Source organism: Sabethes cyaneus, chromosome 3 (assembly GCF_943734655.1).
Source record: "Sabethes cyaneus chromosome 3, idSabCyanKW18_F2, whole genome shotgun sequence".
Lineage (NCBI taxonomy): Eukaryota > Metazoa > Arthropoda > Insecta > Diptera > Culicidae > Sabethes > Sabethes cyaneus.
The window spans coordinates 94,619,757-94,763,935 of NC_071355.1; the positions used below are offsets into that span (position 1 = coordinate 94,619,757).

The 144,179-nt window shown below is 38.7% G+C and overlaps 7 protein-coding genes across 8 annotated transcripts; 4 read left to right on the top strand and 3 right to left on the bottom strand.

Annotated features, from left to right (window-relative positions):
- The first annotated feature begins 8,284 nt into the window (after positions 1–8,284).
- LOC128742752 (mediator of RNA polymerase II transcription subunit 28) lies at positions 8,285–10,329 on the top strand. The gene is made up of 4 exons (XM_053839203.1): positions 8,285–8,533; positions 8,703–9,095; positions 9,151–9,373; positions 9,470–10,329. Exons 1-4 carry the CDS (start codon positions 8,474–8,476, stop codon positions 9,499–9,501), a joined length of 708 nt encoding a protein of 235 aa, XP_053695178.1. The 5' UTR covers positions 8,285–8,473; the 3' UTR covers positions 9,502–10,329.
- A 3,074-nt stretch (positions 10,330–13,403) lies between these two features.
- On the bottom strand, positions 13,404–33,336 carry LOC128741960 (cytosol aminopeptidase-like). 2 transcript variants are annotated; one of them, XM_053838103.1, is made up of 6 exons: positions 33,226–33,336; positions 32,832–32,947; positions 14,756–15,139; positions 14,321–14,697; positions 14,111–14,261; positions 13,404–14,053 (listed from the first exon to the last, which is right to left on the bottom strand). In XM_053838103.1, exons 1-6 carry the CDS (start codon positions 33,307–33,309, stop codon positions 13,636–13,638), a joined length of 1,530 nt encoding a protein of 509 aa, XP_053694078.1. In that variant the 5' UTR covers positions 33,310–33,336; the 3' UTR covers positions 13,404–13,635. The 2 variants fall into 2 exon arrangements, with proteins under 2 accessions (XP_053694078.1, XP_053694077.1); XM_053838102.1 differs by lacking the exons at positions 13,404–14,053; positions 14,111–14,261; positions 14,321–14,697; positions 14,756–15,139; positions 33,226–33,336 and adding an exon at positions 22,431–25,652 and having other exon boundaries at positions 32,832–32,928.
- A 2,394-nt stretch (positions 33,337–35,730) lies between these two features.
- LOC128739888 (uncharacterized protein K02A2.6-like) lies at positions 35,731–40,182 on the top strand. The gene is made up of 2 exons (XM_053835389.1): positions 35,731–36,990; positions 37,102–40,182. The coding sequence occupies exons 1-2, from the start codon at positions 35,731–35,733 to the stop codon at positions 40,180–40,182; spliced, it is 4,341 nt and encodes a 1,446-aa protein (XP_053691364.1).
- Positions 40,183–43,560: 3,378 nt separating this feature from the next.
- Positions 43,561–44,743, top strand: LOC128743088 (THO complex subunit 7 homolog). Its single transcript, XM_053839608.1, has 3 exons — positions 43,561–43,665; positions 43,724–43,844; positions 44,034–44,743. The coding sequence occupies exons 1-3, from the start codon at positions 43,656–43,658 to the stop codon at positions 44,578–44,580; spliced, it is 678 nt and encodes a 225-aa protein (XP_053695583.1). The 5' UTR covers positions 43,561–43,655; the 3' UTR covers positions 44,581–44,743.
- A 52-nt stretch (positions 44,744–44,795) lies between these two features.
- On the bottom strand, positions 44,796–45,687 carry LOC128739889 (alpha-ketoglutarate-dependent dioxygenase alkB homolog 6). The gene is made up of 2 exons (XM_053835391.1): positions 45,509–45,687; positions 44,796–45,446 (listed from the first exon to the last, which is right to left on the bottom strand). The coding sequence occupies exons 1-2, from the start codon at positions 45,536–45,538 to the stop codon at positions 44,796–44,798; spliced, it is 681 nt and encodes a 226-aa protein (XP_053691366.1). The 5' UTR covers positions 45,539–45,687.
- Positions 45,688–74,529: 28,842 nt separating this feature from the next.
- On the top strand, positions 74,530–92,372 carry LOC128743150 (homeobox protein SIX3-like). The gene is made up of 3 exons (XM_053839674.1): positions 74,530–74,816; positions 90,716–90,834; positions 92,119–92,372. Exons 1-3 carry the CDS (start codon positions 74,530–74,532, stop codon positions 92,370–92,372), a joined length of 660 nt encoding a protein of 219 aa, XP_053695649.1.
- Positions 92,373–135,365: 42,993 nt separating this feature from the next.
- Positions 135,366–141,710, bottom strand: LOC128739890 (uncharacterized). Its single transcript, XM_053835392.1, has one exon. It carries the CDS (start codon positions 141,708–141,710, stop codon positions 135,366–135,368), a length of 6,345 nt encoding a protein of 2,114 aa, XP_053691367.1.
- Between the last annotated feature and the right edge of the window lie 2,469 nt (positions 141,711–144,179).

Consider the following 144,179-nt stretch of genomic DNA (forward strand, 5'->3'; position numbering starts at 1 on the left):
CATCGCAAAATGATCTATAATTGAAGGTAAAGGTAACATTTGAAATGCAAAACAAAACGTTTCATTCATCGTACATAATAGAGTAACGCATAGCTTGAGAAGCTGTTAGAATCTGCGGACTTAAAAAATAAATATGAAAATATATTTATTTTTGTCTTTTGACTTGCCGGGCAAAATGATGTTTTTATATTTTTGCACAAACAAGCTTAAACTAACGATATGTCGATAATGCAGGCGAAACGATGGTTAATACACGCCTTAATGGTGCTTTAGCAATTGCTATTATAATGCAGCTTTAATTTGACATTAGTGGGGCCCTTTTCCACTTTATTACGGCATTTACTGTACATCTAAGATAATAATACATTATATGATATGTTTTATAGCGCACTATAAAGCATTACAATTGAATTGATATAAAGCTTCGTGGCTACTTGGGTAATTTATATGAATTCGCTATTATAAATTATTACTAAAAATAAAAAGTTACCTTATTTAGACATTCTTTGACATTCTCATAAAAAAAAAATATCGATATTTATTGAATATTATCGATAACTACCCTGATATCTTATTAGGCACACAAAACAAGTGCAATTACATTCAATTTGCCGAAAATAAAACATTTCATTCGGTTTCTTTACTTCTTAAATCTTTCATACTACATCATGCCTCATTCTACATCTAGTAAACTCCGTTTTCCTTTGTTATTCGGTGCAATTTTAGCAGGATTTGCAGTAGCCTTCTGGAATAGGTTTGTGTAATAGAATATTTACGCATTGATTTTGAAGTTGAATTGTTTCAGAGATAAGTTTATGACGGATCTACAAGAAGAACGACAGAAACTAGATCGTGAAGAAGAAGGGTCTCGTCAAATACTTGCAGAAACGATAGAATCCTTTAATAAAGCTCGAGCTGCAAAACGCCAGCAGACATAAATGCCTTCAATAAAACATCCAGAACATATGTTATTAGTGTTTTTATTCTACAATAATTCCAAAGTTAACAAGCATGAGTTCAATCCTTACGAATTCGAGCAACGCGGGGATCATCAGGGCGCATTACTACGTAGTCCATCTTATAACGCCGATTATCTCCATCCTTTCGATAATAGCCAGCTACACCGATGATTGACATTCCTATTCCGATCAAAGCCATTACGGATGATCCCATGACCTCCGGGATTTCATTCCAACCACGCTTAAGTAACGCAGTTACACCGCGACTAGCTTGACCGCTTGCTGCCATTACAGTAAGTATTAAGCTGCGCTCTAAAATATCAGGGATTGATTAACAATTAAAAAAATACTTTTGTAATTTTGGTACTCACGTAATCGATGGGAATGGTATTATTTTGATAAATTTGACAGTAACTAGGGATGGCAAAGCATAAACTCGCAGCTAATTATATCGATATCTGACTCTGACGTTCAAAAGAATGTAAATATTCAATCCTTGATTCAATCCATTCTAAGAATATTCAGCAAAGGTACACTATACATAGTTGGTGAGCATTCGCGAATCGCGACTACGAAGCACGATCTCTTTTACCCTAATGGAATGCCCATACATGTGAGCGTGAATGAAGAATGGTCTATATACTTTTATCTCACTGTTTCTTGTACTTTTTAACCAATTTCTATCCTATCATTCATAGAATTAACTTACCCAAGTGGTAGCATCTTACCTTCGTAGTTTAGTCTCTTAAATCAATAAAAAACGTGGTTGCAAATTCGAGTACAGTAAATATTTGCTACTGTCGACTCACAGTGAATACGTTGCCTTCGTAAGTTCGTATTGGTTTGAATAGTTACGAAAAATATCGTTAAGTTTGACTTCTGAAAATAATATATACATTAACGCGAAATTAGCAGTTAAGTTTCCGTCGGAGAGCCCAATTGTGGAAGCAGTTTATTGGCCCAGAAGCGGGATTATGTTTATAAAAATGTAAATACTGCATTCTTCTTGTCAATCTGTACCAGTACTGTTAATAGTCATCAGCATAACGTTCAAACTTCTGGATTATCAGTCTACCTTGCATTGAAAATCTGCTTGCTTTGATCAAACGTACATAATAACTAAATGCAGCAAGCATGAAGTGCACGAGAATAGGCCGTATGAATAAAAGCATGAAGTGTGATATTAGACCGTATGAATAAAACAGTTTGCTTTGCTTTTCCCGTTTAAATCGTATGGGAGCATTTGCTCTAACTGTTTTATTCATACTATTGTAACAAACTGATATTCACGTTTGAGCAATGAAAATCAATAAAAACATTTAAGTTGTGGTTTAGCATCTATTGCGTTCAGCTGTTGGACATAAGATTTTTCTTTTCATTAACTGCATTTAAAATTGTTTTTTACCTGAAGTGAATATCACCTCCTGGATTTGAAAATCACTTTCTCCTGTTCTATTTTCACGATATATTGGACTTGTATACTATGATGAAAATCACTGTGCAGTTGTACATACGAAACTCAGAGGCATAAAAACAATGTATGCTGAGAAAAAAAATTTCTGTTTTGTCCGTAGTACGTAATGATTTTGTTTTTATGTGCTACTTTTTACAAGTTTAATGCAATAACAAAGACATAACTTAGAAAAAATTGCTTGATATCGATATTAGCTGCGGGTTACGTTTTATTGTAATATTGCTAATTGCAAGGAAAATTCTCCAATCAATAATCGCTCATAAAAGTGTATTTGATGGTACAATTTTCCTTGCAATCAGCAATAAAACGCATAAACGTTGTAAGTCAGGTAAGACAATAGCAAAAACATTCCATTAAGAAGATTGGCATCTGGGGCCATCCAGATACCACGTGGACAGAAAAATACCAATTTTCAACCCCACCGTCCCCCTCCGTGGACAAGCGTGGACATTGACTCAACCTCCCAACCCCCTCCCTGTTTGTCCACGTGAACATTTTTTTCTTACGTAAAACTTATCAAAACAGAAATGCATGGTGCTAAATTTTGTTTTCAACGCGATTTATGCAGTATTTATTAAAAGAGCTTATACGTGAAAGGAAGTTCCAGTCTAGGTCCCGAGACAATGCATATACGGATTTTGAGTTAGTGCGGAAATTTGAGTTTTTCCACGGAGTTTCTGTAAAATTTCCGCAGCGTATTAAAATATAATGCAAGGTGTTACGACATTAATTCTTTTGTTCATAGTGATCTTGTCTACAGCGAATTATTATCGACAGCAAGAAAGTCCGTTTCAGCTTGACTTTCGCTTGACGATTCTTCTCCGTCAAGAGTATCCACACAGGACTCTTCCGACGCGATGTGGTTAATAAAATTTTCTGAAGGCCTTTCGTAATGCTCGGTTCATGTGTTTACGTCAACATATCCCTCATCAGAAGATAAAACTTAATTTGAGCCTAAACAATCACTGATTAATGGGTTATGCTAATATGTATAAATAATTCAATACTTCTGTTTCTAACTTCTGTCTTTGGTATGAAAAAAAAACTTGTACGCGTGGACATTTTCTATACTCTCTCCCCCCTTCCGTGGACAAGCGTGGACATTTTCATATCCCCCACCCCCTCTAAACTGTCGTGGTATATGGATGGCCCCTCGCGCGCATACAAATGACAAACAACAGAAGCAACAGCGCACTCCTCCCGACAAAAGTTAAAACTGTGTGTACATGTATTGGTGGGAAAATATGTGTGCGAGCATGGCAATGCAATGCAAACGTGTTTGTGTACATCCATATGTCAATTTACATACACTAGCATATGTTAGTTCAACTTTAACTCGGTAGATAGCATTGCTGTGACTGTCTCTCGAGTTTTGGCAGAGTTGCCAGTCTCCTTGACGGAATGTTTTTGCAGTAGTTAATTTCTTGTTAATTTCACCGCGCATCAGACTATGATGTATTCCACCACGCACACACATAAAGTAGGAATAATATCAACAATATCAAATTTCCAACTCCCAGATCCTCTCCCCCACTCTTTGCCACCCTCTCACTCCTACATAAACGAGCCCCAGCTAATGCCATTCTCGTTAGTGACGAAACCGCAAATTACTTCATTACGTAATAAGTTACCTTTGTTAGATGTTCTTAGATACTAAATAGTATCGATATTGGTGTAACGTGTAACCCATCCTGAATTCATTCTATTTAGCATTGGGCGATACTGCGAGAAGTATCGATATTCGAATATCGATACAAATTTTTTAAAAGTATCGATCCTACTGAAATATCGGGCGGCAAGCATCGATACCAGTGGTATCGATATCGGTATCGATACACTGGCAGGGTACACGCAACCACAACGAAAACCATACTTTTGTTTAAGTTTATTAAGCTAAATAAGCTTAATTTTTAAAAAATTATATGCGTGTGCTTTTGCTGCTGTTGATTCTCTTTCCTACTCATACGAAATCTCGTTAGGAACGAAATAATAGCTGATGTCGGACTGGTTAGGCCTGCGGTTTTAAACTCTTTTGACCGGAAACTGCAACGAATTGCTCAGGATTGCTAATACATTTATTAGAAAATTTAGCGGAATGATGGAAATAAAAAATAAATTTTAAAAATCGAACAAAAAATACAAATCCGTTTTCTTAAGTCGGTAAACCAACTTTTTGCCAGATTGACCGGTCACCGGCTTTGCAAGTGAAAAACCGGCCGGGCCGGCCAGAAATCGACCACTCAGCAACCTTACAGACAATAATGCTAGAAATGGAACTTATAAATATTAAACGAGGTAACCATATCGGTCGACCTAAAAAATCAGAACATTTTCTGCCCAAACATGCGGATTAAGATTTAGATTCGACAAACCAACTAATTTAACCCCCTTCCACTTCTGTTTACGCTACAGAAGGTACAAGCCATACAAAGCTGGACAAATATGATGACCGTGAGAATGTACCTCTACAACCATACAGATAACCAAATTAAACACCTTGCTCTACAAGTGTTTTGGAGACTTCAGATCAGAGATGACCAAACTGCCCCTTTTAGAAATGAACCGTGCGACATGCGGATTGTATTGAGGTGGAGGAGAATTGTAAATTATTTTTTTAATGGCTGAGGGTATATCTAATTTAACCGAGGTGCCTAGTGCTCGTGCGCGCTGTGGAGCTAAATGCTTTCTAGTATGAACGCTATGGCGAAGTTAGCTAATCTTAACTATCATGGAAATTGCACCGAAAACCAATGCAAAAGCCGCCAAGAAATCTGTCAAGTTTCAGAAAAAGATTTATTACTTTATCATAACTTTACTAACAGGAAACAATGCCCCAATGGCCCTTAACACCTAATACAGTAAACATCGAAACATTAAAATAAATGTAGAACGTAACACTTGCTGAGACAGATGAAAGTCAAACATTGCTGAAATTTGGTTGAATGCACGTTGCAGACCAGTGATGGCGCTATCAGCAAGAGAGCCAAGAAAAAAAAATGCTACGTCGTAACGAGCCGGGGTGGATTGTGCTATATCAAGAACTCGCAAGTCAGTTTCAACTTGGTGCCGATGGTGCATTCGTACAACATGCCAGCCGGCAGGTGTACGATGGGAATCTTTCAAAGTAGTGCCTGCAGCTCGTGGTTTATACGCCTGGACCGCTCTCTGCTTCCAGTTACCAACACCTTGCGTTCAAATACGGCAAATGCACTTATATTTTGCGTACGGTTTATGCTCCTTGATCGAAATCGCTTACGAAGGGAAAAGTAGACCAGATATAGCTAGAATGCGTCGATGAATCTGCCTACTCGTATTATTAACGGCGGTTGCCAGAAATCCCTAATTTATGAATTCATCAACCCCTTCCAGTTCATCTCCGTCAAAAGTCACTCCATGCACTCAGGGTTTCTTCACTTAACAACGCGGTTGACGGTCTAGCGTATCCAACGACATCCATCTTCGAGTGCCAAGACAGCTAGCTCCATTGAGGAAAGCAAAGCTTCACTCAGCAAGTGCGCGTAGTTCTCAGCAACTTGCGAGTTGTCTAATTGATCACATTTGAAATTAATTTTAAAATCGGAGCAGGAATTGCACTTGAAATTTTACTTAAAATTGAACCTGAAATTAAACTTGATATTGAACTTGAAATGGGAACTGAAATTTAACTTAGAATTAAGCATGGCATTATGCTTAAAATAGAACTTCAAATTGATATTGTGCTTTGCAGCTGTACCTGGATTAATCCAGATTATTTTCTCTAATGCCAATGTATATGACAAAACAAAACAGCAACATTGTAGTTGTTACTCTTTCTCTTTCTCACTCACAGCATTCGCATTGTCGCAGTTTTTGTGCCAGTCGCACTTTTAGACTGCGGTGTTCAGTAAGGTGCAAAATGCGGGATATTGATGATCAAATGATATTGGACTTCAGTTTGCATCAATTTCAACTTAAATTTGCACTGGAATTAAGACTTTAAATTGAACTTAAAATTAAACTAAAAGTGGAACTTGAATTTGGACTTCAAATTACACTTAAAATTGGACGTGAAGTTAAACTTAAGTTTGGACCAATTCAGACTACAATATATAAATTGGACTTGAAATTACACATGAAATAGGACTTGAAGACATGAGACAATGAGACATGAAATTGAACTTGAAATAGGACACAATAGAGAACTTAAAATTTTACTTGAAACTAACCTTGAATTGGATGTAAAATTTGACTAGAAAGTATGCTTACAACTTTGCCAGAAATTGGAGTTAAATTGCCCAAGTAACAATTTGGGTTTTATTACACTCTCATGATGGCATTTAAGACCAAAATTGGTCTTGAAGACCACCATAAGAGTACAATAAAACTCACATTGTGGCTTGGGCGAACTTAAAATGGAACTTCGAATTGGACTTGAAATTGAATTTGTTTTTTTACATCGCCCAAGAAATCCGACTTGAAATTGGATTTCAAATTGAAATTGAAATTTTACTTAAAATTTGATTTAAGACTGGAACTAGGAATGCATCTATTTTTGCAGAGTTAGTTTATCTATCGAAAAAAATTAGCCGCCGTACTTTTAATTAGGTACACCTCTTATTTTAATTTTTAAAAGTTCGAGGTGGTGAACGAGTTTGTGTACTTCGGGTCGTTGATGACGTCGGATAACAACTGCAGCAGAGAAATGCACCTCACCATTCTCGCTGGAAGTCGTGCTTACTACGGATTCTACAAGACCATAAAATCTGGCAAGCTTCATCCTTGTACCAAATGTACCATGTACAAAGCGCAAATAAGACCGATAGTCTACGGGCACGAAACGTGGCCAATGCTCGACAGAGACTTGAAAGCGCTGCAGCGGCCATGGCCACTTTTGGACGTTGTGTGCTTAGGATCATCTTTGGTGGTGTATGTGAGTACGGTGTTGTCGTATCCGCCATTTTATTCACGGATCAAAATTTTACGCGACCGTATGCCACAACAATCGTTAACGGAATGACGTTCGGCTTTTACGCTACCAGTTTAGCCGACCGCTGAACAAACAGGACGCAATCACAAAGCTCGGGTGTTCTATCTCTCTTTCGTCCAATATCACATCGCACAACACGATCGCATTTGGTGGGCTCACAAATACTTACGAAGATGTCGACTGTTTCTCACTCACGTTTTCTATGTGAATCATCTCTATCTCACTTTGACATCTTTAAGATAATGCTGTTAAAACAATGCGATAATTGTTTAGGTGCAGAGTATATATATCGTTTTGCTTACACTGAAGATATTTTATTTAATTTCACCACTAGCCACTACAGGTGTATGGAGGAAAAACATGAATCACAAGTTGACGCAGCTTTTCGGCGAACCCAGTATTCAGAAGTATTGCTGAGGCTGGAAGGGTACAATGGGTGGGACATGTTGTGAGAATGCCGGAAAACAATCCCGTAAAAATTATGTTTGCCTCGAATTCGGTTGGTACAAGGCGCAGCGGTACGCAGCGTGCTCGACGGTTAGACCAAATGGACTCCATTTAATGGAGCAAGTCCTGGAAAGTGTGGGACATTCGAGAAATTGGAGGCGAACAGCCATGGACCGAGTTTGTTATGCAGATGAAATCCTAACGGACATCGCATTAGGATAAGTAAGGTTATTAATTAGGATAAGCATTTTAGTTTCTCTAGCTTTTACTATAAAGGTATCGATACAAATATCGGCGTTTTAGCATCGATACTGACCGGTATCGGGACATTCAGTATCGATCCAAAATATCGATGTATCGGCCCAAAAGTATCGATTTTTTCGATACAGATACAGTATCGCCCAATGCTAATTCTATTTCGATATTATAATTCGGCTTATCAAGAGCTCCGCGTTGTTTGATTATCGCGATTATCGTCGTTCCACTTCATTCATTCATAGAATTATTTTTTCTGGGATGTAAGAATTTGAACAGAATGGTGTGATTTTATTTCAGTGAATTTTTTCGCTTCGGTTGCAAATACTTTTGGATATTTTCAAGAGATATTTTTGTTGAACGTCCTTCACAATGGCGTCGTCTTCTAATGTAAATGGAAATATTGTTGATGAGCTTGAAGAAGCCTTTCAGGTAAATACAATACGGCTTGTGCCAAACTAGTATTGATTTGTCGACCATTACACCGTAAACTAATTGAATTTTTCGTTTGAAAAACCCGTATCTTCATACAAAGTCATTGAATAGGCTGTAGTAGTATTATCTATTGCTTATACATAATCTCTTTTTCATACCTTTATAGTCATGCATCCATGCTCTAACGAAGGAAGAATCGGCTACCGGCGTAGACAAGGATGAAATTAAATTGGAAGTTGATCAGACAACGTTGAAATTCATCGATTTAGCACGGCAAATGGAAACATTCTTTTTACAAAAACGTTTTTTGTTATCGGCATTAAAGCCAGATTTACTACTAAAGGAGGAAAATTTTGATCTAAAGCAAGAAATTGCTCGAAAAGATGAATTAATCCGGAAGCACTACGATAAAATAGAATCTTGGAAAAATTTGCTTTCTGATCAGCAATCTTACAATAAACCAATTCAGGCACTGCCACCAGAACTGCGTGGTAATCTTGCTGGAGGTGCTCCGGGAGGACCGGGTATGATGCCGGGTGGAATGCATATGACAATGCAGGTACTTAACCTTTGTTAGGGTACTTTAAAACGGTTCCAAAGCTTATCTTTTCTAGAACTCGATGCAAGTACAACAGATGCAAGCTCAGCAACAGCAAATGCAAATGATCCAGGCTCAGCAAATGCAGCAGCAGATGCAATCAATGCCTATTGGTGCAAATCCACAACTTTTCTCACAATCTGGCGGTGGACGGGGTGTTGGCGCTGGTGGTGGCTTTCAGCAGAGTCCTAATCTTCAAGGACCGTTAGCCTATCTGGAGAAAACTGCCAGCAATATAGGTGAGCCAACTGTCGGTGAATCGACCAAGAGTTGAAATATGTGTAACAAAATATATTATAATTACGAATGTTTTCTTTTTCTTGGAATTATTGCAGATCTAGTTGGAATGGGGGATGGTCGAAGGTGACGCGGGCGGGGCAGGGGGCGCGGAAGAGGCCGTGGTCGTGGCAGAGGCCGCGGACGTGGTAATGCTCCCGAGTTTCATAGCGGAACGTTATCTTGAGAAAGGATCACTACCTTGCCACGGTAGGCGTCGTCATTAGTTTATATTACAATATACAAACAACATTGTCCACTCTAAAAGCAGCAAAAAATTAACCTTAGCAATCCAATGCTCCTTCAACCTGTTGAACAAAGCTATCGTTTTTGGCCTCTATATTCCTTTAAAATTCTGAGCGAAGAATACAGTTAATCCAAACACGGGCAGGCAGCAAGAGACACGTTTGAGATAGGATACAACAATTACCAAATTGCTATGAATTGAATTGTGAATCGGTTGTGTGTTGTAGTGTAAGTCTAATACCTTATGATCATTTTCAAAAATGAAGATAAACGAACGTTACGCTGTGGGGCGCTTGAACCCGATTTAAAATAAGAAAAAGAGAAGATAACATTGAATTCAGATTACAGAAAAAGTATTCAACCATGTGTGGGAGGTAAATTTGAAGTTCTCTAGCGAGAGAGAGTGAGAGGCAGTTAGTTTTGCCGTAGAAACAAAAATAAATATTGCAATTGAGTTTTATATAAGCCGTTAAATGAGTTGTGTACAGATCTCGGATAGTTTTCTTCGTTTCGTTTCGAATGTCACTCATTAAGCACGATGTCCAGTTTCACCCTGCTATTTCTGGGCCAATAATTTTTTCCTGCTTTTAAATCTCTGGACAGTAAGCAACTCTGCTGCAGCACGAGTTGAGGTTTGTCCTACTTGATAATAAAGTAAACCTGTGTGTCGTAATTACATTAAAAACCCGGTCTATTTTATTTGTAACTTGAAAGAACTATTAATATGCCTTTTTATTTCACTATAAAGTGTAGTGAACGCGGGGGCACGTAAAAACTGACCAATTACCTGTTACCAGACGGCAGTTCCGAGGCTCGGGATTCAAGTTGTTCGACAATAGTCGTAACGACATCCAACTTTCTCCTCCCGTCGCTGGACACGTGACAGCATTATCATTGTGAATGTTCCTACAGCTACAGTTACAGCTATCAATTCAACAGCTTATACATGTTTGCCCAGAGCTTTTCCCATTTCAGCTTTGGCCTTAAACTTAAGGCACAGACACAATGCATACGGATTTTACTACGTTGCGGAAATTTGACAGAAAACCCATAGAAAAACTGTCAAATTGCCGCAACGTACTAAAATCCGTACGCATTGTGTCTGGGCCTTTACTCCGAGTCAACTTTTTCAAGCGTAGGTTTGGGCTTTCCACGGTTAGTACCAAAGTTGGCCTTGCGCTCATTTTGACTATACCTTAGCAGGCGTTGGTCTTGGGCTTTTCCCGAGCCATGTTCGATAACCGTTAATATTGGTTTCATCTCGACTCAACCTTAATAAGCGTAACGTGCTGGGATTTTTGCGGCTTAACCTCTTCTATTCTTTGCCATGATATCCTCTTTTTTCTTCACCAGAGAGTAATCTGACGGCCCAGTCAAGACAAGACCAAAATGATCATACCTTACCGTGTATTTGTGCGCGTAAATGGAACTAGCTCTATTCCATTTGAAATACTTTCCGGGCTTCCTCAAGGAAGCCATCTGGGCCACTGTTATTTGTTCTTTCCGTAAACGATAACGAACGAACGAACTATAAGGTGTTCTAAGTAGGTATATGTTTGCCGATACCTTGAAGTTTTTTCGATTTGCTGTTGAATTGGTGCTCACTGAACGGGATGGACGTGAATATTCAAAAATGCAATGTCATCTCATTTTGCAGAAATAGACGCATAACCTTATTTGATTATAAAATGAAAACTGTTAGCATTACCAGAGTCAATTCTGTTAAAGATTTGGGCATTCTCTTAGACAGCAAATTATGTTTTGCTCAGACTGTTGCAGTTACTACCGCTAAGGTTTACGCTATGCTGGGCTTCATCAAAAGGAATACGCAGCAGTTCGACGATATCTATTGCCTGAAGTCGCTCTACTGTGCGATCGTACGCAGCATTCTGGAACATGGTGTGCTTGTATAGATACCTTACCATACTGTCCATATCAACCAGATTGAACGAATCCAGCGTCACTGCATTCGATATGCTCTGCGAATGCCACCCTGGGATGATCCAGTTCGTCTGCCTCCATACGAACACCGATACCTCTTATACACCTACCTACTCTGACAAACAGGAGAACTATGTTGCAACGCTCGCTTATATACGATCTTCTGGAAAGTAATATTGATAGCCCGGAGCTCCTAGGCCAAGTTCGGCTCAACGTACCACCTAGGCATACCCGACGAGCGCATTTCTTTTGACTGCCGTTACATCGTACTCTCTTCGCCCGAAGTAATCCAATTGACGTGTGTTTTCGTGAATTTGATATTGTGTCTGACTATTATGATTTTAATATAACTAGAAGTATCTTTAAACTTAGTATAAGTCTATATTAGGAATTGTCTGTATATTTACTGGCTTAGTTCGATCCAAACGCATTTGTATGTTTGTCGATCTGGACACCGTGACTCCAGACATAAAAAACGGATGTTATCTTCTTCGTCAATGTATTATCTGGTCGAGTAAGAAGCCAGGTGTTAAGCGACCAATTGAATCTGAACAGGAGCCCAGCTGTCCTTCGTCGACTCAGAACTTTTGAACCCCTTCTACGAAGCAGAAATTATTCGCAGCATTAAGCAACCTGCAGGTTCATGAACGAGTTTAACGGATTCAAAATATATTAACATTAGATGTGACACCGAATATGATACGACGAAGTTTTGTTTGCACTTCACTCACTTCAGAAGTCAATTATATAGTATTTAGTTTTTATATATGTAGAATTTAGTCAAGTCAATGTTTTTATAACTGTAGTCTAATTAGTGCTTAAGGGCAAAAAAGCCTACAAAACCAGAACAAATACAAAACCAAAAACCATCCCCTACAACGCAAACACAAAACATGCTTACTTCAGATTGCTCCATTTAGAATTTTTTGCTTTCTTCTTATATAAACCAATATTCTCTAAAACAGAATTTGTTAAACAATCACACAGCAGAAAAAAAACCAAATTAAAACCAAAAATTCTAAAAATGTCGCGGGGCTAGACGCTAGATGCTTCCATCCACTCTCCCAATATAGCGTTTAATATTCGATAATTTTTGAACGTGTTTATGAATCCTGATGAGATTTTCATCACTGAATAGCAAATTCTATTGATCAAAATGCTATTTCCTTGGCTCCCGTTAACTAAAAATAAGTGCCGAGATATTCAAACTGGACTAGCTTTACTTATAGTAACCCATATTAAATTACACTAGGCAAGTTTGCTAGCTGCTAGCAAACGAGCTGGTGAGTTGATTGTAAACTTGTCTAGTGTCAGCATGTCTATTCGCTAACTAGCTAGCTAAGCTATCCAGCAAACTCGTCTAATGTTATTGAGGCTTTAGATTTAGAGTTAGATAAAGAAAAAAGAGAGAGAGTGAGAGTTCAGATGCAGATAGAATCATACTATAGAGCATGATGTTTCCATGAATATATTCGACGCGCGATCAAGCAAACTCCACGATTTTTTGCGCTTAAGTTGAAAGTTTATACTGATGATTTGAATGAAAACTGATGATAGCTACTTTCGAAGGTATTACAATTTGAACGAACCCAAAAGTAAAGCAGAATATCGGGAAAAATAGCACAAAATCCCTCTTGTTGGATAAATGTGACCACCCAAAACCATCGATAGTTCAACGATTTTCAACCAATGCTCCAACCAAAAAAAAATTTTGAAGACCTTTTTGCAGATATCGGTTTGCGCGACGCCACTGAGTACTCCCTTCTTCATTAGTTGTTGTGTACATATATTAGAAAATGGGCTCATTACAAATATGTGATTTATTTTTTGCATTGACTCAATATACTCAAAATTGCAACAATAACAGGTTTTTATTTTATGGCTTGTTTCCCATAAGGTAATCAGCCTTTTCTTAAACAAATTTTTTTCGAAGGCTTCATATCTTTGGAACAATTTAAAAACACACTATTCACTGGTTTGTAAATGCAGTTAATGATGCTGAATTTTAATGTGACGTATCGTTTCCGCGTGCTGCTACTCACGGACTAGCTTTCGCGATGAACTCGACTAGAGTACGCATCGGACGTCCGGTCATACCTTTAGCACCGGTGTAACTCTGATCGCTGCAGTCTCCCATGATACCGGCTATGTCTACATGCAACCAAGGTATCTCCTTAGGAACAAACTCACGCAGAAAGGCAGCTGCCGTGCATGAGCCACCTCCCTTGCCTTTGCCCAGATTATTTAAATCGTATCCATTATGATCGGTCATCTGTTCCGAATAGTGCTTAAAAAGAGGCATGCGCCAAACACGATCACCGCTCTCCGAGCCTGCCTCATGAATTTGGTTCCACAATTCGCTGCTGGTGCTAAACACACCAGCTACGCAGTCTCCTAATGCGACCTTTATTGCACCCGTCAGTGTTGCAATGTCCAAAATAAATTTTGGATTAAATCTAAAAAGTGAAATTCATTAACAACATACAATCGAAATTTTAAATGATCATATTTACGTTGAGGCATAGCATAAAGCATCAGCCAGAATAAGTCTTCCTTCGGCATCCGTGTTGTCTACGCAAATACTTTTACCATTCATAGCATACACAACATCTCCTGGTTTGGTAGCGCTCCCACTAGGCATATTCTCGCACAGTGGGATGAAACCTTAAATTAAAACAGATTTTATTTTATTTACTATCGAAATCAGGACTTTTTAACAATACCTTTAACAAAAACAGGAGCCTTTAATTGAGCCAGCGCATAAATTGTGGCCGCAACATTGGCGGCTCCACCCATGTCAGCGCGCATTTGATCCATACTAGCCGACGGTTTTATGCTAATGCCACCAGAATCGAAGGTAACACCTTTGCCTACCAACGCGATACATTTACCATCCGCTCCATCAGGTTTATAAGTGATTTCTAAGAATTTGGCCGGTTCTTTTGTACCATTGGTTACCGATAAAAATGAACCCATTTTTTTTCGTTCGGCCCAAACTTCATCGTACACTTGAACATCCACTTTAAACGGTAACATTTTCCTCTGAACGGTCGCGGCAAAAATAATAGGTGTCATATGATTGGCTGGTGTTTCCATAAGCCTGTCGGCAAATACAACATCAAAAATTTATTAAAACGTACGTCTATTCTAACACTTACTCCCGAGCCCAATTTTGGGCATTGGCCACTGCTACACCCTGCTTCCATTTCTCGCTACCGTCAGCACTTTCGGCGAGCGAAACAGCGGGCAGTTGAGTTTGCTTCTCCTTGTTTTTATAAGCTTGGAACTTGTAGTTGCTCAGTAAGGCACCTTCGGCAGCTGCCTGGGCATCCTCAAAGTCCTCTACTTCGATGTGACCAATCTTGCAAGAGGAAAGGGCTTTCAATCCAGCCGAGGCAGCAATACGGACACTTTCTTTGGACCCATTGATTTCATCCAGTTCATCCCAACTGGAAGCGTCACCTAGACCGGCGACAGCCACTGCTGGATATTTGCCCAAATTCCAGTAGATCCGTGCTTGACCGCTCTTGATCGGGCCGCAGCTAAAAATGTTGATTAAGTTATTTTTCTCTTTTGCTTTTTTTTTGTTTGTTTTACATTTTTTAAAGCCAAATTTCTAATAAACTAAACAACTTCAAGCACAGGGATTTGATTCGATAGAATCAGCTACTTATTGATTTCGCTGGTTTATTCCAAGATATGACTAATCGAAGTCCACGTAGGTACTACATTCCGTTTTTCGGAACATGGCCTTCTGCTTTTATTCAACAGACCTCAACAGCCAGCTGTCACAGTACAGGACAATTGCGGGGCTAGTGCACGATCCTATTGATCTTAACAGTCTCTTTCAGCCGAGATTAGAACATACGACACTAGTCTTGTTAGGCCTGTTTCGTACCCTAACCCAAGGCCAACCGCGAGGCTTTCAAAAATATAGGGTGTCCGAATTGTATCCGTAATGAGTTTAACTGAATGACTTAACTGTACCACCTCTGTCCACTACCTCCTATCTCTGCCACCATGTGGTGGGGACAAGAGGCAACAATGGTTTCGATCACTCTAAGATGGTAGCTCTTTCAGCAGAATTGAGACCTTAGGCTAACAACCTACTGCACCCGAAAACTCCTAGTTAGGTGCAATTTATTTATTTAACTAGCTGACCCGACAAACTTCGTATTGCCACAAATTAACCTGTGTTGTACATAAATCATGAATCTCGGATGATCTTTATCATAATCTCGAGTTTTGCAAGTTTCTGAGGAGTTCAACCTTAGATGATTCATTTTGGCAGTTACGTAACTATGAAAGCATCCCAGGTAACCAATAAGCATCACCAATGCTATTCAAATGTAGGCCAATAAGCATTTAAGTCGCCTTAAATGCTACTTAAATGCTAGTTTGGCAAAATATACAGCTATTTTACTGATAACCTTCTTATAGTGCTGACAATGCTAATTTACAGCTAATTACCGACACGAAGAATTTGAATACAATTTTGAATGCCAATTTACAACACCTATGCAGTCAAAAAGCTAACATACAACAACGTGCAATATAAAATGCCAGAAACGCTGATTTGCTGCTTATGTTAATGCTTATTAGTTACCAGGAATGGGTAGTTTAATATGCAAATTTGCAATTTTTCCTCACAGTAAAGTACAAAACAACTCCCCTGTCCCCTCATTGCATAGCCAGAAAGCGGATAGTAATATTCGCCATGACTGTACAACATTTCGCCGAATATCATTTTGCGAAAAACCTTAAGCGGAATGTACCATTTCACGGAAAACTTTTTTGTGGAAAGTACCATTTCGCGATCCTCTCCTTACTCGCTGTCGCTCGTTCCAGGAAACCCAGGTAGACCTAGGAAAATAAATAAACTTAGACAGTAGTGATTTCTGCGGGGAGTTGCCTCCCCCCAGTGGGCGGCGCTTTCAACGGTGGGTCACCGGCAACACTCGCGGCCGTCTCGTCCTGAATGATCTAGTGTTACTATAGATAGTTTTTGTGGTCTTGTTATTGACTAATGTTTTATGGAAGAGTCTCGAATTTCTCAAGTTCGATTAGTTTTTGAGTTTCGCAAAAATTTCGGTTTTATTTGTATGACAGGCCATATCCCCCTACCACAGGGGTGAGAGGTGTCTAACTATCATAAAATAAATTCAAGACTCCAAAATCTCCCACATGCCAAATTTGGTTCCATTTGCTTGATTAGTTCTCAAGTTATAATGAAATTTTAATTTCATTTGTATGGGAGCCCCCCCCCCTCCTAAACAGGGGAGGGGTCTTAATTCATCATAGAAAAAATTTCTGCCCCCTAAAAGCCACACATGCCAAATTTGGTTCCATTTTCTTGATTAGTACTAAAATTATAAGGAAATTTGTATTTCATTTGTATGGCAGAACCCCGCTTAAAAGGGGAATGGGTCGTAATTCACCATAGAAAAAATTTCTGCCATCTAAAACTCCCACATGCCAAATTTGGTTCCATTTGCTTGATTAGTTCTCGAGATAGGAGGAAATTTGCATTTCATTTGTATGGAAGCCCACCCTCTTAAAGGGGAGATGGGTCATAACTCGCTTTCTAAAGAGGAGAGGGGTCTCAATTCACTATAGAAAAAAATCTTGCCTGAAAAACCACTTATATGTCAAATTTGGTTCCATTTGATTGATTAATTCTCGAGTTATGAGGAAATTTGTTTTTCATTTGTATAGGAGCCCCCCTCCTAAAATGGGGAGGGGTCCTAATTCATCATAGAAAAAATGGTTGCCTCCAAAAACACCCACATACCAAATATGGTTCCATTTGCTTGATTAGTTCTCGAATTATGAAGAAATTGCTATTTCATTTGTGTAGAAGTTTCCCCTCTTAAAGTGGGGAGGGGTCCTAATTCACCATAGAAAATATTCTTGCCCTAGAAAACTTTCACATGCCAAATTTTGTTCCATGTGCTTGATTATTTCTCGAGTTATGAGGAAATTTGTATTTCATTTGTATAGGAGCCCCCCTCCTAAGGGGAGGGGTCCCAATTCATCATAGAAAAAATTCTTGCCCTCGAAAACTTTCACATGCCAAATTTGGTTCCATTTGCTTGATTAGTTCTCGAGTTATGAGGAAATTTGTATTTCATTTGTATGGGAAACCCCCCCCCCTCTTAAAGTGGGGAGGGGTCCTTATTCACCATAGAAAATATTCTTGCCCTCGAAACTTTCACATGCCAAATTTGGTTCCATTTGCTTGATTAGTTCTCGAGTTATGAGGAAATTTGTATTTCATTTGTATGGAAGCCCCCCCCCCCCCCCTTAAAGGGGAGAGAAGTCGGAATTCCCTTTCTAAAGAGGGGAGGGGTCCCAATTTACCATAGAATAAATTCTTGTCGCCAAAAACACCCACATGCCAAATTTTGTTCTATTTGCTTGAAAAGTTCTCGAGTTATGCAGAAATTTGTGTTTCATTTGTATGGGAGCCCTCCCTCTTAGTGGGGGAGTAGTCTCTAAACATCACTAAAACCTTTCCTGGCCCCAAAAACCTCTACATGCAAATTTTCACGCCGATCGGTTCAGTAATTTTCGATTCTATAAGGAACATACGGACAGACAGACAGAAATCCATTTTATAGGTATAGATTATGGTCAACAGATAAAATATAATCATGTAATGTAATTAATTAGCTTACAACGACGTTCGTACTTCGGTAGACAGCGTGGGTCACGCAAGCTTAGGTGTCGCAAAGCAAATTTCCGTTGAACTGCTTCGATACGATGAATTGCATTAAGGTAAAAAGGAGACCAAACAATGGCAGAGTATTCCAATATAGGACGAACCAGTGAGCAATATAAGAATTTAAAGCAATATACATCCTTGAAGCTTTTAGCGAGACGAAACAGGAATCCTAGTTGCTAGGAAACTTTGGATACAACCAAAGAAATGTGATTCTTCAACGTTAGTTTCGAGTCAAGTATAACTCCCAAGTTCTTTACAGTTGTTTCGCATTTTAAGTGCGCCTCACGAAGTGTATAATCATCCAGATACATGTTACGTTTGCGACTGAAGGAGATGACTGAGCACTTGGAGACAATTAGTGGCATCTGGTTAATTCGACACCATTCCTCAAAGGTTTTCAAATCCTGTTGCAGGAGGTCGGCGTCATTAGGGCTTTTTGTGTATATAGTACATTTTAAGTCGTCAGCATATGGTGATCTCAAACTCTCAAACATTTGAGGATCATGTTTACGTCATTCATATACAACAGAAATAGGAACGGTCCAAATCGATTGTAGTTGAGCGCTTTGACATAAATCCATGTTGGTCAGGAGAGATACAATGTGAGCAATCTTGTATTAACTTTTCCAAAACGATTAGTTCAAAGAATTTAGAGATAGCACTCAAGGCAGCAATACCACGGTAATTAGCAAAGATTTGTTTGCACCCCTTTTTGTGCACAGGGAAAACAAAAGAAACCTTCCAGCATTCGGGAAAAACTCCCGCCGTCAAATTTATATTGAAAACCTTAGCTAAGGGTAATGCAAGAGTATTTAGACAACGTTTCAGGACTATGGAAGGAATGCCATCTGGGCCGTATACAGTTGTCGATTTCATATGTTTTCCAGCGCAAATCACCACATCGCTAGTAACGTTGAACTGGAAATTGGAAACAGCTAAGTGAGGAACGTTACTTGTGGCGCCGACAATATCTTGAGCATTGGCGATCTCATCGGAGAAAACGCTGCTAAATGACGTGCGAAACGAGTCGGCAATATCTGTGACTGAATCCGCTACTAAACCGCCGTCAGTCATAGTAGAAGGCAGTCCAGATTCTTTCCGGTATTCGTTCACAAAACACCAAAACTTCTTGGGATTCGCTCTAAGACAGCACTGCAGATGCGAATTATGGCCAATGAACAAACTGTTATTGAGGCGCTTGTACTTTGCCACTTGCGTAAGCATGTAGGTAGTTAACTTTTGTACGGTCCGTGCGATATTTGCAGTATTTACTAAGGGCAGCCCTTTTTAGTTGTTTTAAATGTTTTAGTTCAGAGTTAGATCATGCGTCAATCGCCCGACTTTTTGGATGTAAACTGATCGATCGCATAAAGCATGATACCACACACAATCGAAGCAGTAAAATTAACGTAATGTTAGGGAGTAACGAATTCCAGTCCAGATCAGCCAAAAAACTATTCATAGCTGCGAAGTCTGTACTGTAAAAGTCATAAGACGGTTTACGCGTAATCTAAGAAGCTCGGAATTCAAATCGAGCGTCAACAATAGAGGTGGATGATGCCTGCAATGCTTGACGAGTGGTGTTGGCGCTCGGATAACAGAACAATGTTGCCCTAATTCTTCGCTGATGAAACACAGATCGAGCATACGGTTACCTTCATTCATAATCCTATTCATCTGTCTTAGTCCGGCTGTAGAATATGAATCAAGTAAGGACAGTGAAGCTGGTCGAAATGAAGAATGAGAAATGTCGGGAAAGTGGAAATTGTTCGTTTCACTGTACCACGAAACCGTGCTGAGATTGAAATCACCTACGATAATAATGCTATCTCTGGCTTCCATTTGAGAGACAACCCACTCAAGGGAAAGTGCATGTTTATCGATTAAGCTACTGTCGTTGATGCGGTCTGCAAGGAAATATACAACACAGAGAAAAATAGTTCCAAATTTAGTAGATATCGCTACCCACAGATGCTTGACCGAAGTTTCTTCGGGAGACTTCAATTGACGTGACTTGAAGCAGAAACGTACGGCTAAAAGAACTCCGCCGCTAGAGCTCTTATTACTATTCAATGTTGATCGATCGTGCCGACAAACAGAGTACGTATCGTCGAACAGTTGCTTAGATAGTGCGTTGTTTTTCAACCAAGTTTCCGTGAAAGCATGTAGTTCAATAAATGAAAAAAAGAAATCGTTTCGGATTATTAGCAATGACCTTTAGCATGAAAATTGAAAAGACGTACACGAAACGGACGATGGAATAAACTAACCCTTGCTCCGAAGGATAAGCTGGCTCAAATTACAAGGGAAGCTAACCGCCTTAAACCTGAAGCCTGAGATTGAGTGTGGTCCGTTGGCAGAATACTTGTGATTACAAAACATCATCTGGGCAAGTCTTGCTCTATTCTGGCATACGTAGTGAAAATGCTACTCCAGTGATGCGTTGGATCCATACTGAGCCGAATGGCACATGCGGCCCTGACAAAGTGGAAACCGACAAACGAAAGAATAATTGTAGCCAGATTTAGAACATGGGTTAGAAACCCAGGGTCCAGGGTTATGCGCCGACCTGGTGAAGAAAAGGAAAATCACGAAGGGAGACAATCAAATCCACTTAAGCTACTTCAACGCGAAGACTTCAAACAACACATCATGAAACGCCATGGCTTAGGAAAGATGAGCAAAAACGGGAAACTGTTCGCAGTTTTTTAGTAATAACGACATGGTCATTGGTGGATCGTTTTTACCACATATTCCAGTACAAAAGGTCACCTGAGTTTCCGCGACGGCCGAGCAGAAAATGAGAGGAAAGCCTCGGAAAAGCGAGCAGCGGGCAGAGGGAGTGGATGCGAAATGAAAATTATATGAAACGAATGGAGAGGGGGTGACAGAAACATAGCGGCTAAGAAAATTGTCCGTCAACGATATGCCGAATTAGAGAGGACTGTAAAACATGCTTATAGGCGGGACAAGAGGGTAATATTTGTTGTAGGATATTGCTGCCGCTTGAGTGGTTACCAGAGGTTGGAAAACTCGCAAAATGAATAGATACGCCGAGCATCGGCAAACGGTTTTTATCATGATAAAACAGCTACGCGAGTGGTTCAATTCGCCTATAACAATGAGCAACATACACTCATCGTAGCATCGCTGAATATACGAATATCGTGAGCAACGCAAAAGTGCGATTGGACGCTTTTTGCTGCTTGTAAAGCCACTAACACTACTTTAAACTATTCCCTGTACGTGGTAATATTATTTTGAATAATTTCCGACGTCCCCGGGCATTCTGTATCCAAAAAATCGAACACACTCAATGTTCAATATTCAATTTTTGAACGAATTCTGATGTTCACATTGAGGTTCTGTTCGTGATAAAATTCAAAGCTGATGCGTGCATTATCGGCGAGGCAGGCGAATAGTGTATGTTCATGAGGGATGTTCATCGATTCAAATGATCACTTTTTCGCGAATTCTCCAACCACTGGTGGTTACAGAATAAATTGTAAGATGCTGCTTAAGAACGGAGCTGGTCAATCTAACTGACCGTATACAGTATACCTTTAAGCGATAGACTGAATATTTTGAACAACTCTTTCGAGTTCGAGAGACCAAGAAAAGCGCATGACGGCAATAGTTCATCGCAATAATTGCGTCAATTCTGAGGTGTCAAAAACCGCAACAAGTCCCTGAACAAGGAAACCTAACTAATTGCGAAAGTGCTTTGAAAGAGATTAAGAGTTGTGGGTTCAAATCCCACCTGGACAGTCAATTATTTTTCACAGTTTGCATATCATTTTTCACCAGTTCTTCACACAAATCTTAACCCTCTCTGTCCCAAAGGATGATTTTTAGTTTTTGATCATCTACTAAGGTTATCAATGAGGAATTCGCTTAGCAGAACTATACAACCTTCAGAATAATGTTTCTACTAGGTCCTGAAATAGAAATAGGTATCCATATTCAAATGTCTTAGAAATTTATTCTACTGGTTTCAGTATCGAGAGCCATCAAATCATCTGTGCTACCAAGGCACAGAGAGGGTTATTAAGGACTCTACAATTAAACGAACGTTAGTGAGTACCAAGTTTAGTTTCAATGCCTCGATTATGTTGTTATATTGTATAAGCTGGAAATTCAAATATATTTTAAAATACCGATTCATATAATTAAAACATCATTTCTTCATTCGGACAAGGTACTTTAATTAAGGATTAAAAATCAACGAGGTGCAGTAGGATTCTCATTACATATATACTATATTATTGAAACAAACTATGCCTGGTTAACGTCCTAGTTTGTTGGATCGATCGTTTACTTGTTTCAGTGCTGTGAGTTTACAGTATTCAGTAGTAGTTTCATGTTAGAAAAATAGGGATAGCCTAAGAGTAGTCCATTATACTAAACAAATAGTACACTAAAATCCCTATAGGTAGTTGGCTAGAGTTACACGCAAGGACTGTAAATAAATTCACGTCTTTGCACTTCATCATGATAGGACTCTCCATTTCAGTGTTAACTAGGGTTTTTCATTTCTAGTATCTCTTTATTGTTGGCTTAAGCATTAATTGACTCATGTAAAACTTAATCTATACCAACTTGTCCCTATTAATACAACAAACCGGTCATCATCGGGGTTCATTCTGGGAAGCTCGTCGAAGTCGTATTCTCGACTCGCAGAATAAGACCCGTTGCAGCTCATCGGAAACAGTTTGCGATTATCAAATTATGGTTGTTCCGCTACTTACATAGTTCAGTTCAACCTCGACAGTGAGGGAATGGGACTACACTTAGTGTTCGAATTTGATTATATTCTACTCTTTCTACAGTCTCGAAAAATGTATAACAAAATAATGCGCTTCATTCCTATCGTAAGTCTATCACTGTTGCTAACATTGTTTGAAACATTTGGACTTTCACTCATGTGTTTTTCGATTGATTCATCAAAATTCGTTCACATTGCGTTATTATTGTACGAAAACAAATGGAAAACAAATTAACAATATTGCCTGTTAATTTTCGAGCAAGTTATACTATTTCAAGGATTTTAATAATGCCCTCACTGTTTCCAGCGATGATTATGTTGCTTTGCTTTCTCCAGCATACCGCAGAAACGAAATCGTTTCCCTCCGTGTTTCGTTCAGTATCCGAGATGGAACGACTGTTGCTATTATTCGGAGAGAATTTTAAGTTGAACAGTTGCTTCGACAGTCCTTTATAGTAAACGCAGAGAGAGTTATCCTCGCTACCACAAGCCAAATAGTCATTGTTGGTGGCCAGTCCCGCAAAATTTTTCTCGTTGATATGACCAGTAAATGATCGTAGACAATAGGGAGGAGAGTTAATATTCCATAATTTTAGCTGCCCGTCCGTGCCAGCCGACACAATTTCGGTAGTATTTAAAAATTTCACATACGAAACGGCCTTTTTGTGTCCTCGAAACACACACAGAGGTTCTTTTATATTTCGAAGATCATAGTAATGGACGCAATGGTCTGCCGATCCGAAAGCTAAATGGCATGAACTCTTCGGGTTGAATTTAACACAGCATACATTGGCTCGTGCCTCAATCGTTGCTACAGAATGATCGACGTTTAAGGACCACAACTTAACCCTGGCATCATCCGATCCTGATGCCAATAAACGTGTGTCTACTTCGTTAAAGTCTACGCACCAACAGCGTTTGTCGTGCTCCTCGTACGCTTTGGTTCGCGTTTTAGTGCTTACGTCCCACACTGAAACGATGCCTTCATAATCACTGGAAGCTAGCACTTCCTTAAAGTAATTGTTCCATATTACGCATGAGATCTTACTGTTACAAACCATTTCATTGATAGGATAGTTGATATCTACGGCAGCGTCTCGAATTGCGCTGTAATAGTCAAAGATTTTTATCCGTTTCGTGACACCGGCAATAGCGAAATATTCACTGTCTTTGTCGAATTCAATACTCGAAACAATGGTTGACACATAGCTGGATTCACAGGAATAGTTTAGAGTAGCCAAAGGCCGGAGAGCACTATATTTAGAGAATTTTATCAGATTTTCTCGAAACGTGTCTAGCGATTTACTTGATCGAGTTGTGTCAACGGAACGTGACGGTGTCGACGTGTCAAGCGACCCAGAACTGAATGAGCGATCCTTACCGAAGTATAATTCTTCGCTGCGAGCTGCAAAATAACATTGCACGAAATCGTCAAAGTGTTGATACATTCTTTGTTTCCGCGCCATGAATGATGACGAACTAAGATCATTTTTGTACAAATTAAATCCTTCACTGGAAGTTTCGCTACGGTTCGATGGGACGGTGATGGTATCGATTTTATCGATAATCTGTATAATTTCCTTCTTAATAGCGACGACGTGTTCGTCCTTCTCGTCCTTGACACTGTTTTCCACCTCTTCCACTGTCGGGCAACTACTTTGTACCTCTTTAAGAATTTTCTCCACGTCCGTTATGTCGTTTTTGATCAGCGCAATTTCATTTGCTACCTGCATTTGCTGTTGCTCTTTTTGCTGCAGCAAATGCTTCAGAAACTCGTGTAGTAAACGATTTTGTGCAGCGCAGGATTCGGCTTCGAGTAACAATTTTCTCTGGTTCAGAATCTCAAGCATCACGTTCACATCGGACAGCGAAAGCTTCTTGGATTCGGAAGCCAGAAAATGCTTAAGAGTGTCGCCCGAATCCCCCGACTGTGTGTTACTGGAATCGTTTCGTTTCCCTTTCAACTTGAACTTGGTGATCAAATCGTTGAGCAAATAGTTCGGCACAATGGACTCATGAGAGGGTAATGTAAAGTTGCACTTTGGACATTTTTTCGTCATCTCTATCGACTTGATTATACAATGATGACAGAACGTGTGACCACACTTGGTAATATGAGCTTCATTGATAACGTCGAAACAAATTGGACATAAAAAGTCGTTGCTCTTATCGTCCATACTAGACGGTATTCCATTCAGTGCAGTCATTCGCTTTTTGCCTAAGGAAGACATCATTGAATCGCTCATTGCACCGCCTCCTCCACCACCTGCTATTCCACCACCACCACCACCTCCGCCACCTGACATTGTCCCACCACCACTGGACGAGGAAGACTGCATATCCGACAGCTGCCTACGGGTAGTCATTTCGATGCCAATTTTTGCTTCTTTTTACACTCGCCTCGTTTCTGCTCCCAAAGTGGTAAGCTTCTATTACGTACGTCTATTTTAATATATTTATCCTTATTTTTGTATTCTGCACTGCACACTCAATCTTGTTCTGTTTCAGATAGTATGGTTAATCCTATCGTGATATCTCTGATATTTTTTAGAACATAACAGTGGATCTGAAACGAAAATAATGCCATAGATGAGCACAGTGCTTTTCACCGTTATTAGCAAGATATTTAAGACTAAGAACGAAACTAATTGAAAATAAATCGATTTAAAAGTGAAATTGATATTGAATGTTTTTGTCAAAGTTGAAAATAAAAATATGAAGCGCTTCGGTTTTCCCTATCTCTAGGTAAAGTAAAGTTTTGCATTACATTTTACATTATTTGTTTGTTTCTCATATGAGGCTCAAATCGGCAGTTATTTTACATTTCGTCTCAGTTCTACTGCTACGGTTTTCTCCTATAACTCAAACTATGTTGATGATTTTTTGGTAACTACAAAAATCGTTATTTGACCTAGGATGTAGGGATAATTTATACTAACGATGGTTCAATCCATGTTTACTCTTGTATATTCGTCCATTTGCTAAACATCATTTGTGTGTTAATGAAAAAGTTACCAATAAACATTAGGGATGTGGAAATATGACTCACAATAAAACAAAATATAACGTACACAAAACGTATGAAACACGCAAGGACAAGTTATTTAGTGCTCAAGCTAGCATTCACAATCAATTATTTCTACAACGAATCGTCATCGTATTTCTACCTAACCTGTTTTAAAGTACTACAGTATAAGTCATAAGTAATTAAATTGTGAAATTATAAGCGTAACAAAAACAAACGCACACTATTGTAAATAGTAAAACGAATATGTACTGGCATAATCCAGTGTCATTTTTTATCATAATAATTCATTACAATAACGCTCAGAGCAAAATATAAATCTGTGCCTAAGTGTGAACTGACATAATATTTATCTTAGTATTCCGAAATTCTTAGACCATTTGCTAACTCTTTGTATAGAAATGGATTACAGATTGATATTGGTGGTCATTTCAAATCTCAAACAGAAATATTGACCAAGTCTTCTTGGTTTGACGTTCAGGGAGGATCAGAGAGAAAGAGTTTCTTTTACATGTATAAGTAGACCACATGCAAATTAGTCTGTGATTGATTAGTAATGACTAGATAACACTGAAATCAGATAAAATATACAGGTATACCTCGATAGTACTTGCTTCGTTTAGCGTACGTATTACCGAAGTGTACTATCATCGAGTCACAATTTTAGGCTTTGAAGCATTGTTGTATAATGCTTAATATTGCATGAAATTTGTAAATTTGCATACACCATTGAATAAATATATATTTTAGTGGTATTAATTTAATATTGCATAAATTTTTAATTTTTTGAATCAATGATTGTGCTCTTTGTGAAGCTTGGAATGAAACAAATAAAGTGTTGCTGGCAAATGTACCCCAAAGAAACCCTGCTTTTAATATAAAATTCAATCCAAATCATATTATTTGAGAATTTTTACATCCCTACCAAAGTATTCGCTTTTGTAAAACTGAATTTAAATCATAATACATTAAAAAAACGTAGACAGGAAAACACATAATAGGACGCTAACAAAAATGTTGGGTAAAATCATCGTAATAAAAGTAGCACCAGACGACGGTATTCTCGACTGTCATCGTACAGCAAATCACGGTGTTGAAATCGTGCGGATTGAACAATGGTAGTTGATGATAGTTGAGGATACACACACACCACGCAGACATCCCTGTGAACAATCCAAAACATGACAGGTTTGCACATGCATATTTCCATCGGAAGGCACGAATGAACCTCTGAACTTGAACTTCACTGGTAGAAACAATCAAGCGGAATGATGCTAGAGCCTTACGTGACGTTGTTTCTGCCGTGAATTTCAAATAAGGAGAATTTGTATCACTCTTTCCATTCGCTGTCCGACTCCACTCCACCTCGATAAGTTTCGAATCATTCGGTGATGTTGCATGTTGGTGGCTGCCACCCATTTTAGGACGTGATGCCCTCTTTTCCCATCTTTACCGGCCTAGCAGCTTAGTCTTTCATTTATTTCGGTGGATTAGCCCTTATTCAAACCGAAAATGTGGGCCACAGATACATATGCAGATGGATTTAATTTGGCATAAATTGTCGACCTTCTTCTCTAAAGGCATTTGCTACCAGTTGGTTGGAACGGATAGTTGCTGCAGTTGCCGAAATCCCTAGCAGGACTTACGATGAGAAAACAACTTATGGTCAAAGAATGGAGTATTATATATCTTTCGAACTATACAACAGATTAGTTCAACGATTTGGTTAATAATAGAAGGTAATCGAATCCTTGGCATAAATTGTAAAATAGTTAGTATGGAAGAAGGACCGGGTAACGCATCAGCAAAACTGTTCTACACTTCCGTAAATAAGTAATTTTATTCCATTCGATGCAATCACTAGCTGATCGTGTTCTCACGGTTTTAACATCGGGTTTGATTCCCTATCAGGTGAATCAGAATTTTTGCCGGATGGAATTTTCCCGATTAGCACTGGGATATGGTTATTTACTTGTTATTAACTCACTCCTTGTGCCCAAAGTGTAACTAATCTCAATGGGCAGAGCTGCAAAAGTTGTGAAATTCGTCCACACAGAGAAAAAAACATCAAAAATCAACGAGAAGTATTTTCTCATACTCACACTTCTCTTTAAATGAAAAACTTTCGAATTTCTTTTCGATAGCTACTGCAGATTGCAGTAACATTATTGTGCAAAGATTAGCAGACCCTAAAGCAATGAGCAAGCACATCCATACAGTGAAAAATGAAGATACCAGAGTATTCCAAAGTTCTAGGGACGACCTAGTTTTATTAGCGCCAATGTCAATTCTTGAGCGACGCATATCGGGTTGTAACAATGCTGATGAAGGCACTGAAGGCCATCATTGAAAGACTTTGCCGAGGTTACTGAACAAAGAGGGAGGACAACACTGATAATGCAGTAGGATGTGATGAGGTACTCATAGTTAAAGTTTTGGAAGCAACGTTGATTAAATTAATAATTCAGCCACCGTTGCTGTCAAAAACAGGAAGGCATTTGTGAGAATATGGGACCTCAGCGTTGCTCGTATTGACTCTCGAGTAAATCTGCAAGAGGCTCCGGCGAAGAATACTGGTGGAACTTTTCTTGTGCGCCAGGCTCGGCACGCTCTTTTCACTTCGATTTTGCTTTTTTGATTACTGCACCTCAGCGCTGAATGGCAGGGAATTTGTAGAGCTAGTAATTATCTACAATATTGCTGAAGAATGTAGAGTTAATTCTTTTGTATTTATGGCACTATAGGACTGCAATACCTTAGTACTTTACCAGTCGAAAGCCACCCCTCTTGCTGATTCCTCTCCATTGTACTCGGTCCTGGGCTACTCATCGCCAATTCGTTGCGTGTCTCGACTCTCGCAAGACGGTTTCAACCTGGTCGAGCCAACTAGCACGTTCCTCCTGATTGGTGATTTAGTGACCAGTAGCATGCCCCGGCCACACTGGAGCAAAGACAAAGCCGTGGGCTTAAACCGTCACTAGACATTACCCTTCTTGATCGAAGTTTCTTGCGGAGGGAAAAATAGACTCGATTTCCAGCTTGAATGCACAGCGTGAGCGAGGACGTAAGATGAAGAAGAAAACAGTAAAGCAAAATCTGTATCCATACATCCTAACTCGCGCTCACGAGATGTTTGCAGTGGCTTACCATAGATATTAAAGCGCTTTGAGCTTTTTCACTCAGATTTAGTTGTTAAAAGTTGCCACCCTAAGTTGTTAAAAGTTGTTTAGTTGTCAAGCCTTTTCTTGGTTTCTTATACATACGTTATTACTTTCCATGCGAAAACCTACCAAAAGAAAGACCAAATAGAAAGAATTTGTTTTACTACTTTGCAGTTATCGCATCTTTGCAATATCTACTTCTGTTTGGTACTCGAAACGTTAAAAATTTGTACACTCATTTTTTGAATTGGCAGGCTTGCAGGGTTTTGCTCATATCCCAATTTTCAAAACTAATTTCATGAGATTGAAAGCTCCGAACATTTGTTTGCGACTTTGTTACACTATATCAAAAACGACGTAGATAGCTTAATAAAAGGCTGACTCATCCCCGCGTTATTTGGAATGCTGCTCCCAATCAGGTGATAAATTTTTTTTATCAATTTTTTATTGGATTGCATTACCTGATTGGAATAAAGGCCGCAGTTGTAGAGGTATTTAATCAAAGAACACACCACGATATATCAAAATAATGGTCGCGGTGGTAAGTCCACAACACGAAAAAAAAGTTAATTTCAAAGGGGGGTTACAAAACCTGAAAAAATAATTGGTCTACCCAATACTACGCAATTGATACTATTATGAATCGATCAACGAGTAAACCCTCAAAAATCATTCAGAATTAATAGAGTTCTTGAAATATTTCAGTTTTTCATTACGTTAGCCTGAATCACGGTTCGTCACGTTTTGGAATGACATACTACGGAAAGATGTGGACCATGTAAAACAATCCATTTTTTGTCAATTCTCCAGTTTACAAACACTGGTAGGTAAAAGCAAATTTAGGGAATCGGTTGATTGGTTTCATACCTAGTCTTAGTATCCGAGACTATCGAAACGGTATTGCACAAATCTCCACTGTATATGTCGAATTAATAACTAGCACTGAACAGAGCGATTGCTAATGTTAGCATTTAAATGACATGAAAACCCCGTTAGTATCACCTGGTACGATTTTTTTTGCATAAGCAGTTCCAAATCGGTAGCGTACGTCATGGCATGTGTGAAAGCATTCCAAAAAGCTAATTCGAATTCCACAGTCACGTGCAAGGATATATGATTACGTATACAGATAAACCTGCTTACGTTTTTGAGCCTATTTTTAGAGAAATCAGAAAAAAACCCTTTCTTACTCTCTTTTGCCGGAATATGTTGATCGATAAAACCGGCAAATAAGTTTCCATATTTATTACCATGAGAGTTATATTTTTATTAGGATGAGATATAAAAAAGGTAACTGCTGGATGTTTGATTTGAGTACAACTGCTGCTATCTATTAAGTTATAAACAAATGTGAAAGTACAATGCATGCTTGTTGTAGATAAGATAATACTAAATATTACTTTAAACGCCGTTCTTTAAAACAAATACATTGCGCCAGCCATATATCACCGCTCGTGCCATTCTTCTTGTGCTCAAACCTCAGGCTCAAGCCGCAAACCCTCGCCACAAAAACAGTCGCCCCTATATAGGGTGGCACTCTTGAGCAAAGCGGCGAGCGAAAAGCATATTGAAGAAGGTGCAGAAATTACGTTTTGTCATGTCACATTCGCAACTAGGTACTACGGCAATGAATTGAACTGCTCCTGCGGGTGAATTCTACTACCTCGGACGGATCCGCTGAAATGAGCTAACAAGACACTTTTCATTAACCTACTTCGGCGACAGTCTCGGTCGGAAAGCGACACTGACGACGACGGCACGGTGTTTGCTATCGATAGAACAGTCGAATTCTTACCAGCGTGTATATTCAAGGACCTATTGCAACGTACCGATAATGTGCATCTGATACCGTGGAGGGTTGGCTATAATTATGTTCTAACCTGTACCCTTTCCGTATGATGTACGAATATGAATTTGCAAGCAAACGAGCTTCCCGCAAACAACTGTGGGCTCTATCGATAAATATTCTGAAGCAGAAAATATATTTGTGACACTGCTTGCCGTGCTGTAGCAGTAAATAAATTTCCCCAATACCATTAGAATAGATTAGAAATGACATTTCAGTGTACTGAGCAGAAGCACATTTATTTTCTGCAAACAGGTGTCTTATACCCGAACAAGTTGGTGATCCTTTTGCTAATGTTTATTCATGGACAAACAAAAGTACATAACATATATGATAACATAACCTTATTGGAAATGGTGATTGCGTGCTTCCAACGAACGCACGTTTAGCGTAATATTTCGGAGGCTCAAAATATTCAGACGTGACTTGGTTTTAGTACGTCGGAGTATTAAATTAAATAAAAAGCTGCCTAGTAGCCGTTTTCCAGGGACATTGACACGACATAATCGGAACAACCTCATGAAAACGGCAGCTGACAAGAAGTGTATTCAGAATTCAAGACCATTGCTGCCTACTTTCTTTGTTCTTTATAACGATCAGGGATATCAGGAATCATGTTTGTTGACTGAAGGATATAAATTGAGAATAAACAATAAACTTTGTTCGCAATACTAAATTTTCTTTTTTCCTCTGCAGTCGTTAATCAGTTGGACAAAAGAAATGACGTAATAATTAATGATAGGAGATAGCACATTATAAAATATTCCTTTGCTTAAAAGAACCAACTCTGATGTCGTAGGAAAAGCAGTAAATTACCGATGATGTACAAATATGCACCGGATTGTTGCTAGTCTTTTCGCAACAAACTGTGCTTTATTCGTCTAATATGTATTGAATAAAAATGAGATTGCATGCAAAACGTTGGATAGTGTGTTCTACTTCTTGAAACAATGCACGCAACGTCCATTTCAATTATCATCCGAATGTACTAAATGTAAGCTTTTGTTCCGCATTGCACACTTGCCCCATAATCCTCTATTTTATTTATGGTAGCAAATGTAATTTGATTGTAAATTGCCGATAGGGTTTAGGGATGCGGATGTCTCTCATACTGTATTAACTAATAGAGATACTAGTTTGGTTCGATCTTAAACTGAACTTTCACTTGCTCATATATCACCGGCTTCTTTCATATAATCATACTTTAGACAGCCATATTTAATACAATATGGGGCTTTAAGGTTAGTACTTATTCCCTGTTACGCAAATTGAGGTTGGTTTTCGTTTTGTGGCTTCATCAAATACAATGGTCACTCACTACGATAATCAAATTTGTAACACTGCATAATTATTCCCACTGTTACATCAGGCAATAATTTATATTGGCTGCATTTTCAGCCCATTGCGATTCTTATCGCACTTCACTGATGCCACACACAATAGAGTCTGCAAAAGTGATAAATTGCTATCTCCCGTTGAGATTATTCACTGCCTGAATGCGCGTGATAATACCTATTATGTATATTAACCAAATGATCGTCAAATTATTGTCATATATGTACACGATATTTCTTACAACTCAATCAATCATTGTAATCTATCTGCTGTTATAGAAATGGAAAAAGGCCAAAGACAAAACAATGAAAACCAAACGTTAAATCAATAGACGCAGACAATTAAGGACGAAGCAATAAGCCGACAAGTGTTACTTACATTTTGATCTGCTCAAGTAATTTTCCAGCTGTTGATTCGTTGTACTTCTGGGCAAACTTGGTGAACTTCACATCGTCCTGACCTTCGGAAGAGTATACACCGAGCACAAGACCTCGCTGCGGTTCAAAGAAAAGTTTATGGTGATTATTCAGTGGGTCACATCGGCCAAGCGTTGGTTGTTTGCAGCGGTGGCGGAGGCAACCAGCAATAAGGAAACCAAGACAACGAAGACACCGCGGCAGTGGCAAACCACGAGTAAATATGTTGCACAAGCCGCAGTACGGAAAACGATCGCAGAAAAGAAATTAGAGTAATCACTGTTAATTCGGATCGTATTGAATTGGGAAACTAATTTAAAGTGAACTTTTCGCTTTTTGCCTTTACATATACGTACTTTGTCGGACATTGAAGAAAAGAACCTTTGCGCGAGCACCGAATTCCTGTATCTAACCAGCAGATAAGATCGAACGAATGCCATTATATTACCATGATACGACTATGAAAGGCACGAATATGACGATGACGATATGACGACCAGGGATGCCAGCTGGTATTTGTTCTGAGAATTATAAATATTGTCAAAAAATCCAATTCTGATTCTTGATTCTGGGAATCTTTTCTACAAAAAGATAAATACTTTCAGTAGAAAATTTTACCGATGACAATCAACAATCCTTATTTAATATTTATTTTAGCTGTGGTCAATGTTCAGAACTTCTTCACTCAGTTGAATACCGTCAAAAAGCTCAAAAAGTTGAATATCTAAATACAGACCATGGCTTCAGATTTGGCATCACTGTTAAAAATGAGACATGCATCAGTGCTTCCAGATCACATAAAAACTGCTTATCCAGGGGCCTGACATTGCAATTTTTTATCCTTAAAGCCAGGCATCAAGGGGCTTCCAGGAAGCCGTACAAGTACGTAGTAATCAAAGATTACTTAAAAATTTAAATATTGTGCCTGGCAGCCAAGCTGGCAGCTGAATCTGGACTATTTTCCCTAATACAGTCGTCTCTCGCTGGTTGGGCCACCACCTCGGCCCAACTAGTGAAAGTGATTCGTTAGTAGGGCCAGAAGGGAAAGATTTCATGAGGGTTGCATGCATCGTTTTATGTTGAAGTTACGATATTGAATCGATATTGAGCTAATATCGGATTTTTGTTTGTTTGAAGCATAAAATGATAATGTTTGTTTTGAGAACAGGTGTAAAATGGACATAAATATACATAGGAATATATTATTGAGTTGAATATATTGTCAATTGCAAGGAAAATTGTACCATCCAAAGTGCGATATCGCTCATAAAAGTGCTATTTTAGCTTAAATCGTTTCGGTATCTTCGGCGCACTTTTTCGTTATCTTCCAAGCAATAAGTGCGCCGAACCCAAGCAGCACCATTTGTTGCATGAAGGGTTACGCAACTATAATTGAAACATTCAAATATGGTAAAAGTTCGCATCAGTTATGTGTGGTATGCAGCCACCTGATAAATAAGTGTATAACACGTATCGTGAAATATACGACAGACTGCGCATCAGCATATCCCTCAGCGCCAGCCCGGAGTCGTGCTGTTCGTTCTTCGGTTTCGTATGCGCTGTGAGTTCGGACATCTTTCGGGCATTGTTCGGGGATGTTGCCATGGTACGATGATCTTGTCCCTCATTGTGTAGTTAACCTCCTTGAAGGTAAGTTGTGTGTTCTAGATGCTGCATGTTGGGTGATTCCCAGCGAATGGCCAGTTTACACATTTGGCGACCGCGACAGGTTTTTTTGCTGCTCATCTAATTAATAGCGTAATCTTATTAAACAGCGGCAAAAATAAATCATGGCTTCTGGGAATCACTCAATGTGTGGCTGTAATAAACTCTGAAGTATCCGAAAAAAGTGAATGTGCAAATTGAACAGGGAATATGCACGAGAAAATGGCGGCCGCGTGTGGAAAAGTACTCGGTACGGCCTGCGCCATTTCTTTTCTCTCTCTCTCTCCCAAGAAATACGATGGTAGTGAGAATCGATAATGGCTCGGAACGAGCAGTGGTAGTTTTGGTGCACGATGGCACACAGATTGTTGATACATGAAGACGCAGGGTGCTGTTTGTTAGCTCGGGACGAGCATTTGTAACAAGTTTTTTTTTAGCTCGGGACGAGCATCTGCAGTGGCGTTATATAACTCGGGACGAGTATTTGTAATGTGTGTTTTTTTTTTTTAGCTCGGGACGAGCAATTGCAGTAACCTTATGCTTGTAAAATTGACTTTTTAGCTCGGGACGAGGAATTTTCAAAATTGTTTACCAGCTCGGGACGAGCATTTGCAAAATTAGTTGCCAGCTTGTGACGAGCATTTGAAAAATTAGATGCCAGCTCGGGACGAGCATTTTGCAAAATTAGTTGCTAGCTCGGGACGAGCATTAGCAGAGTACTTTGATAGCTCGGGACGAGCATTCGGGGAATTGATCAATGGCTTGGGACGAGCATTGCCAAGAAATTTTACCTCGTTCGTAACGAGTAAATCGTCGCCCATGTTATTTTGGGTAAATGAGCGAGAAGGGCGAATAAAGCACAAAAGTAAATTGCATGGAAACCATGGCAAGGAAGCAAATTTTGCGAGTATCTGCACTCAGTTATTTTATCTTGCGCTGATGTTTTTTTTTGCGCAAATAATGCCTGCATAAAAGAAGTTATCAAGATTTTTTTTTTTTTTCGATAATTCACTATATGTAGTGAAAGTTTAAATGTTGAAAATTTCGTAACTTTTCAATTTTAAATTAAATTTATCGAAAATTGTTCTTGTAAAAGCAAACTTTGAAGCTAATAACAAGCTTATGCTTGTTTGCTTATATTTTCAGACGAAGTTTTTTACATCATAACGAGGAATTTAGCTATTGCTATTGAAACAATGTCTAGTCCAGGTAGATATGTCCGTGCTCCCATTTACGGAAGCGATAGGGAGCATTCGTGTGAATCGGAAGACAGCCTAGTATTTTCTCCAGGCCGGTTTGTCCGCATCAGTAGTCCTGATGAGAACACCGTGGAGTACACTGGCGATTGGCAGGACGACCCGTACGCCCACTATCGGACGATGGTGGATTCTGACCGGGAAAACCGTGAGCTGAGAGAGCGTGTGCTTGAGTTGGAGAAAACCATTACTCAAATCCTGGATTTCGGTAAGCACCGTCGTAAAGGAAATTGTTCTCCTGAAGAAGTTTGGATACAGAATGGTAGTCACGAGGCACCTGCGGTGGTAGAACCAGTCTCCACAGCGTCGGTGATGGCATTCGACAATAGCTCTCAAAGTATCAGATGGGACAACATTAAGCCTTTTCCTAAAGGTGTTCCTGCTAGCAAAATGTGGAAAACTTGGACGAAATATTACGAGAATTTTGAAATCGCTGCTTCGTTGTCAAATGCAAATGATCCAGTTAAGCGTTCCCAGCTACTATATTTATCTATGGGAGACGACCTTCAGGGAATTGTTCGGGCAGCTAAGCTGAAACCTGTTCCCGGCGAACCCGACTGCTATGAGACTTTTGTTAGGAATATTGAAGAATATTTGAAGGGATTAACCGATATTTCAGCTGAACATGATACGTTTACGTCAATGTACCAGGAAGAAAAAGAACCGGCAGTCAGCTTCCACGCCAGGCTAAGGGAGAAGGTTTGGCTGTGTGGTTATAGCCCATCTGACCAAGACCGTTTTGTTCGTACACAGCTCCTTAAGGGATTAAAGAATCGAAAGTTAGCAAGGGCAGCGCGAATATATGGGTATGAAACCAACTTTGTTGTTCAGTCAGCGACAAGGGACGAAGCCTTGCAGCCCGAACCTCCGAAGTTTGAAGATCCAACCTCTATCATGGCTGTATCCCGTAGTTTTTCTCGTGATGGGGGCTTGAAGAGAAGACGCAGAAATGCAGATGAGAAAGCTATTGGAACGAAACGTTTTCGAGGTGAAGTAAAGCCTCTATTGCAGCGTAGCGAACGATGTTCGAGATGCAATCGTGCATCCCATAATGGAGAACGGTGCCCATCATTGGATAAAACTTGCTTTTCTTGTGGACGGCGCGGTCATTTTGTTGCAACATGCCGTAACAAACGGGTCAATGTTGTGCAAGATAGACGAGGTGATTCGGCCCTCCTACCCATTGAAGATAAAACGCAGGTGAAGACCGATTAATATTGTTTGAAATTTCGATGAAATATAATATAATACCTGTTTTTTTTTTTTTTTGCAAGTTTTTTTTTCAATCCTGATTTCAATCCTTTTTTTCAGCAGATTAATGCGCTTTCGTTTGAAGATGTGTTAGTCGATTGTACCGTTGGCTCATCTAGTAAAATAAAATTCTTAATAGACTCTGGGGCAGATTCCAATGTTATTGGTGGCGATGATTGGCGCCAGCTTGAGAAACAATTAGAAGCTGGAACTGTAGCTCTTGTTCCAATTGAAATTTCCAGAGAAAGGAGTTTGCGGGCCTATGCTGCCGATAAACCGATGATAGTTGAACATGCCTTCAGAGCCAACATTCAAGCGATTGGATCGGATACACCGATCGTCAGTGCAGATTTTTTGGTAGTAATGCAGGGCCGTTGTTCGTTGCTCGGCAGGAACACTGCCAGTGAGCTGAAATTATTAAAAGTGGGAGCTGATGTTTACAGTTGTAGTCACGAAGATGAGGACGGAGTGTTTCCGAAGATGCCAGGAGTTAAGATTAAATTTTGTGTTGACAAATCGATTCCCCCGGAGAAAAATGCATATTTTAATGTTCCAGCTGCGTACCGCGATGCTGCAAAACTTCGACTCCAACAAATGGAGAAGCGCGGAATCATCGAAAAAGTTTTAACGGCACCACAGTGGATCAGTGGCATGTCCGCAGTACCTAAAGGTAAGGAAGACTTTCGCCTGGTTGTCAATATGCGCGCACCTAATAAGGCTATCAAACGCCAATATTTCCGGTTACCCTTACTTGACGAGATGAGGGTAAAGTTGTTCGGAGCCAAATATTTTTCCAAGCTCGACTTATCCAATGCCTACTATCACCTCGAGTTGAGCAGTGAGTCACGCGACTTGACCACCTTTTTGACCGAAGATGGGATGTTCCGGTTTACCCGACTTATGTTTGGCGTAAACTGTGCGCCCGAGATTTTTCAACGAGAGATGACCCGAATTTTAGATGAAGTGAAGAATAAAATTGTATACATTGACGATATTCTTTTGTTTGCTGAAACGTTAGAGGAGTTACGAAAGACCGTGGCTCTTGTATTGCGGATTTTGAAAATGAATAATCTGACACTCAACTTGTCTAAATGTGAGTTTGATAAAAGTCGCATTAGATTCCTAGGGCATGAATTGGGCGAATCAGGATTTAATATAGAAGAATCAAAAGTCAAAGACATAAGGAAGTTCCGTCAACCAAAAACCACTTCAGAATTGCGGAGTTTTTTGGGGCTGGCATCTTATGTGAGCCCTTACATTAAGAATTTTGCAGATATTTCAGCTCCTTTGTGGGCGGTGGTCTCATCAAAATCCTGGAGCTGGGGCCAAGAACAAGAGCAAGCATTTGAATTAGTTAAAGATCGTATAGTACGTTGCACAGCTTCACTTGGGTATTTCTCAGAAAATGACAAATCGTTTCTGTATACAGATGCCTCACCTAACGCTCTTGGAGCAGTGTTAGTGCAGGAGGACAGTAAGCGAACCCCACGAATAATTAGCTTCGCTTCTAAGGCTCTAACCGTCACTGAGAAGAAGTATCCTCAAAATCAGCGTGAGGCATTAGCTGCAGTGTGGGCGGTTGAACACTTTGCGTATTTTCTGCTAGGTAGGCATTTTACCCTGCGCACTGATGCTAGAGGCATTACCTTTATTCTAAATCGATCCCGGGAAACCGCTAAAAGAGCCTTGACGAGAGCAGATGGCTGGGCGTTAAGGCTCAGTCCTTACAACTACGATGTGGAGTTTGTTCGTGGTTGTGAAAATATTGCGGACCCTTCTTCCCGTCTGTATGCTGGAAATGATGAAGCTTTCGATGAGGATTCTAGCCCATGGGAAATTGCGCACCTTGAGGCAAATGCTATCCAGTTTTTAACGGAAAAGGAAATTAAAGAATCTACTGCTCGTGACACTACTCTTCAACGTGTATTGGATTCGTTGGAAACCGGAGATTGGCCCAAGGAACTGCAAAAGTTTCAAACAATATCAAACGATTTACATAGCAAAGAAGGAATGCTTGTAAAAAGTGGATGTGTCGTTATTCCCAGTGAACTAAGGGAAAAAACGCTAACGGTAGCTCATGCTGGTCATCCACTCGCAGCAAAATTAAAGAGCATCTTGCGTAAGCGTGTTTGGTGGCCCGGGATGGCTGGGGATGCCGAAAGATGGGTGAAATCTTGCGTCCATTGTGCTGTTAATGGAAAACCGGAGAGTCGTACTCCCATGGAACGAATTTTTGCACCTAAAGCTGTTTGGGACACCATAGCAGTTGACTTCAATGGACCCTATTTAAAGTACGGGGGAGTATCTATCCTAGTGATTATTGACTTGAGATCCCGCTATGCGATCGCACGACCGGTGAAATCAACTGCTATTGAGCACACCACGAATGTATTGAATGACGTGTTTAGAAGAGAAGGATTCCCAAAAGCAATTAAAAGTGACAACGGGCCTCCATTCAATGGTGAACAATATAAGCAATATTGCTCTGATCGGGGCATCCAGACCATTTTTTCTACACCGTTCTTTCCTCAACAAAACGGGCTTGTGGAAAGTTTTATGAAAGTGGTAAACAAAGCTATGTCTACGGCAGCTTCGAGTGGAACCGGTTACTCGGAAGAACTTCAGGATGCAGTTAATGCCTATAACGCTGGAGTTCATTCGGTCATAAAAGTTTCGCCAGAAGAAGTCATGATGGGCCGGAAAATTAAACGAGGTTTGCCGTTACTGGTATACGAAAAGGCGGACTATGAAGATCAACAGCTGGATGCAAAAGACCATGAAGTAAAGGTGAAAGGGAAAGCACGTGAGGACCAGCGGCGAGGTGCCAAAAATAGTACAGTCAAACCTGGAGATACTGTCATTGTAGAGCGTCTAGTAAAAGGGAAAGGCGATTCTAGATTCAACATGAAACGTTTCACGGTTATGACGGAAAAAAACGGCAGTTTGCTCCTTGCCGATGATGAAGGTCATACCGTGAAGCGACATGTGTCGCAAACAAAGAAAGTGCACAGTTGGAGGAACAGTTCGCGCATGGGTATCGAGGAGCAAGCAGTTACTGAACCATTCAGGCGGCCAGGAAGGACCACAAAAGCACCATCATATCTATCTGACTATGTTCGTCATATGGAAGATAAGGAATGATGTTTTAATTTTTTTTTTTTTTTAGTTTTAATAAAATCAGTTGTTTTTTTTTCCCTGTGGTTTAATTTGAAAGTAATTTTTTTTTTTTGTTTTTTTTTTCTTCCTGAGAGTAGGGGGAGGATGTGTGGTATGCAGCCACCTGATAAATAAGTGTATAACACGTATCGTGAAATATACGACAGACTGCGCATCAGCATATCCCTCAGCGCCAGCCCGGAGTCGTGCTGTTCGTTCTTCGGTTTCGTATGCGCTGTGAGTTCGGACATCTTTCGGGCATTGTTCGGGGATGTTGCCATGGTACGATGATCTTGTCCCTCATTGTGTAGTTAACCTCCTTGAAGGTAAGTTGTGTGTTCTAGATGCTGCATGTTGGGTGATTCCCAGCGAATGGCCAGTTTACACAAGTTACCTTTATCGAACTGTTATGTGATTGAAAAAGCGCAAGAGGTAGAGCCTATATGTAACCAATTGTTACACAGATGTTTTATGGAACATCAATGCGCGTTATCTATCCATTCGCGACTACGATACTAAAAGAGATTTTAAGTCTGTTCGCACTCCCACGAAATCCTATGCCGCGTTGTCAAAACTTGCGTGAAAACATAAACAAAAATACTTCCTTCTGTTTTTTTCTCGCACAAAAACCAATGCGCGTTATCTAAATACAAGCAGGTATTCGCGACTACGACACTAAAAGAGAATTTATGCCTGTTCGCACTCACACGAAATCCTATGTCGCGTTGTCAAAACTTGCGACTACCGTGGACCCCCGTTCGTTTGACCGTTTTTAATCTGAACACTTTTTAATTTGAACCCCGTTGGTTTGCACGACGTGCAAATTAAAAATGGTTCAAATGTCATTCTCAATATGACATCATTTGCTTATGCAGATAATGCATAAACACGATTTGTTTGTACTAATCTAGCATGCTTAATCTGTTTCACCTTGCGTTTTCCCAACGATTATGGTAGAAATCCGGTCGGATAAAGAAATATTCGCTGCTTGCAACTGCCAACTGATTCAACCCACAAAAACAATAACAAAGAGTAGGGCAACCAGTTCACACAAGCTCCAGCATATTTAGGGTTACCCAGGGCTATGGTGTGCTTGTCAAACTCCATATATTCGATGCGTTACTAACATGCACCAAAAATTTGGCTCTTAGGGTTACCATTTTTTCCAAATTAGAGTGACCAAGAAATTTTTGCAATATTTTTATAAATTTTTTACTTTCAATTAAGGCGTTTTTTTAATTGGTTAGAAATTGAAATAACTGCGAAGAAAAAATTTGACTATAAAACTAAATCGCTTGTGAAACTTTAAGCTCGTTTTAATTAATTACAATAAAAATTCATTATGACAATTATCAATGACCTTCAAACAAAACAAGTTTGGTTAGCTTATTACGAGTAGACTGAATGCTTTTTACTATTGAGTATTTGTGTTTTTATGAAGCACGAACATTGGAAGAACTAGGATTGTTGTTTTTGAAATACTACTGCAAATACTAAATAGGAGAAATTTTTTATGGGGATGATGATTTCGATGCTAGGTACGAAATTTTCGCTTGACACCACCCCCCTGGGGTTACCAGTTGTTCAAATTAAAAACTAACCCCGTTAGTTTGCATGAGGAATCGTTCAAACGAACGGGGGTCCACATTAATGGTGTCTAACAGTCGACTTAACGAAGGGCGCTATTGCAGGAAAAGCGCCCGTCTGACAGGTAAATTTGGTGCCAACCTTGTCGAGATGTGCTGAGATGTTGGCAACAAAAACATGGCAGATGGCACCCATCCAGCGTTGCCAACCTTCCAGATTTGTCTGGATTTTCCAGACTTTTTGATGCCTAATCAGACATAAAAAGACGTTTTCCAAACATTGTCTTCCATTGGAGCAAATGGCAGCCAGACTTTTCCAGACACTTTTATTCTCGTTTTCCAGATTTTCGTAAAAACCGGTTGGCAACGCTGCACCCATCGCAAGCCCCTGTAATCACCGTAATGTCGAGCAGTTATTGTTCTTTTAAGGCAGATAAAAAATTATCTTTAAAATATCTGGCATCTCTGCTTAAAACGTCAAACACAACACAACAGCCAAACAGCGATGCCAGATCAGCGGTTTTCCCGCTAGATTTAGCGGGATTCCAAGTCGGATAGCGGGACTTATTAACCAAACAGCGGCTAGCGGGAGTCTAGCGGTTTTTTAAATAACTCAGCGGGATTTTAGCGGGATCTCGATTTAGCGATATTTGGTAGGCAAAAAGAGTGCTGAAAGAGAGGTTGACAGCAAAAAACTTCGTTTATTGACACTCTAATGTCTGCTCGTGTATTGGCAGATAGTTCAGTATATTCTGTTGATTAGAAAACTCCATGTTTTTTGCCAAGAATGGAATCAGTTCTGACAAATACTCATTAGAACTTACTGAAAAAGAAGACCACCAAACCAATCCGTTTTGCGTATTCCTAATTTTTCCACAAATTGATTCGTTGCGAATGGCAAAATCCAACTGATTCATGAATTGGAAACAAAACAACACAAACAACTTATGTTTCTATATTCATCATAGTTTGCTATATACCGCAGCATTTGTATGATAACAAACCCAAAACAAATCGGCTGATGAGCCGATAAAACCGAAGTCTAAAAGACAAATCGGTACATTTTTGCTAAAACAAAACATCAGCGAGAACAAAGAGCCGATGCGTTTTACAGATATTTTTGAATTTTGGCTGCTTATAAAAATTGAAACATGTCTTCTTTTGTCACCAAAAACCATAACCATTTGCCAGAGTTGCTGAAATTTTGCATGATTTTTATCATAGCTAGACAAAGAAAGAGAATTTGTGCTAAAAGCTTCTTTCGAAATTTTCGCATGTGTTCTTAGACTCCTTATAATGTTATCACCCCTATTCTGTGTTTCGAACAAACCTTTATTTCGTTCGACTTGTTTCGAACGAGATGTTTTGCCCATTTGATTTTGCTGGCGGAAATATCGTTCAAAAAAACTTTCGTTCGAAATACCAATTCGTTCGAAATATAGAATAGCGGTGCCTATGAAGAATAACAAGATATTTCTTTTTCTGTTTCCTGAAGCTTCGTCAACATAAATGCAGCAAATTTGCATAATGTTCATTCAATTGAAACCGCTCAATTTCAGCAGATCATCTTCATTTCAAATGCAAGCCTTACTGAAATGAATATTTTTAAATTTTAATTCTGTACCAGAAACGAAAGAATAATATGACTTTTGATTCAGTGGGATTTCTAGCGGGAAATAGACTCTAGACAGCGGGATTTCAGCGGGAAATCAACCTCTGGGCAGCGGGAAAATGGGCAATCGACCTGGTAACACTGCAGCCAAAACCCCAAAACAAAATAAATCAAATAAAAAGTCAAAATTTTGTAGTTTACACTTTACAGAAACATTTTATGAATTAACGGCCTACGAAAACCTTTTTGGAAGAAGCATTATGTCTGATGGTGAGGATAGTGTTTATAGTTAAAAATATTAAATTACATGACTATATAATTTGTATAGAGGAAGTGATCCGCCGGCGTTTACAAATCGATGGAGACGGAACTGGAGATGACCGACGATTAAATGATTTGTTAAAAACCTTCGTAAAATGGTGTAATTCGACTGATAGCGCGGAGAACAGGTAAAATACATTTCTCAGATACTCTATATAAATCACATCTCCAAAAGTAAACCAGCCAGATGAAAACTATTTCCCTGTAATAACACTTGAAAACAGAATCGGTTTGTTTACCGTCGTTTGCAAAAATATGCTATATTTCGCTAGCTTTTTTGTATTGTATTACCACTTAGTATAAAACCCTTATTTTAGTCAAGCTATTCATGATCGTCTTTTGGCACAACTTGCGCAGTGCGAATTTGCTATGAAAAAGTCGGACTTCTGTGCTAGTATGATGGAGCAGGAGCTGAAAAATTACGCTGCCATATCTGATACCATAGAAACTGGCATTGAGACGGCCAAAACACAAATCGTTCAAAGTAAGCAGAATTTAGTACTTGCGAAAAAAATTCGAAAAAATCGAATGGAATACGATGTACTGGCTAAAATAATCAATCAACAGCCGGATAGAAAGAATACTATTAAGGAATTGGATTCGCTGAAGCAAGAATTGAATCAGTTGCAAGAAAAAAAGGCTTCACTCGAAAGGAAGCTAGGAACAAAGAAAAAAGATTTCACCGTTTTGATGAGGTCTATCGTGGAACTGCAGAACAAATTGGACAGCGTTGCAGAAGACATTCAAGATATTGCTGACGAAAAAATGTCTTGTGATGATGAACCTATTATTTTAACTGTCGATGATGTACCTAGCCCGGAGGGCAACGATGTAGTCCTGTCCACCCCCGAAAAGACATGTTAAATTACTTTCAAACCTAATAAATAAAGAATAAATTGACATATGTTTGGCTTAGTAAAATACGAAAAATTAAAAAAGAAAAACTTACAATGACGAGTGATGCCTTTACTGATAAAGTCTGGAAGTCGTGTGCGAAATACGTATCTGTCGTGAATAAAATTAATAGTGTAAGTTAAACGCGAAAGTTTTTCTTTCATTTCATTTTTAGGCATAAATTGTTAAGAAAGTTTTATTTTTAATTTCGACGTTTTTGGTACATGCCGTATTGTTAATGAAATGCGGTTTTCTCTTACTAGTTGTTCATCAATTTTTACTGCCGTGTTTTCCTTAGCTAAATTAGGTAAATTTGCAACACTCTCGTCTATTGTATCTTCTTTGATTTCTGCTATAGAATGCAAATACTTATGATACATGTCATCCTTGATGATAAGCAAACTTCTAGGTCGTATCAAGAGTTTAGTGACTGTTCGTTGCCTTGTTTCACTATTTTGCTCATGAGGCTCATGAAACTCGAGAACAGTGTGCGAGCCACACGAAATAGTAGTTATCGTCGGATAAAATAATGGTCCGTCAAGATGTGGCATTATGCCTTGACCAGCGAGGTACTCGTTCACAAGGACGTGATTAGCCTTTTTCCCTTCTTCGAATACTTCGGTTAAATCGTTGACTCGATTGACGAATGTTCTTAGCCAAGCTGGAATCTCCTCAGCTATCATTCCTTTAGGGTGTGGAACTCCGCCATAATTTATTAGTCTGCGATGAGATAGCTGGGTCCACCGTGGTTTGGGAGTTTTGGTTATCATAGAAAGGACAACAGACTCTTCATGAGGCGTAATGAAATCGGGGATGTAGTAAACCGTGGGTGGACTCTAGATATTGATGATACTAAGTAACTAACATGTAACTAATTAAAACACAGGAAAAATCTAACCTTTACAACTTGGTACTGTTTCAAGTCCATTGTTATTCTGAATACTTAATTTGAGTCTTATTGTTGGCATGCATCTACTGGTTAAATATTTCTTCATGCGTATCTATAACTGAACTGCTAGCCATCAACCAACGAACATCAACGTTGTTATCGACGGAATAAGAGTGCAAAACTGGCTGGTTGGGTTGGCTCTAAGCAAAAACTTCCCATTGATGGAATGTTTTTGCTCTAAGTTTGTTTTTTTTTAACCAGAGATGCCAGATTTTTCTACAAAATGATAGCTACTCGAAACCCGAAAAAAGTGCTCGAAATTCGGGTGAATATTAAACCGATGTGAAGTAGTAGAGGTGTGGAGCAACGTACCGTTTGTTTGTGTTAGCAGCGCATATAATGTAAACAGCAAGAGTGACGTCAAACTCGCACTATTCTTCTGCGGGCATAAAAAAGCATAAACATTGTGCCGTACAACGTTGGCACTTAAGGCCCAAACACAATGCATACGGATTTTACTACGTTGCGGATATTTGACAGAAAACCTATGAAAAAACTGTCAAATTGCCGCAACGTAGTAAAATCCGTATGCAATGTATCTGGGCCTTAACAGACCTATACTTTTTAGCATATTACGAAGCCAAACGTGCCGTGCCTGCCGTACCTTAGTATTACGGCGCTTATGAAAAATCCGCTTGCAGCGGCGGTGATAACGCGCTCAGGATATAACCGCGAGATAAACGCAATATTAAAATTTTATGGTTTATGGTTTTATAGTTTGCACTTCTACAAAATAACAGTTTTGTAGTATGGTTTTGATGAAAAACAATTGATTCAGTAAATTTTCATGTATTAAATTATAGAAATTTGCTCTGCGGTGATCTTTTGATGGTTTGGTTCAACAGTGAAGATAACCGCGATGTGAAGATTTTTCCTGCAATCTGCAATAATATTGCGGCGCTTATAATAAATCCTCCTGCTGCGGCGGTGGTAACGCGCTCAGGAGATAACCGCGATACAACCGCAAAATTAAAATTTAGGTTTTCTGGTTTGTTGTTCAACAAAATATCAGTTTTGTAGCATGTTTGTGGTGGAAAATAATTGATTTGGTAAATTTTCAAATATTAAATTACTATAATAAATCATGCGGTTATCTTTTGGTGGTTTGGTTCAGCTGTCAAGATAACCGCAATGCGAGGATTATTCTTGCAATCTGCAATAGTGTACATAGATATTAAACCACAGAGAACAGACATCCAGGCTAGAACAAATTTATCGCGATTTTCTGTGTAAATTTTTCTATTTTTTGTGTGTATTTTTTTTGTTTTGCGTGTAAAATTCGAGCAATTTTCAGCGCCGCCTAGTCCATGAATCGCCATACTAAAATGGATAAACTGGCAACCGCGTATTGTCGTTGACGCTGCTGCTGATACTTACGCCGCACTGTGGGATGAAACTCAAATCTAGGTGGACAAAAGTAATTACGCTAAAACCGTTAGTCCTATAGGTATATAGTATATTCGGAGTAAATTTTTTATTTTAACTTCCGCATTTTTTGGTGTATACGACATTAGGGTGACCATCATAGAATGCGAGTGCAATATATAAACTTTTTTATGGCTTAAGTTAGCCGTATAAAATGTTCAACAAAGTTAAAGAACATTAAATTTTAAGTAACTTTGCTAAAGAAATGAAAGTTCTATCTCTTATAGTTGATGGGCTGGATTTAAAGCTTTTTGGTCGGGGTGGTCCTAAAAAATCCGTTTTTCCTTTATATCTTCTTTTGTATTTATTTCTGATAAATTTTGCCTTCTGAGTACCTTCACACGCATGGAAAACGCACATTTTGTTTCAAGGAATCAAGTTGCTATCTCCATCAGTTACGAAGCTACAGGTTTTTTTTTTCAAAAAAAAATATGTTTTTTCAAATGCCAATAACGTAAAAACTGCTCAAAAGCAGCAAATCAAATTTTGTATAGATGTTTAGTAATATATTGGCCACCGAAATTAATTGAGATCACATCGGACCAGGTCGGCCCTTTTTTGCTAGACTGTATTGAATAATGAAGTGAAAATTACCGGTTTACTTACCAAAATTGCAATTTTTATGAAAAAAGAATGGATTAAATAAAACGAAAATAAGTCTAAATGCTTGTTTTTATCTTAATTATCTGTATTCTGCTTATGAAAGTGGCTCTGTTTTTTTTCGAGCTGAAAACCCTTTTATTTTAGGGGATGTAAATGCTGTAACATTAATTATAACTGTGGTCGCCGAAAATATAACAGTAATACTCGTTGAAACCAGGCTACTACTTGATGGTTGAAAATTGTTAAAAAATGACAATTACTCTTCAAGTACCTCAAAACAGTGGACCCTCGGTCGTCAAGGCACAAAATTTTGACGCATGGCTCCACTGTAGGTAATTCCAAGGCTGGTTCTCTGATATTACCAATTGGGATGATGTCAGAAGAGGCACAGGAAGCAATTAAAGCGATATATAGGCAAGTTAGAGAATGACATAGGGTAGATGCTCCAGTAGTTGTGGTAGTACCAGTAGTGGTGGAAACTCGAAATATATCATAATTTTGGCGGATTTCGAGATAATTTCCGTTTTCTATTGTTAAATATATATTTGTTAACAGTTTTATCTAAGATACACAGTTAAAATTCAAGATGTTGGTGCAAAAATTACAAGTTCCTTTTCAACAGTCCAATAGAGTGCAATTGCTTAAGAAATTCGTAACAATCCATAGCATTTTAACAAGCATACGTTGTTATCCACCTGCTGCCATGCTCATTACAAGCGTTGCTAAGGCGGTAAACAACATTCCACTATTATAGGCAAATTTTCCACTATTATAGGAACATTACCACTACTTTAGGAGCACATACTAATGTCAGGAAAAGCAATATTTTAGATATATTAACAAGCAGAATGGTATAATTTTGGTATGTATTTAAAGCCAACACTATGATGCACCATATTATCATGTAGTTCAATTGGAAACTGATAAATTGAGCGTTCAAATTGTCTTTACACACTATCCCCCGACATAATCCCTCCATTACTGGAGCATCTACCCTACACGAAAGTTTTCGAAACACGAAGTTTTTCGAACTATCGATTTGGTGAGTACGATGCTAAAGTTTGTTAATAGCAAACATTAGAGGTATTCCAGTTTTCAAGAAACTTTAATCGCCCTGAGAAGTTATACCGTTATTAGTTATGCTTGATTAAGATAAATACAATCATTTAGACTTATTTTCGCTTCTTTAATCCATTCTTTTTACGAAAAAATTACGAATTATTTAAAAAAAAATGCTTGTAGCCTCGGAACCGAAGGAGATAGCAATTTGATTTCTTCAATCAAAGTGTGCGTTTTCCATGCATGTGAAAGTACTCAAAAGGCATGATTTGTCAGAAATAAACACGAAAGAAGATATAAAGAAAAAATCAATTTTTTAGGTCCACCCCGACCAAAAAACTTTAAATAGCTCCAGCCCATCAACCATAAGAGATAGAACTTTCATTTTTTTAGCAAAGTTACTTAAAATTTAATGTTCTTTAACTTTGCTTAACTTTTCATTCAGCTAACTTAAGCCATAAAAAAGTTTATCCAGCTTTTTACGAGCCATAATGGCGGACGGGTTCGTAATATTTGAACAGCATTTTTGACTTTTCCTCAATACATCGCACGTTTTCTTTCTCTACATTCCTTTAGTTTTACCGTGAACGCGCGGAAAGAAAACGTGCGATGTATTGGGGAAATGTCAAAAATGCTGTTCAAATATTACGAACACGTCCGCCATTATGGCTCGTAAAAAGCTGGGTTGCCTTTTTAGTTTGACAATCAGATTACCATTTCGAATCGATCACTCACACATATGCGCATACAGTGTAAATACGTAATTTTCAAATGTGTGATGTTTACCACGAGCACTGCAGCGACACTGGCATTCTATATATATTGATTCTACTGTTAGTTCACACCGATTGCCCAAGTATGAACTTGTTCTAGTAAGTGGATAGTTCTTAGTTCGATTGAGAATTTCGCTACTAACGATAATTTCAAAAAGCAATTGAAAGCAGCAGACAATAAGCTTGTAGTCAGAGCCGTAGAGTGACATTGTGGCGCCCTTGTCGGAAACCCAATTTGGCTCCCTCTCGTTCCTAAATTCAGTGTTCCTTCCAGGTTTATTACTTTTTCGTATTCGTCCCTTATCCTGTAGAGTCGTATTTCACTGGTTGGGCCACCACCTCGGCCCAACTAGTGAAAGTGATTCGTTAGTTGGGCCAACTGACAGAAGGGCAAGATTTCATGAGGGGTGCATGCATCATATTTTGCTGGTGTTACAATTTTGTAAAACGTTGAATCGATATTGAGCTGTCGGAATTTTTTTGTTTGAAGCATAAAATGAGATGTTTGTTTTGAGAACAGGAGTAAGGTGCACATAAATAAACATATGGGTCCACGGTCCAGGTCCATATTCCACGGGAAATTTAGTCAAATTTCTTTTTCTTTTCGAAATATTTTTTTAAGTTCTTTGTTAAAAAAATCAACACGAATTTTTTTATTTCGATGTTACTGTTGGAATTCGAAAGATATGGGTTTTAAAGTATTGTAATCCGAAAAAATCACTATTTTTTAAATGCTGATTGTAAACATAGTTTGTAATATTAAAAAATGACTTTCTACCAGATGTGTTTACTATTTCACAAGCTTTCAAAATTGGTATACCATACCTCCTCTCGATTGTTTTTCAATAGTTAAATATTGCCTTTTTATAAACAATTGCAATTTTTTCAAACTTGGAACTTTTTTTCTCCTTTTTTTTTTATTTTAACATCTTTCTCGAAGAAGCATGAAAAATTTGGAAGTGGAGAAATGAAAACTCTAGAAGCTATGAATTTTTATATCGAAGTTGTTACGATATAATTATATCAACGGGTCAGTCCCGGCGCCAGTGGTTAGCATTCACGCCTCTCACTATAATAAAAAAATTATATCGATGAAATGCGTATGTTTATTCCTCATCACGTATATCGCCTCCAAAATACCACGGATATGCCAATTTTGTAGATCAAATACGATTTATTAGCGTGTATATACGTACGTAATGCTGATTTTTAACTTTTTCTTCTTATATATAAAAATGGATTTCTGTCTGTCTGTCTGTCGGGATGTTCCTTATAGAATCGAAAACTACTGAACCAATCGGCGTGAAAATTTGCATGTAGTGGTTTTCGGGGCCAGGGAAGGTTCTTATGATGGTTAGAGAACCCTCCCCCCCACTATGAGGGGGGCTCCCATACAAATGAAACACAAATTTCTGCATAATTCGTGAACTGATCAAGCAAATGGAACAAAATTTGGCATGTGGCTGTTTTTGGTGACAAGCATTTTTTCTATGGTGAATTGAGATCCCTCCCCTCTTTAGAATGGGAATTATGACTCTTCTCCCCTTAAGAGGGAGGGCTTCCATACAAATGAAATACAAATTTCCTCATAACTTTAGAACTAATCAAGCAAATGAAACTAAACTTGGCATGTGGGTGTTTTGGGAGGCAATTTTTCTATGGTGCATTGAGACCTCTCCCCTCTTCAGGAGGTAAATTGTGACCCCTCCCCCCTATAAAAGGGGATGCTCTCATACAAATGAAATATGTACAAATTTCCTCACAACTAGAGAACTAATCAACCAAATGGAACTAAATTTGGCATGTGGGGGGTTTTGGAGGCAGGAATTTTTTTATGATGATTTTAGTCGCCTCACCCCTGTGGTAGGAAATTTTTGTGTAACTTAAAAACTAATCGAACTCGACAAATTTAAACTCTTCCATAAAAGATTAGTCGAAAACAAGATCACCAAAAATTATCAATTAGGTTTATTTATTTTCCTAGGTCTACTGACCTCTATTACTTTCTTTCAGCTGGGCCCGAGAGAATAACCCCTGCGAAATGGTACTTTTCACGAAAACATTTTCCATGAAACGGTACATCGCGCGTAAGGTTTTTCGCGAAACTCTTTATTCCGCGCTATGGTCAACCGAGAAGCGATGTTCCGCAAAACGGTATGCGGCGAAAGGTTATATAATGATGGCGAATATTTTAATGCTATCCGCTTTATTTTATCAGGCTAAGCAATGGGGAGAGTTGTTTTCTAGTTTACTGTGAGGAAAATTTGTATATTAAACCACCCATGAACTCCTCAGAAACTTGCAAAACTCGAGATTGCGACAAAGGTCATCCGAGATTCACGATTTATGAACAACATTTATGTCAAGTATCTTTAAAATAGTGCCTAAAATTGTATATAATTACCTATGCATTTTTGCCTCGTCCTTGAATCGCACTTTTGCCCCGCTAGGCGTTTGACGGGATTTGATCAAATTATGGATAAGCGTAACATATTTTGTAAATTCTTCTCACCGCATTTTCAAAAGAGATATGTGAATGACGTAAAACGCTGCTACAATTTTTCAACAAGTAATATCCTCCTGTTGATATCGTACTTACCGTATAACGAAATATTACATCAAACCCTCTCTAAAAAACATTTACACATAACTCAGCAACCATGCCTCGTAAATAACAAATGTTTACAATAGATTCAAGCCAATGAATCAATTTACTCGAAATCTGCACTGATAAATCATTGAATCGTAATTCACACTTTTACCCCATAGCACTGTTTCCCCTCTTTACTCCATTATTTTTTGTTATTTTACCAACTATGTCAGCCAAAACAAACCAAAATAGTGATATGTGTTATTCGATTTTCTTAACCCAGTTTGATATCAATTTTATATTATTTTGCCCTTCGCGTCTGCTCGAGTTACCAATTGAACTTGTAAAAGAATAAATAATTGATACATAAATGAATTTCTTTCTCAGTTCCGAAAAATGAGCATTTTCTGTGTGTGTGTGTGTGTGTGTGTGTGTGTGTGTGTGTGTGTGTGTGTGTGTGTGTGTGTGTGTGTGTGTGTGTGTGTGTGTGTGTGTGTGTGTGTGTGTGTGTGTGTGTGTTTGTGTGTGTGTGTGTGTGTGTGTTTGTGTGTGTGTGTGTGTGTATGTGTGTATGTATGTGTGTATGTATGTGTGTATGTATGTGTATGTATGCGTGTATGTATGTGTGTATGTATGTGTGTGTGCATGTGACGCTTTCAAACTCACTCACTTTTCTCGGAGATGGCTGGACCGATTTTAATGTTCTTAGTGTCAAATGAAAGGTCTAGATGTCCCGTAGGTCGCTATTGAATTTTATTCTAATCGGTTTAGTTCAAAAGTTATGCATAAAAATACGAAAAATATGGGACTTCATTATCTCATAGGTCCCTTAACCGATTTGAACAAAATTGATTGCATATGAATGATGATGTATGTGTGTACAATTTGCAGTTTTGGTAATTTGCATTGAAATACAGGAAAAGTGATGAAGAGCAATTTCAGCTTAAATAACAAAAGGATTTGATTCGACTATTTTTGATTGAAATGAAATTTTTCTGATATGTTGGATACCACACAAGGACTCATTTTCCAGGAAACTTTTTTATTCGTCAAGCGTAATTTTTCAAACGGGCGTATTTAGAAATGAGGTTAATATGTTTTTAAAAATTCATATCTCAAAACCTACTTATTTGACCAAAATGACGTCAAAGAAAAAATTAGTGTATTTTCAATAAAAAATTTTACTGAAAGAAAAAGCTTCATATTTCGTGAAAACCCATTATAAAAATCATAAAATAAGAATTACCTCAAAACATATTCCATTAGATTTGTTTCATATTTTTTTAAAGATAGCCTAAATTATACTCTAACATCTGGTAAAGAGCTACGAAAAGAAATTTTGTTTTCAAACCGAATTAAAAAGTATTTGGTAGCACTGCCGTTAAAAAAATAATATTTTTTAGGATTTCTTGGTCAATTTTCTTTGGAAATGTGAAGATGATTTTTTCTTAAACCAAATATTTCCTGAGATCAGGGCTGTCATTCGCTCACACTATGCGCCCAATGTTCCAATATTATGCCTTGTCGCACAGAGCGATTCGGCAACACACCTCTACAGCTAATATGCACACAGCGTACGAGCGAAAGCAGAGTGGGAGCGAACGACAGCACTCGGTGAAAATCGCCCAGTGAGTGACAAACAGCACTTGGTGCTGCCCTTTGCCACACTCCGTGGGGAATTGCGCAAAAAAATTGTTTTGTATTTACAAATTTTGTGCCCTTTTAAAAGTGAAAATACACGCTGCACTGAACAACTAATATGGTCTATGTTAAGTTAGTACGGATCAGGCACCACAACAGTAAAAATGTTTTTTTCAATCACACCACTTCAAATGACCCAGCGCAGGGTGTACAATCCAGCCGCGCAGAGTGCGGCTCTTGGTGTGGTAAACAAGGTTGCCAACAGGTTTTCCCGAAAATCTGGCGAACACGAATAAAAGTGTCTGGCAAAAATCTGGTGGTCAATTAGTCCGATGGGGAGGCGTTTTCCTGAAAAAATCTAGCTCGTTTTGCTCACCGTAGATGCAAAATTTCGTGCAAAATTAGAAGTGATGACCTTTTTGCAAGACGGAGTATCAGAAATCTGGCAAAAATCTGGCACATTGCCAAATATCTGGAAGATTTTGAGCTTTGTCTGTTTGTCTGGCGCGCAATCAAAAATCTGGCAAAATCCAGATTTATCTGGCATACTGGCAACCGTGGTGGTAAAGCACGCAGCAAATTTATCACTCTGCGTTTGCGACTGCCTTTTGTTGGTGCGCGTAAAACAGGAAAGAGCGTGTTTAGCAAAAGAGACACTGAAGGGAATTTGTGGGCGAACACACACCGCATGGCGAGTGTTGTGTTGTTTAAGAATGTGTGTCTTTTGGTCTGCGCTGCGGTTTATGCCACCTCTGCTGAGATACAAGCAAAAGAAAATAAAAGGGTTTACCAAAAACTTGTTTTCTGTAAAAAGTAGGTGCTCCCATCAACCGTGGGGAGGACCAACCGGTGCCAATTTTGGGTTTTTGCTTTTTGACCTAAAACGAATAGTCTGACAAAATTTGCTTCAAATCTGTAAAGGTCGATTACATGGTTCTCGGATACTTGGTGTAGAATTACCCTCTAGGACATAATTTTTAGATTTTAACATTAACTTGAAATAACAATAACTTGAGAACCGCTAGGCCTAAGAAAAAAGTCTATATGACATATTTTGTTCAAAATTATACGCAAAATTTAATTTTTTTGAGTTTTATTGAAAGAAAGTAAAATTTTCGTGTTTTCGAAAAATTTGTCCAATTTTAAAGATTTTTTTTTAATTCAAAGGAGTGTCCATCGATAACACTTCAACAGATTTTAGAGCATAATTTAGGCTATCTTAAAAAAATATAAGGAAAATCTGAAGGGATATGTTTTGAGATAATTCACATTTTATGATCTTTATCATGATTTTTCAAGAAATCTTGAAGTTTTTTCTGTCAGTGTAATTTTTTTTATTGAACATGCATTTAATTTTCGGCAACTTTTTCATTGACGTCATTTTGAACAAATAAGTAGTTTTTGAGATCTGTTTTGTTTTTAAATATTACCCTTTTCTAAATACGCCCTTTTGAACAGTTACCCGTAAAAAATTTACATTAAATTTTGTAGTAGAAACAATGCGTCTACAACACTTTTTATTGCGGACATTGAAACTTATGGTAAATTAATTGTAAAAGTGTCTCAAATTCAAATTTTATCAAGAATTTTATTCACATTTTTGTTTCTTATTGGCCATTTTTCATCTCAAATTTACTGTCTTTTTTAATTATATTTTATTTTATTGCTTAAAAAAATTACCATGAGAGGACGATAATTTTCACTGTAAATGGAAATTTTTGTTCGCGAAAAAAATAGATTTTTTCATTGTTAAGATACTTAACAACCCGTCATTTTTATGGTAGAATCTCACAAAACCATGAAAGTTATAGTGGACTACAATAAGTTTGATTATCTTTTCTAACGATTAGTTTTATCATTCTTACTGTATTTTGTATCCTACTGTTACAATAATTTTTATCTTCGTGTTATGGTTATTTTTTTTTCGGGTACACTTGACGAAAAAATTAAGTTTCATGGAAAATGAATCCTTACGTGGTATCCAACACAACAGCAAAGTTTCGTTTCAATTAAAAAGAGTCGAAACAAAAATGGCTCTTTTTCCAGCGTTTTAAGCAGGAAGTGCTCTGAAACATTTCAATCGTAATATTCTGAAGCATAGTGTGAATGCGGCTTCCGAAAAAAGCTGTGTTTTGTAATCATAATTTAACAATTATCCAACACTGAAATAAGTTTAATGACTTTAAGTTAACCCATCTGATAACATTCCAAAATTTATTTTTAATCATTGTTTTCCCGTGCTACATATACTCCCGGTGTCAAATTACAAAATGTTTTCCTTCATGTCCAAGTTGAAGTTAGTCAACGGGCAAAGTATGTCTCATTTTCCGCTTAACATCGTCAGAGTTGCGTATGACAGGGCAAGAACTCTTTTCCGTTTCTTAACCGTAGCTAGCGAGGAATGGATGGTTGCCTACTGTGATGAGTAGGAAAGACACGACACTTTTTCTGAAAGTGCCATCATCGTTTAACATAAAACATCTGCTTTTGAGAAACTCGGTTATTTTTTGTGGCGACTGGAGTAACGTTTTTCACTACCATCCAAACCGTGTCGAAGGCGTACGGCCACGGTGAATGATGAGATCATTGAAAATTTGCGCCCGATGAATAGATCTCCTGCGAAGGCAGCCGCTGTCCGATCAGTGATCCGAGCGCGGCAAGGGACATAGATGGGCTATTGACCGCATACTTACATGAAACCGACTGCCAGCCAACTTGGTCGAGGTATCAAAAGAAGCCGATCACACGATTCCATGAAGTACTCAACACGTACTCAATTGTAAGCGTTTATGTTAATTTTTCTGTTACTGAAGTAGTTTCTAGCGAGGAGTGTTCTCCATTATGTTTGCCCCATGCATACTCAATGGCGTTGGGTTGAGCCGAACCGTATAGTCAGTCTCAAGAGAGTACGGTTTGAACTGACTATGGGCAAGCTCATTGGAAAGCTCTTACCGGTGTATAAACGTGAAATAATCCATTTTTAACTACTGTTTCAAAGAGTTCATTCTAACTACTTGTTGGCGTATGTGCGGCAATTTTCATTGTTTATAGCCGTGCGGTCTCTGTGATGTTTTTCGGAAATTGGTGGTACTATTCAATAGAAAAGCAAAGCTTTCATTTCTGTATTATTTTCACTTGCCTGTTTGTACTTCATGTTGGTACTAGAGTGGCTCACAGAGTGGTTACTATTGCTTTGTAGACCGAAGAACTACGCCTGTCGCCATAAATCAGCCATGCCACTGGATGCTAAGAATAATCTCCTAGAATATCACGCAGATAAGTTATTTGAACTATGTTAATTAGATTGGATTACACGACACACGAGTGTTTATCTTGTAAAATTCAAATGGAAAAATACTTTTGTATTTAGAGACTAAATAGAAGAAAGTCTAGACATTGACAGTAAACAATTTAGGATATTTAATTGAAAAGTGACAATTTTAATTATACGTTACAATTGTAACAAAGTAACAGTAACAAGTATAGGTAAGTGTCTATGGCGAATGACCAAATGGTTAAAACCACATTAAAATAAAAAATAGCATAAGTGTTAAAGGCGGTTTAGACTCCATATCGAAAAGCTTTTCCGTATCGGTGATGAAAATCGAATTATATAACTAATATAAACATATAAACACCTAAAGCAAAGCAAAGCCTAGGTGCTACATTCCGTTATCGAAACTTGACCTTCTGTTTTTTTATACGACAGACTTCGCAGCCAACTGTTAGAGTGCAGGACAATTGCAGGGCCAGTTGCTACGATCATATTGACTCTAACAGCCTCTCCCAGTCGAGATTCGAACATACGACGACTGGCTTATTAGGCCAGTGTCATACCTCGGAGCCAACTGGGAGGCATATAGGCACACCTAATATAGGTAAAAAACGATCAGTCAGTAGCTTTAGGGTCATTATATTATTGTATAACTCAAAGCTGATTGTTGTGAGTGAAATAGTTTATTCTTTTCGCGTGTAAAACTGTATTTCTCCTGACCAGCATGGTTTCGTACCAGAAAGATCACTACATTTTAGTTCACTACATTTACATTTACATTAGGCCGTATGAATAAAATAGTTTGCTTTGCTTTTCCCGTGTAAATCTTATGGGATAGTTTGGTTTAATTCTTTTTTTCATACGGCCTACCCTACTAACACAGATGTTACAAACCAGTTGCTTCACCCGATAATTTCAGTCGCAAATCAGTTTCTACAACCAGAAGTGCGCAAAGTGTGCCGCTTGGGTATGATCACAATTGGCTCGAGCAACCAAATCAACGGCGTGTACGCAGATCTTAAGTCAGCATTTGCTCGGATTTATCATGATATTGCTCTGAAGAAGTTCGTCAAGCAGGGGTTTTCTCGACGCTTTTGTCGCTGGCCGGTGTCATACTTAAAGAACATCATGCTATAGGTTAAAATCGGATCATCGCTCTTTGATATTTTCGTTAATGAGGCTAAAGTTACTCAAGATAGCAACCATGGCCCATTGTCATTTTCGCTATTTTTCTAATAATGTGACAGTTAACTTAACAGTAGATGTAAACTGTAAGGTATATGTCGAGGATTTAAAAATATACGCCATTGTGAAAGGTTTGGCCGACTGCCATCACTAGATAAAATCGCGGACAAGACACAACACTTATAACTCTTACAAAATGGTCAATGCCGCCTATAAAGTGCTGTCCCAAATCCTACCGACTATAACCAATTGCGAACATAATTGTGGGAACTTATCAAGCCGGCTTCGTCAAAGATTGGTTTACAACGGATCATATATTTACACTGCGGCATATCCTCCAAAAGGGCCGTGAATACAGAATTCTCACGCACCATTTGTTCGTTGACTTCAAAGCCGCATATGATACCATCGACCGGAAAGAGCTATGGAAAATAATGAACGAGAACAGCTTTCCCAGGAAACTCATCAAACTAATTAAATCTACGATGGATGGTACACAGTGCTGTATGTACTCTTCTTTTATAGCAGCTAGCGGCTTTGACCAAATAAAAGGCGTTTTATCCTATATTTTCGATTTAAGGAAATTTAAATGACAATATCTAAGGATTATGCTCGATTAAAATTGATTTTTTTCTATCATAAACAAGTTATTTTCATGTCAAATACGATAACATATTAAACAAATAGTAAGGGTGAATATCTTTGGATTCCGTTAGGTTAGTGGGAATCTTTTTCTATCAAAAGAAAGTAAGGGTGCTGAATGGATTCGTCTATGGCGGGTCTTCGTCTACTTGAAAAAAACAACAACTTTAATGCAAAGTACATTCAAGCTATTTTTTATCATTAATATTTATGGATTGTCTTTTCGTTATTGACGAAAAGATAATGTAACAAAACCGCTACTTTTCACTATATTTAAAAAGTAAAAGACCTCTTGGTTTCCCAAATTGTTTTGAATATGACGAAGAGAATCTGCTGATCGCTCGGATACTTGAAAGTTTGATCCGTGATTCAAATTATTTTCACATATTTTGTGAAAGTTGGATAGCTCGTGCACACGATTCAACGAATAGGTAAATAGTTTTTTGTAGGTAAATGATTGTTGTTTGATAGACGAAAGAAATCTTGCATATGACGAACTCCCGCTGGATCATGAAAATTTGTTGTTTCACTAAGACATGTAACATCCCAATATTACCGTGCCGTATCGAAATCCGTACACCTAAGACCTAGACAATTTAAAATGGTCAATATAAAATTATGGAATTATAAAATGCAATTCATCACATTTTCTTTTGACAGTTTGTTGCTTATTTTAACATTATTTGGGGTCACTGGAAGCTAAAATTAATCCTAGTTATAAAAAATCGAGGACAAAATGTACAAAATCCGTACACCTTTGATTCAAATAACGTACACCATATTTAAAACTAACTAAAGCCCGTTTATTTATGAATCTAAGTCCGAGTATGCTTGATCTTAATAAATTAAAAGTTAATTGCTATGTTGTTTTTGTTTATTCGACTGACTGCTTCATAAAATATACTTTTCTCCATAATCGAAGCATTGTGTTTCACTCCTATTCATCTAAGAGTCACTTACTCGCACAGAGTCCACACTGGAATGAATATTTTCGTATTTGAACCAAATTGTTATTTGTGGTCGAAAAGTTAAAATATTAAGTTTGGTGCCGATTGGCCCTAACCTCTACCCATGGGATCACCTATGGTAAACAAAACCTCGTCAAATCCTCTTACATTCCTTTGCATATACCTCAGGAAATATTAGGCTTTGAAACAAACTTTCTTACATTTTAGGAGTAAATTAACTTGACATATAGACAGTATATCTCAATTTTTCTTAATTTTTATTGCAAATTTTACGGAAACAAAAAAGTTGCAGAAGGGACTCCGTTATTTCGAGAGTGCCGATTCAATACGGTAGTCTCTTATCGTAGTGACCGGTACTGCAAACTATCTCGATGCTTTACTAAAGGATTTTCCACTATTTATCATCGCAATTGCCATCTTCCAGTATAACGACATATGTTTAGCTTTAGTCCTTTCTATTTTCTTTTCAAAACATGGATTAAAGTTGGGTAACTAAGGATACTGCACAGATGTACGGATTTAGATTCAACTAGTAAAACTGATTCAACATCCGTACAGTACTAATTATGATAAATAAATATTATTTCGATGCTATCTATACCTATAAAGAAGGATTTCTGTCTGTCTGTCTGTCTGTCTGTCTGTCTGTCTGTCTGTCTGTCTGTCTGTCTGTCCTGTGTTCCTTATAGAATCAAAAACTACTGAACCAATCGGCGTGAAAATTTGCATGTAGAGGTTTTTGGGGCCAGGAAAGGTTTTAGTGATGGTTAGAGACCCCTCCCCCCACTAAGAGGGGGGGCTCCCATACAAATGAAACACAAATTTCTGCATAACTCGAGAACTAATCAAGCAAATAGAACAACATTTGGCATGTGGGTGTTTTCGGTGACAAGAATTTATTCTAGGGTAATTTGAGACCCCTCCCCTCTTTATAAGGGGAATTATAACTCCTCTCCCCTTTAAGAGGGGGGGTTTCCATACAAATTTCCTCATAACTCGAGAACTAATCAAGCAAATGGAACCAAATTTGGCATGTGAAAGTTTTCGAGGGCAAGAAAATTTTCTATGTTGAATTAGGACCCCTCCTCACTTTAAGAGGGGGGGCTCCTGTACAAATGAAATACCAATTTCCTCATAACTCGAGAACTAATCAAGCAAATGGAACCAAATTTGGCATGTATGTGTTTTTGGAGACAAAATTTTTTTCTATGATGAATTGGGACCCCTCGCCACTTTAAGTGGGGGGGCTCCTATACAAACGAAATACAAATTTCCTTATAACTCGAGAGCCAATCCAGCAAATGGAACCAAATTTGGCATGTAGGTGTTTTTGGAGGCAAGAATTTTTTCTATGATGAATAAGAACCTCTCCCCACTTTAGGAGGGGGGGCTCCTATACAAATGAAATACAAATTTCCTCATAACTCGAGAACTAATCAAGCAAATAAAACCAAATTTGGCATGTGGGTGTTTTCGGTGACAAGAATTTATTCTATGGTAAATTGAGACCCCTCCCTCTTTATAAGGGGAATTGTAACTCCTCTCCCCTTTAAGAGGGGGGGCTTCCATACAAATTTCCTCATAACTCGAGAACTAATCAAGCAAATGGAACCAAATTTGGCATGTGAAGGTTTTCGAGGGCAGGAAAATTTTCTACGGTGAATTAGGACCCCTCCCCACTCTAAGAGGGGGGGCTCCTGTACAAATGAAATACAAATTTCCTCCTAACTCGAGAACTAATCAAGCAAATAGAACAACATTTGGCATGTGGGTGTTTTTTTTGGTGACAAGAATTTATTCTATGGTGAATTGAGACCCCTCCCCTCTTTATAAGAGGAATTATAACTCCTCTCCCCTTTAAGAGGGGGGGCTTCCATACAAATTTCCTCATAACTCGAGAACTAATCAAGCAAATGCAACCAAATTTGGCATGTGAAGGTTTTCGAGAGCAAGAAAATTTTCTATGGTGAATTAGGACCCCTCCCCACTTTAAGAGGAGGGGCTCCTGTACAAATGAAATACAAATTTCCTCATAACTCGAGAACTAATCAAGCGAATTGAACCAAATTTGGCATATGTGTGTTTTTGGAGACAATTTTTTTGTTGCCGGTGACCCGCCGTCGGAAGCGCCGCCCACTGGGGGGCTTGCAAAACTCGAGATAGTGACAAAGATCATCCGAGATTCATGATTTATATTTATGTACAACACAGGTTAATTTGTGGCAATACGAAGTTTGTCGGGTCAGCTAGTAATGAATAAAATATAGCTGTACAACGATAATCATCTATTTTTCAAATCGATTTTCGGGATTTGAGGCAGGAAAATCACTTGAAGTACGCTTTACACTTGATTTTATTGAAAGTGATTTTCTTAGCAAATTGCTAATGACACAGCAAATAAACACGGAAATCCGATAGGCTTTTACAGTTTGATTTTTATTAATTGTATTTCGTGGCCTACTGCCCAAGTTTTGACATCGATATAATGCTAATAAAAAACGGCTCTGGACCTGTTACTAATATTTTGCATTTAGACTGTTTTAATACATATATTGAAGCAAATTCTATTAGGTGTACGGATTTCGAAGCTGTACGGAATTCGATACCGCATGGTATATCAGACTGAACACTGAACACTGTGCATGCACTGGTAAGAAGAGTCAGATTCATCTCGTGGCAAAAATTAAGCAGTGCAAGAAACAATTATTTTGAAAAACTAAAAATAAAGTTTGGACTGTGTTTACGCGTGACGAACATGGTCCGTAATCCTATCATTACGAATTTCAACAGTATGTTTTTTTTTTGTTTACAGCACCCGTTTGTTTTTGTACTTTTGGCAAATCAAGTAGGCAAGATCAACCGAAAAAGTATAGAGTAAAGGCCCAAGCACAATGCATACGGATTTTACTACGTTGCGGATATTTGACAGAAAACCCATGGAAAAACTGTCAAATTGCCGCAACGTAGTAAAATCCGTATGCATTGTGTCTGGACCTTAAATTGCCTTTGCCGCAATCAAACACACTGCCGTCATATTCAGCACATAAATAGCTTTCTTAAGACGTAAAAAGAACGATTTTATTTCAGCGAAATCTAGAGAAATTGTCTTTTATAAATCTGTTTATCGACAAAACTAGGATAAAATGGTCTTTGTTTGGCCAAAACTTTTAGTACAGGATACATGCCGGGAACAAGCACGACGTTTCACTCGATAGACAGAATTACTTTAGAATTAAAATCTGTGCTAACGATGATGGAAAGATACCATATCATATCATCACATTTAGTATTATTTTTGGAATTAGGCTTTACAGTATATTTTCAACAATTTTTATTCGATTGCTTATTGTTAATTTTTCCTTTTTTCACTAGAATTTTATCATCTAGAATTTTATTGCTTTCTCCAACTATAGAAAAAATCACACTAAATTTTTAGTTGAGTTCTTTTTTTAATCGCTATACTCCAGTATATTACACTTAAAAACCTATAATATCAGGATAATAGGAAGTCCATAGATCTAGACTGTTTTGTAAATGGCACATCTTCAGGCTATTTTCTTTCAAACTGCTTGGCGATAATACATAAAATCTATAAGTCTATCGATTGCTATAACATAAGTTTGATAAATTTTTAGCTCTTAACGATCCAGACTGTTAAGCTGAATAAAATGCGTTGATTTGATATTTCGAGAGGAAATACACATACGTTACGAATAGTGATGCCTGATTTGTCAAACTGTTCAATTATCAATCAATTGTCATTGTCACTGCGTGTTCAATTTTAAGTTTGTCAATTTTAACCGTATACCAACTGATTTTCAACCGAACTTATTTGTGTTGAGGGAGTCAGAATGTTGCCTTCATAAACGAGCGATCAACGGACATCACTAGCAACAAAACGGTAGTCGTCGGATAGAAAACAAGATATGACGATACTTATCTTTTCTACTTTAGCTTCTTCCCCTAGGAAGGAACGATTGACGCCCTTCATCAGTAAACCGTCCGTGGTTCATTGTGGCTGGGCCGGATAGACAGAGAAGGAGCCGGCTTGGCAGCCAGATAAACTACTCGACTCGTACCGTGACGAACGCCAAGTTGTGGTACGCTCCACCAGCAAACTTCGGAGAAAGAAGAATGTAATAATAATGCTATCATTAAAGTTATGAATTGAACGGTAGCTGATTTATAAGAAAAAGCATCTGTCAAAACAAAATAATAATAATAATAATAATAATAACGATAATATTCATCAACACACATTTATATAGAGAACTTATTCTTCTTGTTTCATTGTTTCTCAACTCACTCTCTCTATCTGACGTATCACAATCTCGAACATCTGCAGACGATATTTATTTATCCTGGGGTGTTTAGTTAAGTGAAGCAACAAAAGAGATTTTATCGTCATTTCCATTAGTGTTACGTGGAGTGATACACTTTGTGTGACACATCCTGTCAATCGGGACTTGGGGTACAAATGGAAGTAATATGTACCTACTGTCTCCATTTTAAAAATGATTTTCGAATCATTTGAAAATGTGCAGCAATTTTACAGTAAACACGTGTTTTTCGTATTTTTTCTGTTTATGTACTGATAATATGAAACGCATGCATCCCCCACCAATGATAGTTAGGTTTGAATACAATATCGTGCATTTAGGCTGGATATCATCCTCGATTAATCGTTGCTTATAATTGAGCGAATTTCGATATCGTATATTTGGCATATTTTGCCCGTTATGGGATATCATTACCTGAGTGCTAATTTTTCAAACCCGATAAAACCCGCTAGGACCGCTTGACCGATATCACTAACCATAAAGCCACGCTGGGCGTTGGGATACGTGGATAAGGTATTCTATAATAATATCATAATGTTGTTGGAAACCGCAATCTTTTATAGATTTCTCAGGAGAAGGATGAATTAATCGTTTGGTTCAAACACGCGTTGTCGATTTCTGGGATTTCAAAAGCATTAAAACGCTCAAAACAAAAGATATGTTCACAAAATTTTATCATTGCATTCTTTGCGTCTGTCAGCACACAATGATAGATTTTTGTGAACATATCTTTTGTTTTGAGCATAAAAGCTGCAAAAATCACGTGTTGAAACGTGTTGGCACGTGTTTGAAACTCAACGGGAAATGAGCGGTCATAAACTTTTCGTCAGACAGCCCAATTCTGGAAGCAGTTTTTGGACCTAAAATAGGGGCTCTGATTTTAAACAGGTATTCACTGCATTCTTCTTGCTAATCTTAGCACAGAGATTATATTTTCATGAACAGAATTTTTTCTTTGGAAATTCTCAAAAATGAATGACGACTCATTTCTCCTCAATGTTCATAGGCCGTCGAAAGTTTATAAAAAAATGACGTTCTAAAATGATTCCAATGTAGATATATGCATGGAGAAGGCCGATTAATGGTAACAATTTTACATTGTAGACGACCGGGGTAACGGACGTATCATAGATATCCTTCACTGTTGAATTTAGTTCTATGCGAAGTTTCCGAACCTATTATTCTCGAACAAAACACAACGATTATGCAGCGAGAGAATATTCCTACCAATAATTATATACGGTACGGGAGGATATTTTCGGCCTGTGTCTAAATTCAGCCTATTTTCCTTTTCTCTTGCTAATAAAAATAATTTGCCGACAGACAATTTTAATATGTTATAACTATTTTTTCAAGACTGTAAGTAATGTACTGTTTTACCTGTGTTATAGTATATAACAAATGTTTAGAAATTGGTCGAAAAACATGAAGTTGATCCGAGACCCGGAGACTCTAACAGCTGACTGTAAAGTCTATCGTATAAAAACAGAAAAGGTCAAGTTTCTATAACGGAATGTAGCACCTAGGCTTTGCTTTTTTATACCAATCGAATAATAAAAGATGCAGCAATTGTATAGTAAACAGTATTTCCCTCGAGTAAAAATAGTAACTGCTTGGGGCGCCACTTTGAGGGGGGCGCCATTTCGGCTGCATGTAACGCCAAAATAGATAAATCACCTTATTAAATAAATCAAACGAGCAAAACCTTGGGCTCAAACATCTTTCTAAGAATGGACCCTTCTTTATCGACAGACTTCGCGGTCGGCTGTTAGAGTATGAGATAGTTACGCGGCTAGTGCAAATATCCTACTAACTCTATCTAGCAGCACAACTCAGCCGAGATTCGAACATACGACGCCTGGATTTTTAGACCAGCATCGTACCTCTAAAGTAACTGGTCGGTTATTAAATAAATCAATTGTTAATAAAATAAGTTGCTCCTTCTCCTCCTCCATCAGCATGGAGACGGGGTGGCTCGTGCCGTACCAAGCATTTCTCAGTGAAGATTTCTCGATCCTGGGCTGCTCGCCGCCAATTCATTGAGCGTCTCTATCCTGTTGCTAATGGGGCTCTTGAAGAGATTGCACTGTCATCCGGCATCCTTGTGACGCGGCCAGCTCACCGTAGTAACCCGACTTTCACCAGATGTACGAAGGGAATCCCTGCAAGCCTGCTGCTCGTGGCTTATCCGCCTGCTTCATTCTTCGTTTTCCGTTTGTGCTCCGCTAAAAATCCGGGTTACAGCGCTTCAAAATCCCAGTCTTGATTATTTGAATTGAAACATATTTCTAATCTAATCTAATCTCACACTAACGCAGCCAATTCTTGAAGGCATCCTGGAAAATGACGATTACTTGAATCAATCATTTTTCTTGTCAACGGCCAGGCCAACTGCCGCAGAGAGAATTCCAAGAAATCAAGTGGAACCAGAAAAAATACCTAATTCCATTAAAATCCTTGAAGTCAAGGGGAAGGAAGAAAGTGTGGACCTCCCGTACCAAACGCTTCCTATATACATAGATAATTATTTATTTACAGACGTTGGTAGTATCTTTGCTAATAATGGTTAAGTGATACTCCAGACCCTCGGGGATGAACTAATGGCATTTAGACCAGAAGCCAGGCTGCAATTGGCCAAGGATATAGCGCCTTATTTCGCTCTCTAAAAATAGATTAGTTTGCCAAAAATATTAGTTTAAATCATATAATACTTGACTATAAAGTCTTGTGGTTTAATGGTTACCTAAAACTACATTTGTAAGGTTAGTAACTGAAAACCGCACGACCCCACACCTCCTAGCTTGGCTACTCAATTATAAAAATTGAATTATTTCCAGGTATGGCCACGTGGATGCGCTAGGTAGAGGCTTGGGATGGCTAGAGCTATGTTGGGCGCTTTTTCCTAGTTGCCTTCCCCATTTCATACCCTTATTTGAACTAAAACATATTTGCAACAAAACTTAAAAACTGAAACACTCAAATAAAAAGCAAACATAAATGTGGTAGCAAAGTTGTATTGACGCTATCAGCAACAATTCATCCCCGGGTAACCAATAAAATGCATTAACATAAGTCGTAAATCAACCATCTACTGGCATTCGTGGGATTTTTTACTGCACGTTGTTGTTTATTAGCTTTTTGACTGCATAACTGTTATAAATTGGCATCCATAATTCTATTCAAATTCTTCTTGTCAGTAATCAGCTGCAAATAAACAATGTCAGCACTAAAAGAGTGCGAGTAGTAAATTAGCCGAATATTTCGCCATTTTCATTTTGATTTTTTTTCTCAATATGTGCCCAATCGACTACAGCGCATTAGCGAAACAGAATTTAAAAAAGTAGTGCAAAGGTTAATTGTAGAGTTACGAGGTTTGTTCAAAAATTATAGCGAACTTTGAATTGTCGCGGGTTACGCATGTTCGATTTTCGATCTTTTTGTAGCGTTATGTTGGTATTCATTAGCCTCACTGATGTTGACAATTTCGGCCATTCAGAATGTTCAGTCAGTTTTTGACAGCCATTGCGCGCCCAAGTAACAATTCTAAGTTTTATTACGTTCGTATAGTGGTTTTCATGAACAATTTTATAAAACCGCTTATAAAACTACACTCAAAAAAATCGACACGTCGCATCCACGTGAAAAATCATGTAAACTTCTGTACAGCAACTTACGTGAACTTCATGTACCGGTTAATGGAAAAGTTGATAAAATTTACCGGGATCACAAGTAAACTTGTTAGTATGAGTGCGTATTACCAACAATTCACGTGAATGTTACATGAAAAGTGTGATGGATGAGAATTACCTATGTTTTCACGTAAACTTGACGTGCTGATTTTTTTGAGTGTATGAGCTCCACCAGAACTTTCCGATGACCGCTATAAAACTGCCTTCTAACTAAGTGGCCCACTATCTTCTAAAGGTTTTCATAGCCGCTATAAGAATCAGGTCATAAGCTCAAGTAGTTGTATCACGCTCTGCTGAAAGCAGCAATAAAACCGGTTAAGCTTTCACTGCTTGATGGCCATCGCCATAATTAAATAAAGCTTTTCGCTTTTCGCCTCTGATGAAAGCTAAATAAGTTCGCCAGCATTATCAACTTGAAAATACATGCGCGAGCAGCAAAGTTATAGTTTTGCTGTCAGATTATTCTTATCGATTTGGTTTAGGTATAGCTACCATAATAAAATATCTCATAGAATATTTCATAAATTTTAAGCAATTTCGTTGGTTTGCAGCATGTGCGCATTTAATTTCATCGTGCATATTGATGGATAAAATCAACGCGCCACTAAAATTTTGCAATTTTCGAAAACTGGTTGTTTTTAACAAAATAAATATATTCAGTTTGTCAATCTCAATTTCTAGCAAAATCATTTTAGTTGCTTCCTGTGGCTGGAAAACCGATTTATAACTTTCTTTGATGAATAACGCTTTGCTTTGATGAATTTTTGTTTGCGAGCTAAAACAAAATACTAGAATATGGCAATATGGCCTCGCATAAAAAATGATTTTGGTGTTGAACTGCGGTATTCTTCATAACGTGGTGCAGCCAACAAGTTTTAACGTGGTAATATAAGTAACCACAATTAATTTGCTTTGATAACAGTTTTATTATGGTTTTCTAGCTAGCTATAAGCGTGTTTGGACTTATATCCTTTCGGTATTGCACAATACCACAATAAAACCAGAGGTAATGATAAATACCGCAATAAAACCTTTAAAATATTCAAGTAAAACCTAGTGGCTTTAGAATTGTTACTTGGGCGTGGACGTGTTTTAGCTTTTCTCAGATTTTGGTCTATTCCAAAAAATGGATCATAGAATTTTTATAAAATTTTGTGTAAAAAACAACTTGAAGTGCGCGGACGTATTCCAAATGTCGACTGTTGCATACGGCGAAGCTACTTTGGACAGAAGCAACGTTTATTGGTGGTACAAAATGTTCTCAGAGGGCCGAGAAGATGTGACAGAAATTGGCTTTTGCACCATGATAACGCTCCAGCTCAATTGCTCATGCATCATTACTTGTGTGCGAATTTTTGACCAAAAACAACACTTCAATAATGTTTCACCCATCGTTTTCCCCAGACCTGGCCCTCTGTGGCTTTTCTTTTTCCCAAAACTGAAGGGGCCCATGAAAGGACAACGTTACGCCACGATTCAGGAGATAACCACAGCAGCGAAGGAAGAGCTGAACAAGATCACAAAAATGATTGGAAAAATCGTTATCACAATGTCTGATGGGGATTATTTTGAAGGGGACAAAATAGATATTCATGAATAAATAAATAATTCTTGTAAAAACATGAAATTCGCGATACTTTTTGTACAAACCTCGTAATTATTATTTACAATATTGTTGAAGAAACTATAGTTTTATATCTCGTTTTCACGGCACTATGGGGCTGTCATCCCATTCTACCAAAAAGAGCGCTCATTTTGCTCCCAAGGGGGTAGCAGTCCCATAGCGACATAAACCCAAATGATAAAATTATTCTTTCTTCTACAATATTATAAATAATAATTGACTTTACAATTGCCCCTTACACTACTTTTTCGAACTCTGTTTCGCGGAGATGCTGTAAAAATCAAATGAGCATCTACTAAGCAAAAAATCGAATTCATTTCCAAAGTAGGAATCCTGAATAGTTTTCGAAAATTTCTTATTCTAATAATGGGTTTTAAGAAACCGTCAATGATGCAAGAGAAATTGCGATTAGCTGTTCACAAATACATAGTATACTTTCAAATTTAGACTCGAACAGTTAAAGAAGCAACAAAATGCTTTCAGTTTTCTCTGTGATGTTGGAATCATAAAAGTAATCTTTTTCATCAGAATCTTTAAAATAGCTGCAAGAATCTTTATTCTTTATTGTTCTACAATTCTACTAATTATATCTTAAACTAATTTACATCTGCAATTAAAGTTTTTTATCTAGAATTGCTGACATTAAAAAATCGAACACATGATGTACTTCGTTAAACAATCTACAGCAATAATGTAAGGGGTTGTTCTGGCTATATTGAGTTCGATGAGCTGGAGTCCACAGAAACATACGAATCCGAAGAATTCGACGATAACTACGGTCGATAACGCCCATTAGCAGTTCGTAAACATTCAATCTCTGTGAGGTCCGTCTTCTTTCGGCAAGCGTACTAAGTTTCAACAGCCGATAACGATTTTCGTAAGCTGGCAGGTGTAAAGGGTCCTGCCAAGGCAAACGACGCAAGGCAAAACGTATGAAACAACGTTATACTTTTTCAATTTTTTCACACTGGTGCTGCGTATTTCAAAATATTTCGAACATTTCGAACAAGCATTTTTAAACCGTAGAAATCATTGAAATCCTTGCTAATAAGCGTGACTCCCAGATCTTTGACCGAGCTACAACGTCTCATTTCGCGTGCGTTCATTAGATACTTGAAATGTGGTGGGTTATGAAGGCGGGTGAAAGTTATTCTGGTACATTTTGATGCATTTACCTCCATACCGTTTATGAGGCACCAGTGAAAAGGCTATTCACATCACGTTGTAAAACGTTGCGATCGAGAGCAGTTGCAACAGCACGAAAAATTTTGAGATCATCGGCATATAGTAACTTTTCGAACTCAAAATCACAAAAAGTTTACAAAAAGTACTAAAATCAATGGGCCCAGGATATTGCCTTGTGGTACTCCAGAAGGTATATTGAAACAATACGATTAGGTTCCGTTCAGGCTCAAGAAAACAGTGCGTTCGACTAATTAAGATAGCAGCCAGTCTTAAAGGTAATTTGACGAATAAGGCTAAGGATCCAACGTATTGTGATACTTTCATTATTTGTTTATGGTTATAATCGATGAACGTGGAATTGAAAGGAAAATTGATGAAACTGCGACTAAATTCTAGAGGATTTGCGTGGAGCGATAAATTGACTGATTATGTTGTAATAATAAACTGAGAATAACTTACTTCTGCGAACGCAAAGATGCATACCCGATCAGATATTATGGAGAAAATATTATGGAATTGTAGCTCCAGTTGATGTTTCTATCAAAGTGTGTTATAAATGTGATAGCAAATCTTGCGACAGAAGAAATGCTTTACAAAGAATCTATCTCGCACTGCTACTTATAACACGCTTTGTTACATTTTGATTACAAAGCAGAGCAGAATGCTGGTTTTTCTAACTAACCTTGAAATAAACCAGATCAAATTACAGTAGGATTTCGAATTTGGCAACAAATGCGTGTCGCCTATGTTGCCAAAATCGAAACCGTGCCAAAATCGAGACCCTTTTTCGATATGAAAAAATTGAATGTAAATGCTTTAGAAATTGACTAAATATCATTATTCAACGATTGCAACCATTTTCTGTTGAAAAAGTCCGCTAAGAGCTATCCGTCCGGTGCAAATAAGTTATTGGCACCCTGCGGTAAGGCGTAGTCCTACGGCAATAAAATTATTATTGTTCGAAACCACATGACTTTTTTCACGAACATACTGAGGGCATCATTTATTTGTCATTTAAATCATGTATGCAGAAACTGATTGATATTTAAGCATATTTTTGGAAGTAAAATATCTTGTGTTACCAAAAACGAATACTTTTGTTGCCAAAATTGAGGCATGCCAAAATCGAACTATGCCAAAATCGAAATCCAACTGTAAATCATAATTTGCTATAATTGTGATATGTCTAGAGCGAATTTTGTTACAATTTTTGTTATTTCAACTACTAACGAGACCAAGTTTTTAACAAAACGCAAAAAAAAATAAATAAAAAACTTGTTATTTAGAAGTCATCCTGTTATAAACTTGTTATTTTTATTTCAGCGGGTATACGCATTTTTGTCCGTGAAAATCAATAATTCAATTAGATGGATACTAAGGCATAAGGAAAACAATGCGCTTCAAATGCCACAAGCATACAATATGCATCTAACAGAGCATAAGTTCATGTAACTGAAATTTAGTTCGCCTTTTCGACATTCAAAAATTTTTTTTTGTTTTAGGAAAATACTGCTGTTGTTCGTTCTGATATATCAATGATTGCACAGTGAAACCTTCAGGCGTACCGCTATTTTACATAAACACGACAACACAGATTTATTATTGCTAAAAAATCATTCCTTGTCTGCGTTAGATTTCAATTTGTTATGCCTGACAGTCTTCACTGTGTCCTACAAAGAAGTAATATTTCATTAATACTAACAAAACATAAAAGGTAGGGCTTTAGTTAATGTTACTAAATTCTTACAAACACCGAAAGCGATTGGAGATGATTGACAAAGAAAAATGATTGACATTTATTTCAGTATAAAGTAAAAATTTTATTCCCATTGAATCATGGTCCATTATTCTGTGGGCGTAAGCGTTGGTCTCCTGCAAATATCAACAGTAGCCACAGACAAAAATCGACCCGTTACTGGCATCAGATCGTGTGGCTGTTTTCAAAATATATCCACATTGCGATGCTGTCGAGATACGGGAACGGTTCAAATGATATCGATAATTACACTTCACTGCCATCAGCCGTGGTCATACGGTTACAATAATATCATTTCAACCGACCGACGGCAAAGCCTCCCAACAAGAGCCGTTTGTGATTCGAGATGAAGCGAGCAAACGATGACATCCTGGCAAATAGTGCTACGGACGTGTTTTCGATACGTGAAACATGTAATTGGATCCCTGTGGTGTAGTCGTGGCTTGGAGTGTGGGAGGGAGATTACAACCATCCCCACTCCCTGCAACGACTCGAGCTCACATGCTACAAATCATGGCTTATTCCACTCTACCTTCCTATGGTACTCCTAATAATGTGAATACGCGCGCAAATGGTTCATCCCACCAGACATCGGCTTCGCAACGGATTGGGCTGAGAGTGGGTGTTGAATGATTTTAACCTTCAGAGGTGGTAGGGGTTGCAGTCAGCCATCGCATCGCCACAGTATCCTCACTACACATTGGGAGCATAAGACTCCATCCACCCGTCGCGTCGCACATGTTCTCCACCATTACCACCAAATCTTTCCTTTCCAAGGAGCGATGCCCACTTTCCGGCACACAACGGGCACATATCCCATGCCCGACGTACGTTTGTGTATATGGATACTTCTGAGCTTCTGGCTTCTCATATAGCTTCTCAATAGCAGAATTCCTCTACAGTTGAAATATATACGCGTACAAATAGAAATTATACACATTTTTTTTGCTGTAGAAGGTTAGAAAAAGAGAAAATTATCCGTTTCACATGTATTCATATTATTTCCCTCCGTATAATGCCAAACAGAAGTAGGAAAACTTATGTACGGGAAAATGATCACCGCAGACAAAGAGCGTAGAGGCGATACATAGGCGAGTAGAAGGACGGAAAAAGGGGACATGATACTTTTACTTTGTGCTCAAAACCAGTTCGGAATCGGAATACACATGCATCATTGATACCAACACATCACACTGTACCTTACAAAACTATACGAAACATTGTCTTGTCCGTGCAAACGGCACTAACACCGACATTAGCCGGGAAATGTCTGCACGCCAGTTACCCCCTCTTATCGCGCGTCAGTAGTAGTGAAGTCGTCGCGCATGCCATTCAAAATAAAAATCGTAAAAAAGATCAACGCCCCTTTTTTACGTTGATTGGTGTTCTCTTGGCTAATCAGAAACGGCCAGAGAACGCGCCTTGCTCATTGTAACGAGAGGGATTATGTATTGAAAATCAAATAAGATATCAGTAGCTTTACAAAATCCATACGCGCTAGATGATACACGCTGCTGCTGAGACGTGTCAAAATAAATACGCGCTATTAGAGGGCTCGCGCGCGACGACTGCTGCGGAGATTTTTTTCACGTTTCGATCGCAAGTTGGCGTAATTTTTGCGGGAGTGAAGAGTTTGTTGGACAGTGCTGCTTAATGGATCGTAAGCTTTCTTTCCGCGAGTCACTGTGGTGACAGTACCAACTTGCCGTCGCACCTATGCAGCAGAGAAACGTTCGTTTGCCGTCGTGGCTCCTTCTTTCATGGTGAGCATGATCCGGTCGCGCGTGTTTTCCTGAACTAATCCGGATGGTTTAGTGCGATTCAAGTGAACTGAGTGATGACGAGCTGAAATATGAATGTGTGTTTTAGTGATTTATTTTTGTTAGATGAAATCTTCGGCTGAATAATGTACAAACATGAAAGTTAAGTTTGATATTATTTTCGTGTGACAAGAGCGTATAGTGGCCATCTACTTGGATTAACATACTGTGCAAAGTGTAAATATAAATCTGTCGGGGCCAGAAGTGTGATGTCGGTGACTGCGGAAAAGTGACATCGAAGAAGTTAAGAGATATGAAGTATTGCTAATTTGGTGAATAAAGTTTTTAAAACTTCTGCTAACCAGTTTGTTGTCGCACAAGTTGCAGTAACGGCGACACAATTGGTCCAAAATTGCACCAAACACAAACAATCTGGCGGTGGTTAGACAACCATCAATGGCCGTTGGGCCACCGACGGGAGGATCAGGAAATCCTCCACAAGCACCAGTCCAGCCACATCCGATTCTAGCACCAAGCCCGTTGTTTGCCTTACCGACTCTGAACTTTACCGCGTCGCAGGTTGCGACCGTTTGCGAGACACTGGAAGAATCCGGCGACATCGAGCGGCTGGCGCGGTTCCTATGGAGCCTCCCGGTGGCTCATCCGAACGTTTCGGAGTTGGACCGATCCGAACCGGTGCTGCGGGCGAGAGCTATTGTCGCGTATCACACGGGGCACTTCAGGTGGGTTGCTCGTTGCTGGGAAGTGGCGGTTTGCAAAAGCCTACTTTTGAATTGGAAATAAGCAGCTACAGTTGTTTACAGTGCGAAATTTACAATTTCAATGACATTTGTGATGATTTGCTACAACTTGAGGTTTAACAGTGGATAAGCAAATTGTGTAAAAGAGAAATCATTTTGCTAATTTTAAACCATCCAGCACGTGTAGGAGATTAAGCTGCAGTGAATTAGGATTCAATATTTTACCGAAATTTGACAAGTTCTCAAAGTAATTAAGTAATTAAATAGCAATTAAGTAATTAAAATGTGAATAACTACTGTCAGAAAAAAAAAAAACTTAAAAATGATAATGAGAACGCATAGTTTGAACATCTATTCTCGAAATAAGCAACCACTTAGAAAGAATATGTTGTTCGTAAGTTGTGTAAAAAGAGCAATAATATAGCGTAGCCTAGGGCTGTCACAAATTTAAGATTTTAATTTGTCTTGACCTCAATTGGATCAGGAATCATAAATTGCCGTTTGAAAACAAGTCGTCTATGTAGTGGTTGTGATACACTTTTGTGGATAACAAACTTCTGGGTGCAACAGCGATCTTTCTAACAAGTAGAATGTTCATCATCTTTTACGACATGAGAGATATTACTATAAATTCTTGAGAACGACTTATTTTGGAATAGTCATTCCAGTGAGCTGTGAAGAAGTTACAATACAATTTCGCCCTTTTCAGGCCGATCACGATCAATTAACGAATTTCGTTATCATTTGATATATTGTGCATATCGCGTAGCATGCACAACAATCACACCCGTACCTCAGGAAACTAGTCCATAAAGTTTCCAGTACCTACGAAAAATTCATCGTCCTAAACGGAAATAGAAGGCGATATCACTACCTTCAAACGTCGAACAAAGTTCCTAACCAATGAGTCATAGGAACGAAGTGAAGTCGTTACTCTTTCTAACAGGAAATTAATGACTTTGGTGACAATCCCTTTTTTTATTGCCACGTAACTTATACGATTTTGAGGCTTCGTTTTTAAGTTATTTAAAACAGCGAAATAAATAATTTTTTGATTTTTGCTTTATTTATTAAAAAAAAATTATGAACCGCGTTTTCATGAATCGTCTTATAGTGATTGTTGGTATAAAAGCAAAAATGTTGGCTGTAACAAATTGAATTTAGAGGAAAGTGTCACAGTGAGACATTTTTTTTTCTAAAAATTTTTTTGATGATACTGCCAACAAACTTTTCAATTTGAAAGGTATATCTTTCTAGTTGTCTGAAAAGAATTAGTTTTAGTTGAATTAGTTACAACGACAAATGCGAAGACGTAATTTTATCTAACTGTTCCTTTTTGTTTTGTCTCATGGGACGAGTGAGATGACAAGTATTGCATACTGAGATACCTATTTGAAATCAATTTATACCAATGTTTTTCGTTATAAAGAGTACTTTAGAGCTTGTGCTGTTTATTGTGTCTATTAAGGATACATTATTGTTAGGTGTCGTTGAAAACTCTGATACATATGACGCATTCCAACGTTACGGGACACAATTAGCACCCATTTTTACTGTGCGAACAGCTCCCTGTTTCACCAACTTTTTTTGGCAAATACCTTATAAAATAGTTGATTAACGAGGATATTCTTTTCCATTTAAATGCCAGAGATTTGATGAAATAGCAACTGATTTACATACTAAATATGGTGTCCCGTAACGCTGGAATGTGTCATATAACATAACATACATAACATATCATATATAGGGGTTTATTTCCGTTTGTAAAACGGTTACGGTAGTGAAACACCCATCATTTTTGGCGTGTTTATTAAACTAGCACTACCAGATTACTACCAACGTCTCATCTCATTGTATTCTAGCTTTTGAGCATACAACAATCAAAATACAGCTTTTAGAATGTTTTATAGAAAATGTGTTCAAAAAAAAATCCCAAAAAGTTTTTTAGAATGTTTTGGGATTGACTTTTTTGTATATCAAATCGTAGAGCAAAAGGCAGTAAAATGCATATAACCTTAATTTTGGACCTGTATTTCATCACACAGACAAGTTTTAAGTGAAATAATTTACTCAAAAAATATTACAATAAATTTTTACAAACTGGTGTCCGCCCCGGTTGTGAAACAGTTAAGTTTTCCGGTCATGAAAAATCCAGAAAATCGATTATTCAATACTTTAATGATTACAAACACTTTCAACACATTTTTCAGGCATGTGAGAGCGAAATCCACATATTTGAGATCTCAAACTTCCTATTTTTACATGCACTGCTTACAATTCAGATCTGGATGATTAAATTAAGAAACTGATAACTGATACTTTACATTTAAGGTGTTTTCCGTTAATAAATGAATGTAGTATCTTATTTTCATTTTGCATTTCTTTATTTTTATTTTCTTTTATGGATTTTTCGAAGTGTTTCACAACCGGGGACACTTTTTTTGGTCAGAAAATACTATGTCTCTCAGAGTTTTTTGTTTCAAGTGAAAAATATATGCTGTCTTTAGCAAAGATACGTAACACGTAAGTCCTCAATCTTTCAAATGATTTAAAAAGATTTGTAATTAAATAATCCGATCAAAAGCTAAGACCAAAAAATAAAACCTGTTTCACCTGTAAATTTACATTTACATTTTGTAGTTTACATCTACCTGTGTTTTTATTGTGGACATTGAAACTTATTATAAATTTATTATAAAAGTATCTCAAATTCAAATTTTAATCATATTTTTATTTAGCCCATTGCAAATTATGTTTTGTCACCCCCCCCCCCCCTCCTTGGAAATTGACAACAGAAATGGAATTTCCGAAAATCGTCCAAAGATTTTTTTTCTTTTTCGTATATATTAAAAGCAAGATATATTTGGTTCTCACGTTTAGATTTTAAATAAAAATGCTTAAAACCCATTTTTTTGCTCGATTAAAAAATTCACTTTGTTTTTTTTTCGCCCCCCCCTCTTCATTGGCCCAACACCGGAAGGACGTAATGGCTTTATTATTTCATGGAATAGAATTAGCCATATTTCATCACAAATTTACTGTCTCTTTTAATTATAATTTGTATTTTTCCTTAAAAAAATACGTTAAAAGGATGATAACATTTACTGTAAATAAAAATTTTTGTTAGCGAAGAAATATTTTTTTTATTGTTAAGATATTTAACAACCCGTAATTTTTATGGTAGAATATCTCAAAATCATGAAAGTTATTTATTGTTTATTTATTCCTGCTGTATCCTGCTGTTACACTAATTTTTATCTTCGTGTTATGGTTATTTTCTTTGCGGGTATCGCCATTTTGCCGTCAAAAACACTGGGCGGAAAATCACTTTATAGAAAATCTATGGAACGGTCATTGTTGTTTGGAGTTCATCATAATGGGAGTACTGTCAAACTCTGCAGACCAAGATATGTTCGAAAGTATGATTTTGTTGTTACAATTACCCTGAAAATGACCTGCTTTTACCTCCCCATTTTACCAAAACACTGAGGAAGTAAGTAACAGTTGAAATGCGTATCTGCAGAGTATTTGTGCTAGTGAGTAATTTGAATAACTACCCGAGCAAGGTTTTGCAACAAAAGTATATCAAATTTTTTACATATTCTGCTGTTGATATCAACTAGAAACAAGTTTTGTTACCAACTCAAAATGGCACTTATGGTGTATCAGACTTTACTATCATTTTGTTTTCATTTTTATTGAAAGAAAATGTGTTGACAGATTCTATTTATGATATAAATAAACCTTCAATATTTAAATTAATCTATTTTAACATAAATTGACCATTAAATGGAACCATTAAAATGGTTGATTCAAATTATTTCATGATAGCAAAATGATGATGATATGATAGTAAAATGACTATTAATATTGTGTAACAGCAAGATTAGTATTCCGTTTATATTTTTGATAGCAAAAGTAGTATTCAATTTATTTTCACGGCGTGGAATTTTTAATTTTATTTTTATTTCCTGGTCTTCGATTATATAGTACAGACAGTTCTTAAGATAATAAACTTAATCTGTTTTTAGAAGTTCTTCTAGATACATTAAACTCATTACAGTCAGATACAATACTAAATTAACGGAAACACACATCAATCAGGTTGTTTTGGGCGAAAATATATTTGCAATCAATTTTTATATTTTAACCGCTAAGTCGACCAAAATGAAATCACACCGAGTATTCAAAATCCGTTATATCAAGATATCAAATTTTGCTTTCAATTTGCTCTAAAATTTTGCTCGGGTATGTTATAGTTAGTATTATAGTATAGTGACGTTTTGTAATTATTTGCTATTCACCTAGGTTGGTTGTGTAGGTTTTTATTTTGTAGTAGAATAAAACGGAAAGCTTTTTCTTTAGCTCATATTCGAGACTCTGCAAAGGCACTCAAAATAATAACTTTTAATTAGTGATTTTTATTTCATAGAGGACAATCTTGCATCCAAAACTACTGGTTATCGCTTCCAAAAGTATCAAATTTGAACGGAGCAACAGTCGCAACTCCGAAACTAGTAGAGATTTTTAAAGCTGCTCCCACATCACGAAATGTCATTACGAATTGAAAATTGTTTCTGTGCATGACAACAGCTGCGGGTACTTGTTTAAACAATTCTCCGTTAGTTAGTTAGTTAGAGATATTTTCATAGGGAACATAAATGATTAAAATTTTTGAAAAAATCACTTTTTTTGACGTAGGACTTCGTCTTTATTTGCTATACTAGGACCGGGTAGCACTTTGTGAAAACGAAAATAGAAGAGTAACGTTTGAATGAAAGATTTCAAATGCTAATAACTATTAAAGTACTGAACAAAACTAAACAATTTATACGTCGTTGGATAGATAAAATGACCAGCAATTTTGTGGAAGGGGTAAGAGAGCAGTTTTAAGAATGGAACCAAATTTGGCAAGCGGGAGTTTTTGGAGGTAAGAAAAAAACAAAGAGAATTTTTTAATCGAGCAAAAAAAATTGATTTTAGGTATTTTTACGTAAAAACCAAATCTATTCTTGCTTTTAATATATACGTTATTATTTTTCATGCAAAAATCTACGAAAAAAACGACAAAAACGCAAGAAAAAATTTTAGCCGGTTTGCGGAAATTCCACTGTTTAAATTTACATTTTTATTTCGTGCTAGAAGCGTTAACTCAACTCGTACATTCGTTTTTCGAGTTTTTCAGGCTATAGAGCCCACAGACAATAATTGATTTTATAAACAAAAATTTAACTCATATCCAACAAATTATTTTTTTGCCACCCGAGTTTTCAAGACAAGTTCCAAAGGGGGGGGGGGGGGGGGTTGAAACTATAAAAATAATTTGCAATGGCCTTATTACTTGGCATCAATATCTATGGAATGCCTCTTCATTATCGACGAAAAGATAATGTAAGAATACCACTATTTTTCAATATTGTTTATTTTCTGCTCCTTTTACTTTTCCTGCCTGCTTTGAATATGACGACGAGAATCTGCTGATCACTCGGAGTGAGCAATTGAAATGTTGAGTTATGATTCAAACTACCGTGGACCCCCTTTCGTTTGACCGTTTTTAATTTGAACCCCGCTGGTTTGCACAACGTGCAAATTAAAAATGGTTCAAATGTCATTCCCAATATGACATCATTTGCTAATGCAGACAATGCACATAAACACGATTTGTTTGTACTGGCCTAGCGTGTTTAATCTGTTTCACATTCCGTTCTCCCAAGGATTATGATAGAAATCCGATCGGAGAAAGAAATATTCGCTGCTTGCAATTGCAAACTAAATAAAACCACCAAAACAAAACCAAAAAGCAGGGCGGCCAGTTCATACAAGTTTCAGCATATTTAGGGTTGCCAGTTGTTCAAATTAAAAACTAACCCCGTCAGTTTGCATGAGGAATCGTTCAAACGAACGGGGGTCTACTGTATTTTCACTATTTTGTAGGAGTTGGATAGCTCTTGCACACGGTTCAAAGAAGTTATGTATAGATTTTCGTAAACAATTGATGTCCATGACAGACGAAAGAAATCTCGCACATGACGAAGTGCAGTTTTCTTATGATGAACTCCCGCTGGAGCAAGATAAATTGTTTCACTAAGAAACATAAGTTTCAAAATATTTTATCAGCCTAAACGGCTGTTATGTACAGGCAAAAAGTGTTAGGATCATCTCATGGGAAAAACCTGAGTACTTGCAAATATAATCCTTTTAAAAACTAGAAATAAACTATGGGTCATGTTTATGTACGACGAAGGGGGTCCATCACCCTACCTGTGTGTATGATCGTTTTTCATCTTCTCGTGGTCGGATCATTACAAAATTAGTATCAAAATAAGCGGAAAAGTCTGTAGAATCAAAATCTAAAATAAAAATAAAGGTTTTTAAAATTTTAGTCGCTCATGTCCCCTTAAAAAATTCTTTACAACTATCTGAAAAAACTGTGTCTCCCGCAGCGTTTCTTTGGAAGTCTTTTTATATTCAACTAGTTTGATAAGGTAAATCAATCAGTGCGGGACACATGGTCATTCGGGATCAGTTATCCAAATCCGGGACTGTCTCGTAAAATCCGGGACGTCTGGTCAGTTTATTCTCTCTTTTTTGCACAAAAACTAAACAAATATCGGCCACTTCGTCACAAATAGTGTGAGAAAAAAAGGAAAACATCACGTCAAACTCGATGTTTTACTCACTGCTTATGTCTTTAGGGTCAACAGGCTATTTTTCAAGTACCAATGCCAGAGATGTTGGTTATGCACCAAATATATAGGGTGCGGCAGGATATTTTCAACCTGTTTCTAAATTCTGCCTATTTCCCTTTTGTTTCGCTAAATAAACACATTGCGGATATAACTACAACTATTTTCTCAAGAATGTGAGTAATCTGCTGATTTTTGATAAAAGGACATCAAAATTATCTGTTCTTCCACTAAAACTAGGACTAGACTGAAAAACTAGAAGCAAATGCTTAATTGGCTGAAAGTACCCTCCCGTACCCTATATAAGAAATGACAACCTTTCATTCCATTTATTCTCGTTTATGGAGCATTTCCTTAGCATCTTTAACCTTAAGGGCCAAACAGAATTGTGCGTCAACGCGTTCGTCGCCATTATTCTGACAATTTTCCCATAAGTTAACTGTTAAATAGATGGTGATGGATGCGTTGAAGCAGAATTCTGTTTAACCCTTTAGTCACAAGAATTTGTTCTTTTAACCCCAGCATACTTCGATTTTGCTATTTTGATTACTACATTTCAGCTAAGCAAAATTTGAAAAAGTGGTGTATGGGGCATTTGTAGAATTAGTTATTATCTGCAATATTGCTGAAGAAACTAATGTTTTATCTTTTGTACTTACGGCGCTATAAGGGTGCGACCCCGTTGGTAGCAAAAAGAGCGCTCTCTTTGCTACCAACGGTATTGCAGCCCTATAGCGCAGAAAATACAAGAGATAAAACATTACTTTCTTCAGTAATATTGTAGATACTCACTAGTTCTACAAATGCCCTATAGACTACTTTTTCAAATTTTACTTGGCTGAGGTGCAGTAATCAAAAGAGCAAAATCAAAGCGAAAAGTGCATGCCAAGCCTGAACCCCAGTGTTACATTTAAGTTAGTTGCGATGAAAAATGTTACCCAGGCTGTTTGTATTTAGAATAGTATTACAGTACATAACTGATCGTCTGTATTATTGACTGACCCCCTTCGTCATACGTAAACACGATCCATACTTATTTTAAGTGGTTTTATCATCGAGCGCTTGTTCCGCCAATAGCTTTTATAAGAATTATATCCTCACGTACTCAAATTTTTCACACGGGACAGATTAAATGTTTCATTTAGACAGATACAATATTTTGGAACTTACATTGCTTAGGGAAACAACTGTTCATGCTCCAGCGGGAGTTTTGTCAGACGAAAACTGCACTTCGTCATGTCATGTCATATTATTGCCAAGTAACCGTTTGAATGTAATTCTCATCAAAGTTGGTTCAAATGCTGTTTTTTCGTCTCTATGTCGGGAAAGTAGACGAAGACTCACCATAGACGAACCCATCCAGCACCCTAGTAGAGTACAGGGCAAGTATTGTCATTTTGGAAATCCAATACATTCAATGTTTCGATACATTTCAAGTTGATTGAAAACAAGTATAACTGAATGATGCAAAACTTTTTCTACCATACGTTCTAAATACTTGGAATTATGTCGGATCACTAGTCGCGTTTATTATATGCAGCTGCAAATGGAATCCAAAATAGGTTATTTAACCTTATATTCGTAAAATATAGTGCTACTCCAGAAATATTCGTTATCTTTCCGCTCACGCAGGGTTTAGTGCTGATTCCTATCGCAGTAAGGAAATCCACTTCAATTTGCATCATTTCTTGTATGGATTTGAACGAATTATTCCAAACTTCTTGTACTGATTTCGCTTTCCAATACTTTCCAATACGTGCAGTTTAATTTCATTAAACAACGATTATTATAAGCATTTCATGGAAGTTACGCCACTGAGTTTAGTTTTTAAATTCGTCGTACCGTTTTTAAATTAATCAATCAAAATTTTCCTTCGTCCGAACCAAAATCATAACAATGCTTACGAAATAAGCGTGCATGTATTTGTGCGGGACGGATGGATTATTGTGGGATTATTGTCATTTATTTTATCAAATTCTTATCTCTTTGTTTCCCGTCTGAAAAATAGCTGGTGGCGATAGCATTCATATAATGTAGATATAATTAATTCGAAGCAGGTTGGTAAAAATATGAAACATAATGCACGTTTTATTAAAATATGAAGCACTCGCGAATCAGCTTTCCAATTGCAATTATGCTTCAAATATCTACATTCCATTTCAATGTAACGCTACAGTAACAGGGTATCATTACCCATTTTGCAAGACACACTTCTTTTCACTAAAAATCGCTAACGTCACTGAAACGCTGTTTTGTAGACTGTTTCGAGTTGCGTAAGCGTAGATTTTGCTCACCATCATGGGTTCCCCTTTCCGAGCGACTGTGCCATGTGATTTCGAAATTGCTTGAATTTTCGGCAATCAGCAAAATGGTTAGCTCGTTTCGAAATTATCAGTATAACGTAATTATTAATTGCTCTAATTGTGGAAAACTCATCTAATTAAAGAGATGAACAAACCATCTGCTGGCGATTTGATTGTTGTGTGCTGTGCTGTCGTTGTTCGATCTGATTCGCATGCTGCCCAAAATTGATTGCGTTTCCTGCAATGCATTGTTAATTTTCGCACAGAAAACGCGAACAGAACATAAACGGTGCAAAACGGAGCCCATTATGAGGGGCAGTATGTATCACACGTGTATAGTATTGTTCATGCTGCCGTCAGTAAACAGTACCAGAAAAATCAATAAATAGCCTTCTGCGGAGCAAACTCGTCAAAATGGCACTGCTGTGCGGTCGAGTCGAGTACGACCTCTCGATTCGAGCCCCATCTGATGGAGTTTAATGCACACATAGCCGATCACGTGGTGTACCGATTTGATAGTTTGCGCGTAGCAAAGAAGAATGTGCAGTAAAATCCACAATAATGATCTATCGTGCGTGGTATCGGTAATTTGGAAGATTTTCTCTTTTTAATTTTCGATAAATAATTTTATTAGCGAAACAACAGCGATACAGCGAAAAAAGTGGCAGCTGGCAGAAGGAAAACGCTACGCCAATAATTGTAGTTTATGCCAAGTTAAACGCGAGCTTTTTGACGTAGCGCTGAACTTCGATTTCAGTTTCACAATCGTTTGCAGTAGCTATCTAGCTTCTTTTTTTCATAGGGAATGTTTGTTCGTGGGATAAAAGATTGTTCGTGTATTCGAACGTTTTGTGCTTTTCTATCATCGAAAGGAGAGCGAGTGATCGTTTAGGAATAGCGAGACGATACGATTACGTACCGAGGCGAAAACGCGCATCTATTACAATAATTTACTCCTGGCTGATTTTGGTGAGCCCATATTAACAGTAGTAACAGTAGGTCATGATTTGAAGTTTCTTCTACACTTTACTTATATTGAACTATTGTAAATGATTACGTTTGCATGCGTAATTAGTATGGGTAAAATATATCGACGCCATTTCTTACCTACTGATGTACTAGCACTTATTTCAAGAGGGGTGCTATAGACTCCGGCATTTTTTCGGCCATTTGATAACGTCGGCATATTAAAATGAAATGCACATTAATGCATACTTACTCACTTACTTACTTAAGCCGTCTTAAGACAAAGCCTGCTGAACAAGGTTTCTCCAGTTTACGTGCTACTTGCTAGAGCTACGCGACGTCATGGTTCATCCTCCGCCTCCATACTCCATTCTCCTGTACGCCGCCGAAGGTCGTTCTTAGCACTCGTCTTTCGAAAACTCCGAGCACTCGCAGGTTCTCCTCGAGCATTGTTCATGTTTCATGCCCGTAGAGAACTACCGGTCTAATAAGCGTCTTGTACAGTTTATACGAGGGCTTAGTGTGCTCGACCGCAATTGCTTGTGAAACCCACTTCAGCTGATAATATGACTCCAAATCTCACGGCTGGTATCACTGTCCGCCGTTACCAGTGAGTCAAACCGATAATATCCATGTCATCGACAAAGCAGACGAATTGACTAGATTTGTAAAAGATCGTGCCCCGCGTGTTGATATCCACTCGGTTCATAACACCATCACCATGAGAGACCATCACATTGACGAAGCTCTCTGTATGATTCTAATGAACTTGACAATCCACCCGAAATCCAAACACAGCACTGTGTACCATCCATCGTAGATTGAATCAGTTTGATGAGTTTCCTAGGAAAACTGTTTTTGATAGCTCTTTACGGTCAATAGTATCATTTGCGGCTTTGAAGTCAACGAACGGGGGAACACTGTATGCACGGCCCTTTTGAAGGATCTGCCGCGGTGTAAATATTTGATCCGTTGTAGATCGACCTTCGACGAAGCCGGCTTGATAAGTTCCCACAAACATGTTCGTAATTGGTGATAGTCGCCGGAAACTGATTTGGGACAGCACCTTGTAAGCGGCATTGAGAACGGTGACTGCTCGATAGTTCTCACAATCTAACTTGTCGCCCTTTTTATAGATCGGGGAGATAACCTCATCTTTTCACACCTCCGGTGTTCCGTGTCCCAAACTCTAACAATTAGCCATAGTATTAAATTATGAAATAATCTTCGTACCCCAGCAATTTTCTTCAGTTGCACAGCAAACTATGAACTCTATGATCCCGTCGTGGGAATACAGCTAAACCGAAATGTATGATTTCTCACGTAACGTTTCAAAACCAAACGTTTATTTAGAAAAATGAAACATTATCTTCGTCTCTCCAGTGGAAAGTTTCCACTTTTCCGCTTATAACGGCGATACAAATGCACTTGAAGGCATTTGCTTTGCTGCCATTATTAGCAGGCCAATCATTAGGAAAATTTGCGTTGAAATGCATTTATTACGCTGTGCAAATCAGAAAAGAAAGATACCATGTTTCTTAGCAAGGTCCTTTTGAAAAGTAACGCGACTCTGGTTAGACTTTAGTTTGACTTCAAACATTTTTCAACAAGTGTCTTTTACAGAGACTATATGGTCTACAAAGGCGTCAAGGCAGAAGGAACTCAAAAACTTCTAAATTTTGAATCAAAACGAAAAGTCCTATCATAAATAAACAAAACGTACTGTACTGTACTAGGTAGCCACGTTTTTGCAGACAACATTCAAGCATTCGTGTAAATAAAACATCACAATGTTTTACGGTATTATTTTCAAATATTAACCAGATCTGAGTGAATAATACCGGTACTGGCAGCAGATTCTGGCTACTGTCAAACGCACAGAGGAAGGATAGGGTTGCCATTCCCTTGTAAATCAAGGTAACTTTCCGCTTTGATTCAAAATTTAGCGGCTTTTGAGAGCCTGAGCCCCCTGTAGTCTATTATCGACTCTGTAAAGTCTTCACAGATGATTAATGTATATGTGTTTCGGATATATCTTTCTGTCAACTGTACTTTTTTATTTTATGAAAACCATTAAAAACCTCATGAGCTTTTATAAATAAAGAAATGTATAAGTATATAATAATTTGATACTTGATGGTCTTGATCAAGGTTAGTCAAGAGAGGTTTTCTGATGTTCAAATTTGTATTTCACTCCCGCTGGCTTACCCTTGACGATCACCGAAAATTTCAAAGCGGAAACTATTGAATTATAAACAACGTCGATGGTTGCTAACCACTTCTGTTCTACAAACTGTGAAAACTAGATCACCTATTTTAACTCACCTTGGTCTTGATGTTTATTAGTATGTAACAATTGTAAACAAAATATCAAAATTTAAACGTGCTCCGATTTTGTTCAAATTTTGTGTAAGGCTTCGAATGACATTAAAGTCTAGTTTCAAGTAAAATTTCAAATCCAATTTGAAGTCCAATTTAATGTTCAATTTCATGCCAATTTCAAATCCAATTTGAGTCCAATATCAAGTCAAATATTAAGTTAAATTTTAAATAAAATTTTGTGTCTTATTTCAATGGTACCTTTGATTTTAAAATTAATTTTAAGTGCGTGTTCAAGTCCAATTTTAGTCTTATTTAAAGTTCAATTCAATGTGTCACTTCAAGTCCAGTTTCATACCTAATTTCAACTCGCATTAGAAGTTTTAACCCAGGTCCAATTTTGAATCTAATTCAAAGTCCGATTTTCAATTTAATGTGAGAATAGGCTTGACGTCTAAATTGGCCCAAATATAGGTCCACTTTCATTCCAATTTCAAGCCGAAATGCAAGAGTCATTTTAGGTCCAATTTTAATTTTAGAATTCTAGGTTCAAGTAAGTCCTGGGTCCTGCCTTCTCTATGAAATTTAATGTAAAACATCCTTGTAGTGCAACCTGGAACTCCGGAGTTTTAAACTTAATCGGCCGGTAGTATTAGGATAAGTAAATAAATTGCGTAAAAATAAACCCTGAAAGGTTGGTGCCCAATCTTCTGTTTCGGTCTTGTCGCGCTAGTGAGTGATGCGAATTACATACAAACTACATTTTTTTCCATGTGTGGACTCATCACTACGACCAGTATAGTTGATCTATTGTGATATCGCCCGGGTGTTTGCTGTATAAACCTGCACTGCATCTCTTTTTACTATAATCGCTATTGAATGAGCGATATGCTTATTAAATTGTATGCGTGCTTGTGTGTATTGGGGTTTACCCTTCCTTCAAAGCTTGATCTACTTTACCCACTTATTCCTCGCTGCCAGTTATTATCCCATATTATAGCCGCCCCTAGCGAGGACTCATTCATACCTCTGACCAGTACACTTAACTATAGGAGGGACATTTGCACTGTCAAGAGGCTTCAGAGGGTAAATATAGAATTCAGCATGAAGGAAGGGTAAATGGATGGGCCTGAGAATTAACCCATGCTAAAGTCACTTGACATCGAATGGCTTGATTCTACTAAGATTCGAACCCACGACCACTCGCTTGTCAAAGCAGACTCGTTAACCTTGCGGCTACGGAGCCCCCCTAAAAACTACACTACACTACAAAAACTACATATTACTTAGTATTATTTATGGATTGTTTTTTCGATATCGACAAAAGAAAAAGATAATGTTATGAAAACCACTATTTCACTATTTTTCATAACATAAAAGTCTTCTTGGTTTTAATACTTGCTTTGAATATGACGAAAAGAATATGCTCGGAGCAAATAGATAAAAATTTTGAGCTGTGATTTTTGCTACTCCCACTTTTTTATGAAAGTTGGATGGCTTGTGCAATTTAGGAAAAACATCGTGCATTTTACGTCTCAGTTACTGTCGTGATACAGTCGTGCATTTTACCTTGCAGTTACTGTTAGACTTTGGCTCTAAGAGTCAATAGGATTGTGGCACTAACCCCGCTATTGTCCTGTACTATTAACAGCTGGCTCATAAGTCTAAATTTAAAAAACAGAAGGTCAAGTTTCGAAATCGGTATGTAGCACCTAAGCTTTGCTTTTCTTAGACTTTTTTAAACGTGTTGCGATAAAGTGATAAGCAATATCGGACCCAAGAGCGGGTGTTTACTCTATTCAGATTTCATATTTGATGCGAGAAACCTTTGTTGATTTGTGTTTATATTTCATTGCTGGACTGGACAAAAGGGCTTGACTGCAAAATGTGTCTAGAAACTAGGCATAGGGGAACTGTGGGTAAGACGAACAGGTGGTTGATTCTACTAGTTAAGCACTAAAATTCGTAAATGTTTTGATGGGCATCCAACTATCTTGCTATCTCATGATGTCTGAACGTTTCCATCATCATTTAGAACTTTCCTATTTTGATAAAGTGCAGAAAAACTAAAAATTGGAAAGAATACTGCGTCTGGATGTAACTTTTTTCCAACGAAATTAAGCTTTTTGAGTGGTTTAATTCCAAAATGTTGCCCATAGCATGAAGTATTTCGATTGAATACCTTTTCAAGCAACGTCTGCATTGAAATAATATGTAATTTTATTTGCGTATGAAAAATTGTGAACACTTTAAAAAAATGTATAATGATGGGGTGAAATGGACAACTGCTAGTGTGGATAAGACGGTCAATGAACATATTATAATAAAATGGTCGATTTTGCTTCTTAGTGATATCTCAAGCATATAAATGAAAATTTAACCGGCAAACGTGAACTTCAAACAAATTAGCAGCGGCCAGGCATGAAACAGTTTTTGGAATGCTTGGTCATATTGCCGCTGCCAAACAATTTTCTATTGGCTGCCTCTATTGGGAGGGGGTGGACTGCCCCCTTCATTTTTTGCACGCTACACTACCATATTTTACGTATTCAATCTGTTAAGGGTCAAAAATAATAATATGCTCTCAGTGGGGGCGATTTACAATACCTGTCCATCTAACCCCCACACATTGTCCGTTTCACCCGCAGCACTAAAAAAGTTCACTTTTTCGGACCATTTTTAATACTCAAAATACACATTGAAAAACATTTTTTGCTAAATATTTCACTAGCTGCTTTTGAAAACAATATATTGAACTGAAGTGAACTGCATTTAGATTTTATAAATCATAAGTTCTCTGTATTATATTAGCTGTTCTTCTTAACCTGTTCGTCTTACCCACAGTTCCCCTACGTCTAGACGATAGGCATACGGAAGTTAGGCATAAAGGACGTTTGATATAATAGATGATGGACCTAGTGATGTCTGTTAATCTTTCGATTAATTCAACTAATCGAATAACTATAAAAATATTCCAATAATTTTTAATCGAATACTGCCAGCACGAGTGGTTGAATTAATCGAATAGTTCAAAGGAAATAATATGAATGCGAATAATCCCCGAATAATGGTCGCTAATCGTTCATAATCGTTCGATTAATCGAATTAATGAAAAAAATATTCGAATATTTCTAATCGAATACCACTAGCACGAATAGTTGAATTAATCGATTAGTGCAGACAACGCTCGCCGATCAATCGGTAATCGAATAATTGAAAATTTCGGACATCACTTGATGGACCGTAGGCATAATGGGCGTTAGGCATAGTTTACAAAATTTGGCTTTCCTATGAATACATACTTGAGCCAATCATCACTCCACCACAATTCAATGAGAACTGGGGTCACTCATTTAGCATAAAGTCATTTGACATAAGGGATAAGGTTTGATTAACAAGTTGGAAAGAAACATCAAACTAACTTAGATCACCATTCTTGTTATCAGTCTATCATTATCAAAAATTTCATTCTGCCTTGCAAGTTCATTTTATGCAGGAATAATTGCAGGCAAATTCTATCATATTTGAATATAATAGTATACAAATAATGTGAAAGCTTTCAGTAGACATCATCACTCAGACTGACGGTAATTCGGTTTGCTTTCAGGGAATTGTACACGATATTGGAGCGGCACAAATTTACCAAATCGTCACACGGAAAACTGCAGGCGATGTGGCTTGAAGCACACTATCACGAAGCGGAAAAACTACGCGGTCGACCGCTAGGTACGTATAGTTTTTGTTGAAACATTTTCTCTCATTACGAGCGATCGTTTAGTTATATACAGCCCTAGTAACAACCTACTAATTCCAACGAGTTGTCCTACATTTCACTGCTTTAAAAAAAAACTACCGTTCCCCTTTATTGTGTTATCATTGTAGAAGCAAGTTTTAATTTTCTATTCCAGCAGAATAAATTGTAATAAAGAAGACAAATTGTGATTCGAAATAGATTGTTCTATTTCACTTTGTTGTTGACATTTTCATGTTGAAAAAATGTTACGTTCTATATGCAGCTTAATTTGCGACAAAAAGAAACCAAGGGTAATGGGTCGTGACCGTCGGTTATATTTATTTACAAACAATAATGTTGATTTGACAAATTGTTTGCTCGAATCCTCTGTTGGTCACGGGATAATTTTCCTTTTCCGCGTTTTACACAAGTTACTGCCTTTTTTTATTTTTCAATCGACCAATTTGGTGCGGGTACTTTCACTATTTCTACGATCCCGGCATAACGCAGAGAATATAAAGTTGATGAGCCATTATTACGGGTGTATGTTTTTGCACTTTTTATCACGCTTTAACGGGTACCCCTTTGTTAGTGTGACTTGAGACCGAGAAACCAGTGTCGCTTCCATTTGAAAACTATAAAAAAAATTGTCAGCCGACAGTAGATGGATGTACCTATAATTTTCCATGCCAGCTCTACTGTCGGAGCGGCATTTGAAAGTTATCATTCCTTGGCGTCGAATACTTGTTCGATACTACCTGTCATTTCATGTGACTAACGACAGGGTAATGAATTATGTACTCAGTTTTTTTTTATCATATTTAAGTCTGCCACAATTAATCGGAAATGTTATAGCTGTTTGTAGCGTTTTATCCATCAACTCTGATGGAATATTATTATGATTGCTATTGTAAATTAGATGTTTATAGAGCCGACGTCTGCTTAAAAAAACACATAATGGTAATTAAACTAACCTGTAGTTATCATCTTGTTCTAAAACCACACTATGGCTTCAGTTCCATAGCACCACCTCACCTAATAATTTCCATGGATAAAAAACCCAGTCGCTGTGCTGGTCAGTTAAAGTGATGAATTGATTTTCAATTTCCTGCTTAACCTGTAAACTGCTCGATGTTTTACACACGCTACCCACAGAAACCAAACCCAGCAGTAGCAAAAAAAGCAATTTTCACTTTTCCTAACCTTGCATTTTTCTCTCTCGTTTCTTTCCTGTCGTGATGTCTTCCACCGGACCACCGTTTCGCGGCTGGCTGAAGGTCCCGTCGATAAGTATCGCGTCCGGAAAAAATTTCCGTTGCCCCGGACAATCTGGGACGGCGAACAGAAGACCCACTGCTTCAAAGAGCGAACGCGGAGCCTGCTGAGAGAGTGGTATCTGCAGGATCCGTACCCGAATCCGACCAAGAAGCGGGAACTGGCGCAGGCCACCGGTCTCACGCCGACACAGGTGGGAAATTGGTTTAAAAATAGACGCCAACGGGATCGAGCCGCAGCGGCCAAAAATAGGTAAGTGAATTTTTCTGTACTTTTCTTCTCGCACCGGGAGACTATCATGTCGCGGGGCTAGGACGGTCGAGATTTCTCTCGTTCGCGTATGACCGTTTCTTTGCGGTGGTGGAAAGGTGTGACTTTTTGTCGTTTTATGTCCCGTTTGCTCAATTTAGTAATGGTAACTTTCCTGTTCCTGTTCAAGTGTTTTTTTCACTCGTTCTGCGGAACATCCAGGAAATGTGCAAACGAATCCCTTTTCATGCGACTTCCTTTCCAGATAGGAGCCTTATACTTTTTTTTATTCTACCGTCTTATTTCCCTGTAGTGGCAGTGAAATCAATGTTACCGCCAGGTAAAAATGGTAGCACGAAATGCTATCGTGACTGGTTTGGTATTGGTGTAATCACGTTAGCACGTAGTACCAGAAAGTAGGAAACAATATTAGAGGGAGAACAGAACGAGGATGCTTACAGGGATTAAAATACATTACAAATGCAAATTTTGGTAAGGATTCGGTATAGAAACATATAGCAGCAACTGAATAGACGTTAAAATACGTTTCCAGTATATGATTTTGCAACAGTTTGTATTGCGTTTTTTCTCCTTATGCGCAGTAAAGCGTTTTGTTCACCCTTAACGCAATAAAAATAGTTAGCAGAGTTATGCTTTCAACCATTCCTGGATTACATAAGCTTGCAAGCTTTCATGAAGGTAGGGTCTCTGTATGTGTTTTTAATAACGAGCTATAAACCATTACTCAGTGACACATTTATTTACGTTCAAAATGGCTCGCTGTACTGGAGTCATAATGGAAGGTATTATGATAGTTGGTGGTTGGTTTACGTTTAGATTTTATGCATATATTTTATACCCAAATGTGCTAAGTAATTCGATAATTAGGTACAGTGATAAATGGGCGCTTGTTATAAGCTCTGGTATCAAATATGGGCAGAGCGAGAAAAAAATCACGATACATGATTTATTACGTCTCTACAAACAATTTATTTGAATAGTAACTTATTCAACTGTTAGATAGCTAATTACCGGTAAACAAGCCCGTGCAAAGCTATTGTACAATAAGTATGTTCGCCGAGGTTGTTATATCCTATCATGCTGATTATTTCGTTTTCCGCGTGAAAAGCGGAAGAGAGGAGACACGAAGAGAATCGCTTATTGTCACATAGGTCTATTTAAAAATTACCCGAATTTTTGTAGCATTTGTAGCATGTAAAAGCATGCATGCAAGTATGGAGTTCCTCAAGGTAGAATATTGGGGCCTTTGTTTTTCTCATTGTTCTTTAATTATGTTGCGATTCTGCTGGAACTCGGCTGCAAGTTAGTTTACGCCGATGGCTCAAACTGTTTGCTACGACAGGTAATGAAGACGACTCCTACCGATTTCAAGATTTGCTCAATCTATTTGCTGAATGGTGCCGACGGAATCGTAATTTAGTTTGGTTGCAACGAAGATTCATCCGACTTGCTTTACGACATCTCCCATGGCGGCATCCTCATGAACTACCACCTTACCCGAATAGATGTCGTCTACTTGCCTCGACACCCTTGAGTATAGATTCAAATTGCATCAGGCCATAATCGTAGTTAAATCCATCAACGGCAAAATAGATTCTCTAAATGGGTATCCTTGCCTAGCTTCCGGGCATCGCAGCGGACATTACGCTCAACTGATTTGCTGCAAATACCGTTTCATCGGACGCCTTCAGAGCTTATGAACCGGTCACGGAAGGCATCAGCATGTTGTCAAAAGTCAAAGAACTGTTCGGCTTCGGTGTGCTTTCCCAATAATTTGCGCAGAAGACAAGAAGACCCTATTTTACTATAATCTGAAATCAAATTTCATTCATGTAGTTGTAGACAATTTAACGGTACCGAAGTAAGTTGATGCGATTGAGCCGAGCATTGTCCAAAACACGGCCATAGTACGAGTAGAGGCGCGAAAAAGTGATTCTACAGCATGACAATACTCGGCCTTATCTTGCCAACCCCTCTTATCCTACTTGGTATTTTGTAACCAAAAGTCTTACCCCACCCTCCGCAATATTGCACAAGTATTGCTGCTATTTATTGTTACATTCATATTATGAAGACATCAAAACTGAATTGATTCATAAATAGCCTTAAAAGTAGACTTGGCATGTTTTTTTGGTTTCGGTATTGCCTTTTGATTAGTGCGTCTCAGCCAAGTAGAGTTTGAAAAAGAGGCGCAACTGGAGGCAACTGCTCTAAAAATTCAGTGAATCAACTACAACTCATTTCTTCTTAAAGAAAGCCGGCGAAAAAACAGCATGTAGGCGAGCTCCGAGTTGTCTTTTGTAGGCATATGGAGTTTGTCAAAATTTTCCATTCTTCTGGAGATGGTAGAAGAGAAAATAACATAGCACAGATGCAAATTTACTGTCTGTTACGATAATTATTTATTTTGCAAGTGCTGAAGTCGCGCCACATTGGAAGTAACAACACGAATTCATTATTTCTTCTCCACGTTTAAAACATAAACAAAGCTCAAAGTTGCTATTTGTTAGCTTACAGGAAATTGTGTATAGGAACTAAATGAAAAAAGAAAAATGATTTCATTTCAATGAACTGTGCACAGTTTCCCATTTTTCCTACTCTGAAAGTGAAATTTTTCACTGAAATTTCACTGATACGATCGCAAAATAATGATATAATGGATTACACTTTACTAAACAATAGGTAAAAGTCCTTCTTTAAAGCGGTATTGGTTACAAATGGTTGTGTAAACAAACAAATGCGTTGGAACTGTCAAAAGCGCGATGTGCAGAAGTGTTGCAAGTAGCCCCGCAATTGCAAGTAGGGTAAAGTGGTACAGAACGCACCACTTAAGCAAAACCTACAACCTTAAGCAAAAACTACAGAACTGTTCCACGTTTCTTCACATTTACAAGACTTTAAGGTCTTTCTCACACATGTTTCTGGTGACATTTCATTAAAAAACAGGTATTCTTGTCATTTTTGACGATTCTTAACAAGAGTCAAAATCATTACGTGGGGCCAAATGCCCGTGGACATGCACCAAATTTGGAAAAGTCAAGGCGTTAAACGCAATACGCAGAACTTCATATAATTTCGTGTTGAAAGTATGCAACTCGCATTATATAAGCTCTTAAAACTAGGCTAAAAATGGCGGAAATGTTTACTAAATGGCTGGGATATAATGGGTTCATTTGCCAACAATGAACATACCTAATCGGCAATAAATTTTATTCAATTATTTTTCTCCAACTGATGTGTGATGAATTATTGTAAACTATACAGTGTAATGGAAATTATCGAGTATAATAGTCTATCAATTAGATAGAGGGTATTTATTATGAAATTTGCATACTGATTAGTGGTAAAAGCTTAAGAGAAGACCATGATTTCTTACACGTGGATCCTAAATCCCCTTTATTGAAGGCTGCTATGTTTGATGCTTTTACTTGCTACAAAATTATGAGTTGACTTCTTTTACATCAAAATAAAATGAGTACTCTTAATTTTATGATATAGTTTCCGCGTTTTAAAATAGTACGGGCCCTAACCCCAGATGACGGTACCTGATTTGTTTGGAATCATCTAACTTACCGTTGTCAAGATGACAATAGAATGATAACTGTAAAACTTAACTAATTGGTTTTTGTATCGATTATTTTATTGATCCGGTAATTATAGCAAGTTAGTTTATGACCATCGACTAAATAGCGACATGATTATCAGCTAATGCTAATCAAAATAGCAGTCAATAAAGCTTGCGTTGAAATGGGTTTTCAATGTACAGGCATTTAAAATTATTAAACCGCAATAGAACGAAATCATTAGACATTGTCCGATTTGCTAGGCTTTTTTCAAGCTTTGGTCATAATTATTATTTGCGTACAGCCTGCAGCTGGAACGGATGTAAATCCGTCGATAATGGCTTTACAAGCCAGGATTATTCCTCCTTATTCTTCGTTATGTTGAAAACATTGCGGTCAGCTCTGTATGGACACAGTAGTGCATATGTCACCAATTATCGGAAATGTCTGCTGGTGTCCCTTGTGAGGTTTGTTTTCTTTGCGATTTTGTGGGTAGGATTTGTTTTCTAAATAGAGCTTGGTTTTTATTTTCGGCTACGGAGTAAAGAAGAAAACACGGTAAATAGAATATAATGGCTCATAACTTATAACCAAAGTCGAATATAAGAAGTAATAATGTATGAGACGCAAATAAACTATAGATTCCCACTTTTCTACTTTTATTTTCGATTAACTTTTACAAAAATGTTGAACCTTCACACAACCGATGCCGATTTTACACATTTTTCGACGGAATCGACGAATCGCAGAATTTATCTGACAGCCAGTTTGGTTGCAAATTAAACAGGTAGGGTAGATGATCCATTAGTTGCGCCACTAAGCACAATATACCTTCATTTTGCTTGTTTATTGAGGTATATGCTTCAATTAATGCTTGTGGGATATAAATTTATCAAATACAAGGTATTTGTCACAAGGCAAGACAATTGCTTTCGTTGTACGAGAAGCTTTATAAAGAAAAAATGAATTTTCCGATTCAATTATATTGTACCAACAGTTGCGCTAATGTTTCCTTAATTAAGTTTGATGTTCCTTTAATTGTGTTATTCCATATACATTGCTAGGTTGCTAAGTGAAAAAACATCGTAGCAAAACTATAGATGAGCGCCTATAGTTGTGCGCTCCAACTGCGCGTTAGATTTTGGAAAATTGGCATTTTAGCAAATAATGCTTTAATTTTAAATGGTGTAGTCTAACTACCAATACTTCTAAAAACCTACTTTATATAATGAATGTAATTGTTTTATCTAAAATTCTACGGTAACGAAAATATGCATTAATAATGAATAGTAGCGCAACTATTGGTACTACCACAACTACTGGATCAACTACCCTACCTACCGATATTAGTTTCCAATCGACCATTTCGGTCAGCGAGCCCTCCGACTTCGAAAATCCCCGGATTAGATTATTATTTCAGTAAATATTGTGACTATTAAGACAGCTTTTTGTGCCTAATTGCTATTCATACCCACTGCTGAGGGAAAGATTGCCCTGCATTGCTCACACAGGGCTAATTTCAGTAGTTTGTTGACTGGCAAGTTATAGGTTTTGTCGATTCTTTCTCTCTATCGAGTAAATCTTTTACCTAGTTTGCCATTACATTCCCTGACCGCATGTCATCCCGAACAGCAGTACAACACATCTTTCTGCTCGTCGATCAGTCGCAATTGGTAGTAATAATAATAGTAGTAGTAGTGACCATTCAGAAAGGTTATTATTTTCATGTTTACCACATACTTTTCCGCCCTCGTTTAACTGTGGATTCCAAGGGCTGGAGTGAAACGAAAGAAGCGAGACTATCGACTCCAATCCTCGGCGAACCAGTGAGAGGGCAACGATTGAGATGTCTATTGACTACCTAACTAACTGACTGCTTGTGACTTGGCTCGATCGAGGAGGAGGTGGACAATCATTACGGTTTTATAGACTCGGTTTCCCTCCTACCGTCACCCTAAAAAAATTGAGTTGTACCTAAATTTTTATTTGCAACTTTCATTGAGACCCGAATAATGAAAGTAGACGAAAATACTGCCATACTGATGCACGTGATGGCGCTGATGCACTCACTTTCTGCTCACTATGATGTTCAAATGGAAGGGACACCCTTCCATTTCAGTTTCATTGCAACTTCGACACATTGCACGATCGCCGGGTTCCCTCGATTCTTAATTCAACTTTTGTCTGCCTGTTTGTACTCTTCAACAGCTCAATTTTAAGTAATATAATTGATTGAAAATAGCTTCTGAATTACCTGCCTCCCGTAGCACACAGTTCAGCTATAACGCGGGGAATTTCTCCGAGCTTCGAGGCAATGTGCGCTGAAACTCTGCGAAGAAGTTGCTGATGTCTGACAGAAGGCTAGACGGCACTGGAGGGATGGGAAGTTAATTGAAAAATCCCTCACTTTTGGCAACGATTCCCGTAATCGTGCATGTAACGTGTGGTGTGCTTTCGACGCTGATAATCTTCCATCTCGATTCGGTCTGTACATAGTTTCCACTCCCTCATGTGCCACTCGCTAACCGAATCTTCAGTAACCAATCGGGTGGACCTGTGATTGCTACCGGGGAGAGGAAGGCATGACAGAGCCACCACACCCTATGTGTGTGCTTCCTTTCACATCTGCGCTACCGGACGATAGTGGTGCAGATGATGATGATGTTGATGATGATAATAATGACCTCTGATTTTTCGATGAGCGTTGGGCGATAGGTGCTGTTATCTGAGGGTTACAGCAGACATTGGTGTATCGCTTAAACCGATTTCTACGGCAGTGATGGGATGCTTTTTTTTGGAAATTATCATTTAAAGTTATGAATAACAATTGCTACTGAGGTTTTGATGTTTCAATAAAACGAATGAGAAAAGTATCATCAATCAAACAAAATTAATCGATCGTTCCAGCAAAATCAATAAGTAGTTTGTATATTACTGCAAAGATAATCGAAAATGTTTTCCAGAACGTGGGAAATATTTCGTAGAGCCTTTGTAAACATACTGGAGAAATATTTTCGTTATAACCACACACTACGTTCGATCATACAAGAGAGTATTGTTCATAGTCTGAATCCGGTTCAGGCACAATCGCCTAATCTATGCAAATTAAGCTCTACACGGATCTACGGATTCTGTTCCCGCGCCGATCTGGTTGCGGACGGCGATGTTTAATTAATTAAATTGCTCTCCGTGGTCCGGAGCTCCCAGCATCAGTGGTAGTGATGAGCGCGCACATATGGGCGCACGATTGGTAGGAAAACCTCGCTGATCTTCCTCAATTGGGCTCAATTAGTTATTTAGTAGAGCTTAATCAGTACGATTTTCAAATTGACCGACTCTCTTTCCCCATTTGTGGTGGCTGGGTACGATCGTTATAATGCTACCCCACACGGAGCAATCCTGCCTAAGGCAGCTAAAGCGAGCGTCCAACAATTCGGAGATTTCTACATCGGATCGTTTATTTCCGTGTATCCTGTCCGGTGATATGTAAATGACAGCCGAGTATGTATAATTGAACTTATGCGGCAGGGGTTATGGGTGCAGTTCACGATCGGGATGTTTTATCAATTTAGTGCAATCTCCGTTTACGCACTATCGATGGGTTCGTTGTGGGTTTTAGAAACGTTAGTTGTTTCCTAGAATAGTGTCTCATTGGTTAATTTGTCAGTTATTCAGAAATTCGCAATGAATTATCTGACATAAGAACAATTGGTTGAACATGGAAACTTATACATTTGGCATTGTCATTGCTGATTATTTCGGAATTGAATGTTTGATGCAGTTTCCATTGAGTGCAGTAGCCAGATTCAGATGTTAAAGAGCAGAATTATGTCCAATAGAGTAAGGAGGGGTAAAAGTACGATGCGGGTAAAAGTGCGATTCAGTGATTTATCGGTGCAGATTCCGAGTAAATTTTCTACATTGGCATGGATGGGTGACTACTTTGACAACTTGAATCTAACGTAAACTTTGGTTGCTTACGAAGCGTAGTTGCTGAGTTATGAGCAAATGTTATTTTAGCGCGGTTTTGATGTAATTTTTCGTTATACGGCAAATACGATATCAACAGGAGGATATTACTTGTTGAAAATTTGTAGCAGTGTTTTACATCACTCACATATCTGTTTTGAAAACACGGCGAAAATAATTTACAAAATATATTTCGCTTTTCCGTAATTTAATCTAACCCCGTCAAGCGCCTAGCGGGGTAAAAGTTCGATTCACGGACGGGGCAAAAGTGCGATTCATGGACGAGGCAAAAATGTATAGCTAACTATATACAGCTTTAGGCACTATATTACAGATACTAGAAATCAAAGATCTGCTGAAAACTGTGTGCTCTACAGATGTTTGCCGAAGAAAAACAATGTGTTTCCGCTGATGAAATAAAAAACAAACGTTTGGAAAAGTTTCGATCTAACGGAGACTGCAATACACCAGTGCAAAATAGCAAAAGTGCAAATTGAGAATATTTCTCACCGAAACATACCGCACATTGAAGATAATATGGTTTTATTAGCAGCTGCTGGGCTAATTTCATGGATTCTAGCTTCGAACTTTTGCCCCGCGGCATTCGCACTTTTGCCCCGCTAGTGGGGTAAAAGTGCGAATCTGCACTTGATCAGAAGAAAGAAGAATTTATTTTGCAAAATACTATTACCGCAGATGATTTATAGTTGAATGCGAAGACATTGAGTTACTGCATCACTATAAAATATATTATGTTGTTGTCCTTCTTTGTATCTCACGAAAATTGATGACAACTTCAAACATCGCACTTATGCCCCGCCCTACTCTATACAGTTTTGGGTTAATGCTTATGGTTACTTGGGATATGCCGCACAACTATGGAAAGTACTGAAAATATATTATTTATTATATAAGGTACCCCGGGGCAAGTGGGAATACGGGGTAAGTGGGAACGGAGCTCACAACTCTCTTCAACCTCATTTTCTCCAACCGAACCTTTCTAGAAATGAAAGATACAACTCAAACGCATGTATTAAAATTATAGATTATTTATAACAGGCATACCAAACATCAAAATTGCACTTTCAATTTGAGCGTTATTTTCAATTTGCGTTGTAAGTTTGACGCACCTTTCTATAAATGATATATTGGCCGCAGGCTTTACGTAAAAGTACATGTTTTTCTGACAGTAGGTAAACATAATTAGTGTAAACATTAACAAATTACACCCGAAAACTAGTTGTTTAATTTGACAAACGGCATTAAAAAAAATGGGTCGAAATAAGGTCGGCACTTGAAAGCACCCGGGGCAAGTGGGATCTATTAAAAATAAAGTGTTTCAGCACAAAACTTCCTGTCTTAATACATTTTTTAGATGAACTACCGAACATTTTCAGTTCAATTACATAATATTTATACCAGTAAAGCTTTTAAAATAAAACCGAAAAGGACTAAACCAAGGCGCCCCAAAAAAGGAGCCCATATGCACAGCTTGCGAGGGTACAAACAGTTTGGTCACATTTTGGTTACAACTAAACGATGTTAATTGAATTTGGAAAGCCAAATTTGATATAATTAAGTGAATCTGCAACTGGAATTGAAACAATAAAGTGTTGTGGCTATTATAACGTAACTATCACTTATGAGTAGCTCTACCGAATTGGGCATGGTAGAACAAACAGATCATAATAGTATTTTCGAGCTTTTAAACAATGGTTAATCTTAAATTACGTCTCGCAAGAATTGAATACAACGACATATTCAACTACATTTCATTACGATAATGCTTTACAGCGTAATTGCTCACGATCTGTGATTTATATAGATTATAAAGTCGCCCGTTGTGATCTGATTTTGTTACGCTATTTTTGAATGAACCCTTCATACAAATATTGTTTTTGATTGCTTCTTGCAATGCTTTAACATTGCTGTATATTAACTTACACAATTTACTATTATTTTATGCTTTTTAATCAAATTTGAAAATAAGTCCCACTTGCCCCGGTAAATGGGGTAAGTGGGACCTATCGCCATAATTTTGAAAATTCTTCTCCAGATTCATTTCATGTAAATTCATAGGCCTTTTTCGTAATTAATCCTTCGAAGTGATACCACTGAAGAGTTTCTGTGCTGAAAGAATTTTGAAATAATCATAGGTATAGAAAACACAGTGGAATAAACCCAAACTATGCATTTTTTAGGTCCCACTTGCCCCGGTGTACCTTATTGTATTACTCTAGGATGTTTTATTATGGTCACAGTAAACCAAATCGATCAGCGTGATTTGACAGTAATACTTTTTTTCTCGGCAGTATATTCACTGACGAACTGACATGACAAGGGCGTTTCATTTTTGACTCACAAGATCTTGCAAGCACTTGCTTACTAGCGAGCGATCGCTTATGTCGAACAGCAGAGAGATGTACAAAGGTACGGGAAACCGATTTATGTAAAATTCAGTTTGTTTCTGTACGAATATAGGAAAAAACCCAGTAATGCTTTGTGTATTGCAAAAACAAAGAGTAAAGTAATTTTTACAAAGTAATTTATTCATTCACTTGTGCTTCTATTGTGTTTTTATTTTTTCATGTCGGTCACACATAGTTAGTGAATGACATTCTGCCAAACCTGTTCTCTACTTTTCCAATATAAATAGCGATCCGTTGTGCAGATGGCGTTACTGTTTAACATATTTTGATTCAAATTTTCGGACACAAGTTTTTTAAGCAAAATTTTTGGGATGTCATGTCGGTTCGTCGGTGGTATATTTTCATATTAACAAAGATGGCTGGCTGATTTAGCTTTTTACCACAACAAGCTTAATGCTTTATAGCTTTATAGAACAAAGCGAGAAGCTTCATTAAGTTATGGCGGTTGCTGTCAAGCAGCGAAAAATGTAACGGTTTCAGCAGAGCGTGATAAGACTAGCTTGAGCTTATCACCTTACTTTTAAAGAGGTTATAAAATCCTTCTAAGGAGCAGGCCATCTGGCAGTATAATGGATTTATAGATAGCTGCTATCAAAGGTTGTGAGAATCTGTAAGTTTCATTACATTGCAAATGTAACACAAACTTAGTGTTGAAAACCTTTTGCAGATTGAAATAAACCTTGAATTGTTACTTGTGTGGGCAAAGCAAAGTCATGGGTATAAACGTCCTGTTGAGAACTTGACCCTACTTTATCGACAGACTTCGCAGCCGTTTATTAGAGTACAGGACAATTACGGGGCTAGTGCAACAATCTTACTGACTCTATAGCAGCACCTCCCAGCCGAGTTTCAAACGTACGACGACCGGCTTGTTAGGCCAGCATCGTACTCCGAAGCTACCTGGGCGGGCTTGTGTGGGCATTTGAACGTATTTTAAATCTGGATACTCCTGGATATTCGTTACTGGTTCCACGAGTGATGACCAAAAGTGATGACTTTCAATCTTTTTTAGAAACATGATAAATATGAATTCATGGTAGAACCGAAAAAATAAAAAAAATAATCCGCCTGCCAGTTGTCGTATACTCGAATCTCGACTGGAAAAACAATTGAAGGCAATGGTCCCACAATGATTCTGTACACTCAAAAGTTGGTTGCGAAGTTCGTCGAACAAGAAAGCAGAAGACTAAATTCTATCGGTATGTAGCACCAAGACTGTATTTTTTGCTTTTAGTATTATTATCACAATATATGAGATCTGCGAAACATTAAATCGAATTACCTGAGCTAGTTGATAGCTGATCCGAAAACTAATTAGTGAGCTTGGAAAATGTTTTTACAGTTGTTCCACCATAAGCAAGTCTTGGGTTGGACTCTACCACGTGGAATATACTCTCCTCATCATCCATAATGCTGAGCCGATTTAATTGCAGCAACTAATTGACACCAGTTACTTGTTTTCACTACGAAACGGATATGGTAGCCTTACCACAAATACCCCCATAATGGTTGGTCGTCGTGCACAGCGTGTCGTCCATGCGACATTTCTCAGACAGGTCCTATGTAGCATACATAATGCATCAACTCTCCAAGGGCGGTGAATGTAACTGCGTTCAACCCCATGCTGAACATATTTTGTCGTTTGTAGCTTTCAATTACTTTTTATTGTTTATACTTACTGCTGGCGCCCCTGTCAGAACCAGATACGATACTATCGTTCATTATTCAATTCAATTGCAACACATATTGCCATGCCAGGAAATATTATCCTTTGTACCAGAAATCGAAGGCGACGAAGTTCATGTTGAACATAAATATTGACTTCCTTGTAAGGATTGAGAGAAGTGGGATTCTGCTGCTACATAATTAGCGGGCTATTTGGTGGTATATTTATGAAATTATTCAATCACTAACCTCGGCTACCAGTTATTTGAAAACCGGTTTGCTTTTGGACGAGATGCGTTAATGGCGGAGCTACCAAGTCAATGCACCCAAACACGAATAACCAGTTAACGAATTTGTCACTTGAGAACGTGAGATAGCAATGATCAACGATCGTTAGCTTTTAGTTAAATGTAGAAGAAAAACCCAACTCCAAAAATGTGCAACTCCGGCTGTAAAACTAACGCGCCGGCGGCACCGGGAGCATTATATGTATTATACCCATAATCAAATAATAATAATATCACCGCTAAGCATAAAAAGTAGTCATGTTCGCACAGCAAGCAAAGTGTCAGAACAATTATCATTAGCGCGACTCGTTGTTGGTTAGCTGCAGTAGTTTGTTGCCTGTGGCCCGGTTACTGGACCGTATGATTCAGGTGAGGCAGACCGGTAACCACGAAAGCAATGCTCCGAGTTTTTTTTCTTTTTTCGTTGGTTGGGGTCCACTTTGCGGCAAATTTGAGTGTATTCTTTACGATTTTTACGCCGCCGCGCCGGTTGTGCTCTTGCTCGTTCGTCAATATGCGCCGAAAGTTAAAGGTGGAAAATTTAATGATACAAAAAATAAAACACAACATATGTATTGTATGACTGATGATGACTACCCGAATGTTGTGTCTGCCGGAATCGCTTCAAAGCTTCGAAGGCTTTGTCAGTTCTGGAACCGATGACAAAGTTAGCAGATGGTAGCAAGCAATGTTATTTAGTTTGTGACAGTAACTCGTTAAACTACCGTTTAATTATTCGAATATTGTTATCTTGAAAGCTATATTTGACTGGCTGGACTACAATAACCGAAGCAGATCTTATAGACCAAACTTAACATTGTGAAATAATTCAACAAACTGTCATTAATTTGTTAATAAATAAATAAAAACGTATTTACGCCACATCATTAAGATAATTACGATAGATAGATAGATATAAACAAACTGAAATTAAAGAATTATGCAAAATGAGAACAGAATCAAAATGAGCATTGGTAAAATAGAAGCGATCTGAGACAGTAGATCTTACACGTGTTCGATTAAATAGTAAAATTACTGAAAAAGTTAATTTATATTAGACAAATTATGCATTTTGTAGGATAAGCACAGCAATACCTTCATTTAATGCTCAAGGAAGTAGGTTTAAGGCTCGTTTAAAAGCTAGCCTACCGACATAGCAAACTACAGAGCCATGTAAAAATCTTCTGAAACTGATGGTCCATAGTTTATTGTACAGTAGATTCGACTCAAGTGATTCAAAACTGTTTGAGAAAAAATTAAATTATAAGTTATTCGACTATGAAACAGTCGTGTACGCAACACACATCAACTAGCTCGGGAAAAAATATTAAACTGTTTTAAAGCTATCAAAGGATATTAAGGAAATTTTGGCAAACGACCAAGAACTTTTGTGAAGGTAACTGATGGAGCTTTTCTGTTTAAGCTACTTTTCTAAATTCGGTTACAGCTTATCTAACCTTCGGAATACATTTCAATTTATTTCCACCACATTTGCATACATATCGCCGTGAATCGCAATTAAATATTTTTACTTATATTTAGGGTTCAGTGTTAATTTGAAAAGTCATTTCAATTTTTATCATTTTTCGAATGGATTTTAATGAGGAACCTTTGGAGTTCTTGTACTGATTTGATTCAAACACACTTACCTTCCGATCCGTGCACTTTTGTTTCACTAAGAAACGGCTATTATCAACGCCACTGACTTTGTTTTTTAAATTCGTCATAGGTACCGTTTTTAAATCCATCAATCAAAATTTTCTTTCGTCCGAACCAAAAATCACACCAATGTTTACGAAATAAGCGCGCATGTATGTGTAGGACGGCACGATAAATGTCATTCTCCAAAAAAAATTTTTGAGAAATGATTTTTCCAAACGGCCTGCTCAGTAATCGGGTCTAACAGATATTGAAGTTTTTTAAAATGTTTCTAAATTTTTCGAAGTCGGCTATTTTGGTGGAATCTGTTTATTCGAAAAAACAAAATTTATTTTGTCAACAAGCTCTTCAACAAGGGATAATCAGTGAGATAAATCAGTGATTCAACAAATATTGACACTAATTATTTAAACAAACACTGCATGAATTTTGAGCCTTCGTGTGGCGCATTGAAAGAGAGGCCCTGCAGAATAATGACAATGTGTTGCAGGAATTACCTTCATTTTACAAAGAACGGAAATTCAAACGATTAACAATATAAGAACGGTTAGAGGCCACTTCGAAATATTACGTGAGGAATCGAAGTATTGAGGTGATCGATTAGGCCCTTTATGAAAGTAGGGCAATTAAACGTCACGCACACTGCAAATGTCTGTACAAACCCGGAAAGTGATGCCAAATTGATAACCTAATTGTTTCCGATTTTTTATTGAGATATTTTTGGTATAACTACAGTTAAATAATGTCTCTTATTTTTACACATAAACATGTGCTGATGATAAAATCAGCTAATTACAGTAAAATAATTCTGTTTTAGACTTCCAAATCGCAATTAACTCTAAATATAAAGTGGAAATTTATTTCACAAAATTTGCTGATAGCTGAATGCGACAAGGGTATCGATAATTGATTTTATTAAAGAAAAAATCAGTGGGAAAGGAAGGATGATTTTAAAACGTTTAAGATTGTTAATTTTATTGGAATTACGGACTCAACAGTAACGTGAGATTGTGAAAAGGCATGTGCTTGATTAGGTCAGAAGAAAATTTTAATACCCATTGGTAATTTCAGATCTTTTTTTGTAGTACTGTATAATGAACATTTTGCCTCTTCTGTAAGGTCAATTGACAGTTGAGCAATTCTCGTTGAAACGCTACGCTATTGATACGATTGATCTTCAAATATTAGAACTTTTGTACTTGATTGGTTGAAAATGGTTAAAAATGAGAAGTTTGCTACTTTCTCTTTACTAAAATGCCATTTATTAGTTGTTTCATTGCAAATTTAGCAAACACCACATGATGAGATCTCAAGGTTTGCTAAAAATTCTATATTGCAGATAGCAGATACAGGTGTAGCAGATACAGAGGGTCCACTTTTTCGAAGTATTAAAAGTGTAATTCTCATTTTTTAACCAATCTCGACCAACCGCGTACAAAAGTATTGGAGTATTTTGAAGACCTCGTGTCAATAGTGGCGCCGTTTCAACGAAAATTACTCGCTTTTTTCTTCGTCGCACGAGAAAAGGTATGAAATTTGGCATTTAAACAGGTCTAAGCTCACTTTTATTGATTGTGCATGAATATTATGTTTAGAAATTATGTATTATATTGTGTGTCATAAATTTATCACAAACACGGATATTTGTAATAAAATTTGAATAGAACAGGAATAGGCAACTACGACGAAGCGGCGCCAGACCCTATCCAAGTTCCAATAATTTTGAATTAATATGAAAAGAATTAAATTATATCAGTATTTGCAAAATTTCGAACAATATCGTAATAAACTTTAATTTAATTTCATAATTAGGTATCTGTATTACAAAATATAAACTCATAACAACGATCCGAAGTTAAATCATCCTTATACGCAAGGGATGATTGTTGTAATACATCACTAAACTAGGGTGCTGGAATACTGAATACTCTGCTGCTATAAATTAGCTGAAATGCTCACTTTTGAAGTGAAATTATAGCCTTTCCTCGGTTGGAAAAGAAAAAAAAAACATATTTTTTCCAACCAAACGACAATTAACGGGTTACCAGGGATGCATTAGCAGACCATATTGTTTCCACATTACATGTGTTACAACGCATTGGACACGCACATCCGCATTGGCTTTAGGAAAATTTGATCGGATCTGGCACCACACATCGGGCCGGAATTATAGCTAACCGACACGGTTAACTGACTGCGTGGTCGTTAAACCCCGACGCCGTACGCCACTCAGACGTTTGCCATCTTTGTCCGGGTATCTGCTGCACCATGGGTGTGTAAAAATGGCAGAACTTAATGGATCATTTCCACAAACAGATTGTTTCAGTTTTGTTTTGATTACTGCCTACCGAGGGACCGTAGGAAAAAGTCGAAAATAAGCCATGGAACAGAAACAACAACAACAACAACAACAACAACGGCAGCATCAGCAGTGGCAGCAGGAGCAGCAACAGCAGGCCCTGACTGCGCAGCCTACGTGGTTGCCATTGGCAGATTAGGGACCGTCGACTCTAATCCGGAAGTGTAGAAACTTTTGAGGGATTTGCTTTTGCCACTCTCCTTCTGGAGCTGTATAATAGACTAGTTTCAAAGAACTATTTCGCTGTAGTTTGGGTTGTGGGATAATAGGCATTTAAAACCCAATGTTTATGTTACGGTTATTAACATCAAATCCTGCTCTGGTCTGTCTGGTTTGTTTCTGTCTCCTCTAATGGTTGGCTTATAAAAAGGTGACAACAACGCTCTATATAAATGTAGCCATTCTTGTTCGACCGAAAAGGGATTGTGAATGAAGACATTATGCTTCGACACATTAGCCGTCAGGCTGAATTGATTTATGAAGGGGACTCGTTTCGCCGATGTCTATGGAAACGGCAGCAGATATTTACTGCTGTTTCAATAAAAATGATTTGTGCACTTTATTGGTTCTGCTACTGAATTTTGACAAGCAGCGATCTCTATTATCTGGGCGCGATTAATGCAACCAGGCGTACAGTTTGCCTGCGGCAAAAGAAATCTACGCCAAAGTACGTCTTTTACGGACACTTCTTGTGGCAACATTGGACCGAGAAAACTTCAACTCTGCACCCTGACGAATTAATTCGTATGAAGTCGTCACTATGTTTTTGAAGTTAAACGAATTCATTGATACCTCTTTTGTTACTTTGCACGAACTATTAACAAGTTTTCACCGTATCGTAAAGTAGGTATATAACTTGGCATAGAGTTATCCGAGTTATTTACCCATTTTGGAAAGAAATGATCTACATTGGGTTATGGAGTCTTTTCTATCATGATCAGCAATGTGTGCGAGTGAGTTTTGCATGCGGTACTGTGACTAGATAACAACCCTTTTGCTGTGAGTTCTGTCTGTCTGTGAAGCAGCAGCAAAGTAGCAGCTGAACACCGAAAGCAATTATTTACCACAGTTTCACGCTTTCTTGAGCGCGCCATGGAAATGTGTGTTAAAATCTTAAAAGCTCTTGAGAAAACGCAATGTTGACGTGATTCTGCTGCACACGAAGCAGCGCAAAAGTATGACAGCTTGCTCTCTAAGGTTTCAGCTTCTTTCTGTTACCATTTTTACCGCGACCGTGATGATATTGTTGCGCGGATAAAATGTACCCAAGTATGATGTAGTTCTGTTTGGTGAAAGGATATGTGCCCATCTGCTCGTCTTTAAGGGCACACAGCATGAGACAGCATTGAGAGATGCATTGAGCTCGATTACAATGCAGTGCAGTTCCTTTGGATGAATGACTAAAAACAAGCTTCCTGCGGTCTGAATTATGTTGGTATTCGTCGAAATGATTGATTAGTTACATTATTGTTTTAGAAGGAAATATGACATGCAATCTATGAAAAAGTGAGAACTTCAATAAAACAATGGTGCTAAAAATATTTTGGGTTGAGTTTAGGATTAGTTCGCCTGAAAACAATATTCATGTGTGAAATGATATGACCAAATTCTTATAACTTGTGAATCTCAGGTTGTAGTAAAATTTTGATTTGCATCATTTGAAGGTTAGGTCTTTCCAAAAATTTAACGGATTTGTTGACGGTGGCGCCATTTTTATGTTGTTCTTCGAATTTATTGAACCCTGTCTCGTAAAAGTATACACGACAACATTAAGAAGTAACATCCTTTCTGGTCTGACAGTAGTAGCGATAAAATATTATACTTTCAGCGGCGTACTTACCAAAACTAACTAGAAGCAAACCGCTGGTCATTCTTCTAGTCAAGACCAAAGGATAGGAGGCGCCAGGTTCAGAAATGACCTTGCCTGCTTTTTTCTCCTTTCCAGCAGCGTTCACATGTCCCGCCGACCCGATCAGAAGCTTGGCATTTGTAGAACCAAACAAAGAGTGGATCACCGGATTGTCAGTTCCGATTACTGTGCGCCTTATAAGGCAGTGCGGTTGAACCGAGCCACTCTCATCTGATTTCAAACAAAAGAAAGGTAAAAAATAAATAAAACCGATCGATGAAATGGATATAAATATGTACTTACGAACTTGCCCCGTTCGATTGCTTTCTGTCTGCACCGGAGTCTCCCGGGGTTTCATCTTCATCTTGAGACTGCGAGCTTGCTTTGGAACTGAGCCGTTGTTGTTTTCCGCGCGTCCTCTTCAAGAAAGAAAGGTAGATTGAGAATTGAAACCAAGACACAATGACTTGGCAAGATCGATACTCGGGCGCACCACTGAGAGTCAAAATACATATGCGAATGAAGCGCAGCGGGCCTAAATTGAATCTTTCAGATGAAGCCTGAACGGGTAGTGATGCTGTTGATATCGTTCCGCATGGATATATAAACATCATTGTCAAGCAAACAACAAGCTAGCTAGAACCTCTTCAACCTACCACTACGTACACAGCAGCGCCGTGTCGTTGTCTGGAACCAACGCATCACCGACCCCGGGATGAAGTGTCTGTATAATTTCGGTTTATTTAATGGGAAGTCTTTGCCCACACTCACATAACAAGTCCCATTATTATACCACCAAAAACATATGGAAAAATATTGACTTTGTTTTTACTTGCCGATTTGGATCCATCGTCCTAGGTCCTCGTGTTGTTTTTGTCCTTTTCAAGTGAAAACAAGCTTATAGAATCGGTCCGTTTTTTCGTTTTTATGATCGGGACAGTAAAATAGCACTCTACAGAAACTTTCACTGCTGCTTGTTTTTAAACAGGGCAACAGTTCAAAGATGCTGCCTAATTTACATAACATAACTATAGTTACAAGTATGCTACTATATTGGGAATTTAACAAACAAATTAAATTTTTCGTGCCAACGTAAGAGCCACAATCACTAGACACAATCGCGGACAAGATACAACACTTATAACTCTTACAAAATGTCAACAAATTATTCAAAATAAAACAAATTATTTTCAACTTACACGTCAACCGGTTTCAGGCATCATATGCTTACCTTCAGGACGAGAGCCGATGTCCGCGGTTGTGTCTAGTATATTGGAAATATAAAACTCACCGCTATTTTGAGATAGATTAAAATGAAGCACCCATTCATGAAGTTATAATCTCAACGGCATTCAAATCGGAACAGTCGTTGCAGAGAAAGTCTCAATTCAAGGGCGCTTGCTTAGTTTGCTACGAGCCCTAATGAAAGCGTTCACAGACCGTAACGGCAAAACATTTTTGGTTGATTGGAAAAGTTCGTGCAAAATAGTGAAGTTCGCAACACTGCACAGATCTTCATCTCAACATCTCAACCTGAACGGACGAAATGGAACAATCATGGTCTTAAAATCTCCACCTGGCACTGGACTAGATTCAATCATTTCATGTAAGAACATAGATATTTTTAAAAAATACCAATAGTACGGTGTTTGTTCACGACACGCATCTTTTTCTAACAGTTTTGGCTGAATGATGGGCATTTTATCCAAGTTTTCTCATTATAAAGAGCTGTAAAAGTCAATAGCCCTAGATTCCACTGGAGCAGGCCTTTCGAAGCTAGAACACATAGTCCTCCGACATCGACTGCCATATATGCGTTATGACAGACTTCAGGGTCTTTACACTAGGGAGAGACGTTTTGCAGGCTTGTGCGTCAATATACACCCGAATCAAATTATCCAACTGGTTAAGGACTGCTAGGGAGGCAGAAATCTTTCGGCCAAAACTTCGTGTCCATCAGCCATCGTTCGGTCCGATTGGGACGTGTGATGTGGCGCTTCAACCTGTTGTAGGTCTACGCATTGATCCTTAGAGAAGAAGTGACCTTCACCTAGGAAAGCACTTGGTCCTCCAAAATACCGATATATACTTCGGTATTGATTTCAAACCGTAAGACGCCACCAAGCCAAACATCACGAAACCAGCCGGATGTTTGGACTGGAACTTCAACTTCAGTTTTCCCGGAACATCCTCAAATATCTTCGATGAAATGAACAGGTCTGTGCGGCTGTTGGGCCCAGTCAGTAACAAATAGTACCTCAATGTACGAAAATTATCGTAAGTATCTCTTAAACTATTCCAACTCGTAACTAAAGCTTAATAAAGTGCGCCTAAATTGATTTTTAGTGGTATATAATGATAATAACTGACACACATACGATTTTCAGCACGCACAAAATTGTAATGCAATTACAGTATACAGTGAGTCGCGCTTAATCGGATATTATCGTGTATAAATACTTGTTTAGATGAAACACGTATAACTCCAACAAACATTTTAGCTTAAGAATAGCTTATTAAACTATTTTACTGCTAATTCCCGTGGAATATGTGCTTGATAATCTATTATACAACAAAAATATTACTTGGGATTATTCCTCATCACGTATATCGCCTGCAAAATATTGCGGATATGCCGGTTTTGCGTATCAAATACGATTTATAATCATGCATATCTGTACGTAATGCTGATCTTTTATATTTATATAAAAGTATAAATACAAATGCCAACGGATTATTTTTCTAATAAGACCAAATCTAATCTAATCTAATCTAATCTCATACAACTAACGCAGCCAATTCTTCAAATCATCCTGGAAAATGACGATTACTTGAATGAAACATTTTTCTTGCCAACGGCCAGACCTACTGCGCACCATGTACCGCAGGGAAAATTACAAGGAATCAAGTGGAAGAAGAAATAATACCTCATTCCAATAAACTCCTTGAAATTAAGGACAAAGAAGAAAGCGTGGATCTCCCGTACTAAACGCGCCCCATATAGATTATGATTTATTTACAGTCGTTGAGAGTATCTTTGCCAATAAAGGTTAAGCGATACTCCGGACCCTCGGGAATAAACTAATGGCATTTAGACCAGAAGCCAGGCTACAATTGGCCAAGGATATAGCGCCTTATTTTGCTCTCTGAAAATAGACTAGTCTACCAAAAATATTAGTTTAAATAATATAACACTTGAAAATAAAGTCGTGTGGTTCAATGGTTGCCTAAAACTACAGTTGTAAGATTAGGAACTAAAAACCACACGACCCGCACCTCCTAGCTTGGCTACTCAATTAAACAAATTGAAGTATTTCCAGGTATGGCCGCGTGGAGACGCTAGGTAGGAGCTTGAGATGGCTAAAGCTATGTTGGGCGCTTTTTCCTAGTTGCCTTCCCCATTTCATACCCATTATTTTCCGAATTAGTCAAATAAAAAAATCTAAAATATCTCTCGTTTTCTTAACTTATTCGCATTGACGTATAAATTTCAAGCCTGCTCGGACTCCCCTCAGTGACATCGGGCTCGGACTTTCCGGACACATCGAGGTCTAAACAAAAAAGTATGCAATGTAAAAATGAAACTCCTATAACTAAACCTTTAAATACTTTTCTTGAATAATGGGTTTTGTGAATATCAAGTAAATGATCTTAACCCTCTAACGGGTAAGACCGTCTGTAGACGATCTTCGCTTTTGGAGCTCCTGAGACACATATGAAGTTTATCTTGAATTGACAATATGAGAAATATGTTCAGAACAGATTTCCTGACATGTTGATACTAATATCACAACATTCTGACCATACGTTCAAAAGTCTTTCAAAAACAAGAATTCCGAAAAATTCCGAAAAAAAATTATGGTGCGAATATTCCCTTTTTTACGTTTGAAGAAAAAGGACAACTAGAACAAAATGTTCGTTTTCAAATTTTTCCTATGAGTAATTTACATGCTTTTTTTTATCAATTTTGTGAAATACTTGAACTGAAAAAAAAATTTAAGTAGAGTGTTAGGCATTAAAAACTAAAAACAGAAATTAGACTAATTTATACCTAACGGTCCTCCAGATAAATATTTTCCCATAAAAATCAACACTCGAGCTTCTATTGAGTGTACTTTCATGATAAAGTAATCATTTGCTCGTTCGCATCGTTTTTACGATGTTGCCCGTTAGAGGGTTAAAGAGCATTTTTGATTATAATCTTTATCGATGAACACACTAATCGATGTTGATTCTAGGACGCTAAGATTTCTTATTTTAGACAACAGTGCATTCTGCATTAAATTCAGAGTAAAAAAATAACAATTACAGGCTGATCGCTTCTCTGTTCTACAAAAAAATGTAAAACCCACCGCAGCGTCTTCAACGATGACTCCTTTCAACTTCTCCTTTCAACCTGTGCTTGTCTGTAAACCACTACGCCACTCTGTATATACTCACTCTACCTAAAATCGGTAAGTTTGCTCCATAAATCGTGAAACAGTTCAGTGTAAATGTGCGGTAATGTGGTAGTCTAAGCACACCAACCAAAAAAGCTATCCGCCAATGTAGCAAATTGACTAAATTTATGGTTTCACTAATAACTCCAGCCTCGTACTCGACGCAATAGATATAGAATATCACGTCATTAGTAATTATTTTGCGTGACTAAATTTTCTCGGAACCACACACCTACGTACGCCTTCCCCACCCACTTGTCGCTCCACCGCCCTTGCGGGACCAGCGGATCACGTATCACTCTCGGAATGGACGCATCGATCCACTAACCGAACGGGAGCCGATTTTCTGCATGTTCGATGCAGAGAGGTATCAATATGCTCCATCAAACAGGTCTAAACTGACAACCCCACAAGAGCAAAGCAACAAGAGCAACAAAACACGCGCATAATCCGTATGGCGAATGGTTTGATACCCTCGTACACCCTAATCGGAGGAAGATAGCCGGCTGCCGGAGGGGTACCCCCATCTCTGAGGGTAATGCAATATTGGTCGTGTGTTCGGTAAAGTTTCTTTTGTTCATTGAAGTGAAAAAATTTCATTTAGAGTATCGCTTGTGTCTTTTGCCGCATGAACCACCCATACCACAACGGCTTCGACCACCGTCGGACATATTGCCCCTGATTCAGCATCACACGTCGTAATACCAGTCAGCGCCACTGATCAAACGATAATATGCAGTTAACCTTCACGCGATCTGATATTTGATAGTCGGTGTTCTGTGGTCTAGAGAGACAGAGAAAGAAAACAGCAAAAAATACCGAGCAGATGGCCACTTTTAACAGGCTGTAATTCAATCTTTTAATTATGCACTAATTCTAAGACCAAACGCTCCGTTTTTTTGCCCAACAGAGCCACCCTAAACGATCGACGGCTCAGTGCCCTATATAGGTGGCGTTCGACTCATTTAACTGACAGTAATTTTTTTGCTTTCTTTGCCAAAGCATTCACCTTAATTGAAAGCATACGAGCAGAAAGATTATATCAATTACAAAGTCATATGGATGAACCATTCAAACCCCTTGACAATCTATCAGCTCTACCCAGGCATGAGTCTGAGGTATGAGTTGTTGATTCTGCCACCGACCGACCGGCCAGGTTTCGACCGAGCCAGCCAGCCACCGCCGTGGGGCTGCTGGTTCCGTCTCCTCGGTAACCAGATACCATTCGAGGAGCTCATCAACCGTATAAAATATTAGATATCAAACCTTCTACCTCGGATATGTCTAACTTGTTGCTCTGGTGGTGCTTTTACAGCAGTTGTGTGGTGTTTTAGTTGATTTTTTTGCAACCACAGAGCAACATCAGCTCAGGGATGTTTCACCGTTAATTATTTTCAAACGATTAGTTCCAACCACGGTTTCAACAGTCCTTATTGCATTATTTTTGGCAAAAGATATTAGCCTTTCTGAACCCAAAATATTAGATTTTTTTTCAGCAGATGAATCTGTGAATCTTCGGCGGAAAGAACTGGGTAAGTCTAAACATTCGACATAAATTTAGAACAGTCCTGGATTTTGCTACAGAATTGTTCTGAATTGAATATACAATTACAATGTTCGATGTCATTCTAATAACAGTTCTATGCAGCGTAGTTCCATTTACTCGTTCACTCTCCTCCTCTTGTTGTGCGTCTGATCCACTTCCACCTACGTTTAGAAGTTGCTGTTGCTATCGACCCTTGATGATAACTACGAAAGAGTTCCTTGTTTTCAGGCCACGCTTTTTCTTTGTCAAAACCCAAAAAGTTTCGATAGGACGAACCTCTGAAGAGTTTGGTGAGTTCATGTCTTTCGGTACACACCGCTCTAGCGCATCCTTAGCGTAAGAACAGAAAGCGAGAATAGGCCAAACGATTACAGGATTGTTATGCTGTTTGATCAAGGGTAGCAACTTCTTTGCAGACATTTTTCACGTAGATTTTGAATGGATGAGACATTTTTTCACGCTCGCATCATACCATAACCTTCTTGCCGAATTTTTTGATGTAAACGGCCTTGACTGATCCAGGAGCATTATTCCCTTTCGATGGGATATAAAATTACAATCTCGGGACAGTTATATATTCGTGTACAGGATTGGGAAACCAGAGGTTTTGATCAAACCTGTGAGTTATCGCCACACGCACTGGTCATGATCTGTACAATACATGACAAACAATGAGCTTCAATCACAAGTTTTTGTTCTCTAATAAATTCTCAGTAGTCGATCACAGTTTTACATTTTACCTAGCTGCAGAAAAAAAGGTTACTTGTGCTGTTGGTGGATAAACAAGATCTGATATGAGGTTTGACATAATCTGTACAAATCGCGACAAAGAATTTGTCGCTTACAAGTAGCGATGCCAATGAATCTGAATCTGTTCGCTCCTATGTTCTTAATCCCTATTTTTCCATCCCTGGTCGAGTATTATGTAGATTTTGTTATCCATTATAATAAACCCCGAAATTGTCGTACCTCAGAAATCATCGGCTTTTCGAATTCAGCCTATTTGGTGATTCCTTGTGGCTGCTTCTGCCTCTGACGGGTCCGTAGACTCATTTTCACTGTAGCACGCATAACGTTAGTCGCTGAAGTACCTAGTTACCTAGTACCTAGTACCTAGTACCTGGAGCACTTTCTGTCATAGTCAGCCGGACCAGGTTTTCTTCCACTTCTCGGGGAATCTTCGAAAGTGCAGTATTTAAAATGACACCTACTTTTTAGTGTACCTATTTATAATTATCGGAACAGTCTTTAAATGCCTTATTTGGTCTCCGTTGAGATGCATCACGATTCTCATCCGTGCGGACTTTGGGGAATTTGTACTTTGGTATGCATCCTAACAGCACAATTGCTATAAAGTAGTTACAGGGAGGGGCTGATATATGACTTACACAAGTCATAAATAAGTTATTTCAACTAAATTTAGTAGAATCATGCTACTTGGATAGAGTGATCTGATTTGGATTCCAGATGTTTCACTGACCTGCAAAAGCACCCCTGGTCTTCCTCACCGTGTGGTTATATTTGTCTTGCTATCACTATCTCTATTATCTACTAAGCTACTAAGCTATTAAAAACTTTTAACATGCTCAACCTGCAGTACCGCTACTATTAAGTTGGAAAAATTAGCAACCTTCACCACCATAGGCTTACTAACTACGAAGGTTGTGAAAACCTACTGCCTTGGAGCTCATCGGCAAGGTCAAGGTTATTTAGCTGTTCTATCGTTGAAAGGTTGTAGGGCGATCGGCGACTTGGTCTAGGGCCAATAGTTCCAACTTATACCTCATGCATAACAAACACATATTGACATGACAAATGACAAATAGTGTCTTTGTCTCACCAACGCAGAAGTAACCGTTATAGGGTCGGACAAGAGGCCATTGCACAGTGGTCCAGAAACGAAAGCTAAGTGGAAACTTGCGGTTAAGCGATTCATAATAGCTTCCCCCAATGTTCAGCAAAGTTGTTCAACTCTAAAAGACAATTAATGTGAAATCGATGACCAAGTTGCAGTTTGGCTTGTAAACACATAGCACATAATAACTTTTTATATAAAAGAGATAGAAGAATAATTTCTTCGACAAAGTTGTAGCTAAAGAATATATAAATAACTTTGCCAAGACATAGTAGGTATATTTTCGTAGTTTTTGACTCACAGAGTGTTTTATATAAATACCTTCCCAAAATCACTTTTTCGCTAATTACTTCAAATTTAATGGTTTTATCGCATCATAATGTTTTACAAAGTTGTTTCTTTTATCAAAATATATATTTAGGTGGAACATTGTATCTTGAAAACTCATACGTGTAACGATTTCTGACGTTTTTCCAGAGTTTTTTTTTATGAGTCATCCTTAAGCATCTGGGCTGAAGTGCAGTCTATCCCAGGTACACTCTTGGATGTCATCCTCGTGATTGCCGCTTCAATTTCGTTTAGCAATGGCGCCTCGGAATTTACGCGATTAATGCGACGAACTATGGGCGCCATGGGATGCTGGTTTTGTTGGTCTCTGGCATAAGAGGAACTCGAATAAGTTGTTCAAAGTGTTCAGTACTCTGTTCTTCAGCTGATTCTTAGCATTCATCCTGGTACTAATAAGGCGGCGGAAATGACGTACAACGTACAGGTGGATATCACCATCAGGGGCCTAGTTTTCTGATGAGGAGTTAGTCCAGGCTCTCTTGTCCTATATAAATGTGAAAAGCAGCCCTTTCCAGTTCAGCGTACCGCTGATGGGTTTAGCCGCGCTAGTCTGCGCTCGTTCAATGCCGACTTTCGCCTCTCTCCATTAATCGGTTATCCTCTCAGATTCATCCAAAATCCACTCCCTCTGGTCTTTGCATACTTTACCGAAGGTCTCGTCACTAGTCGTCGCGATAAAAGCGTATTTGCTGCCGACGCGTTGTTCTTCAACAGTTGTTGCTCCAAGACTCGGGATTCAAATTGCTCGACATAGGCTCTTTTTACCTCAGGATTCTCCAGCTGGCGGACGTCGTAACCCTACTTCTTCCTCCCACCGTCGGTGGTAGGATGAAGTATGGTTCACAACGTTATCTCAGGAAAAACAAGGTGATGGTCGATTGTAATATCAGCACTGTGTTTGTTGCGTAGAAAAAGATCAAGAAGGCTCCTTCAACTTTCTGGTGATGCAGATGTGATCAATATCTGTTTTCTGTTTGGGAAACGCGGGAAACCCATGTTGAAACCCACGTATGCTGGTCGATGGAGAAAGAGCGATCCACCAATCACCATGGAAACAACTCCCCGCTCCCCCGACAAAACTCTGTAATCTCTCCTAGGTTATGGCGTAATGCGGCGCGCTCAAGGTTCGCGTTGTTTCCACCAATCATTTTTGAAGAAATATTCAAGGAACAATTATCTATGATTTAGTTTTTATGTATAACAAACCTCTCTCGGATTTATTCGTATTTCAATCGGTTCGATGCTTGCCTTCAAAATTACGAGTTTCTTACGCCCGTCAATTTTTGACGGTACAATTCCTTCATTGTTTAAAAACAATCATGACACAATATACCCGCTTCGGTTAACCTCAGTATAGTTTCGTCATGGATTGCAACTTAATGAGGGGCACGCTTCGTTACGTTACGTTTCGTTGCTAAGAAATTTCCTCCAATTTTCTGATAGAGGAGAAAAAATCAAGCTCCGCTTGCTACCACCAGCAAACAATGGCTCTAAACCGCGATCAGCTTTTATTTCGATGATTCCTGCGCGATGATCTGATCGCATCGCTGCAAGTTGCACGTGCTGTATGGTCGGATTTGGAAAATTTTACAACACAAACTAATGGCAGCATAATAGCGTCAAATTAATCCACGTAACATAGCGAGTCGTCGTGCCGCGCGGTCAGAAGAAAATCAAACTTCTCTCGAGGGAAATAATACGAAAGGTATAAATAGTAACCATAATTGAGTGTAATTTTCAGGTACTTCATTTTTTATGGCGATCATTGGTTCGTGTTTTTTTCTCTTTTTTCACTGACTCCAGACGGTAGCATATAATTCACGTGGCCATAGGACGGGTGCGATCAGCAAAGATTGAAGTTAAATACTCCCCAGTAGTGCATTTACGCATGGAAACCCAGTGAACTGGAGAACAGCAACAAAAAATACTGGGGAAAAATAAACAAGCCGTGATCACTGGAGGTTTAGTGTAACAAGGAAAAGTGAAATTGAAAAATTATTGCAAATAATTGAAACATTTTGCCCTTCCCATTTTTGGGCAACGATATTTTGTATTTTTCTCGCTATTCGGTAAAAATAACCCTAATTACAAGCCAATCGAAAATAAACACTGAACGTTTAAAAACAATTGCAATGTTTCTCGAAACGCAGCCTCTGAGGTTTCAAGTTATTGGCTACTTACTGTAATAGCGGGTATAACTGTCCGGAGTAACGGGTGTTTAAGACGGACGATCTTAATGGGAAATGCCTTTGACTGAGCTTTTTTTTTTATTTTTCAACCGATCTCTCGAATTATAATCATCTTCAACTTGATAGTCATACTCATAGCGTTTGACATTTTGACATAGTTAATACCAATCAAATGGAAAAGATCCCAAAACGTTGTGAAAGCTAGTCACACAAATAAGAAACAAACAAACCATAAAATTAAATTATTTTTTCCTCTCTTAGTTCACAGGTTTAATGAACATGTCCGCGTAATAGACTAATGATGTGTAATATAAAGTAACCAAATCAACTAGCTGGCAGGGAACCAATTGATTCATGCATAATTTCTTTTGTATATAGAGTATATCACAAATTATTCTCATTAATCTTGGTGCTACAATTTCGATGTAAAGTTATTCCAGCTTCTCCCCCTCAGATTAGTTAGCAGAATATTTTCTATCCATCTGCCCGAAGCAGGAAGGGTTACGCTCGCATAACCCCTTTGCCCGTGTTGTCCGGGTTTTCCCGCCATTTCGTGATGCCAACCCGTCGTCCGGAGCCACTTGAATGTAATATCGCCGAGCCTCGCTTGGTTTCAACTTAATTTCCGGCGATCAAACACCAACGTCGTCTTGGCGGATAATTGTTCTCAAGTGTCCTTGACAAATTTACTCTCGAGAAGAGCAATCGAGTCGACTAACTACGCGCCTCTTTAGCGTCACGTACTTCAGCGTTAAACATTGTTTTGATACTTTTCAATTAGATTCGCAATCGACTCATTGGGGATTGGTTTGCCGCGGGGAATTGAATTTCTCGTGGGAATATTTGTACCACAATCGGCGACAATTTCGTTTCATCTCTTGAAGTTTCTCCGTCTGAGTCCTCAGGTGGCAATTGAATCGATGCATTTGTACCTATGTAGTATGTATAAGACCGGGAGCTCTCTGCGATGAGAAACCTTCGAAAAACATCGTTTCAGATAATTGTTCATAATTCTTCACCGAATAGAGCCATCAATCCAAGTTGTGCTGCGAGCCGAGAAGTGGTCGATCATGGCGAACGAGTAAGACGAACAAAACGAAACCAAAGGCAGATTACAAACAGTCAGCATCTGTACTAATGTATATATTAATATCAAGCATGTCAAATCGGTTTAACGCTTTCAGTTTTCATCTCCCACAGTTTGATTTATGATACAACAGGGACGTTTGCGTGATTTCGTAGCTCTCACCCGTTTCGTAGACAATGTCTGTTGTTGCCTTGACCGGCTTGCTGCTCGCGCCTTTCGGTAGGTATAATATATATCTACGTTCCATGGTTTTGAGGGTTTTTATTAACACCTACTTTGCGGTAATTATTTTGTGCCTGGAGCTTTCTCAACTACGCAAAAGCTTCGACATCCACATTTGCTGTACGGGACAGAACACTTATCATTCCTGCAGTCCGATTGTTCATTCAATATCATTTCGATAACATCATCATTCCGAAACAGGTTTCACACCAGTAACACCGTTCGAAATTTATTACAAGTAAACTATTTTCAATAGTAGCGTAAGATGGAACATCATATTTTAAGACTTTAATATTGTTTTAAATGTTTATTAACAATTGTTAAAGTCCATTTCGACAGTAAATGAAAGTATATTTTAATTCGCCAATCGATCTAGGCTTCAAATGATTTCGACTTTAAACCACTTTTATATTTACTTAATCATTGATCAAATTCTTTTGAATTGAAATTGAAATTGAAACATGGGCTTAAAATTATATATTTCTTGATTCTGGCTTCCGAATTGATAAAACATCTCAGACAAAAGCATAAAATAATAAGCATTGCTAATTTGATTGTGATCAGTTGGGTTGAGTGTCATCAGTTCAATGTCTCCATTCACATGTGACGAGTCAGGCTATCATCGAAAGAAAAAAAAAACATTCGGCATCAAAACCCAAATTCCAATCCGTTCTTCTGGCGGCGTCCGACACGTACCACACGGCCCGGCTGTCCGGCCGGCCGGTAAATTGGTCGGCTGTCCGGTATCATAGAACTCATCGCCAGTCGCTAATTGCTCAATCATTGTACAATTTCGCATTGATACTTTTCTCCTTGAAGTGCTCACTAAGCCCGTGGTGACCGATCAGCATGACATCGCCGGGCAGCAACAACACACGGATGACTTCATCTCGGCAGCAGAATGCTTTTTTTCCTCCAACTTCGTAGAGCTACAGCTTCTGCTGTACGCCGTCGTCGCCGTCGGTGTAATCAAAAAGCCTTCTCACATCCAGGTAATTATTTACCGTCGCGGGATGTCATACGAAATACGCGACAATCGGACATTCCAAGCTTTTGTTTGAAGTTTGCTTCCGGTGGATCTGGCGGTAGGGAGCGGGGCGTCTTCAATTACACGGTAAAATGTGCCAGGTTTCGATCACTTCAACTCAAGTTACGGAAAATTGTACCGTCTTGTCGAGGTAAACCGAGGAGATGTGTGTTTTGTGATTGAGGAAATATTCGTATAGCTGAATTTTACAAATGGTTGTGCCAAATTATCTCTTATCAAATGTATGATTTATGGTTCAATGAATGATTATATGAACAAGTCGTTAAATTAATATCAATCAGTAAATTGTGGATTATTTGTGGAAAAATATGGGCGTGAAAGTGTAATACTCAAGCATTGTGGCTACAATTATACGCCCCTTGTAAATTTTGTTTACAAAGTAGAGATATCTATCGAGTAAGATACAGAAAGTCTGGCAGCTGTTCGTTTTCGATGATGTGCTCGGTTTTATAGAAAATTTACCGTGTTTAAAACACAATATTTATTTATGTGGTTTGTGCGAATTTGGTGTTTTGTGTTGTTGGCTCACTGAGATATTGCTGGTATTTACTATTTGACGAGGGATAAGTACATGTTAAGAAGTTAAAGTCGTTTCCAATCATATGTCGAAGAGTCTTTAATAAAAATTGGCGAGATGTAAATTGTTTACGTTGAGAATATCGATATTTATTGATGAATAGTTGGCGCTACGGAAAACATGAGGTTTTTATGTTTAAGGGCTTCAGAGACCATCTATGTATAATAAGAAAAACACAAACATTCGAGACACATACAATAATGGTATTGGAGTATGCTTACATCCGGGATCTATTCACTCAAAGCACTTTCTGAGTTACTAAAGTTAATTGCTGAGCGAATTAAGCCTTGAAATGTGAAGAAAATTTCAAACTCAAAAAATTCAAATAGGTATAGCTGATGAATATTATACCAATATCAGCTTTATTGTTTATTGAGCAACTAAGTAAATTCGATGAGCGCACACGTAGCACCACCAATTGTGTTATTCGAGGAATTGATGTATTAGTGCTATGGCTATAGCTTGTTGCCTGCTGGAAATAGAGTGCACGAGGGAGAAAATAGAATAGCAGGCTTAAAATAGTCGCCGCAACCTCCTCATTTATAGCACCTATAATTCAAATTTGAAAGCATTTTATTAATACTAAAATCCTCTCAGATATTCTTTAAATGTTATCAAACCAATTGATATGAAAAACTTGTCTCGAAGAAATAGAGTATCAATATAATTAATATTATTCAGGTTGCCGCCTAATAGTCCATAGGTCAAAATAGGTCTTCTGCCCTTAATAATCGTCGTTCTGTCAAGTTTCGTTATAGGTTGAATCACATGATTTTAGGCATTTTCAACTGATTACAGAACTTTCATCAGCAACTACCGTCCTTTTATTTATTGTTTACGTATTGACATATACTTTCCAAAAGATAGGAGTTACCAGGGGCAGGTCATTTCTTTCACAACCAATTACGAAGCATAGAATTGCATGAATATTTTTTTTGTTTCATTAGAATATTCGAATATTCGAATAATTTTTAATCGAATACTGCCAGCTTACTAACTTACTTAAGTGGCTTACCGTCCTAAGACAAAACCTGTTGAACAAGATTTCTCCAGTTAACTCGGTTGTGGGCTACTGCTCTTCAGTTCCTCGGACACCGAGTACTCTCCGCCTGATCTCACTCCACCTGGTCTAACCATCTTGCTCGATGCGCTCCTGGCCGTCTTGTTCCTACCGGATTAGAGGCAAACAACATCTTTGCAGGGTAGTTGTGCGGTATTCTTGCAACATGCCGCTACATGCAACATCGTATTCGTCCAGTTTTAACCACCTTTTGGTCCCCATAGAGCTGTGCGAGTTTCATCCTCCGTCTCCATACTCCGTTCTCCTGTACGCCGCCGAATATCGTTCTTAGCACTCGCCTTTCGAAAACTCCGAACACCTGCAGGTCCTCCTCGAGCCTTATCCATGTTTCATGTCCGTAGACAACAACCGGTCTTGTCAGGGCACACTTTGTACGGGGTTTAGTGTGCTCGACCGCAATTGCGTGTGAAGCCCATAGTAAGCACGACTTCCGCTGATAACACGCCTCCGAATCTCGGCTGATAGCATTGTCCGCCGTTACCAGTGAGCCAAGATAGACAAATTCGTCAGCAACCTCAAACTCATTGCCGTTGATCATTAAACTACTGCATAAGCGGCGTCGGTCGACCTCAGTTCCGCTGTTCAGCTTGTACTTTGTTTTAGAAGACGTATTTACCTTTAACCTAATCTTTTCTGCTACGCACTTTAGTCTGGTGTACTGTTCAGACACCGCCACAGATGTTCTGTCGATAATATCCATGTCATCGACAAAGCAGACGAATTGACTAGATTTGTTGAAGATCATGCCCCGGGTATTGATATTCGCTCGGTTCATAGCACCTTGCAGCGCTATGTTAAACAGCAGGCATGAGAGACCGTCACCTTGACGAAGCCCTCTGTGTGATTCGAATGAACTTGACAATCCACCCGAAATCTGAACACAGCTCTGTGTATCATCCATTGTAGATTGAATCAATTCTATAAGCTTCTTAGGGAAACTGTTCTCGTTCATACTTCTTTGCGGTCGATGGTATCATTTGCGGCTTTGAAGTCAACGCAAAAATGGTGCGTGGGAACTCTGATTTACGGCCCTTTTGGAAGATCTACCGCAGTGTAAATATTTGATCCGTTGTAGACCGACCTTCAACAAAACCGGCTTGATAAGTTTCCACAAATTCATCGGCGGAAAATGATTCGGGACAGCACTTTATGGGCGGCATTGAGAACGGTAATCGCACGATAGTTCTCACAGTCCAACTTGTCACCCTTTTTATAGATCAGACAGACAACCCCATCTTTCCACTCCTCCGTTAGCTATACCTTATCCCAAATGCTAACAATTAGTCGGTGCAAATAATCTGTCAGCTTTTCTGGTCCTATTTTAATTAGCTTCACTCGAATGCCATCCTTTCCAGCTGATTTATTGTTCTTTAGCTGTATGATGGCCTCCTTAATTTCGCCTATCGCTGGGGTAGCACTTCTTCCCCGTTTGTTACTACGCTGCCATGGTTCTCTGCCTGGGCGCCATTCAGATGTTTATCAAAGCGCTATTTTCACCTATCGGTCACCTCACGATCGTACGTCAAAATACTGTCAGTCTTAACCCGATACACTTCGGCTCGCGGCACAAAGCTTTTGCGGAATCCGTTCAGTTTATGGTAGAACTTTCGCGTTTCCTTAAAACGATGCAGCCGCTCCAATTCTGCGTATTCCTGCTCTTCCATGTAGCGTTTTTTTCTCCCGGAAGGTTGAGTTGCTTCTTCTTCTGTTTGTGTCGTTGCTTCTTCTTCTGTTTGTGTCTTTGCACGTTCTGACGTGTGGTACTGCGTATCTTGGCCGCTCGAGCAGCGTTCTCCTCATCCATCACTCTTCTACATTCATCGTCAAACCAATCGTTCCGCTGATTGTGAGCCACATGCCCGATGGAGCTCTGCGCTACACTACTAATGGCTCTTTTTTGATAATGCTCCAACAGTCCTCGAGAGGGGCTTCGTCCAGCTCGTCCTCACAGCTTCGAGTGAGTGCCCGTAGTTTACGGCGACGTCTGACTGCTTCAGGCTGGCTTAGAGGCTGGCGTCGGTGGCATACTGCCGGCACGAGTAGTTTATAAATCGAATAGTTTAAAAGAAATCATTTGAATACGAATATTCCCTGTTAATCGTTCATAATCGCTCGACTAATCGAATTAATAATAGAAATATTCGAATTGACCAAACTCGTGACTTTAGTCATGACCTTGAAATGCGGTCAGGCATATATTAATATTTATTTTGAAACGATGATTCTACAATTGATGAAGGGACGGTAAGGGAAAGTAATGAAGAAGGATTTTTTCGGGAATGAAGGGGAAAGGTGGAAAGGAAGGGGGGGGGGGGGGGGGTAATAGGTAGCTATGGTTAACAAGTTGTCGTTGTGACTCCTATCTTTTGTCCAATGCTGGAAGGTGCATGGGTCGAACCAAGTTGTAATCAGAGATTATAACCGGATTTGAACCCACAACACCTGCCAGGGCGTGTCGCTCACTGGTACCCGTGTACCTTTGAACCACAGAGGCGCTGGACAAAAGAAGTCTGCACAACCCCCCTTATTAACCATAGCTCGACATGGGTTGTTCTATTTTTAGACACACAATGTGCCTCTTCCTACACCTACTGTAGAAACCACCGACCGAGAAGTTTTAGTCTAACGACTTTTTACTTTCAGGACGACGACACTATGCAGGCCCTTACGACTTGCAAGGTACTGCGTGTAGCATTGGGCGATACTGCGAGAAGTATCGATATTCGAATATCGATACAAATTTTCAAAAAGTATCGATCCGACTGAAATATCGGGCGGCAAGCATCGATATCAGTGGTATCGATATTGGTATCGATACACTGGCAGGGTACACGCAACCCCAAAGAAAACCATAGTTTTGTTTAAGTTTATTAAGCTAAATAAGCTTAATTTTTAGAAAATTATATGCGTGTGCTTTTGCTGCTGTTGATTCTCTTTCCTACTCATACGAAATCTCGTTAGGAACGAAATAATAGCTGATGTCGCACTGGTCAGGCCTGCGGTTTTAAACTCTTTTGACCGGAAACTGCAACGAATTGCTCAGGATTGCTAATACATTTATTAGAAAATCTAGCGGAATGATGGAAATAAAAAATAAATTTTAAAAATCGAACAAAAAATACAAATCCGTTTTCTTAAGTCGGTAAACCGATTTTTTGCCAAATTGACCGGTCACCGGCTTTGCAAGTGAAAAACCGGCCGGGCCGGCCAGAAATCGACCACTCAGCAACCTTACAGACAAAAATGCTAGAAATGGAACTTATGAATATTAAACGAGGTAACCATATCGGTCGAACTAAAAAATCAGAACATTTTCTGCCCAAACATGCGGATTAAGATTTATATTCGACAAACCAACTAATTTAACCCCCTTCCACTTCTGTTTACGCTACAGAAGGTACAAGCCATACAAAACTGGACAAATATGATGACCGTGAGAATGTACCTCTACAACCATACAGATAACCAAATTAAACACTTTTCTCTACAAGTGTTTTGGAGACTTCAGATCAGCAATGACCAAACTGCCCCTTTTAGAAATGATTCGTGCGACTTGCGGATTGTATTGAGGTGGAGGAGAATTGTAAATTATTTTTTTAATGGCTGAGGGTATATCTAATTTAACCGAGGTGCCTCGTGCTCGTGCGCGCTGTGGAGCCAAATGCTTTCTAGTATGAACGCTATGGCGAAGTTAGCTAATCTTAACTATCATGGAAATTGCACCGAAAACATCGAAACAGTAAACATCGAAACATTAAAATAAATGTAGAACGTAACACTTGCTGAGACAGATGAAAGTTAAACATTGCTGAAATTTGTTTGCTATAGCCTAGTATCGACCTGAAAAGAAATGGGCAAAAAGATAGGCCAAGAAATGCTAAAGAAAAGATTTTCCGTTTGCGATTTCTTTACCAGTATGCACCTCACAAGAAATATTGTTTTACTTTCAGATGGCGCAGTTTTACATGCTAGTGATTTGAAATGTCACTTTTCCGTACGGAATAATATCCGGCGCAATTTTTACCACAAGAAAAAATGACAGATAATTGCTTGCCTTGCAGTTGTCAAAATTTCTTCGGTAAATACCAGCATTTTTTCTTGAGCTGTTTTCTTTTCAGCTGGATACTAGGCTTATATCAAGAACTCGCAAGTCAGTTTCAACCTGGTGTCGATGATGCATTCGTACAACATGCCAGCCGGCAGGTGTACGATGGGAATCTTTCAAAGTAGTGCCTGCAGCTCGTGGTTTATACGTCTGGACCGCTCTCTGCTCCCAGTTACCAACACCTTGCGTTCAAATACGGCAAATGCACTTATATTTTGCGTACGGTTTATGCTCCTTGATCGAAATCACTTACGAAGGGAAAAGTAGACCAGATATAGCTAGAATGCGTCGTTGAATCTGCTTAGGGGAAGGTCGGTAAAGACGGACACTGCGGGAAAGACGGACACTTGTCATATTTCCTAAACAATAATTTTTTGAAGCAAATCAATGATGGGAAATGTTTCTATAGATTGAATTAACACTTTTGAAATAAACTGCCGATTTTTAGCAGCGTAGTTGACAAATTTATAAGCAAAACAAAGAAAAAATGCGTATATACGCTAACCGATGTAATTTTGTGCGTGAAGAAAATAGCTGGTAAATCGTTAAAAAACAACATATTCATGCTAAACCGACGACATTGCGTTAGTTTGATCTTTCACTGAATATCCATTGGAAACCTAGTGAATTTTTGAATATTCAGTAAAAAGTTATTGAAGTTTGAAAAAATGGTATCCAAGTCGGGAAAGACGGACACCCAACGGTAGGGAAAGACGGACACACATATTTTGAACAAAATGGGTTCTCAACAACGCCCAACAACGATTTAACATTGCAAATACTTCCATATTATATATGTAAAAGTAACCAGAAGTCATATAACAGTTGGAATGAGCCAACTTTTAGAAACGATTAGTTCGTCACCAATTAAAATATTGAAGGGAACCATTCTATTTTCTCGCTCAAAGGGGGGATCGGGAAGGGGGTTTCCCAAACCAATTCTTTCCTAAATACATTATGAAATATGTTAATTTTTCTTAATACTGATAATTCAACGACGCGTGACACCTTTTTGCGAGTGTCCGTCTTTCCCATATCAAGTATCCGTCTTTCCCGCCCATGCGCAGAAACTCTGATTTATACATGATGTTTATAATATTAAAAAATGCATAAATTTTTGAAGAAATTTTCCAGCACACGTTGTAACTTTATTAGACAGAGACTTAAAGGTTCAGTTTATACGAAAATTGGGATCAATACAGTTATATTTGAGTAGATATTGAGTCTTTACCTTAAGGTGTCCGTCTTTACCGCCCTTCCCCTACTCGTATTATTAATGGCGGTTGCCAGAGATCCCTAATTTATGAATTCATCAACCCCTTCCAGTTCATCTCCGTCAAAATTCACTCCATGCACTCAGGGTTTCTTCACTTAACAACGCGGTTGACGGCCTAGCGTATCCAACGACATCCATCTTCGAGTGCCAAGACAGCTAGCTCCATTGAGGAAAGCAAAGCTTCACTCAGCAAGTGCGAGTAGTTCTCAGCAACTTGCGAGTTGTCTAATTGATCGCATTTGAAATTAATTTTAAAATCGGAGCAGGAATTGCACTTGAAATTTTACTTAAAATTGAACTTGAAATTAAATTTGATATTGAACTTGAAATGGGAACTGAAATTTAACTTAGAATTAAGCATGGCATTATGCTTAAAATAGAACTTCAAATTGATATTGTGCTTTGCAGCTGTACCTGGATTAATCCAGATTATTTTCTCTAATGCCAATGTATATGACAAAACAAAACAGCAACATTGCAGTTGTTACTCTTTCTCACTCACAACATTCGCATTGTCGCAGTTTTTGTGCCAGTCGCACTTTTAGACTGCGGTGTTCAGTAAGGTGCAAAATGCGGGATATTGATGATCAAATGATATTGGACTTCAGTTTGCATCAATTTCAACTTAAATTTGAACTGGAATTAAGACTTTAAATTGAACTTAAAATTAAACTAAAAGTGGAACTTGAATTTGGATTTCAAATTACACTTAAAATTGAACGTTAAACTTAAGTTTGGACCAATTCAGACTACAATATATAAATTGGACTTGAAATTACACATGAAATAGAACTTATAATGAGACATGAAATTGAACTTGAAATAGGACACAATAGAGAACTTAAAATTTTACTTGTAACTAACCTTGAATTGGATGTAAAATTTGACTAGAAATTATGCTTACAACTTTGCCAGAAATTGGAGTTAAATCGGACTTAAAATGGAACTTCGAATTGAACTTGAAATAGGATTTGAAATTGAATTTGATTTTTTACATCGCCCAAGAAATCCGACTTGAAATTGGATTTCAAATTGAAAATGAAGTTTTACTTAAAATTTGATTTAAGACTGGAACTAGGAATGTATCTATTTCTGCAGAGTTAGTTTATTTATCGGAAAAAATTAGCCGCCGTACTTTTAATTAGGTACACCTCTTATTTTAATTTCTATAAGTTCGAGGTGGTGAACGAGTTTGTATACTTCGGGTCGTTGATGACGTCGGATAACAACTGCAGCAGAGAAATGCACCTCACCATTCTTGTCGGAAGTCGTACTTACTACGGATTCTACAAGACCATAAAATCTGGCAAGCTTCATCCTTGTACCAAATGTACCATGTACAAAGCGCAAATAAGACCGATAGTCTAAGGGCACGAAACGTGGCCAATGCTCGACGGAGACTTGAACGCACTGCAGCGGCCATGGCCACTTTTGGACGTTGTGTGCTTAGGATCATCTTTGGTGGTGTATGTGAGTACGGTGTATGGAGGAAAAACATGAGTCACAAGCTGGCGCAGCTTTTCGGCGAACCCAGTATTCAGAAAGTTGCTGAGGCTGGAAGGGTACAATGGGCGGGACATGTTGTGAGAATGCCGGAAAACAATTCCGTAAAAATGATGTTTGCCTCGAATTCGGTTGGTACAAGGTGCAAAGGTACGCAGCGTGCTCGACGGTTAGACCAAATGGACTCCATTTAATGGAGCAAGTCCTGGAAAGTGTGGGACATTCGAGAAATTGGAGGCGAACAGCCATGGACCGAGTTTGTTATGCAGGTGAAATCCTAACGGACATCGCATTAGTATAAGTAAGGTTATTAATTAGGATAAGTATTTTAGTTTCTCTAGCTTTTACTATAAAGGTATCGATACAAATATCGGCGTTTTAGCATCGATACTGACCGGTATCGGGACACTCAGTATCGATCCAAAATATCGATGTATCGGCCCAAAAGTATCGATTTTTTCGATACAGATACAGTATCTGCGTGTGACGCTTTTCGTCCGAAAGCGTGTTAGTCCGCGTTTCTCAGCGCGGTTCTTCGGAGAAAGGCTCCGTTCCTATGAAAATTGACCAAACTCGTGACTTTAGTCATGACCTTGAAATGCGGTCAGGCATATATTAATATTTATTTTGAAACGATGATTCTACAATTGATGAAGGGACGGTAAGGGAAAGTAATGAAGAAGGATTTTTTCGGGAATGAAGGGGAAAGGTGGAAAGGAAGGGGGGGGGGGGGCAATAGGTAGCTATGGTTAACAAGTTGTCGTTGTGACTCCTATCTTTTGTCCAATGCTGGAAGGTGCATGGGTCGAACCAAGTTGTAATCAGAGATTATAACCGGATTTGAACCCACAACACCTGCCAGGGCGTGTCGCTCACTGGTACCCGTGTACCTTTGAACCACAGAGGCGCTGGACAAAAGAAGTCTGCACAACCCCCCTTATTAACCATAGCTCGACATGGGTTGTTCTATTTTTAGACACACAATGTGCCTCTTCCTACACCTACTGTAGAAACCACCGACCGAGAAGTTTTAGTCTAACGACTTTTTACTTTCAGGACGACGACACTATGCAGGCCCTTACGACTTGCAAGGTACTGCGTGTGACGCTTTTTGTCCGAAAGCGTGTTAGTCCGCGTTTCTCAGCGCGGTTCTTCGGAGAAAGGCTCCGTTCCTATGAAAATTGACCAAACTCGTGACTTTAGTCATGACCTTGAAATGCGGTCAGGCATATATTAATATTTATTTTGAAACGATGATTCTACAATTGATGAAGGGACGGTAAGGGAAAGTAATGAAGAAGGATTTTTTCGGGAATGAAGGGGAAAGGTGGAAAGGAAGGGGGGGGGGGGTAATAGGTAGCTATGGTTAACAAGTTGTCGTTGTGACTCCTATCTTTTGTCCAATGCTGGTCCGGTTATAATCTCTGATTACAACTTGGTTCGACCCATGCACCTTCCAGCATTGGACAAAAGATAGGAGTCACAACGACAACTTGTTAACCATAGCTACCTATTACCCCCCCTTCCTTTCCACCTTTCCCCTTCATTCCCGAAAAAATCCTTCTTCATTACTTTCCCTTACCGTCCCTTCATCAATTGTAGAATCATCGTTTCAAAATAAATATTAATATATGCCTGACCGCATTTCAAGGTCATGACTAAAGTCACGAGTTTGGTCAATTTTCATAGGAACGGAGCCTTTCTCCGAAGAACCGCGCTGAGAAACGCGGACTAACACGCTTTCGGACGAAAAGCGTCACACGCAGTACCTTGCAAGTCGTAAGGGCCTGCATAGTGTCGTCGTCCTGAAAGTAAAAAGTCGTTAGACTAAAACTTCTCGGTCGGTGGTTTCTACAGTAGGTGTAGGAAGAGGCACATTGTGTGTCTAAAAATAGAACAACCCATGTCGAGCTATGGTTAATAAGGGGGGTTGTGCAGACTTCTTTTGTCCAGCGCCTCTGTGGTTCAAAGGTACACGGGTACCAGTGAGCGACACGCCCTGGCAGGTGTTGTGGGTTCAAATCCGGTTATAATCTCTGATTACAACTTGGTTCGACCCATGCACCTTCCAGCATTGGACAAAAGATAGGAGTCACAACGACAACTTGTTAACCATAGCTACCTATTACCCCCCCCCCTTCCTTTCCACCTTTCCCCTTCATTCCCGAAAAAATCCTTCTTCATTACTTTCCCTTACCGTCCCTTCATCAATTGTAGAATCATCGTTTCAAAATAAATATTAATATTCGAATATTTTTAATTGAATACTGCAAGCACGACGACTGAATTAATCGATTAGTGCAGGTAGCGCTAACCGATTAGTCGTTATTCGAAAAAAAGAAAATTTCAGATATCGCTTGCGCATGTCTATGCTTATTGCCTTGGTTATGTGTTAACAAACGGCTGCCATGGATTCGTGATTGATATCGAAACGAATTGTGCTTTTTCCTATAAATTCTAAGAAACACTTGACGTGAAATCATTTTACAATCTCTATAAATAACTACTAGGGCTGTAAGTCGAAGCTTTATGAACATTTCCTGCTCAAAACTCTGGAAAAAGCCATTTGTGTCTTGACTATTTTTGATTCGAATGGAATTTTGGATCCATTTTTCATTGAGTATAATTCTTTTCATCAAGAGTAACTTTTCAAAAGGGCATATTTAAAAATAAGACTATCTTCTTACAAAAAAAATCTCATGTCTTAAATTGCTCATTTGATTATGATGATGTCAAATGATGTCAAAGGAGAAGTTGTAGGAAATGTGTGTATTTTCTGAACAAAATTATGGTAAAAGCAAACACTTTAAAAAATTATTAGGTTCCTATAATTCCATTCTATATGATTCATATCAATAAGGATTTCATAAATTATTTCGTTACATTTTTATTAAATAACTTTTGATCGGTAAGACCATTTCTTAACGTTAAGAACTCTTTTTTGATACTGATATAATTGAAATCTGGTGAATTATTATATTTGATCATAAATTTCAAATAAAACGTCTAAAAATAAATTCAATTGTAACGAATTGTAGGTCTGAGAAATATTCGACTAATTGAAACCGAATCGGTTGAGTGGTTGCGGAGAAAATCCAATCACGTCTCACGTAGTTTTCACTAATCTGCTTATAACTTTTGAATGAAGTGCCGGACTGCAAAACACAACATATGAAACGTGGGGCAGCCATCTCTGAGAAACAGACAGTTTTTTATGCAGACCTGTGTTACTTATAAAAATATTTTTTGCTCTTTATCATACCAACAACAATGTTTGTTAGGTATCATTCCTGTTCCGTAAGCGAATATAGTTGTTAATTTTATGAATTTATTCCTCGTACGTATATAAATTATAAAATTCCTGTAGCCGAGTAAATTGCATAAGAATGATAACAGAATAGTGATTATAGAGAAACTTTATGTTAAACCTACTTTTAGTGATTTTGCTTTTAGGAACATTAATTTAAATCCGTGAATCCAGTGCACTTTCTGCTTCTCGCTAGGTAGTTTTATGCTTCCTAAAACTATATTAAATGCTGTAAGCTGGCTTGATATTTTATTATTCTCACCTTCTATCCTCGCTCAAGCTACTTTTAGTAAATATAAGTGCACTTTCTATAATTATTTAGCTAGTTTTAAGTTTAAACTTTAGAATATTTTTTAAGTAAATTTAGGAACAGAAATTTCTTAGTAATAAGTTTTACAGAACCTTTTTCCTTTCTATAGCTTCTTTGTTCTGGTTTGTTTACAGTCGAATTGCCCTTTATTTACCCGTCACTGACGAAACGATCCCTCGCATGAGCATGGGTGTAGTTACGTTGCTGGATCAATGTGTTGGACGATGGTTGATCGATACGTACATCTCGACAGGGCGCACTCAACACTCCCCCCGGAATGCGCGAAGAATTCTCTAGTAGCGGATTCTAAACAACGCCTATGTCGAGCACAGCTATGGATACCGCAGGTCGCTCGTATATGCCCCCGGAAGCAGTTTGTACGGTCACGCGACGTACCTGCCCATCGTTTCCTTGATGCGCTGCGATGACCCTGCCCTTGGGCCAGCAATTTCTTGGCAGTTTCGGGTCGACGATCAGTACGATGTCATTAACGGTTATCGGTTTAGCTGGAGTAAACCACTTTGTACGACGAGTGATACTAGGAAGATAATCTCGCACCCACTGCCGCCAGAATCTGTCCGCCATGAGTTGTGATTGTGTGTAGGAATTCTTCAATAGCACGGGGCTATCGTCGAGCGGTGCCCAAGATCTTAAGCCGTTCGATGACCCGAGCAGAAAATCATTAGGAGTCAACACGGGAGAGGAGTCATCTTCGATCGGGATTTCGGTAAGGGGTCGAGAATTGACTATATTTTCAACCTCCGCCAGTGCATTCTGCAGGACCTCGTCTGTTGGCAACCTGCTCGATTGTAATATGGTCAGATTTTTCTTGACTGTACGGATCAACCGCTCCCACGCTCCTCCCATATGTGGTGATAGAGGCGGGTTGAAAACCCATTGAGTGTGAGGTGAGTTAAACTCTTTCGCGAACCTATCGTGATCCAGCTGTTTAATTGCTGTCCGCAGCTCCTTACTGGTCGCTTGGAAGTTGGTACCCCGATCGCTGTAGATGACAGCCGGAACGCCTCTTCTAGCCATAATGTTTCTGATCGCCATAACACAGGAGTCGGTGGTCAGCGTGTGAGCGACTTGCAAATAGATGGCGCGAGTGGTCATACACGTAGCGAGAACTCCCCATCGTTTTTCCGAACGGCGGCCCACTGAAACCTGAATCGGACCAAAGTAGTCCACCCCCATATGAGTGAACGGAAGACTGAACGCTGTCAGTCGTGCCTGAGGGAGCTTGGCCATCATGGGTGGTTGCGGTTGTGCTTGAGAGTTCTTACAATATTGGCAATCTTTGCGCACGGCTTGGTAAGTTGCTTTTAGACGAGGGATGCGAAAGCGCTGCAGTAATTGGTTTACGACTGTTAAGTGGTTTTGGTGGTTGAACCGTTCATGCAGGTCATTGATGATCAAACGTGTAACGTGATGATTCCGAGGAAGAATAACGGGTTCAGCTGCGTCACGATCGATGAATTCACAGGCACTTGTTCGCCCCCGGACACGAACAATTCCACTCTCGTCCAAGAAAGCATCTCGGAAAAGCGGATTGTGGCGGATAATGTTTATTCGTGTTCTTTTCTGTGCGTTGTTTACGGCTAATGTAGCAATCTCGTCAGCATATACTTCAGACTGCGCTAAACGGAAGAGATAAGTTTCTGCTTCGGCTAGCTCCCGTTGAGTCAAAGGTCCAGATAGACGTTCTTTGCGGACTCGTTTCAGATTGTTGACAAAACGAAAGACAAGTGCTGTACAACGCAGAAGGGAACTCCATTTAGAGAAATTTTGTGGGGAGATTGGTGATTCCACCGTGGCTGTGTGGACAAGCAAGTGTGGACGAAGCTCTTCTGCTGTCGTTCTTTCCAGGGAAGGCTTCCCAGGCCACGTGTTCTCGTCTTGTCTTAGAAACTGTGGACCGCAGAACCAACGGCAATTCTCAGAAAGGTCGGGGACCCGCGCCCACTTTGTTCCTTCATCAGCTACGTTCATTTTTGTGGGAATCCATCGCCATTCATCGATATCTGTCGATTCCAAGATTTCGCTGACCCTAAAGGCTACAAATGGACTGTATCGTCTGTGATCGGACTTTAGCCAGCATAGCACGTCCTTGGAATCGGACCAGAAATAGCGCTTACGAACATTGATTGAGAGAGATGTCAATATGGTGTCTGCTAGACGCACACCCAGTACAGCTGCTTGTAGTTCCGAACGTGGAATAGACAGGAACTTCAAGGGTGCTACTCTGGTTTTCGCTGCTACGAAGGAGCATTCGATCACGTCCCCCTCACGGAACCTGAAGTAGACAACCGCCGCAAATCCGCTCTCACTTGCATCGACGAATGTATGCATCTCGACCTCGGCTTTCTTAGACAACACTGACCGGTAACATCGTGGAATTTTAATCTTCGTCATCTCCGGAAACACTGCGAGCCATATCATCCACTTTGCGAACTGCGCGTCCTCTATAGGGTCATCCCAACCGACAGCTGTCCGCCATATTTCCTGTAAAAGTGTCTTCAGGAACATCAACAAATGCGCAATGAACCCTATGGGGTCATACACCATCATCAGTATTCGGAGAACTTCGCGCTTCGATGGTCGTCGGCTGCCAGTTAGGAGAGCTTCGTCGTATCGAGAGGACAACTTGTACGTGAAGCAATCAGTTGATGTGTTCCACCACATTCCAAGTATTTTTTCGGTGGTTGCTTCCTCGCCGATATTCATGTCTTTCTCTTCCGCCGTACCCTCTTTCAACCGAACCAGGACACTACTAGAGTTGGAGATCCAGTTTCGCATCTCGAAACCAGCTTGCATATGAATGTTCTTCACCTGCTGCGCCAGCGCCACTGCTTCATCAACCGTTTCCATGCTCACGAGCATATCATCGACGTAGTGTTGCCTAGTTATAGCGTCAAATGCTTCAGGGTGATCTCGTTCGAAAAGCTTCGCATTACGATTTTTAACGTATTGCGCAATACTTGGAGAGCAGCAGGCTCCGAACGTCATAACTTGAACGATGTAGACGCTAGGCTCTGAATCCTCGGCACTCTTCCAGAGAAAGCGCTGGCAGTGTTGATCATCGGTTCGCATGTGCACCTGGTGAAACATCTCCCTGATGTCACCGCATACTGCCACCTTGAACTCACGGAATCGGATTAGCACGGAGAGAAGAGAAGTCAATTGATCGGGACCCTTCATCAGCATTGAATTTAGAGAGATTCCATGAGCGGTCGCTGCGGCATCCCATACTAGACGGGTCTTGCCTGGTTTATTTGGGTTAACTACTGCAAATATCGGTAGGTACCAAACTCGCTCGCGCGACACGGCTAACTCTTCAGAAGTAAGCTTTCTCACATACCCCTTGCTTACATGATCTTGGATTTTCATCTGTAGTGCTTCAGCCAAACGGGGATCTTTATGCATCCGGTATTCAAGGCATTTCCATCGTCTCAACGCCATAGTTTTGCTATCTGGGAGACGAACATGATCAAATTTCCAAAGAAGTCCGGATTCGTAGCGCTTATTTATCTGCCGAGTTCGAGATTCTAGCAACGATTGAGCTCGCTGATCTTCTCTGGACATAAGTATGTTTGATTTAATGACGCCCATACTATCCAGAGCGAAATACGACTTCATCGCTCTATGTAAGTCATTGTCATTTTGTGAGTTGCACTCGCAATGCTGAACGCTATGGTGGTGCAGTTCTCCACCGTTTATTTCCATTTTGGTGCAGTTACCGTAAACGGTCCATCCCAGACGAGTTTTCATCGCAATTGGCTCGTTTCGCTTTCCTTCTCGACTCTTACTTCCATGGCCGAGATTAGCATAGTTGAGGCCGATTAGAAGCCGTGGACTGACTTCGTTGTATCCCTCGAGTGGCAGACCGGATAGATAAGGAAACCTTTCCTGTAGTTCGGTAAGCATCAACGTCTGTGGTCGAATTTTCAGAGAGGATATGGTGTAGACTCCCGAAAGGTCAAATTTCGTTGAGCTATGTAATCCTGAGATCTTCAGGTTCACCTGTTGAGACTCGTTTTCCATTTTGCAGGTTCCGCCGGTCCACTTCAAGCATAGTTGCTTTTTAGGTCCTTTGATTCCGAGTTCATCTGCCAAGCTTTGCTCCATCAACGTCAACTCGGAACCATCGTCAATGAAGGCATATGTTCGCACTACTTTCTCTGGCCCGTAAAGCATGACTGGGATAATACGGAACAGTACTGCGGATTGACCTTGATGTACGTTGCAGCTTGCAGTTTCCGATCCCGTCGATATCGCAGGTAACACTTGTTTTGATGACGAAAGGTTAGCATTCTGACTTTCGTGTTTGTGAAGTAGTGGGTGGTGTAGGAAAGTGCATCCATTCACCCCACACTGTTTCTGTTGCTTACAGGAGCCGTTATGCTTACGAAGACATTTTCGGCACAATTTACACTCCTTTATTGTTGCCCATTTCGATTCGTAGCTCAGCTCCGCGAATCTGCTACATTTGGCGACGGTCAGGCAGCTTCCTTTACATACTACGCACTGATCGGTAGAATTATCTGCTTTCATTTTAGCAGAGGGGTTGGCATCTTCCGTGAAGCTTGATTCCGACTCAACATGCAGATTGAGAAACCCATCTCTTTTAGTAATGCGAGTTCGCTGGTCGTGACATGGTGTAACCATCACTGCACTGGCGTCTTCTGCTATGGTATATAGCCACGCGCTGAAATGTGCGATATTTGCGTTAACATAGCCTCGTGAGAATCTTGCCCAGTCTAGCTTCAAGGATGGTGGCAGACGCTCCACCAGCTCGTATCGAAGTGATGCATTGAAAATATAGTCGTCGACTTCACAGGCTCGAATCGTAGCAACCATATTTTTTACCGACAACGAAAAGTTTACCACTGTTTCCAGTTTTTCCATATTTGGTGGTGGAAGGCTACGAATTTTCCTTATGATGGACTGGATTAATGCTTCTGGTCTGCCATACAGCATTTTTAGCGTTGACAGTACATCAGCCACATTTGTGGGATGGAGTAATTCACATCTAACTGCTTCCAGTGCTTTACCCTTGAGGCATTTACGTAATCGCAGCATATTCTCCTCATTCGTGAAACCGCACATCTGCGTTGATGACGTGAGCATGGCGTAAAAAAGCGGCCAATCTTCCAGCGTTCCATCAAACTCAGGTAGATCCTTGGAAACGGCTTGTCGCGCCGCGATTTGGTTTCGGTTAAGGATGCAGATTGTATCATCAGGGGCGATTGCTGTAGCTCTACTTCTCACGTGGCCCAAACTTGTCGGTATTGGGGCTGTTTCAGTAGCAAACGTTGTAGCTCGTTGTTTCGGTTGGCCCGATGGTATCGGCGTTGAATGCTGGTTCGGAGCAAATTCATTACGTGCGTTCATCGAGGGAAAGAACGTCGACTGGTGAGGTATTTGCAATCGGCTATACTGCGGGTAAAATGCGTCATGTGGCGCGTGACAACCCTGGCCATCTGGAATTAAATCACGAGTATTTACAAATGCTGGATTTACTCTCAAACGTGTGAGATCCGGTACAGGTCCGTGTGTAGTTTGTCGTGTGTCGACCGCTGCTCTATCGTGGAACTGCAACTGGGCGGACTGCCCCTGGTACCCTTCGGGAAGGATAGACTCACTCTGTTTATGTGGCTTACCAGCTGGTTGTTCGTGAAGTTGGCGATTATGCTGCATGGCAAGACCGGATGGGGGAACTCGTGACATACTTAGTTCCTGTTGAAACTGAACATCTCGTTGAAAGCGTTGCCCTTGTTGGTTTGTAGGAAGACACGACGGATTTCGGTTTTGATGGATGGCATCCAGAGCTTGGTGCTCTTTGAGCGTTCCCGACATGTTCGGTGTTTGTCCGCTTACCTCCTTTTCAGCTAGACCGGAGTCTGCGTCTTCGCCGTGACGTTCGGTCTCGGCTAACCACTCTGCGACTTTCGATTGGTTGTCTTCGTTTACATCAGCTACCGATGACACTTCGCTTCCGCATCTTCTAAGCACTTCATATTTCCGATCGAGGAATCGCTTTGCCATTTCAAACTCCTCTTTAAGCCGATTCAATTCAAGCTCTTTCAATCTCCTTGCCTCACTTCGGGCGGAACTAGCCTTGCCTTTAGACTGCACTGATGGGGGTCTGTTGGGGGGTGGATTTTGACGTTGACGAAAGCCCGTTTGATTATGATCACTGTTCTGACCACGCTCTACATTTGCACAATTCGGACAGACCCAGCTAACGTTGGCTACAGCCTCAGTAACTTGTACGCATACGAAATGAAACCACCTATCGCAACTGTCACATTGCACCATTTCGTCATTATCACGCTCTTCACACAGCTGACATTGAAAATCCCGAACTCTACGAACTTCGCGTAACGGATTTCGTCTTACATCGTTCGCGGAACAGGTGTTACGTTGACTAACGGCATTTAGGCTACTGGTTTTCCCAGATACACGGGATGGCTCCTTATTGGCAACGTCAACATTTACCTGGGTTTTAACGCTAGTAGGAACAGGGATGACAGCGGCGGGTATTCCATTCAAGCTTTTCGCTGCAGTTGACGGAACGTTTTTTACATTCTGTTCAACGGTTCCAAACTGGGATAGTCCGTTTCCATTCGGTGCAGAACTGGACGACATCTTCGGCATTATAAAAGAATTTTATAAACTGTTCCGTAAGCGAATATAGTTGTTAATTTTATGAATTTATTCCTCGTACGTATATAAATTATAAAATTCCTGTAGCCGAGTAAATTGCATAAGAATGATAACAGAATAGTGATTATAGAGAAACTTTATGTTAAACCTACTTTTAGTGATTTTGCTTTTAGGAACATTAATTTAAATCCGTGAATCCAGTGCACTTTCTGCTTCTCGCTAGGTAGTTTTATGCTTCCTAAAACTATATTAAATGCTGTAAGCTGGCTTGATATTTTATTATTCTCACCTTCTATCCTCGCTCAAGCTACTTTTAGTAAATATAAGTGCACTTTCTATAATTATTTAGCTAGTTTTAAGTTTAAACTTTAGAATATTTTTTAAGTAAATTTAGGAACAGAAATTTCTTAGTAATAAGTTTTACAGAACCTTTTTCCTTTCTATAGCTTCTTTGTTCTGGTTTGTTTACAGTCGAATTGCCCTTTATTTACCCGTCACTGACGAAACGATCCCTCGCATGAGCATGGGTGTAGTTACGTTGCTGGATCAATGTGTTGGACGATGGTTGATCGATACGTACATCTCGACAGGGCGCACTCAACAATTCCTAAACCATGCTTAAAGAACACTCGTCGCTTCTTCTATACTGTACGTTTTATTTCGCCCTGCCCTTTATCGCTGTTCTACAAGAAATGTTCAATATTCAGCTAGTTTGATAGCTGTTTTACAAGCAATCGCATATTGCTTCCCCTACGTATTGCTGTTTTATAATGATGTTTCATTGCCAATTAGTTTCATTGCTGTTTTATGGGAAATCGCAGGTTCTGGGTTTCATAACAGCTATTCAAAATGGCATAATGGGACTCTTTAAATCAAATCATCAATCATGACATGGTTTCAAAACAAAATGTGTTAAGGTTTTATAGAACTTTATACGTACCTTGTTCTTGTTGGTATTGCCGATGACCATCGTAAAACTACAGCCAACTCTTATTGCAACAATTAAATCTTTATACAATTTATCGTTATTTGGGTCATTCTAATGATAACTGTAAAACTCCCACTTTTGTCTTTAGGAACTATGTTTTGTCCAGGGTTGCAGTTGCAGTATGTTTGGGTCATTATTCTTCTATATTCTGACAACAGAAAACAGGTTTCGTGCAGGTTAGATATTCTGTGTGGAGTTTGCATTCCCATAAAACTCGCGTTCCTTCATATTCAGGCAAGATAAATGTATCATGCGTACTTTCCTTTCATTTACATTTTGCATATTTTCCACATATTTTTTGTGTAGTTATTCGATTTCATTCACATCAAATTATTGGGCTTTCAAATTATTTTCTTGGCTCAGTGTATTCCCAACTGAGTCTCCTAAGGTACCACTACTTCAGTAACGCAATACTTGACGCAAATCACCTGTAATGTTCAACATTCCTGATATATTTATTTAGCGCCACCTTCACAACATTTTTTTATGTCTACTAAGATGTTATCGTAAAACAAATTAATTTATATTTCAAATCACAACTGTCAACCGTAAAGGTGTCAAATTTTCAACAGGCATTTAAACAATCATTAACAGATACTTAACAGTCAACAAACAGTGTGGAACCATACGTCATTCCACGGAGCAGCGATTAATACCTCGAATGTGTGATTGATTCTGAGTTTTTTTTTTTGGATGCTGGAACCCCCGTCGTACAGGGGTATCTCCCGCGTTGCTTTTTCATGTTATAAATTTATTCAAATCCGTTGATCGTGTCATCCAACCAACTGTCAATGCCATCCAATAAGATGAATAATAAAGATATTCTTAATAATAATATGTCTTCTTCTCCTTCATTTGTTCTCTCTATCTCATTCAATCTCGGTGGCCTTCCGTATATCTCGGGAACGATGCTTAACATATCCAATGCATGGGCAAGTAAACGAACCGAGCGACGGTCAATCAATTACTGGCACGTATAAACTAAACCGTGAATATTCAATTTGGCGCCTCGGCCCGAGAAGATCGATGACTAGTTCAGTCAAACGATTCTAAACGGAGAAAGTCCTGGATTTGCAAATTAATATCGTAAACCATACGGATTTATTCTTTCCAAAAACTTTCAATTTTAATGTTTCCCGGTTAAGCTGAGTTTGAAGGAATGTGAGAAAAGTCTATTCCACACTGATAGGTGAATTGGGACAATGGCACTCTTTCGAAATGTTACGCTTGCTGGCTTTACAGGCTAATCTTTGTCTTGAAAATCTTGTTAATACTGTCATACTGCTATCTCTCACTTTCTCGCAAGAGCACTAATTTGAAAACTCTTCAGTGATGCGCCCACATTCCGTGCTCCTCGAGGATCCGCCGAGGGATCATTCCAAGTTGCTCATAAAGCCTACACCTTGGGAAAAGGCGTAAATCCAACATTGGCCAGTGAGTGCCACGTTTGCTGGTGTCAAAAT

Bases quoted from the DNA above. Each gene is read 5' to 3' on its own strand.
- LOC128741960 (XM_053838102.1), bottom strand. From the start codon at position 25,452: ATGACTACCCGTAGGCAGCTGTCGGATATGCAGTCTTCCTCGTCCAGT.
- LOC128739890 (XM_053835392.1), bottom strand. From the start codon at position 141,710: ATGTCGTCCAGTTCTGCACCGAATGGAAACGGACTATCCCAGTTTGGA.
- LOC128739888 (XM_053835389.1), top strand. From the start codon at position 35,731: ATGTCTAGTCCAGGTAGATATGTCCGTGCTCCCATTTACGGAAGCGAT. The intron at 36,991-37,101 runs GTGAAGACCGAT...CCTTTTTTTCAG, and splicing joins CCATTGAAGATAAAACGCAG to CAGATTAATGCGCTTTCGTT.
- LOC128743150 (XM_053839674.1), top strand. From the start codon at position 74,530: ATGGCCGTTGGGCCACCGACGGGAGGATCAGGAAATCCTCCACAAGCA. The intron at 74,817-90,715 runs GTGGGTTGCTCG...GTTTGCTTTCAG, and splicing joins TATCACACGGGGCACTTCAG to GGAATTGTACACGATATTGG. The intron at 90,835-92,118 runs GTACGTATAGTT...GGCTGGCTGAAG, and splicing joins ACTACGCGGTCGACCGCTAG to GTCCCGTCGATAAGTATCGC.
- LOC128742752 (XM_053839203.1), top strand. From the start codon at position 8,474: ATGGCGTCGTCTTCTAATGTAAATGGAAATATTGTTGATGAGCTTGAA. The intron at 8,534-8,702 runs GTAAATACAATA...ATACCTTTATAG, and splicing joins AGCTTGAAGAAGCCTTTCAG to TCATGCATCCATGCTCTAAC. The intron at 9,096-9,150 runs GTACTTAACCTT...TATCTTTTCTAG, and splicing joins GAATGCATATGACAATGCAG to AACTCGATGCAAGTACAACA.
- LOC128739889 (XM_053835391.1), bottom strand. From the start codon at position 45,538: ATGGACTTGAAACAGTACCAAGTTGTAAAG. The intron at 45,447-45,508 runs GTTAGATTTTTC...ATCAATATCTAG, and splicing joins AACAGTACCAAGTTGTAAAG to AGTCCACCCACGGTTTACTA.
- LOC128743088 (XM_053839608.1), top strand. The intron at 43,845-44,033 runs GTAAAATACATT...CCCTTATTTTAG, and splicing joins ACTGATAGCGCGGAGAACAG to TCAAGCTATTCATGATCGTC.